At 44.2% G+C, this 144,179-nt stretch overlaps 4 long non-coding RNA genes across 7 annotated transcripts; 2 read left to right on the top strand and 2 right to left on the bottom strand.

Moving 5' to 3' along the window:
* Positions 1–11,298: 11,298 nt before the first annotated feature.
* LOC123618098 (uncharacterized) lies at positions 11,299–34,000 on the bottom strand. Of its 3 annotated transcripts, XR_012507687.1 has the most exons (5): positions 33,793–34,000; positions 32,081–32,173; positions 31,670–31,781; positions 28,752–28,824; positions 27,057–28,331 (listed from the first exon to the last, which is right to left on the bottom strand). It is a non-coding gene; the product is annotated as an uncharacterized LOC123618098 (long non-coding RNA). The 3 variants fall into 3 exon arrangements; XR_006726450.2 differs by lacking the exons at positions 27,057–28,331; positions 28,752–28,824 and adding an exon at positions 11,299–12,388; XR_012507688.1 differs by lacking the exons at positions 27,057–28,331; positions 28,752–28,824 and adding an exon at positions 25,020–27,020.
* Positions 34,001–67,427: 33,427 nt separating this feature from the next.
* Positions 67,428–79,259, bottom strand: LOC123618105 (uncharacterized). The gene is made up of 5 exons (XR_012507682.1): positions 79,148–79,259; positions 77,129–77,241; positions 76,502–76,626; positions 75,210–75,967; positions 67,428–70,401 (listed from the first exon to the last, which is right to left on the bottom strand). It is a non-coding gene; the product is annotated as an uncharacterized LOC123618105 (long non-coding RNA).
* A 178-nt stretch (positions 79,260–79,437) lies between these two features.
* On the top strand, positions 79,438–94,783 carry LOC123618106 (uncharacterized). The gene is made up of 2 exons (XR_012507681.1): positions 79,438–79,747; positions 93,469–94,783. It is a non-coding gene; the product is annotated as an uncharacterized LOC123618106 (long non-coding RNA).
* A 549-nt stretch (positions 94,784–95,332) lies between these two features.
* On the top strand, positions 95,333–114,481 carry LOC141577975 (uncharacterized). 2 transcript variants are annotated; one of them, XR_012507680.1, is made up of 4 exons: positions 95,333–95,669; positions 98,326–98,465; positions 108,891–109,021; positions 113,187–114,481. It is a non-coding gene; the product is annotated as an uncharacterized LOC141577975 (long non-coding RNA). The 2 variants fall into 2 exon arrangements; XR_012507679.1 differs by lacking the exons at positions 108,891–109,021; positions 113,187–114,481 and having other exon boundaries at positions 98,326–99,602.
* Positions 114,482–144,179: the final 29,698 nt, after the last annotated feature.

The following is a 144,179-nucleotide window of genomic DNA, read 5'->3' as shown; positions in this document are numbered from 1 at the left end:
GAAAGCACCCCATTCCCATTAGAACCATATCTCCTCACTATACATGGATTGTGCTTTGCCTGCCTGAGCCCTGCATGAACGATGTATTATTAATTTATTTCAGTAGTGAAGACACTGAAGTTTAGAGAAGCTTACTAGCCTGGCCTGCCTTAGACAGTGAGTGACGCAGCTTGGATCTAAAGCCCAGATCTTCTGACTCCAAAACCAACGTCCCCCTCATTCTCAAATCTGGGCCTCAATACGTGATGTGAGTCTCAGTTCTCATTGTGACTCAGGTGGTGAGTCTCACTGATGAGGTTTGCTGTTCTCACTTAACAGGTGGGGAAATTGGCTCCAAAAGTCAAGACAACCACAGTCCTGGGGCCATCTGGCCCTCCTGTCTCCTGCCTGGTCCCTGTTGTGGGATATCTCCCTGGAGAGGAGGGAACAGTGAACCAGAGCAAGCTCAACAAAGACTCAGAGCAGACCGTGCACTCCCTAAGAGGGCTGCAGACAAATGTTTTGGGTGCTTCTGCTGAGAACCACCCCTGGGGAGTCCCAGTCCCGGGCCAGCACGGGAGTGTAATGTATGTTTAGAGGTCATGTCTGCTTCCTTTTCGATGTTGTCACCTGTGATCTTCCTTCTAGTCTAGGTCAGGATATTGGTTACGATTGGCCAGGCATAGAGTCCTACTTTAGAATGTCCACCTGTTGTTAGCCGTGTGGTTTCTTTGAAGAAAAGCGCGGACAGGGCAAGGTGGGGAGGAAGTGGGTGAGAGGGGGCAAACACACACACGCTGGCATTGTCTCCTGTCTGTTCTTGGAAAGGGTTGTAGAGCATCTTACACTGATTCTGGCCTGTTCCTTTCACTGTGTATAGAGCAGAGTCAGAGACGCTAATGGGAGGTAATAGCAGGCAGACACATTCGGAGACTGTTGCAGAAACCCAGATAGGATACGAAGGAGACTTAGAAGCAGCATTAGGGTCAGGAAGTGGACACAGGCCGGAGAAAGATTTCAGAGGAAGAATCAACCAATCTTAGGGACCAGATGAAGGAGAGAACAGTGAGAGGAAGGAGTTTGGGATGACTTCTGGGTTACTGTCTCAAGTAACTGGGTGAACAGGTGAGAACAGGGCTAAGGACCACAGAAGAAGAAGAAAGTTCGGGTAGAGTATGATGAGCTTAATCTTTTATATGCTGAGGTTACACATCTGGGGAATATTCTCATGAAGCTGACAAGAAGGCAAGATGCTCGGAAGAGAGGTCCTCTGACTTCACCCTAAGAATTCACAGACATTGCTACAGCCACCGCTGCCACTGCAGACACGATAAGGAGGGATTTGGGAAGGAGTAGGCTGTGTTTATGGAGTTCATGATGAATAAAGGGAGGACCCTGGGTAGGAGTAAGTAGGCCTCTCTGATTCCCTTACCGTCCTTTATTTTCATAGATTGTTTGGTAGACAAGTACTGATGTCACATTGGAAGTGTCATAATGGAATGACTTGAGCATCTTGAGTTAGGAGGTCTGGATTTGGTGTTACAAATTCTTAACTGTGTGATCTGGGGCAAAACACTTAACTTTCCTGATCTTCTTTCTTTCTTTATAAAATGGTTGTCTTATGAAAATGCTGTGTAAATTGTAACAGCTGTTCTTGGGTAAATGATTAGTTTAATATGTCATACCAATAAGCAACTAATTTTGTAACTGAAATCAAATGCTTACCAATTTGAGAAGCTAGAGCTTTAAGGAGGAAGTGCTAACAAATTGGAAAAACCCAGTGAATTTTTTTAGAGCAAATTATAGGAAACCCTCAGAGCTCCAGCATCCTGTAGTGATGTCTTTAGGGAAAGGAAGATGCAAAAATGGAAGTCAGGGGATGTCCCACCAGCCTCCTTACTCCCCCTCCCCCCGACTAGCAGCGGTGATGTTTGCATGTGGAATGAATCTCTACGCTCTTGTGGATGCTGTGTTTGCTGCTCTGGTGCAGCTCTATGTCACTTTGTTATCCTTGGATCTCCCACAGGGTTTTAGTTTGTCACCTTCTTGGGCACCAGCTGCTTATGATTGCTTAACAAGCAATCACTTCACCATCAACTCTTGAGGCAATAAAAGGGACAGAAGGCACAGACTTCAGTTTAATGAAAACCCAATTGTTTACTGAGCTCCTTGGACTTTGGGGGCACTGTGCCAAGCGATGGAGAGAGAATGCTGAACCGAGCAGTCAAGGTCTCTGCCCTCAAGAAGCTTTTACTCTACCAAATTTCTGAGCTGGAAGAGATCTGAGAGACTGGGTGGATATATGGGAGAAGAAACATGGGCTGAAAAATAGAGGCCTGAACGTGGAGTGATAATTTGATCTGTCCCTCACAACCAATACAGCCTTAGACGAGCTCATGTTCCTGCCAAAGGAGAATGTTAGAAATAAGAACTACCTTCCTTACAGCACGCTGGGAAGAAAAAGATGAGGATGGGCCTTATCGTTGGCAAAGTCCTGGACAAATAAACTTTATTAGAGATATGTTTCATTAAAAAAAAAAAAAAAAGGAAGAAGAAGCAAGGAAGAAGGGAAGAGTATCTTCAGCCTTGATGGGGATATCTGTTAAAAAAACAAAAACAAAAACAAAAAACCCACTAAACGCTGAACAATCCCTTTCCTGAGTTTCCTACCCCATCTTATCCCTATCCACACTGGTCTTCTGTTACCAGACTGTGAATCAGTCGAGGTGGTAGTATAATTTGTGCAATATATACCAAAATTACTTTGAGAAAAGGGGACTTTCTGTGGGCACGTGTATTTTGAAAAGAACTCCAAGAAACATAAAAACACATACGCATTGGAGGTTGTTGCTCCATGCTTGTTTTTGTTAACAGAGCCCTCCGTGGGGTCCCTGCAGCCTGACGCCTCCCAGAGCTTCTGCAGTGCAGGCTCCAGCTGAGCGGAGAATCCTGGTGTGACAAAACCCAGAGGGATCAAAGAAGGAAAGGTGTGTGGAGATGATTAGATGTTGCAGGACAAACAATAACATTTGTGTTCACTCAGATCTGAAGTCAGGAGGTAGCAAATTCCTCGGGTGGACAAGGAAGAGTGGTTGTTTCATACCAAAAAAACTTATTTTAAAGTATACTTCTTTTTTCCAAAAATTTTCTTTCACGTATCTGAAAAATGAAATGCATGTTTTTCTAATTTAAAAAAATGCCTTTATTAGACTATTATGAAGTAGATGGAACATGGACTTCAGTCATTTAAAGCCATATTGCTAAAGTTTATATACATTTTTGCCTTTGAAATATATTTATTTTAAATTGAAGTCTAGTTGATTTACAATGTCGTGTTGGTTTCTGGTTCACAGCACAGTGATTCAGTTATATATATATTCCTTTTCATACTGTTTTTCGTTATAGGCCATTACAAGGTATTGAATATAGTTCCCTGTGCTCTACAGCAGGACCTTGCTGTTTATCTATTTTATATATATAGTTAGTATCTACAAATCCCCAGTTCCCGATTTATCCCTCCCCACCTCCCCCTTTACCTGCTGGCAACCGTAAGTTTGTTTTCTAGGTCTGTAAGTCTGTCACTGTTTTGTAAATAAGTTCATTTGTGTCCTTTTTTTGGTTTGCTTTTTAGATTCCACGTATGTGATATCATATGGTATTTTTCTTTCTTTCTGGCTTACTTCACTTAGTATGGCTAGTATCATTTTGTATCTCCAGATCCATCCATGCTGCTGCAAATGGCATTATTTTCATCTTCAGTGTACCTCTCTGGTGTTGGGTTTGAGAAAGTAAAACCTATAGGCATGTTGTTAAAAGAAAGGGCAAGTGGCATTTCGTGAGCACCTACCATGTGCCATGCACTATGTGACACATTTTCTGCATACATTGTCTCCTTTTCTCATTAATCCTCACCACTATGCTCTCTCTCATCTAGATCTTTGAACAGGAGAATCCTTTGGCCCAGCACATTTTTTTCAGATCCCTTCTGCTCCCTCAATTAACATTTGCTCCTTCTCACTCCCCTGGTCCCATGGATAACTCTTCCCCATCAAGATTCAGCCTGGCCCAAGGTTGCCTAGGTTTTCTGCTCCATGCTCTTTTAATCTCCAGTCCTTCCTTACTCGTGCATTGCCACAGAGCATGACATTAGACTGCAGTGGATTTCCCTTATAAAGTGTAAGTTCCGTGAGGACAGGGGCCGTGTCTCTTTCCACTATGAGCTTAGCGCATATGGCAGTTCTCAGCACATAGAATGCCCCCCACGATGTTGGCTGAAGGAGCAAATAAATGAGCTATGTATGAGCTAAGTATTATTAGTCCTCAATTTTCAGAAAAGAAAAACGAGGCTCAGAGAGGGTTAGTAAGTGGTCACACTATAGTAGATGTTTGTTTTGTTAGGTCTAGGATTTGAACCAGCTTGTCAGACTGTTCTTGCTCTTACTATCGACAAGAATGGGTCCTCCCTGATGTCCCACTGCCTGTCCTCTCTGGCTTCACTTTGTCATCCCATAGTGGTAGAACATGGATGAAAAAGAGAGGCCCCAGAGCATCTAAGGCCAACCAATGGTGCAGGAGCCAGCTATAACCTTGAGCCCAAGAGCCTCTGCAAGGAACAGAGAATTGAGGTCGATAACATTCAACATGGGTTTTCTGAGTGCTGTATGTTTCCCCTGTGCTGTAAGCTGTGGGGAGTGTGGAGACAGGCACCAGATCTCTCTTGACTCTCAGGCTGTTTCCGGGCTCTCCAGCGGTGCCAAGATGACACACACACGTAGGTGAAACAGCCTCAAGTCAGAAAGGTCCCTGGCTGGAGTCAGAGGGCCTGTCTCTGCCTTTCTCTACCTGTGACCTTTGGAGAGCCACTTGCTTTCCTCTTAGAGCTTCAGTTTCCTCACCTGCAGAATTTAGCCAATGGACTAGAACCAGGGAAGTCAGCAGATCAGATGTGGTTTTGTCCTGCTGGTATAATATGGATTGAATTGTGTTTCTCCCCAAATTCCTAGGTTGCAGTACTAACTCAAAGCATCTCAGGATGTGGCCTTATTTGGAGATGGGGTCTTTATAGAGAGAATCAAGTTAAAATGAGATCATTAGGGTGGGCCCTAATCCAACATGACTGGTGTTTTTAAACACACATGCGTGCAGGGAGAAGGCCATGTGAACTTGAAGACTGCCATCTACAAGCCAAGGAGAGAGGCCTGGGGCAGACCCTTCCCTCACAGCCTGCAGAAAGAACCAGCTCTGCCAACACCTTGACAATAAATTTGTTTAGCCACCCAGTCTATAACTCTGTTATGGCAGCCCTAGCAAACTAGACACTGTGGTTGTTTTTAATTTAAACACTTTTGGGTTTTTCACCATATTCCTCACCAGTTTCTATTTTCTTCCACCCAGCTGCTTGGCCTGTTTACTTTCTCAACTGGTTCTCCTGGCAATTAAGTCTGTCTTCCCTGGATAAAGACTATCCCAAAGGCCTCCTTGAGTGCTCACATTTCATGGCTATTCCCTGAAAGTCTTTAAAGCCGAAGAAGCAAGGGTCACATTCCACAAGAAGTCTATTTCAGAACCTGGTAAAGCAGACTAAAGCCAGCGGTGTTTAATAATCAGTGCTTGAGGGGAGAAAGGGGGAAGCCCTGACTTGCAGTATTTGTCAATTTCTCACCATGGCCAATTTCAAGCTTTTGGCTTGAATTTGTTGAAAGGAGAGACGGGAGGAGATGTGTGCCCTTGGCTTCAGGAGGTGGTGGGAGCTGCTCCAGCACAGGACTGCCACTGCCTTCCCAGCGCCCTAGATTTGAGGCACAGAGCTCTTTGCACCTGAGGACCTAACACCTGAGCTCTTTAAATCACCTGAGCTGAACATCAAGAAACCAGGGTCCTAATCCCACCTCTTCTTTTGACTCACTGAGTGAATCGGGATAAGCCTCTAGGCTTCGATGACCATCATTTGTAAAATGAAAAGGTTTGAACAAATTAGGGGCTTACAGGTTTGGTAGCTTGGCTTCTGCACCACTGAGAGTGGAGAGGAGGGCAACAAGTATACTGGGCCCCCCAGCCGCTCTTCAGCCAAGGCACTGTGCCTTTATATACTTCATACGTTGAGGGTATAGATCAGGTTTGTATGGGGAGAAAAAGGAGGAAGTTCCACTGCTGAAAAGAAAGGAGTGACTTCTGAGGTCCCTGTGCCTGAAGTGGTCTGTGCTCTTCTGCGATTCTAGGCCAGAAGTCTCAGCCTCACCCACAGACTTTAGAAAGGAAGCACAGGCAGGGCACAGCTGGGGGAAAAGGGCCAACGGGGCGACCAGCTCCAAATACAAGACAATGGATGGGGACAGGCCAAACCACTGGATGGGCCCCAGCAACACCACACATTTTCGGAGTGTGTTTCTTCCAGAGGGCTCTTCTGACAATTTCTGTGAAGGGAGGAATATTTTTACCTGCTCTTGGATGGCTTCCAGGTCTGGGGTGGAAGGTGGCAGCTGTTTCACAGCCCACGGTAACACAGCACGGCAATTAGGGCAGGAAGTGAAGCAGGCTGCGTGGCACGGACACGGGCCCGGGGGAATCGAGGCCGAGAGAACGCAACACCTCTGGATTGAACTCAGCTTTCTGCCCCAGATGGATGTCCTCCACCACTGGCAGGGCACCTGGGAGAGCAGGGGCTGGTTTCTATGAAGGAGAGTCCTTTCAACTGTGGCCCAGTGTAGAGACTGGGGAGCAAGGACAGGACAAGGGCAGGAGGATGCCATCCTCACTGTGCTTGGGAATCGTGTGTCTGGCAGCAATGTGGAACACAGGCTGACGGGGATGGCTGGGTCAGGGGACCAGGTAGCAGATTACAGGGACTATCTAGGCAACAGGTCATACACATTTGCCTTGGTTAGGAAGAGTGGCAAGGATGGAGTTTGTTCTCAGAGGACCAGACACTTCATACAGAGGATGCCTTCTTGCTCAGACCTCCCTTTTATGGACACTTCCAACCTCTCTGTTGTCCTCTGGGGTGGCCTCTGGGCTTGGCAGTTCTTCTGATTGAGGGAAAAACAGACTTTTCTTTTGTATTTCTTTCATGCCATATTTATACTTGTGCACAGAAGAGGATTGAGTAAACATCATTCCAGGAACCTCAGGCCATGGAATGGGAGTCACATCTTCCACCTGGGTTTAATAATCCTGCCAAGAAGCAGGACCCTTGAGAGAATTTGGATCTATTTTAAAAGCAGCTCAGTCTCCGTCCGTCTGTCTGTCTCTCCACACTTGGGCAGGGGAGTTTATGAAGCTGCTGATGGGATTCTAGTGCAGTCAAAGGATTTTCCGGCTTCAGGGGGGCTTTAGCCATTGATTTTTGGGTCAAGGAAACTGTGTTGGCTCCACATTTGACATATAGATCCAGAATCTTATCACTTTTCACGCCCTGCAGCTGTCCCTCCTGGACTGTGGCAATCACCTCCTACCTGGTCTCCCTGCTTCTCCCCTTGTGCTCCTTGGTATAATTTCAGACTAACCCTTGCAGAATGCGCATGGGGTTGTGTCACTCACTCCTCTGCTGAAATCCCTGCCTTGGTGTCCCATTTCTCCCAGAGAGAAGTCCCAGGGCCTCCCAGTAGCCTTCCAGGCCCCACAGGATGTGGCTGTGCAGTGTCTCCCTGACCTGACCTACGACCCCCTCTTGGCCTCAGCCCGACCACAGAGCTCCAGCCACGCAGGCCGCCTGGCTGCTCCTGGCATACGTTCCTGTTCAGGCCTTTGCTGGCCCCTGGCAGACTCTTCCCAGGTATCTGCTTGGGCAACCCCTCTCTCCCCTCCTCTCAAAGTCTGCTCAGTCAGGCCCACCTTGACTAGTGATGTATCAGCTTCCAAGTCGCTCCCCACCACCCCAAACCTGGGACACCTTCTCCCCTTCACGCTACTCGACTTTCCTCCCCCATAGACTTAACACCTCCTAACACGACAGACACTTTTCATATTTCTTGTGTTGATTAATATTTGTCTCTGCCTGCTGGGGTGTCAGCTCCACTAGGCAGCCAGCGTCCTCTCTTGTTCACGGAAGTTTGCCTGCCTCGTGGTGAGCCCAGATGAATGAAAGAGCATGCAGTCACGGAGAACGTAAGCTCTTCCTTAAGCATTTTACTTTGAAGGGATTTCAAATTTACAGAAGAGTCACAGAAGTAGTATAAAGGGTTCAAATATACCCTTTGCAGAGATGTGTTAGTATTTTACGATCATGCTTCATTTGGAAATATTTGATGATGTTAATATTAGCATTCATAATGATAGTAGTACCAAAATTCACATACTGAAATCCTAACCCCCAAGGTGATATTAGGAAGCGGGGCCTTTGGGAGGCGATTGGGTCATGAAGGAGAAGCTCTCGAGAATGGGACTAGTGACCTTATGAAAGAGGCTCCCAAGAGATCTCTTGCCCCTTTCGCCCTCTGAGGACACAATGAGAAGGCGCCGTCTGTGAACCAGGAAGTGGGTCGTCACCAGAACGCCACCAGGCTGGCGCCTTTATCTTGGACGTCCCACCTTCCAGAACTGTGACAAATAAATATCTGTTCTCTGTGAGCCACCCAATCTGTGATCTTTTATTAGAGCAGCTCGAGCAGACTAAAACACTTGTGTAGAACCCTCTAGGTGTGCCAAAGGCCTTATTTACTTGTTTTTCACGCATTAGACTGCCAGTCACTCTCCACCTCTCCAAGGCGAGGCAGGGAAAGGCTGCTGCACCCATGAACCCGAGAGCAGAGCGAGGCTCATCACGCTCAGGCGGCTTGCTGCCCAAGGTCATGCCACTGGAAAGAACAGGGGCAGAGCTGGGGGTGGAGCCGAGGTTCTCTCACTCACTGGTGGGCACTGGCTCGCCTGCTGGGGCTGCCCGTTCACAGCCCGACTCCCTCTCCTCTGCTCCTCCCGTGGCGGCTGCCTGGGCCAGGAGGGACTCTCTGACAAAGTGAAGAGGGCAGCTGCCTCATCCAGGCCGGGCTGCCCTCTGAACAGCTGGGAGCAGCACCACCAAGGCCGTGAGTCACCACATTCTTGCCCTCTCGGCGCACGTGCTCCCTTCACTCAGAGCCTCTGTCCTTTGCCCGCAGTGGCTGTGTGGGGACGGGCTGCCAGCCTGGGCCTGACCGCAGGGTCCTCAGGCGCCCTCCAGCCTGGTGACTGAGATGCCATCTGGCACCACCACAGCTGCTGGGCCTCCGCCTGGCCCCGGGGAAGCGTGAGGATGGGTGAATGATGAAGGTAGGGGAGAGACTTCCTGCCTCTGGTCCAGGCTCCATTGCTGCCTAGATGGGACAGGCTACTGAGCCTCTCCCAGGCCCCAGCTTCCTCACCTGTAAAGTGGGGAGAATAAGTAGTTCTGAAATGGACCATGCTTTCTTGATCCTGCATCGTCTCAGCCCGTGATTCCTCTTCAGGGAAGACATCTCAAGCCCTGATCCCCCAGTAGGAAAACTGCTGGGCATGGGGACCCATCAGTAGAGATAAAGGAGGGGCAAGAAGTGTCAAAAGGAGAGAGAGCTGATGTAGACACTGCTGCTAGGATTAAATGAGTTACTATAGGTAAAGCACTATAAGTGGTCAGCCGTCAAAGAGTATTTGCAATAACAGTGGTAAGAAGGGCATCTTCCCTGGAGTCTCCCTCCACGTCTGCCACTCTCCCCAGGCCAGACCTCCTTTCCTCCCTTCTGAAATTCTGCAGTAGACTCTGGTCACCCGGACCTCCCTTTTCCAACCCAGTCTGCCTGCTGCAGTCAGAGAAATTTTCCTAAAACACAGTTGTGCCACATGTCCCTCTCCTGCTCAGAATCCTTCAGTGGCCCCCTGCAGCCTCCTGAGTTGGGTTCAAATGCCTCCGCCTGGCAGTCAGTCCCCTCAACAAACAAAGCCCCAGCTATCTCTCCCACTGCATTCCATCTGCCCACACCTGTCTAGTGCTTCAGGAACCTACCCCTTGCTGCCCTCTAGGCAGGAGCAAGCTGTCTCTCCCTTGCTGAGAGAGATGAGATGTTAGAGTAGTTAAGAGATCAGATTCTGGGGTTAGAAAACCTGAGTTTGAATCCTGTGTGGCCTTGGGTAAGTTGCATAACCTCTCTGAGCTTCAATTTCCTCATCTATAAATGAAGATTTAATAATGGCATCTCTTATAGGGATGGTTGTGAGGATAAAATAAAAGCAACTGATGTACAATGAATATCAATAAATACCTCTCATTATTTAACCCTTACGCTGAACACATCCTCCCTACCTCATGCCCATCCCTCTCGTCTACTAACACCTTCCTACCTGACGGCACCCTGCCTATTCCTCTCCTTCACACCCCTTCTGAGGCACTCCCTTCTTTCTTTCCCTTCATAAGGTGGTAACTTGATTGTGTTTATTTTTCCACTCTGACTGCGAAGTCCTTGAGGGCAGGGAGGAATCTGTCTCTCAGGTTCAGAGGTCTCTGTATCTCAGGATCTAGGACAGCTCCCAGCACCTAGAAGTTCTCAGTAGGGATGTGTTGAGTGAAGGAACAAAGGAATGAGATCACAGAAGGCTCAATCAATGAAGGCATGAATAGTTGAAGTGAGGAGAAGCATCCTGGTGACCTGGGGGTGCGATGCAACTTCCCCGAACGGGGAACACAGGCTGGCTGTGATGGACCCTAGGTTAGGAAGCTCGCCTTTGATCACTGTCCCAGGGGTAAAGCCACCCCAGGGCTCGGGCTGGAGTGGCCTCTGCATCCAGGCCCTGTTGTGCCGGAGCAGGTGCAGGGTGTGATGAACCAGGCCTGGCCAAGGCGAGGAGGGGCTGGCAGAGAGTGGGGCTCTATTCTATCTTGTCTTGAGTTACTAAAGTATCTAGGAGGAGTGACCTCTCCTGGCTCTGAAGGGAAAATTGGGCTAGGTCAGTGGTTCTTAAAGCTTGTCCCAGAACAGCAGTATTGAGGTCCCCTGGGAGCTTGTTAGAAATACAGACTATCAGTCCCACTATGAAATACTGAGTCAGCAACCTTGGGGAGGGACCCAGCCGTCTGTGTTTTCTCTAGCCCTCCAGGAGATCTGAGGCTCGCTTAGGTTTGAGGAACACTGGGCTAGATTCATGGGGGCTTTCAAGGTTGTTTCCTATTTTTCTTTTTTTTAGTTTGTAATTGCAGTGGACTCTGTTTTTGTCCCCCACCCTACCCCCCCCCCATGAAATCTCAAGCAGATGCCCAACATGTAAAGCACATTAGAGCAGAGCCCCTCTGGTTGACGGAGGGGCCAGGCCCTTCATCCTGACTCCTCCCCATCAGGCACACCCTGCCTGTTAGGCTCTCGGTCTCACAGGCCTCCAGCCAGCCACTGGGCAGGGACCTCGGACCCCGCGCTGCCAGTGGGCTGTGCTTCCCAAGAAGACACCCCTCACTGGCCCCCTGCTCAGTGTCCCCAGCAGGCACTGCTGTGTACCCAGGGGGCCTGATATGGAATGGCCCCAGGCCTTGGGGAGGGGGGGCGCCACGGCCTGGGGGAGCCTGGGCTCAGAAGGATGGCTGAGGCTCCGGGATGCCTGCTGTGGAGGCTTCTGTCCTTGGCCGCCCAGCCAGCCACTGAGCCATGTTTGAGCACGTGAGGCAGGAGCTGCCCTGTGTTTGGGGAGGCAGCCGTCACACCTCACTTCCCCTCTGGCTGCTTTTGGAGACAACATGGCACTGCTCAGATTTGTATACCTTCCCTTTCGTGAAGTTCAGCTGATCAGGTGAAGCAGGCAGGAGGCCTGTAGGCCTCCTCATCTGGACTCACAGACTCACCCTGTCTGCTTCTCCCCCTCCTGCTCGGGGGCCGATGAGTCACTTGAATTTCTTTTTTATTTCATTTTCTGAAATGAAGATGATGGTTGGAGAGGGGAGCCTGCGGGTGTGGGGGACGTTGGGGAAACCCAGGGTTAGAGGACTTCACAGAAGAGGCCACACTGGTGGAGAAGCAGAAAGGAGAAGGCCCTGGGGACTGTTAGAAAGTGTAGGTGATGGTTGGGGCATTCTTTGAGGTGGAGAACCAGAGAGAGGCCTGAGATTATGTCCCTGATCTGAGAATACACTGGAGGATACAGCCTTTGCCCAATAGCAGAGACCACACCAACGGCAGGGGCTCGGGGAGTGTGGGGAGAAGAGGTAACGCCAGGGCTCCCAACTTGATGTGAAAGCGGCCATCTTCCTGACTCCACGTCAGGATACGTGTGCTTCACACAGTTGAGCAGAAGGAAATCTCCCTGGTCTGGAGCACTGCCCCAGACAGTCATGCAATGGTGTCATTCTCAGAAAGAGAGGAAACACCAGGCCATGGGCTGGCACTGGAGTCCTCCCAACGAGGGAGCCCTCTTCTCTTGGTCCTGGCACTAAGGAATGGGATCCACACCTCTTCACATTTCTTTGCCTTGCTTTCCACATCTGGAAATAAAGAAGAATAATAAGTAGCATCGACTTGCTTTAGAAAAAGCACTCGGAGCAGTCATGGCCATCTTAGCACCTCCCGTTTGTCCAATGTTCAGGTGCTTCACATCCATGATCTCACTGATCCTCCAGTCAAGTTTGGGTGCAAATTGCCATCCTCGTGGGGAAACCGCTGCTCTGAGAGGGTGAGTGTTCTCCTGAGATCACACAGCATGTCAGTGTTAGCACAGGTTTTCTGATTCTCAGCTCATTGCTTTCTTTTAGGTCCTGCTGCTTCCTCATCTGTGAAATGCAAAGACCTTGCAAGAGAAAGCTTGCCCCTGGTTGCTCCAAATGCTTACAACCTTAACAACTTTGATTGCATTCACCCCACTCCCGAAACTCAGCCTTTTCCCGCCATAAAGACTGGCGTAGGGCTTCTTTGGGACAAGCTGGCAGGAGACTCAGCAATGACTTGTGCGCTATTTATCCCTGAGCCCAGACAGAATTCCTTCGGATTCCAAGGGGCTCATTTGGCTTCCTAGTTCTTATTTAGAGTCAGTGGGAAACGTTACTTTCCTGTGGATTCCGGAGAGCTTGACTCCATGACTTCAAAGACTATTCAAACACTGAGACTGTGTGAATTTATGACCTAGAGGGGAAAAATGCAACGCCTTCCCGGGGGAGGTGGGATCCTTGCACGTGGCTGGCAATCACTGAGTTCAGATCCAGTGTGCCGGGCCCCTCACCTGTCTCTGAATTCCCTTTTCACCACATTTCTGAAATAAAGATGGTAACAGCTGTCTGTGAAATGCCTTGTGACCAGGCAGCAGGCACTGTATTGTGGCCAAATATTATAGAACAGATGAGCTTTGTCTGAATCCATCTCCCAAAGCATTCAAGTGGGGAATATTTGGAGGCACACACAAAATGCCATTGCTGGAAGGGGTGTTCTGGCAATTATCTAGCCAAACCATCTATTCTCTAAATATATGCTTTGTTCACCACTTTCAAGGAGAGATGGTCCAGCCTCTGCTTGATTGCTTCCAATAATGGCAAGCTCACCATTCCAGAAGGCAGCCCATTTCTCTGTTGTACATCTCTGCCTTACAATGGGTAGGAAGCCAGTCCCCTTTAATTTTCACCCGTTTCATCCTGCGACTCCCCAAAGGAAATCAAGCTTCTACCCCCACTCTATCCTTTATATATAGGATATACTTGAAGGTGGCTTTAATGGTCTTTCTTTCAAGGGAGCCCATGTGTGCTGCATGACCTTGTGTGGATGCCATGTTCAGAGAAAGTGGGAAGGTGGCAGCGAGGCACTGGGCTCTGCCTGTGTCTCTTTCAGCCCTCGAGGACTAAGAATGAAGCCCCTCCTGCACCCCCTCACATTCCTGACTCCAGCAGGTGCCTGACAGCCTGTCCATTTTACTGTGCAGCTTATCAGTCAGAGAGCTGGGTGTTATACTGCCACATAAGGACAGTCAAACATTAACAAGAAAATTTAAAAAGGAAAGAAGGATTAATTAGGCAGAGGATGGAAAGCTTCTCTGATGGTTTCGGCACTGAGGCAGAAACAAAGATGCTTGCTCTGTCGTGTGCACCTGGGGCCCTTGGAAGGGATCTCTGTCACAGATGGACTAGGCTTCTGTTTAGTCATCTAGGGATTAGAAGTCACTGGTCCCTCCCCGCCACACACAATCCTCAAGACTGCAGGCTTATACAGAACAGCATTTCAAAGACACCCAAAAAAGAGCCCACGGTGAAGAGTTTCTGATAGCTCAAATGCCTGATATTCTAGGATTCATTTTGTGTTTGAGGAGCAGAGTTGGGAAAGATTAAGGGATTTGATTCTAAAAGCCTGGGTTTGGGTACAGGCTCTGTTGCTTCTTGGTTATGTGACTTTTTGGGCAAGTCACATCACTTCTCTAAGTCTCAGTTTCTGAATCAGTAAAATGGAGGAAAAAAAAAATTCCTAAACTATGGGGTGTGTGGTTCTGTGTGTGTATATGTTTGCTTGCACAAGTTCACTAATGTCGGGATTAAATGGGCTAAAGTTTCTCTTGTAAATTGCGTTCACTGTTGTCAGCTTCAGAATGGTCTGCCCAAAAGTCCTTTTCCAGTCGTCCAAGATGTCAAGTGCTAGTTTGTAAGGTGACAACTTTTTCTTGCATCCAGTTTTTTTTTTTTTTTTTTTGGAAAACTAGATTATATAAATAGGTTTGAGTCTTTATCCACCAGTCAATATACGTTGAAGAGTATAGCACAGCTCTTTAGTGCTTTGATAAATATTGGGAAATTGAATCCTTGTCTTTCATTTTAGTTTTAAATCTTAATAATCTACTACAGACTCACACTCATGTATCTTTGTAGTTTGAACCTCAAGCCACCAGGAAAATATCAAGTTACATTCTAAAGAAATCACACCCAACTTAGGACCTTTGCTGTTGTTTTTGTTTCCATCCATTTATTCATCCACCCATTAATTCATCCATTCAATGACCGTGTTTACTATGCCTCTGCTATATGCTGTGAGGTATTCAGTGTGATCCCTTATCTAAAGAGATCACAGTGTAGTTGGGGGTTTGAGAACGGCACACACACAACAGCAACGTGGAAAGTGAAGTAAGTACTCGCGACATTTACAAGCACGCTGCTTTGGATGTGTGAAGAGGAAGACCTCCTTCTCCCCACTAGTAGGAAGAGGGGGGAAGGTTTAGCATAGCCTTAGCAGTTCAGACAAATAAAATTAAAGTTAAAAGTCACATTCAGTGATAGAGCGTGGGGATTTGGAGTCCCCCTGGGCTTGGTTCCTAGCTTCCCCATTTCTTAGCTGTGTGGCTTTTGGCAATTTTCTCGGCTTTTCGGCAATGAGAACGTGGTAGTACCTGTCTCACGGAATTGTTATGCAGGTTAAATGAGATAATGCAATGTCCGACCTGTAGTAAGAAGTCAGTAAATGTTAGTTGATGTTGTTATTATTTCACAGAAGGTAGAGGCTGAGGTGAGCCTCTCTGGATGAATAAAATTTCAAAAGATGGAAAACAAGGGTATTCCAAACAGAGAGAACAGTCTGAACAAAGGTTCAGGGGAAGAAAGTTTGCAGAGGAAGATGTCCAGCCTTGTGAGTTTATACAGTGCAGTGTGTGGGCGATCATGGGAATGGGTGGAGTTAGTGATGGTTGGACTTAATGGCCAAAGAAGTAGGTCACCAATCTTGGAAGGCTAAGGACTGATTTGGGCAGATAAGGGTTTCCAAAGAGGAGTGCATGCTCCTAGGAGGGTGTGCAAATCATACCAAAATCTTCATTTCTATTTACTTTTATTTACATAAAAGTAGAATTTTAAAATGCCTATTATTTCTTATATAGATTTTGGGGGTTATTGTTAATGGAGGTACTGGGGATTGAACCCAGGACCTTGTGCATGCTAAGCACGCACTCTACCACTGAGCTATATCCACACCCCATATAGACTGACTAAGGGACCCATGTCGGATCCCTGAATCAAATGATGGCATGTCACATCTCTAATTAAGGTTATTCTGAGGGAGGGGTAGGGATTCTATGCCATAGAGTGTCCAAGAGGTACCCACGCTGTCATTTTCATTTAGCAAGTTTCTTGGATTTACGGAATCTTTACCTAGATTTAACTAAATAAGTTTACATAAAATGGACAAGAGGTCTTAAAAAAATTCCTGCAAAGAACTCATGAACTGAGAATAATTCTTATAACAAACACAAGCAAACAAGAAAATGGCAGAGTTGACTTTTCTCCTATTCTTAGCTTGCAGCTGGCCACATTCCAGGGGTTAAAGCCAATGATGATCTAATCACATACAATAAGCTGTAGACAAAAAAAAAAAAAAAAAAAAAAGAAGAAGAAAAGAAAATACCTTTAAAATTCTCAGGAAGAATGATGCTTGAAATACGGGTTTACATTCACTGTGATTAATGATGAGCTCTGCCTAGATTGTGTCTTGATGGTCTGGTGTTATGAGATTAGCATACATCTTAAAGTATTCTTTATTTCATATTTATCTCTCCTTTCAGAATTTCTATTTTTGGTTTATTTTTATAACATGCATAATATATTGGCATGGTTTGACACCCATGCATATATGTGTATTATAAATTTATTTGGGCACACAAACTATTAATCTTTTTAACCAGTGGGGCTACAGACTCAGAAAAGTTTGGAGACTGCTGGCTGGGGCCATGGGAAACCATTACTGGAGGCTCTTCCAAAGTGGGAGGCATGATCAGAGCTGTGTTTGGGGTGATAAACTTGATCACATTTTCTCAAAGAGAAAAAAAAGAGAAAAGTGTTGCACCAGGAATCAGGGAGGTGGAGTCTGGAAGGGAGTCATTCTACTTGGCTCTTCCTGTTCCAGAAATGTTGTTTTCTCTTCCCTATGAAGGTAAACCTCGGACCTCCTCCAACCACCAGCAGGAGGTCTGCAGGACAGGTTCCTGAGCCAGGCTTTCCCTGGCTGCCTGCACAGGACGAAGACTGCCTAGAACAGCCTTCAGCTGCTCTCCTTTCTTCCACAATTGTTGCTTTAGAAGCCAAGCCTAAGACAGTCCTCAGCTTTGACCCGCAGCACAGGTGTCTGACACTGTCAGGTGACATGAGTGCTCCAGGCTTTCCAACCTGAAGGAGGCAGGATTTCGGAATGGTGAGAGGCAGAAGCTCTGGAGTCAGACAGCCGACGTCCAGTTCTACCAGGTATTCCTGGACTCACCTTGGCTGGTCACTTACTTTCCTTATGCAGCAGTTTCCTCGTCTGTAAATTGAGGTTAACCATCCTACCTCTGTGGTACTGGTAAGGAGTAAATAAGACAATGCGTGTAAAAGACAGAGAATGCTTTTTGGCATAGAATAAATTCCCAAGGAATGTGAGTTCTTCTCATTACAAAGGAATGAACTGGAGCATGGTCTGAAGGGCCCCAGGGAAGAAACGAGGAAGGAGGCTTCCAGGAACACAGATCCTTTAATCTCCTTAAAGCAATATCCAAACAAAAGTATAACTCTGTGGAAGCCAGCGTGCTCAAGGTTGCCAGTTTGGGGGGGGGGGCGCTAAGATGGTAGTCTCTGAGTCACCCTCTCTCCCTGACTCATCTGTCACCTCTGTCATCTCTGGCTATTGCCACAGTTTCTTGTGAGAAATTACGAAATAAACAGCCTGTGCAGTAATGCCTGGGTGACTAGGTGAACCCCGGGCATGAGGCCAACTCTCTGTGCACTTTAAATATCCTTAGGTTTAGTGGGCTCTGCATGATTTAATTTCCTTAAAGAAAAAAAATGCTAATAATCTTGCTCAGGAGGACTAACAAATGCAAAGTTAACATTCTAAGGCCTTAGAGGGTAAGATTTACCCAAAGCAAAAAGATGTGGTGGGTGGCAGGAGTAAACCCTGCTCATTCATAGCCATGTCCTTTTGTTTCCAGATGTAAGCAAGAGCCTGGAAGTCAAGGATAGATAATCATGGTAAGAGTTAAGTCACTGTGCCAATATGCTCATTTACACTGGGCTGAAGAATTTCCCAAGTGCTTTCTGATAGGATGATACCAATGATGATGATGATGAATTCTTTTACCGGGCCCTTTATCACCTCCTTTCTCTTTCAATCTCCCAGCAGTTCCTATGGATGTATTATGATCCCCATTTTACTTGTGTCAAAACTGAGGCCCAGAGATTTTGAAGAACTGGGTCCCAATCACACAGCTGAACAGTAGCAGAGTCAGGTGAAAACGCAGTTCTTCCAGCTAAAAGTAGAGTCTTCTTTCCACTCTGCCACTGCTGCCTCCCCATTTTGTTCATGTGTGATCTTCCTAAAGCACTCCAGATCCCTTTGGTCTGGAAGGAAGTTTCCTTCTCTGTCAGACCTCCTGTCTTTCCCAGGCAAATCTGGCCATTGCAGTAACACCACTTTGTCAATTTCTCTGTGACAGCGTGCGTTATACCACATGCTGATGATCTTCTTATATGTGTCTCTCCCACGGGGCTGAGATGTCTGGAAGAACTGGGATGCTATCTGACTCATCTGGGTATGCCCAGCACCTAGCTCAGAGCCTGCTATGTGGCAGATGCTTATTGACTGAATGAGGAATAAATGAAGGTCTCCAAACTAAATGTCCATAACACTCTTCTCTGCCTCTTCTACTTTTATCTGTCCTTCTAATCCCAGCTTAGGGCCCATGATGTGATCCATCTCTTCTGAACCTCTATAGAACCATAAACTCTCAGCCATATCCTTGGAGTGTATATATCTTATCTATCTTTAAAGGGTTCTCGAGGGTAGAGATTACTTCTGAATGTCCAATGGGTCCTTCATGGGATCTAGGCCAATTCTAGGTAGAGTGGGTGTGTGGTGAGTACCCATGCCCACATTCGCATGGTTGCCTGCGCTTTGTCAAGAGCTGGTGGAACAGGTTGGTGGCAAAGCCCAAGGTGTCTTGGCAGAGAATTAATTAGTAAGAGACAGAAGAGCAGATGGCCAGGAGCCCAGTCTTTACCTGCCTTATCAGCATGCCCCTTTCACAATCACTGAAACTGTGTCTCATGGACACTTTTGCACATGGGCAATTTCCTGAAGCCAGATAATGGATCTGTGAAGTGTTCAGGCTTTAGGGTGAAAAGTTATCACTGCAATTTACTTGCGTAAAAATATGTGAACCAGAGGGTCATTGTCAGGAAGGAGCAAATATAAGGGATTCTGTGAACCAGTTAGATGTGAAAAGAAACAAACCAGGAAACTGGGACATTGAGCTAGTTAATTAGTGAGATGGTGAACTAGTCAGCTAGTTTGTTTAAATGGGGGAGGAAGACTGTGATTAAAAATAAACTCATTAAAGGAAGTAACCACCACCAACTTGTTCAAGTTCTCATCTCTTTTGGCCTAACAGTTCCACTGTTGGAGAGTTATGCTAAGAAAATAATCCAAGACTAGGAAAAAGGATGACAGGAAAGTGCCCAAAGAGGATTATTGATAATAGAAGTAAATTAGAGGTAACATAAATGTCCCAGGACAGTTTTGAAATGACAATGTGTTCGCTGAAGTTATATTTTAAAGCTATTCAAATAGGTCATTATAAAGACCACGTTAGAATTGCTCATTGTGTGGCACTTATGACAAAGATTAGAATGCAAAATTATATTTCTGCTGCATGTCCAACCCTGTGAGAATATATGCTTTTTTGGAAAAGACAGGAAAGAATGGAAATAGATGATTTATAAAGATAGTAAGCTTGTGGGTGGCTTTTTATTTCCATAATCATGGTATTATGTATTTGTATAATATAAAAAAAATTTATGTTAATCAGATATTTAAAAGAAAAGCACCTTAACATAAGGTACGTTGCGCCCAACAGTCATTTCAAAGAAGCCAGACGTTAGACACGCTCCTTTCCACACCCTCATCTTCAAACACAGGTCCAGTTTAGATTTCTTTCACTGGTAACAAGTTTGAAACCGAACCGTGTACTTGAAAGTCAGAAAGACTTTGGACCCATAACTATAGATATGGATAGAGCTATGGATACACAGATGGGTGTGGGTATAAATCTCCTTGAAAGATAGACCTCAAGAAGCTTCCCGTGTATCAAATGCCTCATGCAAAGTGATGCCCTGTATATGAAGAGTGGAAAGATTATGAATGTGGGGATTTAAATGCTCTTCAAAATGCATGAGAGATTAAAAATCAAGGGAGACCATGTTTAAGGGATCCAAGTGGGAAAAAATTCTGGTCTTACTTCCCAGTGTTTCCCAGATACCCAGACACCATCCGTCTTTGTCAGGTCTCCTTGTCACTTGGTCTTGGCGATTTGCTGCCAAACATCATAGCAATTGGAAAACCCAGATATCTTTGAGTTGATGGAAGTTAGCAGTCTGTGTTCTCAATAAGTACCAAAGTCAACAATAACAAGGAAATAATCACAATAAAACCAGAAACACTCCTCGCCCATCCTTAAAGACCTGGATACCTGTCTTTCAGAAGCCCTATTTTTCTAGCTCTCAGAAAGAAATTTCAGGGATTTTGGGGGGGGTGGAGGGGGGTGGTACTCAACACCAGATGATCCCATTCATCCATGTACCTCAAAAAATAGCAACTGGATTTGTTAATAAAATGATTAAAGCAATATTAGATTAAAAATGAACCAGTAAGTTTTACATATCACTTTGAAGTATTGTTATGGATCATATGTTATAAAGTATCATGACCACAGAAATTCCTTCTGTATCTCTATTGCCTACATCACAGTTTTCACAGGCCTTTAAAGTTCTAGTGCCCACGGTAATTTTTTTTTCCATTTTTAAAAAATATTAGAATATTATAACAAAAAACTGAATGTAACAGTATATTGCTCAATTTATTCAAATTTCTCTTTAATAGAGACCTTATCTTGATCTGTAATAGCCAGAAAATAGATTCCATAGTTAGTTTGGGGATTATTGATATATGAACTGTCCATCTCATTATCTTTTCTTCTGATTTTATTGTATTTTATTGGAATATCACTTATATTGCATATTTGACATAGGACTTTTTTTCTTGAGAAAAACTATTTTCTCTAAATAAATAAAAATTTACAGGTGAAAACATCAACTTTGATCTGTTTGGTTGTAATAGCTTTCTAATAGTATTAACAGCAAGCAATAATTCATACAGAATAACAGAAGATAGGCAAATTCAAAATTAATTATATTTTCCTTCAGAGACCATAATCCAATGTTTCTTTGAGAAGCTTTTACTGTTTCACTTCTTTCTTTTAGCGTATTTCATATCTTATTTCTATTAAATCTAATTGCTGTAATAGTGTTCCCCATTATGTATTCAAGAATTCTTGTTGGGTCAAATATGGTGTATGTTGCTCTATCTTTAGACAGATCAAAAATAAAAAAGAAATATAATCTTTGAATTGTTCCAAAGTACGTGATTTCAATTATCACAATTGAGGCTCATCTTCCAGTAACAAATTTAAACTATGAGCCTTATATAGCACAAAGAACACTTTGGATTTTGGGGTAGAATCCCAGTTTATAAACTTTTTTCCTTATCATCCATGTTGGTGTCATTATAGGCTTGCCTTTGGCAAACTTTTTTTTAACCATTTCATTGAGATATAACTGACTTACAAAAAGTTAGGAGATAAGTTATCCATCAATGAAACCGTCACTACTATCTATGTCATAAATATATTCATCCCCTCCCATGGTTTATTTTCTACTATTATTTATGATTATTATTATTATAATTGTTGTGATTATTACATGTGTGATAAGAACACTTAACATAATATCTACCCTCTTCACAAATTTTTAAGCATACAGCGCAGTATTGGTATAGTTGGCACTGTTGTACAGTAGATCTCTAGGACTTATTTATCTTACATAGCTGAAACTCTGTACCCTTTGACTGATACCTCACCATTTCTCCTGCTCCTCAACCCCTGGCCACCACCATTCTACTCTCTGCTCCTATGTGTTGGTGTATTTCATATTCCTCATGTAAATGGTTATCCTGTCCAGATGGATTAAAAACTTAAGCATAAAATCTGAAACCATAAAACTCCTAGAAGAAAGTATAGGGAGAAATCTTCTCGACATTGGCTTTAGCAATGATTTCTTGGATATGACACCAAAAGCACAGGCAACAAAAACAAAATAGACAAGTGGGATTACATCAAACTAAAAAGCTTCTGCACAGCAAGGGAAACAACAGAATAAAAAGGCAACCAACAGAATGGGTGAAATTGTTGCAATTCATGCATATGATAAAGGGTATATATCCAAAATATATAAGAAATTCCTACAACTCAATAGTAAACAACAAATAGTCTCATTTAAAAATGGGCAAAGAAACTGAATAGACATTTCTCCAAAGCAGACTTACAAAAGGCAACTGTTTAAATAAATGTCAATAGCTGAAAAATTTTTTTACTTTTTCACTTAAATCAAAACCTATACTTTTCAAGGACCTAATGTATATCACAGGGAATTATATTCAATATTTTGTAATAGCCTATAATGGAAAAGAATCTGAAAGAGAATATATATATACACATATGTATAACTGAATCACTTTGCTGTACACTTGAGACTAATACAGCATTGTCAATCAACTATACTTGAATTAAAAAATAAATAAGTAAATAAAAATAAAATTTTTTTTAAATCCTATACTTTTTTACAAGAGTAAAACCAATAAAATTAATTGTGTCTCCCTTTCTTTCCTATCTGGTATAATTCAATGACATATATAATTGTTAGTTGTTCAGGATGACTTTTGCCCCTAAAGTAATTTAGTTGTATGGACAATATATGCTTGTTAAAATTTTACAAATTTTTTTGCACTTTACTACCCACTTAATTAATAGTCTCATATTGAAATTGCTATCCCAAATAATGAAAATAGATTTTGTTACTTTGAAATCTGTCTTCCGTGTTTGGGACATTCTAATACTTCATTCCAAATAATTTCTACTAGATCCAGAAATTTTCCTGAAATAATTGATCCATTTGTGCTGTGAAAAGGATCATTAGGTTTGGCTAATTATTGGCTAAATAATATTATTCTCAACACTTCGTACTAACATTCAAGCATTTGCTTTATCTTTGTTGTATTTTATCAATTGCTGTATTTTTCCCAGCCTTTTTTTTTCCCTCAGTAGACATAATCTTACACAGGCTTTTCTGTGTGCAAGTCATTGGCATATTTTCATTATTTCTATTCTAAAGAATTAGGCAGACCATCTCTGTATTCCTTTTCTATTCAAACTTTCTTCTTTTCTTAGGTTCTCCTGTGCTTTTTCTATTTCTGTTATCCAGATGTGTTCTCACTTTCAGTGATCTAAAAAAAATGTGCTATTCAACATCATCGCCACTAGCCACATGCAGATATTTAAATTTAAATCCGTTAAAATTTAATAGGAAGTAAAACTAAAGTAAAAATTCCTCTGTTGCACTAGCCACGTTCCACAGGTTCCACATCTTCCATTTTGGCAGCACAGCTATGGAACATTTCCATCACAGCAGAAAGTTCTACTGGGTAATGCAGAGCCAGAGGATTACAAAACAAATTGTTACCTGTATTCAAAGTGTCTAAAATTTGAATTTTTTTCATCAAAAATGTACATTAAAGTAATTTTAATTTTTACATTTACTACCTTTACTTAGTAAAGTAAAGGTAGTAAATGTAAAAATTAAAATTACTTTCCTTACACATTTGCAAAAAGAGTTCTTCAAAAATATCTTAACTATCAAAAATTATGAATTAAAAGTAAAAAGAGGGGAAGGGTATAGCTTAAGCAGGAGACAGCATGCTTAGCATACACGAGGTCCTGGGTTCAATCCCCAGTACCTCCTCTAAAAATAAATGAATAAATCTAATTACCACCCCCAATAAAAAATAAGTAAATAAAAAAATTTTAAAAAGAAGTTAAAAAAGTAAAAAGGGAGCTACAAATGTTATAATTGGCAGGCATTAACCTTTTAAATAAAAAATACTTGAGTAAAGCTGATTTTCCAGTTTAATTTTTTAATGTAATCAAAATGTATCTATTTCTGTAAAAAAGTTAAACTATTGAAAATGCTAGCTTTTAATGCTTACTTAGTTGAAAATATTATGAATCTATATCATATTTGTCATATAGATAATGTCTTAATCTACATATATACATACAAATTTAAGAGTAATATGAATTGTTAAATTTTGCAAAATATTCCTCAACTGCCATGTAAAGCTGCTGAAAATCCATGCTAATTCAAGACTTCCTCCAGGGTCACGAATTAGAACGTAAAGAGAAGCAAGGAAATGGACACTCAGTGCCATGTTCTTATTAAGGAGCTATTACATTCGTGCCATCTGAGAGGAAGGATTTGACAAGTTGATTAATTAATTTCCCTTACCTAAGTGCTTTAACCATGCAGATTCTTCCTGTTCTCCAAAGCAGTATCCATTTGCAAAGTAGGTAGTGACACAACCTCCAAACTTTCACAACATCCAGACACAACTGCCTTTTGTTTCAAGGATGTAAGGTAAGACATCTGAAGACCTGGGAGCCTGAATGGTGTTTCTCACAAGAACTGATGTTTTTGGTTATGGGTCTTGTTCTGCCAGCTCTGAGTACCAAATCCTGAATGACAGACGTGTCCACGCCTTCTTTCTCAGATGTATTTGTTCTCATGTTTGTGGTATGCCATGGCATCTTTCCTCGAAGGTTAAGCCAGGGGCCTTCTTGCCTGGGTCTTAGGGCAGCGCTGCCAAGAGCCACATGGATGCGTTAAGTAACATGGCTAAGAAACACCTATAGCCGGGTGAGACAGACCTACAGCAGGTACCACTGATGGAGCACCTCCGTGTGCTACCGACCAGGCTCTCCTCAGGGAAACCCAAGATAACAGAGCTGGTAAGAGGCAGAGCCAAGTTTTGAAGCCAGGACTATCTGGAGCCAAAGCTCAGCCTAACGACTCCACGTCCTGCCTCAGACAGACGGCTGAGCTGTGGGTGGGAGAGCCTCTAGCTCCCTGGAGTGGGTCATCTGAAGGGAGGCTCTTTCTGGGAAGGGGTTGGTGCTGAAAGCTGCCTTATTTCATGGCTGAGGAGAGTAGGACTGAAGTGAGATGCAGCCAGAGCGTGTGGACCCCCAACCGGAAGGCGACTGGGGGAGAGAGTCACTGCCACCATCACATAGGTCTCCCCACATCTCTACCTTGTCCCCACGTCCCTATTGGTGCCGTGGAGCATTCCTTCAGGACAGGCCACGCTCCTCGGCCCCCTGATCTTGCCCCAACCAAGTTATTCAGTAGTATCTCCCCCAGCCCTACCTACCCCCAGCATAGCCCTGATTTTAGTCTCCAGAAGCTCCATCTTGTCAGAAAACAATGCACTCTCTCATCTTTCCCACCTGTGAACACATTGTTCCTCTGCCTAGAATGCCCTGCTTCCTCCCACCTGTTTGAGAAACCCTCCTTATTCTTTAGGTTATCATTCAAACGCCACTGCCTCAGTCTCTAGTTCCTAGATTCCTGCAGAGGATTAGTCACACTCTCCTCTGTGGCTTCTGGAACTTTATTCAGACCTAAGTTAGAGCCCCATCACCACAGCAGGCTGTGATGTTTGCCTGTATGTCCAGATTTCTCACCGGACAACAAGCTCCTGTGGAACAGAAGCCATTTCATAGTTACCTCTGCACCCTCCCCGCCCCAACCTTATGCTCCAAGCACAATCCCTCAAATATAGCAAGTTCTTAACAAGTGTTGCGAGTTGACCTAATGGACACATAAGCGCCAAGGGAAGGAGACCTTCGGGGCTTGGTTTCCTGGGAGGAGCTCTGCTCTCTGCACCCACGGTCCCCTTTGAGCAACGTCCCATCCATGGCATTGAGCCACTACTGGGACCATTGCAGCAGTAGGAGCTTAGGGTGGGGCTGATGTAAAAACAAACAGGGTAGACAAAAACAAGGGATGTGTTGAAACCTAGAAGATGTTCTGTTCCTTGGTGTTCAAACTTGCCACACCTTCGAAGTCAGGCAGGTTCTTAGCCCGGTGCCCTGAGAGGATCCATTGTAGGTATAAAGGCTTTGGGATCATGGCCGAGGGGCAGGGGAGAGACCAGGGATGTGAAATCAGCTTCCTTTGTGTAGCTTTCCTCTTTGTGTGCCTGTTTGTCTTTCCGGACTGAAGAAACCCTGACCTTCCCTGCTGTAATTACCTAATTGCTTTGACATCTCGGGCTGTTGCATCACCACAACACATTGTTTTGTCAGGGATACTGCACCGGGGTGGATCGAGGCTTAGGGAGAGGCAACTGACAGGAAACAAGTCCTGACAGCCAGGGAAATGTTGGGCAGAGGAAGAGATTGAGGGGCGGGGGTGAAAAGAAGAAAAAGGAAATGTTTGGGATGGTGAGAAGAGGAGATCTTGGGAAAGGTGGCAGCTAGGTTAGCAAAACTGGATGTCTCTGTCTGGAAGATTTCCCTGATGAGGCTTCAGGGAGACCATGACCAAGCAGGCAAACCCGTCAGCTGCATGTCCCTGAAAGGGACACAGTCAGAGAGCTCAGATCGCCATTCTAGGGACTGCTGTTGGCCGAGAAGCTCTCTTCCCTCTGGATCTCAATTTCTCCCCTCAAAAGAAGGCCAGGTTTGGAATTTTTCTCACAAGCCCCCAAATGCTCCTTACTTAAATACTCTTGAGACACAAATGGAAGACTTAATCAAAATCATCATAAAGCCCTTCACAAGTATTCAAACAGTTAGGACTGGGGATTCTGAAAACAAACGTGGTCAAACAGAGTGTTTGTCAAAATTGTGAAACACAGCTCCAGTGAAGCACAGTCCTGGCAAGTTTAACCTGGCCTCTCAATACTGTGTGGAGGGACTGAAGGAGCAGATGCAAAGAAGCCAAAAGCTTGAAGATCTCGCAGTGTGAGGATGGAGAGTTGTACGTTTCAGTTGGATGAGCTGGGGTGTGGCTCAGGAGACCTGCGTTTTAGACTAACTCAGCATATTGCTTTACAGACGTGAATCCAGGTTTCTCAGCTGTAGAATGAAAGCCTGCGTCTCTGCAGGGCTCGTGTTCCTCTGGCTGGGTGGGCAGGGCTTTGCAGCCAGATCCTGGGGGCCACAGTCAGCTACGACGCAGCTTCCTGGAACATCAATTTTACCCGATGGTAAACACTTTGAAACATTATTTTTTCATTCAAAAATGAATTCACTTGGTTAACAAATGCATTTGCTCCATGTCAGGTACCATTTTAAACACTGTTTTAATAGCAAAGTAAATTATGGATATATTTTGGGGTAATGTGAATAATTTTACATGATCTAAGGTAAACATTGGTCCCTAAAATTATCTTTCACAGGCAGGGGCACTTCTGATTGTGTCCGTTCACTCTCACCTCCAGCCAGATAACACAGATTTTTTCTCTTTTGCCCCCGGGTGCCTGCCAATTGACGGGTGGGCCAGTGGTCTCAAGCCTTTTCCAGGAGATACAGCCTATACCATCACAACCACCAGAAATTAAACAAATCCTCGTTGTTGACAATAAGTTCAATATTCACTTCCACCAGACAAAAGTGGAAAAAAGGAAATTAACATTAAATAAGCACCACTACCTACCTGACAGGTAATAAGGGTATCAACCTTTTTGAAACAATTTCATGTGATCTTCATATTCATCCACCTGCAATATCAGTGTCATTGCCTCCATTTGAAACCTCAAGAGAGGAAGTAGAGGTGCCAGGAGATTCAGTGATTGGTTCAAAGTCTCAGTGCTGATAGATGGAGGAGTCAAGATTTCAAGCCGCCTTGGTCTGGCTCCAAGCCAGTCCCCTTCTCACACCATGGCCCCACCCACCGAAGGCAATGGTGCTCCTGTCACCTTTCCCTTTGATGTCTCTCTCCATCTCACAGCCTGGAAGTATCATCTTAAACGTGAGTGCCAGGGACACAGTGTTAGAAAGAAAATGCCCATGCCCCAACCCACAGGACCACAGAACGTCAGAACTGGGCCAAACTGTAGAGACTGTCCAATGCCCTTGTTTCCAGAAAGGAAATCCAGGGCCTAGGTTATAAAATGAACATTTGTGGAAAGAAGCCCTGATGTTGGTAAGACGTATCCAACTGCAGCCCTGCCGTGTGCCCCTGAGACCCTGAAGTCCCTTAAACTCCCCAAGACTCACTTTCTTTTTCTATAAAATGGGATGGAATGGTGAAATCATGGCATGTACAGAAGGCTGTTGTAAAGACTATATAAAATCATGTAAGTGTGAGATTTTTAAGCCCTCCAGGGCTATGTACAGATGTATATGACTCACCTAAGTTCTCCCAGCACAGACCCAGTACTCAGATGTAAGCGTCCTGACTCCCGCTAAATATTCTTCCTCTGCTCCAGGGTGCTGGAGACCCTTCTTGAAGCTGCAGCCGCCCTGCTAACCATCAGGACAGACTTCTAACCCTTTGCAAAAGAGTGGATGAGTGCACACTTTTGTAATCTGACAAAATGGAGCAATAGCCAGTCTATCCTTACTCTAAGAAGCTCCTTGTGGGAAGAAAACACATGCTACAGACAGTGTGGCTAGTGCCCAGAATGGGCTGAACACTGTACCCAGAGCAGCCAGAGCTGAGGTCCCTGCCCTCCAGGAGTAAGTCCAGGCGAAGGGAGTTTCCCCAAAGGAAGTGACTCACTCAGGGAGTGTCCCTTTGATATGGCATGCACTAGGCCAAATCTGTTTTGCTTACTGCAACATCAAGTCTGTAAACAGTGGGAATATGGAGTTTTCCTCCCCTCCCCCCACCCAGGATCTCCCCAGGCCCTCTCTGAATGGATAAGATGAACTCATGGCCAGGACACCCCGCAGAGCCATCCCGAACATACCACAATGCCTCCAGTTCTTCTGGGGCCCTCTCCAAAGTTCCCCCAGGACACTCCTGCCATCACTGCCCCAGCCCTGAAAAACGTGGAAAATATTCACTTTCTAGTGGTATCACTGGAGAAACTGAAGCCCAGAAAAGATTCAACATCTGCCTGTCAATCAGCATTTTAAAACCCCAGCGGTACCCAGGAATCAATCCTGACTCCTGCTTCTCATGCTCAGCCACCAAGCCCCTCCACTCCCAGCTCTGCGTCCTCCCAGGGAGCAGAGGCCAGGTGTCCACAGGCTGTGCCAGCCCCTGGCACCTCCAGCGCCAAGCATGGCACTTTGCACGATGTTGATCAGTTACTGGGACTTACTTCTCTCTGACTTTCTGTTTTCTCATCTGCAAAATGCCAGATTTAAATTAGATGATCTCAGAGACGCTTTCCATTTCTACCTGGTACTTTTCAGTCAGCCGAGTACCTTAGCTTGGCAAATGAGCAGCATGGAAATCAGATCAGGAAAGTTGGTTGGGGTTCCAAGGAGGGATGGAGGAGCCATCATTGGGGATGCAGGGGTTAAAGCTGAGGGATGGGTGTGAGGGCTAAGCCCTCACAGAGCTCACAGCCTGGGACAAACAGCAGTCTCACTAAGAATGGAGGTGGGCAGGCTTAGCTGCTCAGGGAATCTTTACAAGCTTGGGGGTTGGTAGACCTGGGTGCCTAGGTAGAGACTGACTTTGTTTTGCTGAGGAACCCTGGGAAAATTACTTCCTTTTTCTATACCTCCCTGGTTTTAAGTCATAAATGTTCACTCTTCTACAAGGTCATGAAAGGAGGATTTTCCCTCCTCTTCCTTGACAGGGGTGGAGCAGGAAGAGTCCTTCTTCCACTGCCTGGGACTCTCTCTTCAAAACGTAGAGCATGTGGCTAACTTTGCCCATTTTCACCTGGGAATCCTTTGGAGCAAGTCATGGCTTTAGTCCTGACTGCATGTACAGAAATATGTAGAAATCTGAGTAAGTTATAGACCTTGATCTTCTCTAATTCCTCCAAATGGGTTCCCTTTATCTTCCTTTTGTTAATGTTTTAGATCAGACACCCTGCTCAGAGGACACTACAGACTCTCTGGACTGGAAGTGACCTGGTGGTCTTTACATCTAGATCTTCGTCCATCTCAGCATCAACCCACCCAGGCTGCATCTGAACATCTCCAGGAGCAAGGGTCTCAGTATCTCCCAAAGCAGCCGGTTCCATCTGGGGCAGTTCTATTTATTAGAAGGCTTTTCAAAGGAAAGCTGAAAGTTCCCTTATTTAACAGAAGCCTGAAAACCATCAGTGGCCAACTCACCAGCTATATCTTTGGATCTGTCTCCAGCAAAACGGCTGGGTTTCCCCAGGACAATTACTGTCGTACTTGTAGATGTCTTGCCTCGGCAGGTGTTCCCACCTCCAATCCTAAATCTTTGCCTTCATTCAGACTTTAGGCCCATCTTGATCATTCACAAGTCCCATAGTAACATATTGCTTGTTAAATAATGTTTGATTTTGCCAGGTTCCAGTCCTTTTGCATCGATGGTTGTTTAGCAGTCAGTTGTGGTTTTGTTGTGATTGTGAGAGGAGGTGAGTTCATGGTCCTTTTACTCTGCCATCTTGACTGGAAACCCCCTAAATAATGTTTGACTTTGAGAATTCTTTTTCCTACTTCATTTTCTCTAAGGAACTATAACTCAGTGGTTAATTACATGAGCTAATTCCATAAACTGATCAGGTTGAGTCTCGGCTTAATCCAGGTCTCAGTTCTGACACACTTTGTAGTGGTGGGAACTTAGTCAAGTAACTTACTCTCTCTGAGTCTCAGTTTCCTAGTCTGTAAAAATTAGTAATACTTACTTGATGGGTTGTTTGAAAGAATTAAATTAAATAGCTCAATTGAGGTATTTGTCCTAGTTAGAGGTAGTGTTAAGGAGTTCTGTTTTTTTCTTAGAGTTCATTTTAATGTTGAGTCCAAATCCATCTCTCTGCAGCAGTTACCATCTTCTTGGTCATATTTCTATCCTCTGGGACCAAGCAGAATAGGCTAAATCCCTCATCCACATGGCAATCCTTCAAATATTTCCGTTTGACCACAACCCCTTTCCATGGCAAAGGGCCTCACCAGAGAAACTGAGGTGGGATAAAGTGTATCCAGGGCCTCACCACAATCTGGAAGGAGAACCAAGAAATGCTGACTTCCCTGGCCTGGAGTGACCACTCCGACATCTGCCTCCAAGAAGAGTGGGGTGAGCCAGGACTCCTGGGAAACCCAACTTTGGCAACATATGACATCGAAGTGTTGAAACATGCCACTTTAATGTGGCATTAGCTCATGATATTGCTTTATTTTCTTAATTTAGAAGAAAAGCACAGCTGCTAGAATTTTTAATATAAGAAGAAGAATGGTGGTACACCAAAGATTTTCAGGAATTTTTCCACAAGAGCACTGTACCCAATTGTGCAGCTTTTTTTTTAAATTAATATTCATAGAAATAATTTTTTTCTATCATGCCAAGGCCATCTTTTAAATTGTTTCCTAACCTCTCAACTTCTAAACTATTGACTCCTTGAATGATCAATGAACTCTGTCTAGTCGAAACAGTTTCTAGAGAAAAACAGCGTTTAATTACATAAACAAATACTTAGATTGAATAGCTCTATAAATTGAATGGAGATCCTAAAAAAAAAAAAAAAAAAAAAAAAAAAAATCTATCCGTTACCTTTCTACCTGCTTGGGATATAAACATTAGTTGATACCATGTTTTGAACTCACAAGAATGAGACCTCTAGGTAAATGCAAAATATTAATCTCATCAGCCAGACCCATAATATAGCCTATATATAGATAAATTTCCTGTCTCTGCATGCTTTTCAAGCTTGGACAGTTAGTGTCAGTGACTTACCTGGGAAACTATAGAAGGGACTGTTTCATTGGAAAGAAGAGTGGACTAGAGGCCCCTTAAAGATATCTTCCAACCAAGAGGTTCTACTTTTCTAATCAGTTATTGAGATGACCTGTGTTGGGGTTAAACAAAAGAAAAGTGCTAGTGGAGACTTGCTCTTTGGAAGATAACTCAAAAGAAATGTATCCGACACACAGATGGTCAAAATTCCAGGATTTAATTATGCTATTTTCTATGTAATACTGAAAATTTCTCTAGCCCATAGTAGAAAGCCTGGTCAAGGTCAGACAAATCAAGGACCATATAGTTTTTCTTTCTTTTTTTTTCTTTACCAATCTCATTGCCTAATTCACTGAGTATTTATCATGCAGAATAAATCTGCAACTGTTTTTATTAACCATCTTTAATTACCTGCAGAATTTCCCATGTGATATTTGCCCGGTGGGTTCCAAGAGTGCCCAGAAGTTGATCCTTTCTTGCAGCCTTCTGGACTGTCAACAGGACCTGGAACAGCCAGGTTGTGAGGCAGTTGTCTCTGATAGCAAGTAGTCTGTTTACCCCAGTATAACAAAGAAACACTGTCAGTTTCTTTGTGTGCTGTGGCATGGAAGGGGTTGGGAAGCATTGATCTTCATTGCCAATTTTAGGCCTTGCAAAATGTACAATATAAATTTAATATATTGGAGACAATCAAAACTGGCCACTTTTTATTTTCCTTATGTTTGTTTTTAAAAATAAACTTTGGTGGAAACCCTTTCATGTGACCTAGTGGCTATGGATTGGTCATCCCTGTCTGACTCCATCTACTCATATGAAGACGAGTAGCTGTAACTTAGAAGGCCTAGTTGAAATCTCAGGAGCTCCCTCATGTAAGATGGGCAAAATGTTCTCACCAACATACTTCCTCCACTGCCCCGAAATAGGCACTATCTTAGATGCTGCTCATTCAGCTCAGATGCAATTTTTCTGAGACACCTTCTCTGACTCCTCCCATCCCATCACTAAAGCTAGAAATCTCCCCATTCTTTGAATCCCTATAACTCTTGTTCTCTTCTTTCCTTACCGCATTTAACAATTTTCGAATCTGTTTCAGTCATATGATAATAGCTGTCCTGAAATGTAAACTTTGGGGAGGTAATGTCCAAGTCTTACTTTCAATATCCTTTAAAATATTCCTGACAGACTTGAATTACGCATAAAAAGCACTTAACCAGCTAAAGGAAAGACAAATTGACACTTTTCTTTGATTAATCATATCTGATTAATTTGGAAATTTAACTTCCTTAGGAAGTATTTTAAGGGGCATTTTCGGGGGGGTTTCAAAAAATTCTGGAAATTTATGGCAGCTTATTTTTAATTTTAATAACACAATCTAGACAAAAACAAAAGCACATGGAAAACATTAAACTTTGCTGTTAAGCAGAGAAGTACAAATGAAAACAAATTTGAAGCACTGTTTTTAATATATTAAAGTAGGAAAAAAATTTAAGCAAACAATCAACGCTTGAAAGAGCTGTGGTTAAATTGGCTAGTGGCATTTTAAATTAATACTTTTTTAAAAAAACAGTAACGAGAGTTAAAATGCCTCGGCATATTTCTCCAATCATCCCAAATGTAGGAATTTTAGAATCCATGCAACGATAAGAATTCAGCAGCAACAACAAAAAGCAAAATATGCAAAATACACAAAGGTGTCTCTGACAGCTTTCACTATAATAGCAAAAAAGCAAACAAATGAAAAACAAAAAAACTGAAGACAGCCCAAATGTCCCAAAGTAAAGGAGTGGCTTTATTAATGATAAAGCAGTATCAAAAAGTATATTGTATTATTATTAAAATGCAAACTTAAAAAAAAATGCCTATTATATAATTTTTTAAACAATCAGGCCACAAAATGAAATGTGCATTATGCATGCATTTTAATGACGACAAGAAATAGACAAGAAAGTGCAAAATACAAATAAATGAATATGTTGTAGGATTCTGGCTTGTTTTCGGTTTTAAAGTCATTACATCATCTTTTCAATGACAGATTACATTTTAAGTAATTGAAAACAAAGTCTCATTAGCTTTGTCCTTGTGTAAATTCCCAGAGAGAACACATTATTCTTATTCGTTTCTACCTCTGCTACTTGTCTTTGATTTGGACCTGCTCCATCCTCTTCTCCGACTTCTCACTCCCCTAATTAGACTGGAAAAAGACCCTCACCAAGCAAGTTCAGCAGAAGCTGTGTATCCAAACTGGCAAACATCAGAGGACAGGGTCTGAGACCTCGCCCCCACTGTGGCAAAGGCAGACCCAGATTCTTCAATGACCACAAGTGGCCTCGGTTTAACAAGCCTTGCCAACAAGGCACAATGTTCCCGTCCTCAGAAATAGTCCCCGGCAGAGCTTCCAGGGGCCCATAAAAGTCTGCACTCTTGGAAGAATGTGACAACTCTGGCATCAAACACAGATTCGTCATTTTCTATAATAAGAGAATGTTCAGTTGCGTCAGGCTTTTTTAGCAGGGCCAACACTTAGTAAAATTCTCAGGTTGTGCAAGTGAATTTTTGCCCAGCTCTAAACTCTTTTCCCTGCCTCCAGATAATCAGTTAAATCAGTTTACAAAGCCCTTTCACATCCAATGTCTCACATGAGTCCTGTTTCTACCCAGTAAGGTCAGTGTTATTATTAACTTCAAGTTTCAGAAGAGGGCACGGAGCCTCAGAGAAGTGAAATGCCTTGCCTATGTCCGCACAGCAAGTCAATGACTGAATGAGAACACGAGCCCAGCCCGGGCTTCTCCCGCATTCTGCCTCTTCCAGTCAAGGGACGCACCCATCCAGTGCGCCCACTCGCACCAGTGTGCAGTGTACTGCCATCCCAGGGGCATCTAAACCATAAAGGAAGGCAGAATGGGAAGGAGAGTGTATAAACTTTAAGGAGGAAAGACAAGAGGGGTTCCTAAGACGATGCTGACCTAGCCTGATACACTGGCGCCTTTCCTTGTAGATCAACTGTGAGGAAGCACAGGGGAAAAACAGGAAGTTGCAGAGAAAATTGTAAAAACTCCCTGGAGAGGCAGAAGCTGTTTTTATTTGGCATGTACATGCGTCTGGAATGGTCCTAACCTAAGGACAGGGTATCCATGCTGCTATGCAGAATAAAACAAGAAAGGAGCTGTTGATTCTTAGGGTCTTCATCCCCTAACTCTGCCCTGGGACAGACAGGGCTGGAGCTTAGACTTGTTGAGGAAGCGTGCTTTAGGTGTAAAAGCAGGGCAGGAGAGAAGCCCTGTGCCTGAGTGGAGGTAAGGAAAATATATTAAGATTGACTGGTCAGGTGGTCACTACCCCATCCTCTCCTTCTAAACCCCCAGGGCTGGTGGACTAGAATCTCCTCTTCAAGGTGCTAGTTCTTCCTAAAGTAAAGAACACATCTAAGGAGCTGTTTGGTAGGGTGAGGAATAAGTAGCTTTGGTTTTCGGATGCCTGGAATCCTCCACTTCATAACCTCCATCCTTAACCCTTAACCTAACACACTGATGCTGACATAGATGGAGTTCTGATCTTCAGCCCTTCCTCCATCATCACTGCTGGACGAAGTAGCCCATAACCCCAGAGGAATGGGAGTTCATGGGCGAGAAAAGAAGCACTAATATTTCCAAAGTAAAACAACAAACTGAGTTACAGATTCCATAGGAACCAGAGGTACTAGAACTGACAGATCAAGAATTTACATATATTTTAAAGAATTTATTTAATTTTTTATATTTAAAGAATAAGGAATGATATTAGCAATACATAAAGAAAACAAAGAATCATAAAAAGAATCAAGCAGAAATGTTAAGTATGAATATATGATAGTTGAAATAACACAATAAATGGTAATTAGTAGAATGGATTTTGCCTGAGGAATGAATCAGTAAACTCGGAGATCAGGTTTAGGAATTCTTCTTAGCAGAAAATTAATTAAAAAATATAAAACATTTACAGTATATAAATGTATATATATATTATATATATATATATTAGATCCAAATGAAGAGGAGGAAATATTTGAATGAATAATGGAGACAATTCCCACAGAATTATGGAAAGATTAAAAAAAAAAAGACACCCTGAGATTAATAGGAACCACTAGACATAAATTATGTTGAAATTTAAGTATTTCAAAGTAAGGTAAAATTGTGAAAAACTTCCAGAGAAAGAAAGAGGATCTCTTATCAAAACAACAACAACAAAAACAACAACAAAACAGAAGAAGAAGAATATTGATATCAGATTTTTAAGCAGTATGCAAGAGTGCAAGTACAGAATTTCATATCCAGCTAAACCTTCATTCAAATGTGAAGACATGATAAAAATACTCCAAGACATACAGAGTCTCTGAGTGTTTGCCGCACAAAGACCCATATGTGAAACATTTTAAAATACATTTTTACATAAATAGAAACCAATTTAAGGGATGATGGAAGAAATATGTGAAGAAAAGGTGATAAAATATCTTTGTAAAGTTTGTCTTGGTCTTAAAAAATAACTGAGACCAAAGAAAAGAGAAAGGAAAAACATGTCCATGAACACCAAGAATGAGACGTCTAGATGAACTCAATATGATGGAGCAGGCAAAGACCGAGGGACATTAGAGTATGTTAATGTCCTTGGCTAATATGAGAGAAAAGAGGGCCAACTTTAAAACAGTGAACAAAACGTACAAAACATGGAAAAAAGTGTGAGAAATTGAAAAAAAACTAATAAAGTAGAAAAAATAAAGTAATCCATGTATTAAGATATTAGGATAACTACCACAGATAAAAATGAGCTAATTTGCCAAATAAAAAACCCAAAACCCAGTTATTTGTTATTCACCAGACACATTCTAAAGCAACACATAAGCAATAGATGGAAATGAAAGGATTAAAACTGATTAATCTGGCAAATAGAACAAAATACAGTATTATCAGATAATATGAATATCACAACCTTTATACCAAAACTAGGAAAAACTGAGAAAGGATAATTACATAGCTATGCCAGTTATTGCTATAAATGTAAAAATCCTTAAAAAAATTTTTAGTAAATCAAGTCCAAAGGGCATTAAAGTGACCATACACCACACTAGGCTTTCCTCGGCTATGAGGACAGTCTTAACATTAGAAGATCTGTAAGCATAATTTACCAGCTAATATTGCTAGTACAATAAGATAAGCAAAATAAGAGACTTAACAATTGAAAAAGAGGAAGTAAAATTACCATTATTCTCAGATGATTTGATTTTGGGACCAATTTCCATAGCTGTTCTTGGTGAGAAGATTAGTCACGGTTAAAACTGGGAGTTTGTAAACCACTTAGAAAAGCAATTTGATAATATCTTATAAAATTGAACTTTATGGACTCTATAACTCAGCAATTCTACTCCTATGACTATATTTAAAAGAAACTCTGCATATGTACACTAGAAAAGGCAGATTGAGAATGTTCATTGCACTACTGTACAAATTAACAAACAAAAAATTACCATCAATAGAGGATGAATGAGCTATGGCACATTCAAAATAAATGAATACAAGAAGCGACAGTATGGACGAGTCTTCACAATATAATATTAATTAAAAAGTAAAACTATCAAAACTATTTGTGCATGATGTCCTTTTTATAATGTTAAGAACACTAATCAAATATACTTTTGAAAGAATATATATAGGTGAGGTAAAACTATTTCAAAAGGGAAGTAAAGGGATGAGGAACACAAGATGCATGATGGTGGTTACTCTGGGAGGGGGTGCCAGGGGCTGAGTTGGGGAAGACCACAGGGGAAGATGTGGTCAAGCTACTGTTGAAGTCCGAGCTTTCACACTGAAGGGTCATTTACAAATGCTTGTTACCTTAGATTAAAACTAAGGAAGTAAACACAGTGATGCCATACATGGAAAAAGGATTATGCTTAATCCAATTCTAAGTCCCTGAGATCTAAAAGAAATATTTCAAATGGGAGATTTCAGGCGCTGAGGCCCTGGAGGTGGAGGTTTCTTTAGGCAGAGCTGTCTGAGTCATATATTTAGTGGCCATTTGCTCCTTTAGGCCTGGAGGCCTGCCTACTTCCATAAATATCGGTACCAAACTGGTTGTGAAGATCATGTGTAAAGACTAAATTTCCGCTCTCAGACACCCTGTCGTTAACCAGAGGTCGGCATTTGCTTCTCCTGCGGCAGTGGTATCTTAACCAGTCTCCTTATCTAAGGCCCACCCTCCTTTACAGTTCTCTGTACTGCCTCCAGAGTGTTACTGCTAAACTGCAAAATTCATCAGATCACTTTCCCTACACCACTCTCTCAAGTCCTTGGCCAGGTATTACAGAAGCTCAGTGATCTTTCCCCAGCAGAACAGCCCCGAATTACCCATGAATTCCTGAATGTTTCCTGCAGTTCACACAGCCTGCCTTTGCACATGCTGCCCTGTCTGTCTGAAATGCCCTTGTCCTTATCTGCTGACATTTCACTCTTTTTCAAATCTCAGCTCCCCTCCTTCCTATTCTATGAAGACCTGGCAGGAGAAGGCAATGGGCCAGGAGGGTGGGACTCACCAGGAGCTCAAGAATAACTGTATCTTTAACATGGACAAAGCTTAGACACACAGAGTAAAGCCAGAGACAGACCCTGCATGTCACATCCAGGCTGCAACTGAGGCTCACTCTGGTGAGTTACACTGTGTCAGTAGTGCCAACCCAGGCGGGCCTGAAGCTCTGATCTCTACCCCAGTCTCCCAGAGGTGCTTTCTAGGCAGCAGTGAAGAAAGAGCTTGGGCTTTGGAGTTAGACTGGCTTGAGTCAATTCTGGATCTACCCTTTAAAGTGCATCGGATCTATGGGAATTTAAATATCAGCACGCTGGAAATGAGGGAACAATTTAAATAGTGCAAGTGATTCTGCCCATCACTTTATTAAGTTAGTGGATGAACCTCAGCAAGCAGGAGATGACACACTAGAATCTGTTGCTTATGCAAAACCACATATGCTGTACTTTACTGACAAATTAAAGGACTGCCACAGTAATTTCTGACTGTGAGCAGTGTTTACCTCATGCACTGATTTTGAAATCCTAACCCCTGGGTGAGATGCTACTCCAGTGCATAAGCTGTGACTTTGAACAGGATTCTCAAGCTCCCTGAACTGTGATTTCCACATTCTTCAATTCTTTTAGGAGGGTGGCAGGTGGTATTTTCTAAAAGTGGTCACAGTAACATCTGCCACCCCACCTGAGCTCTCTCTCCACAAAGAGTGGGATCTATGTCTCCCCCCACCCCCACCCTCTGGGATATGCGTGGACTAGTGACTTGCTTAAAGCCAAGAGAGTAAAGCAAAAAGACTATGATGTGACTTCAGACCTACGCCAGCTTCCACCTTTTTTCGCCCTCTGGAGCACTTTCTTCTAGAGCACTGCGCTAGAAATTCATGTAAGAAATTCAATTGTCCCGAGGCCACCGTGCTGTGAAGGAACACAAGCCACACAGAGAGGCCACACTTAGGTGCTCCCGTCCCTGTGGACAGAGAGCAGCAGCTGCCAGACATGCGACTGGTGATGGCCGACATGATCCCAGCCCACAGCTGTGGGCCTGTCAGCCTCTGCATCTCCCAGCTGAGTCTCAGACACCACCGAGCAGAAACAAGCTGGCCCTTTTGTAACCTTTCCGAATTCCTGACCCACAGAATCCACACTCATAATAAAATTAATCTTTTATGCCACCAAGTTTAGGGGTGGCTTTTAAAGCAGCAATAGAAACTGAACCAAAGATTTTTCTGAGGACTGAACAAATATAATTTACATAGAGCCCATGACACACAGCATGTGCTCAGAAAATGGTGGCTGGTTCTGGCACTGTATCCTATGCCTGGTCTAGCAGCCACTCTGTTTTTCTGGGCCCAAGGCTTCTCTTTAGGAATTCCCGCCTGAGTAACTCAAAAGTTTGTGTGGATCAAATAGGATGATGCATGTGAAAGTGCTTTGGAAATTGTAATGCTCTGTACAAAATCAAAGGAATCCTTACATTTGTATTTTATCTGTCCACTAACAGCTCTGGTTAGGAGGGCACGCTCATCATCCTTTAGTGACAGTCAGTGTCTGAGATCCCAAGATCAAAGGGCCTCGGCCCGAGGTCTCACATTGGCTCCCTGTTGGAGATCATTAATTTCAACCATTCATCTAATAAGCTTTCACTAAGTACCTACTGCAAGCTGAAAATTTACATGTTGGGAGTTTTCTGGAGAAATTAGGGTACTCAGTTCAGTTCTCTAAGAAAATTCTGGAGAGTTAAGAGGACAAGAAATAAACCTGACGCCAGTAGAATTATTGTCTCTCTCAGTTCTCACAATGAGTCTGTGAGATGGGTTGTTTGTTAGTAGCCTTTCCAAAGGAGAAAACAGATACTAGGAGAGATTAACTGTCTGGCCCAAGTTCACAGCAGTAGTAAGTCAGCCCTGAAATCCAAAATCCAGGTCTGGAGATACTCCACCATGCTGCTACACTTAAGTATTGTTTTCTGCCTCAAAGAATTGTTTCTTCACATAGACCGCAAAAATTTTTCTCATCTGAGATTCAATCATTTCCTCACTAGGTAACATTCCTGTTCAATCAATTGTCTTCCGAAATTTTATGTTAAAATAATTAATAATAGCAATAGCATCCCTTTAGCACGGAACTTTTGCATTTACAAAGCACGTTCTCTTCATCTTTCTCTTCCTGGGTCCTCTAAAAGCGCTGTCCGGGAAGCATAATGTCATGCCCAAGGTCTCACAGACAATAAGTAAGCAAATGATTGCACTTGAATTTGCTGTTATATTGTAAGAGGAGTATTTCCTTAATGGTATGTAATTTGTCTCACATTATGCATCACCTGATTTTAAGCGCCACTGAAAATTTGATAAAGGCTTATCGTCATGTTCAAGATGGATTTTACATGTTATGATGCTCACCTCATCCTACACAATATTCATCTCATGACACAGTATGCATGTACATTGTGGACAAGAAATATTCGATCAGTTTTTTAAATGTCTTCTTAATAATTTCGATTAGTTTTTGGTTGACCTCCTGTCAGCTCAGGTTGGATGACTACTACATTCTCCTTGAAATGGGACTAGCAGAGGTTTTTTACCAGGAGTAGAAGGATCAGCACTTCCATCTCCTTGTTTGATTGTACTTGCTACGTAGGTCATCTTCTTCAATCCACTGTTTGTCAAAATCTTTTAAGGCAGAAATCATTTTAACTCATTTTGAATCCATTTTGAAAAGGATAGTTTAGTTGAAACTGAATGATATAACCTGAAGATACGTTTGATGGGGTTCATTTGAACTTGAGGATGTCACAATATGCTGAGAGCCTAAAAAGAATGCATGTGACTACCCCACTACTCAACTCCTGTTCTGCCTTCAAGACGTCTTAGATATGTTAGAAGGATGGGATTTTCTCATGCAGGTGTGAACACCAACATGGGTAGCAGCGCCCATCCCCTTATCAGACATTGGTAAAACTTTCTTTTTTTATATTTATAATATAAAAATAGAAATTCTTGGTGCCTGCTTAAATCCACACGTGTGAAAAAACTACATAGAAATATACGCATACATATATACACATAAACAAGTGTAAGAAAAAATAGAGAAAGTCTAAACAAGCACCATGGACCGTAAGAGTGTTGACTTCCTTCTTCTGGTATTAGACTGTAAGTAAGCAAGATGCCATTACAAGGTGAAGGATATAGCTCCGTCTCTTTCAATTTTGTTTTTGTAAGTTTCTTTGAATCCATAACTATTTCAAAAATTACATAAATAGAAGTTCTAATATCCATTTGGCATCCCAGTAGATTGTTGAATGCATCTCCAAACAGGCCCTTTTTGAAGACTGTGGCTCTGGCTCACTGTGAAACCTAGCAGAAGTGATCTCCTCTCTTCAAACCTTACTTTTCCTCATCTATAAAATGGATAGTTTGGCTCAAAGCTCCAGTCTGCTCTAAAATTCTAGGATTGCATGCACATAATTTTGAGGAAGTATAAGTCTCTCTCAGGTTGTAGTATCGTGAAGCATCTCTAGCTGGTGGAAGGAAATGTGGCCAAATGTTTGATACCAAGTCCTCTGTCCTGGAAGGTGGACTTAAAGCCATTCACCCCTTCCCACAAGCTCCTGAGAGTCTTGGAACTGAGCGAAACTCCAAACATTTAAGAATATTTTCAACAAGAATCAAATAACACATCACAGAGACTGGATAAAAGAAAAATGTCACATTACCTGCTGAAAATGATGTCTACAACACAAGACCTCCAGAGTCCATTGAGAGTACACGGTAGCTATACCCTGCTTTCATGACTTGTTCAGACTGTCCAGAATGCTAACTGCAAAGAAAAACACCCCTTAGCAGCCAAGTTGGAAGAGCTGCAAAGGGATTTGTAAGTAAGCCTCAGCCTCCAGGAATTTGTAAATGTCACCCTGACATTGAAGGGGGAAGTTGATTGTTCTCCAGTGCTTAGCAGTTAAAAAACTCATCCTTGGAGAAAGTCAAGAGGTGTGGCTTCATCTTTTTCACATCTACAGACAATCTCTTAACCCTGGTAACTGCTCAGTTGGAAAGATATATTTACCTTGGCTTGGGAACCAGGAAGAACAGTTCCTGTCATAGCTCTCCTGTTGGCCATATCTTAGAGCTGTTTCAGCTATGTGTCTTCCTCTGACCGAGTTATTTCTTGCTTCCTTTCTTTTTTTTTTTTTAATACTTGTTGTTTTTGAGCAGTTTTAGATTTATAGCAAAACTGAATGGAAGGAAGAGAGATTTCCCACAGACACCCTGCTCCTACACATTCATAGCCTCCCCCATTATCAATATCCCCCACCAGAGTGGTACATTTGTTACAAATGAACATCATTATCACCCAGAATCCATAGTTTACATTACATTTCCCCTTGGTATTGTACATTCTATGGGTTTAGAAAAAAGTAAAAAGACATGTATCTACCATTGTAGTATCAAAGACAATAGACAATAGTTTTATTGCTTTAAAAATTTTCTGTGTTCTGTTTATTGATCCTTCCTTGCTCCCTAATTCCTGGCAATCATTTATCTTTTTACTGTCTCCACAATTTTGCTTTTTCCAAAATATCATATAGTTGGAATCATACAGTATGTAGTCTTTTCAGATTGTCTTCTTTCACTTAGTAATATGCACTTATGTTTCCTCCATGTCTTTTCATGGCTTGATAGCTTTTTTTTTTTTTTTTTTTAGTTCTAAAAATATTCCATTGTCTGGATGTGCCACAGTTTATTTATCCATTCACCTACTGAAAGATGTCTTGGTTGCTTCCAAGTTTTAGCAAATATGAATAAAGCTGCCATAAACATCCATGTGCAGATTTTTGTGTGGACATAAGTTTTCAGTTCATTTGTGTAAATACCAAGAGTGTAATCATTGGATCATACAATAAGAATATGTTTAGTTTTGTAAGAAACTGCCAGACTTTCTTCCAAAGTAGCTGTACCATTTTTGAATTTCCAACAGTGAATGAGAGTTTCTGATTCTCTATATCCTAGCCAGCATTTGGTGGTGTTATTGTTATGGATTTCGGCTGCTCTAGTAGGTATGTAGTTGTAGCTCATTGTTGTTTTAATTTTCAGTTCCCTAATAACATATGATGTGAAGCATCTTTTCATATGCTTACTTGCCATTTGTATATCTTCTTTGGTAAGGTGTCTGTTCAGGTCTTTTGCTCATTTTTAAAATCTATTAGTTCATTTTCTTATCATTGAGTTTTAAGTGTTCTTTGTATATTTTGGATACCACTCCTTTATTAAATATGTCTGTTGCAAATATTTTCTTCCAGTCTGTGACTTGTCTTCTCATTCTCTTTCACAGAGCAAAAGTTTTAAATTTAATGAAGTCCAGCTCATCAATTATATCTTCATTGATCGCATTTTTTCCTAAAAAGTTCTTGCCAAACTCAAGGTCATCTAGATTTTCTCCTATGTTAACTTCTAGGGTTTTTAGAGTTCTGCATTTCATATTTAAGTCTATAATCCATTTTGAGTTAATTTTTGTGAAGGGTTTAAGATCTATGTCTAGATCCTTTTTTTAAAATTGCATATGGCTATTTATTTATCCCAGTACCATTTTTTGAAAAGACAGTCTTTACTCCATTGTATTACCTTTGCTCCTTTGTCAAGGGTCAGTTGACTATATTTATGAGGATCTATTTCTTGGCTCTCTACTTTGTTCCACTGATCTATTTGTCTTTTTTTTTTTTTTTAACAAATACTGTACTGTCTTGATTATTGTAGCTTTAGAGCAAGTCTTAAAGTTGGATAATAGTAGTCCTCTAACTTTTGTCTTCTTCACTATAAGTTGGCTATTCTGGGTCTTTTGCCTCTTCATATAAACTTTAGAATTAATTCATCAATGTTCAAAAAAAATCTTGCTGGAATTTTTATTGGGATTGCATTGAATCTTTAGATCAAGTTGGGAAGAGATGGCATTTTGACAATGTTGAGTCTTCCTACTATAAACATGAAATGTCTCTTCATTTATTTAGTCCTTTTAAAATATTTTTATCAGAGTTTTGTGATTTTCCTCATATAGATCTCATAAATATTTTGTTAGGTTTATACCTAAGTATTTCATTTTTTTGGAGTGCTAATATAAATATAGTGTTTTTAATCACAAATTCTGCTTGTTCATTGCTGGTCCATAGGAAGGCAATTGACTTTTGTATATTACTCTTGTATCTTACAACCTTGCTATAATCACTTATTAATTCCAAGAGGCTTTTTTTTTTTTGGTTGATTCATTGATTTGCTACATAAATAGTCATGTCAACTGAGAACAAAGACAGTTTTATTTATTCCTTTCCAATCTATATACTTTTTATCTACTTTTCATGCCTTATTGCATTAGCAATAACTTCCACTATGATGTTGAAAAGCAGTGGTGAGAAAACACATCCCTGTGTTATTCTTGATCTTAGTGGGGAAACTTTGTTTCATTAAGTATAATGTTAGTTATAGGGTTTTTGTAGATGTTCTTTATCAAGTTGAAGATGTTCCACTAATCCTACATGGCTAAGAGTTTTTTAAATCTGAATGAGTGTTGAATTTTGTCAAATACTATTTCTATATCTGTTGATATGATCATGTGATTTTTTTCCTTTTTAGCCTGTTGATATAATGGATTACATTAATTGATTTTTAAATGTTTAATAATTATTGTATACCTGAAACAAATCTTTCTTGGTCATGGCATATAATTATTTTTATATATTGTTTGATTCAATTTGCTAGTATTTTGACAAAGAAAATGTGTTGATAATTGTATGTCTATGTTCATGAGAGAGATTGGCCTACAGTTTTTTTTCTTTGTCTTTGTCTGGTTTTAGTATTATGGTAATGCTGGTCTTATAAAGTGAGTTAGGAAGTATTCTCTCTGCTTCTATTTTCTGGAAGAGATTATAGAAAATTAATGTAACTTCTTATATTATTTTTAAAGTTTTGTAGAATTCACTATTGAATCTATCTGGGTCCCACTCTTTTAAATAAAAAATTTACTGAGATATTTATAGATTCACATGCAGGCATAAGAAGTAATACAGAGAGATCTTCTGTGCCCTTCACCCAGTCCCCCCCAGTGATGCATCTTGCAATACTATAATGCAATATCACAACCAAGATATTACCATTGATACACTCCACCTCTATTACTGGTATTTTTCATTTGTGTATGTATTTAGTTCTATACAATTTCATCACATGTGTAAGCTTATTGTTGACTAGCATAGTCAAGATACAGAAAAGTCCAGATTTCTTTTCATCCTTTCTGCAGCAGTATGGATTCTACAAATGCTAAGTGATAGAAACTCATTGGATACTTATCAACACATTTTCTTAAGGGATTTCATTTCTTACAACTCACAGCTGTTATCTAGGGTCTCCTTTGTTCTATTGTTCCTAGAATGGGCCCCATAGGCCATTGCAAGGAACTATGGTTAATGGGCTTATTTCTGCACCAGAGTTGCTGAATTCAGCTTCTTGTTCATGTTTGACATACATCACGTTTTAACTGTTAGAAGCTAGCAAGCAAGACACAACCTCCTTCTCAGATGAAATCACCTATCTACATTCACAGGGCTGAGGGATGGCACTTCAAATCCATGACAGTCAACAGGATAAGTAACATGTTCAGCTTGACTTCTGAGAGTCTAAGATAGAGTTATGTCTACACAGCGCATTGATGGTTTGGAGGAAAAAGTGCCAGATAATGTAATTTATTTATTCATTAAACAAGTATTGGGAGATGATTATGTGTCATCTTTGATAGGGATACAAAGATGAACTGAACAAAGATTTTTGCCCTAAAACAATTTATGCACTAGCTAGGGAAATATGACATAAATTCAGTTAGTCTTCTTTCCCACAACTTCACACCTTGTGCTCTAGCCAAACAAACTACCCATTCACTAGTCACCAAACTTCACACGGTTTCCTTGCCTCTGCCTTTGTTCATAGTATTTCCTCTGACTGGCCTCCTCTTGCTTCTCATGACCACTTCTTTCCCCAAACCGAGATCAAATGCGAACTTCTCCATGAAGATTTTCCTGACACCCCCTAAACAGTAAGTGATCTCTCCCTCCTGAGGTCCTTTATGATGGCTTTAACATGTCATACTTTGTATTTGAGTTATTTATCTCTATGGTTAAGTTCCCTGGTAGACATGAGCTTTGAAGGCAGGATCTTGTATCTATGAAGCTGAGGATCCAAACATGTCCTACCAAGTGCAATAATATTTTGATAAAACTTAGTTAATTTTCATAGCAAGTCTTCATCCTATTTCCCCTTCTTCCTCTCTGCATGTGAAAATTAAAATGTGGTTATGCTGCAAATATTTGATATGGACCTTAGAAAATATGAGCCAAAAGCACAGGACAACATAATATTCTCATGTTTTTTTCTAATATTTGTTTTATGATCCTGCAAGCATTCCCAGACTTCCTGTGGCAAAGATCATTCTCTCAGTTCCTAAGCAAAATTCCTTAAGGAATAAAAGGATTGGGCAATATTCTACTATCAGAGTTGGAAGGTACCTTAAGGATTATCTAATTCAATCAACTTGTTTTAATTTAATTTAATTTTTTAATTTTTTGGATTTTGGTGGGGGTGTAATTAGGTTTACTTATTTATTTATTTATTTATTTATTTATTTATTTATTTAAGTGGAGGCACTGGGGATTGGACCCAGGACCTTGTGCATACTAAGCATGCACACTACCACTGAGCTATTCTGTCCCCCCTCAACTTGTTTTAAATATAGGGAAACTTGAGGCTTGGAAGGGAGATGAACCTTGTTCAAGGTCACAGAGTGATTCAGGGGCCAAGCTAGACCTGGAGTGTTGGTCTCTTGGTGGTTACTGCAACATGTCTGTCTATATACCAGATCAAGTTGCCAAGTGGATCCCGCTTTTGCCCAACACCCTCCCTGAAGTTTCTGTCTGAAATAAGCCCAGACCATTACGAGCATTACAACAGGATGGCCAGAAGCTTTGCTTAGCACATTATCTGCCCAGCCTTCCATGAAATTGAAGAGTTCTGTAATGAGAGGAGTAACTGGACACAATGTGTCACCAAGAGCCCCAAAGGAAGCACATCGTGACCCACACAAGACTAAGCCCAAAGACAGCAGCCAGAGCTGGTAGGGGACTATGCCTTTAGAGTGATAGACTCCTGGAGCTGGGGAGAACCTTGGAAATTATCTAGAAAAGGAAGCAGCCATGGAATATGAGGTGCAGGGCTTTGTCTTCTAGAATAAAACCCTGTTGTATACCTGTCATGGAACATTGGGCAAGTTTTCCCCCTTCTCCAGTCCTCAGTTTCCAAGTGTATAAAATAAACAGGTTGGATTAGATGGTACGAAATGTACTTTCCAAATCTGACCATTTTCTATTCTATAAAGCATCCCATTTCCTAGTTTGACAGGTGAGGAAAAGGAGGATTACAAGGTTCAAAAACTTGCCTGAGGTTCCACAGTGCACTGGTGGCAGAGCGGTGACCAGAGCCCAGGCCAGCATTTCTACCTACTGCCCCACATGGCTAGAACCATCACTTCCAAGCTGCCCTGTAGCCTTGTGAATTGTGAAATTGCTGTCCCAAGGCTCTTGCAATGTCTGTCTTCTCTGTCCCCTTGGGACTGCTGGCAGCACCCGGAGGGCTGGGGGAGAGGGGTCTGGGTAGTCTGCACCCTGGAAGTGGAGCAAAGATCAAACCAGCCCTTTCTTCCCTCACCCTGACAAAATGAAACCAAAACCAGCTCTATAACTCAAGGAGCAGTGAGGCCAGAGGAGAGGTGCCCCTCAGCCTCGGCTGATGCAAAGCCTCAGCCCCACAGAGTATGAAGGTCCTTTGCCAGGGGGGGAAGGTAGTTCTCCTGCCTGAGTCTCTGCAGAATGAAGCCAGATGATGAGTGAAATCCAGAGCAAGGTGCTTGACCCAAGAGGAGCAACACTGGGTCAAGGTGCAGAAAGACTCAGTCCAGCAGGGCTCGGAAATTTACCTCCTGAGTGACTTTGAGTCACTTCAGGTCCCATCTAGAAAAGGGGAAAGGAGGTATGCAGAAGGAAAAAAAATTGTGGTTTGAACCTAATATTACCTTTGAGCCCTGCAACTTCTTTTGGGGCTGGATACAGAAAGCATTTTCCTCACCTATTTCCTCTGCAATACAGTAGAAAAGCTGTTTCAAAAAGATAACTGGAGTGGACCCGCCCTGAGTATCAGACATTGTTATTAGCCTATCTTCATATCTTAAAGGTGAGTATAACCTAGTTCTTCCATTTCTTCCTTGAGAAGAAGCCATATGGCTCCACAAACCCTCAAGCCAGGAGACCCCTTTTGAATAATCCTGCTTTGGATGTGACTTGCCCAGAGTCACAAGAAAGGCACAAGCGGAGGCAGAAATACATACGGATGGCCTGACTTCTAGTTCTCATTCCCAGTTGTTGGAGGAACATAACGAAAGTAAGAAAGGAAGCTGGTCTCCAGAGAGATATAATGGCTATTCCTCAGCCTTTATCAAAATAAGCTTCAGATAATCAGAAGTTAGAGGTCGGAGGATAACTTAAGGCCATCAGAAGTTGGCCAGATTGGACTCAGGCTCTCTAGAGAATTCTGGCCTTTTGGCAGCCAGATACAGTGAAGAACGCCAAGCCAGGCCTGTGTTTGGGCGCAGCTTCAGGCTCCAGCCCCTCCAAAGCCTGGGCTCTGACATGCACACGGAGCCCAGCGGCAAGCAGGGTCCATTCCTGAACATACGCTTTTAATCAGAGACACTGGGCTCTCAGGCGTGATTTAATTCCTCCCACTTTGCAGATGTAGACATCTAAGCCCAGATCGGGGGACGGGACGTGGAATGCTTGCACAAGGTCACTTGGCAACTTACAAAACAACACAGTCGAGTGGAAAGGGGTGGCTCTGGGGTGGTAACCTGGCTCCAAATCCTAGCTCTGCTGCTTAGCAGCTAAGAGACCCCAGGTAAGTCACTTGACCCCCCTGAATATCAATGTCCTAATCTGTAAAACTAGGGTGGGGTGGGAGTATAATTACATTGCCTGAATTACAAGATTTTTATGATAGTTAAATGAGATAAAAAAAATCAAAGTGATTTGTAAACAGGAAGTCATTATTCATACTTTAATGTTAGGATTAAATTAGAATAAAACACTCAACCTAATAACAACCATAGTGCACTTTTCTGAATGCCATTCACACGCCAAGTGCTTCACATACATCATTTCTTTTAATTCCTGCTGAGACCCAAGAAGGACTCTCACCAATAAACATATGCTTGGAGCAGGGTTTAAACCAGGTCATATGCACAGCAGGATTTAAATACAGTCTGTTACATGGTACTTTCAGTTCTACATCCAGAAACCTGGGCCTGGCTTTTACCCCTGGGCCACACTTGGCTCCCCACTTCTCTCACTCACCCCCTTTCTAGTAAATGGGTGGCTCTTGGCTGTTGAGGGCAGGATGCTCTCCTCATCCTGGTTTGCCTCAGGAGGTATCCCAGGACTCGCACAAGGTTAAATATCAGTTATAAATAAATAAATAGATAGATAGATAGATAGACAGACAGACAGACAGACAGATAGATAGATAGATAGATAGATAGATAGAAATCAGATAAGAAGCGACCTGATAGAGAAATTCAGATTTCTTTAAAAAATAGCTTTATTGAGAGTAACTGGGTAGATAAGGGTCTTTGATTTCTGTGCAGAATCCACCAACTTCCAGCTAAGCCAGACAGAGGACAGGGATGGTCCACGACAATCAAGCCACATAGAAAACCTGAGTTTGTCAGGGATTTCAAACAAGGAGTTGAGTCCATAAGATATTATCCGGCCATTTGTAAAGAGCTCTTGCTGTTCGCTTCTGTAAACATGTTCTCTGTTAGCTTCTCAACCAGCTGCTTGATCTCCCCAGATATAATTTCAGGGCCTTCGCTAACAATTCCCCCATCCCACTTCTAGTTTCACACACTCCTTTGTTAAATGATAGGACTTTGCTGAAATTTTTTCAGTTTCTCTTCATGAAGGGACTTGTCTGTCAATAACCAACTGTGCTTTATTGCTAACACCCTTGGTGCAGAAATAACTGCCCCTTCTCCTGGGGTCTGAGACCCTTAATCTTCCTTGTGACAGTGCTGTGGGCTTTTTTTCTTTGGCAGACTGCATTTCCTGAAGATGGCTGCAATAATCTCTCCTATACCATGTGCCCTTCTAGAAACCTGCCTCTCCTCCCATCAAAAGGTGGGATCTAAGTCTTCTTTTGAATCTGAGTGGGGTTATGACTTGATGGTAATCATTTCAATACAGTGTAAGTGACAATGTATGATTTCTGAAGCTACATCACATACAGAGATGATGCCGTTTCCTCTTTGTTCACGTGGAGGCCTGAGTTGCCAAGGAAGCAGTCCAGCTGCCCTGAGACTGCCACGCTGTGTGGTCCCCACACAGAGGGGCCACATGGAGGGGTCCTGAGAGATGCTTGGCCTGCTCCCAGCTGCTCTGATACCCCCTCTCCAACTCTCCGAGCTCCAGCCACTGTCTGCAACAACACGAGAACCCCTAAGCCAGAAATACACAGCCCAGCTCCTCCCAAACTCCTCACCCACAGTTTAAACCACTACATTTATTAAGGTGCTTTGTTGCAACAATATTAACTCCACGTGCCCCTTTCTCCATCCTGCTGCTGAATCTGGTTACTGCCAGCACATCTCTAGTATCCGGGAAAACATTCAACCACATGCCTTTCTCCCGCTATTTGCTAATAGCAATGCACACTGGTTCTCCTACCACATAAATGCCCTTAGAAAGATCTCAACATCTCAGACCTGGTTTCCCTGAACAGGAAAAGGGGAATAAGAGTTGTTTTCCAATAGAGGGCTCTACATATAATGATTTTTACTGTATTGTACAACACCTATTCCACATTCTTCTGGGAGAGATGACATATACTGTCTCATTTTAATCTTTACAACAACTTTGTGAGGCAGCTGGGAAGATGTCATGTCTCTTGTCATTTGAGAAAAATGATATCCTAAGAGCTTGAATGACTTAGGTAGGTTCAAAGAGTAGTTGGTCCAATTGGAACCAGAGTCCAGATCTTCTGCTTTCTGGAAACCTGGACCTGGTCTGCACAATCCCATGAAATAGCAGGGATTCTTAACCAGCATTAGTTTCCTCTCCATTTATAGCCTATCTTTCTTCCCTAAGGATCTACTTCATTTCGCTTACTGCCCCGACCAATCCTCTCTCCATCTTCAGTGCTACCAATTTGGTGGAGACTCAGTCTATCACATCTTTATAGAGTCCCCTTGGATCATCACTCCCAAAGAAACATGTGGTGCACCCTCTGGGGAAGGGGTGCTGGATTGTTTTGAGTTCTCCATGAATGAACAAAAGGTGACGTTTCAGACAGCCTAAGCCAGAATCCATTTAGAGCTTCCCTCACTAACCTCATATACTTGGGATTTCAACCAAGCCAATCTAACTAATCTCCTAGAAGTGAGAAATCCAGACCTGGGGGGTTATCTAGCCCACTCCTGATTGGCCCACAAGTGCACACTGAAATAATAGCCACCTTGGGTCTTGACATCCATATTGTGCCTTCAAAGCCATTACTTGTTTTACTCCTTGCACTGGGCACAGGGAAAGATGTTGCAAAACCTCTGCTCACCACTTTCAGTGAGTGCTGGTCATCACAAAGCAGAACCTGACAAAGAGTCAAAGAAGGCACTTCAGCCTCTTATGGGAAAGCCATGGGCCTCAACACACTCAGAACCTCAGGAAATACACCTGAGAAGTAGCAACTCTAGGGTCCAAGGAAGAAGGCTCTGGAGTGTCGTTCAGGTCTCTTGCATTTGCAAGGACTTAGAACATGCTGAGGTAGTTTCAAAGGGAAGGGTCAAAGCTAGTTATCTAGTGAGCCTAAATTTTTGAAGTGACAGGGGCACTAAGTAAATATATGACTTCGGGACAATTGATTCCTCTCATGTTCCCTCTTTTGTAAAGGCATGAACTAGAAGTGGCCTGGAAAGCCAGCTCTAGCACATTCTACTGTGATGTTCTGGAAAGTTACTTAATCTTTCTGAGCCCACAGCTTCCACATCTGTAAAATGGGAATAAGAGCTACATAACAGAATTGCAGTGAGAATCAAATTAGACACTGTGTGTGGAAGAGTATATGGTCTTGCCTCTTGAATTAAGTGGTTGATAAATGTTATTTCCTTTCCACCACCTCCTTTGCCTTGCATTCTAATAGTCTCTGCTCTCTGACCAAATTTACCAGACTACTGCTTGATTTCTTCTGATCCTAATCAAGTCAGAGAAGGTTAGTGAGGTCGTGGTGCATAAACCATTCTGATGGTCGAGAGTGAGTTTTAGGTAAATTGTGGTTTTAATGTTTGAGAAAGAGCCCGTAACTAGTGGGGGTTTCCATTTTTCTGTGGCAAGACACACAAGCACAGGTCTGCAGTAACACACAGCTTTTCTGCTCTCGGCAGTCTTGTGGCTGAAAGATGTTTTAAAAGCTCTTGTTTTCAGATGACCCTATTACTGATCAGTAAAGTGTCATTTCTATTTTAGGTCCACAAAGAGAAAGGCAAGTGAAATTTGCCCCACCTCATCATCTCCAAATGGGCAACATTACTGAATAATATTTAAGGTCCTCACAACATCTGTTTTTTTAAAACATATTTTTAGGTTTGAATTGAAAATGCAAGTTCATGGACATGCCGGACACCCAAAATCCAATGCCTAACTGGATATTCTCCCTACAAAATGAATCAGAGGATTTGTTACTTGCCACAACATATATGTTGAGTGAAGAAGAGATTAAGCTGGAAAATCCTGTGTCTAAAATAATGATGATGATAGTGAGAAGTTTACCCATAAAGAGCATTTTATAAGTGGCAAAGAGTTTTCATTGCCAACATTTCTCTTAAGTCCCCCAGCTACCTTGTGAGGTAGATGTGGAAGCAAATTTTATCCCCAAATGATAGATGAGAAAATAGAGAGTCTGAGTGTTTAAGTGACTTACCCACAGTCAAGCTACATTTCCTGAGAAACAGTGCACCAGGAAGGTCTCTGGTCAACTTGACTTGAGACACGGAGCTGAGGAGTGCATCACTTGCAAATCCCAGTAATGCGTGAGCTCCATGATGGTCCATCCAAGAAGGGAAGCAGGTGGAGGGGCACTTGGGCACTGCCCACCAGCCTATTAAGAAGCTGGGTTCATAGTGAGAGGAAGAAAATGGGAGACCCAGTGCTTGAGGACCCGAGAGCTCCAGGGAAAGTTGGTGTATGAGTTTTCTCCTGCTATTGTAACAAATTACCACCAACTGATGGCTTACAACAACACAAAGCTATTCTCTTACAGTTCGGGAAGCCAGAAGTCCAGAATTAGTTTTTCTGGGCTTTAAAGTCAAGGAAAGCTTTAAAGTCAAAGAAAAGGGCGGGTTCCTTCGGGAGGTTCTATAGGAGAATTTGTTTCCTTGCATTTTTCAGCTTCTAGAGACTGCTTGTATTCTTTGACTTGGCCATCTTCAAAGGCCATCATTCCAATTTCTGCTTCTATTGTCCCATAGCCATCTCTCTGACTCTGATTCTCCCACATACTTCTTAAAAAGAGCTTTGTGATTACACTGAGCCCATCTGGATAATCTAGTATAATCTCTCCCCATCCCAAATTCCTTAACTTAATCACATCTACAAAGTCCCTTTATCATGTAAGGTAACATAGTCACACATTCCTGGGATTAAGATATGGGCAGCTTTTACAGGTGACAAGGTGTCAGGTGGACGGTGGCAGCCGTTTTTTTTTTGTTTGTTTTTTTTGCTGCTAAATGCATCACTTGCATGGCTGTGTTTGCCTGCCTGAAAGCCACCTTGTCGCTGCCACCTGGCGTGTAGAGGCCAAAATAGAATCCGTATCTTTTGATTCCAAGTGAAGTGCTCTTTCAGGCACATCACACCCACCATCTCAAAACTATATTTACATTCCTTCTTTTGCAAATAGCTCACCGTGGTATAGATGGTAATTAATATTTGCATACTGCCTTAGAGGCTATAATGTCCTTTTCTATTTACATGAAGTCATTTAAATCCCTACAATAACCCTCTGAGACAGTTATTATTAACACATTTTACATATGAAGAAGCTAAGGCTAGGAGGGGTGAAGTGATTTGTCCAAGGTCACCCAGCTGGTAAGGGCAAGACCACAATGCAAATCCAAAAAGTTCCACCGTGCGCCGTTCTAAATAATGAATCCACATTCAAGTTCACTTTGCTAGAGGTGGTCGTTTATCTTTTGGGGATACTCTGAAGGTGACTGGGATCCCCAGGATGTTTCTGAGAGAAAATGAGTCAATAAATGTGAAAGTGCTTTGTAGCAGTATGACTCACGACTCCAGAAGGTCATTGATAGTGTTATCATCATCGTCACCACCATCACCATCATCAACTGCCCCGGAGACCAAGGGAAGTCAAATGGGTCAACAGCTCTAATTGCTGTGTTTAAAACACTGACCCCCATTGTCCCGCAGTCCCTGGGGATGGTGGCTCAGGGTTCTGTGGTTTCTTGGCCACTTCGCAGGTGTGACTGGTGGGAGCAGAGCTCTGAGTGGAGAAGCCAAGGTCCTATGCCCTTGTAGATAGACAGGGTGACCTCTTGCTCCATGAAGTAGGGGTTTCCATAAAATTTCACTGTGTGTGAAAGGACAGTGACCCTTCCAGGTGCGTGGTGATATTTTATAGCTTTTACTTTCTTCTTTTTTTTTTTTTTAATTTCCTTCTTCTTCTTTTTTTTTTTTTTTTTATTTTCTTCCTCTTTTTTTTTTTTTTTTAAATGAGACCATTTGCTCTGTATTTCAAGTATGTCTAATTTGGTGGGAAGGAGGGGGCTGGGAGATAATTGGTGGGGACAAGAGAGTTAGACCTGGCAATTATCTGGTAAGTGGAACTCCGCTTCACTTCCACACCTCATTTTTTTAAATGAGCAGCTCCAAGCTTCTGAAATTTGCACTTTCAAAACCAGACCAGAGGACTACTGAGAAGGAATAACCCCGACGTCCTCCCAGTGTGGTGAGCAGTCAGCCGGCCCCCACCTCATTTGAGTGAGACCGCCAAGAGCCTTCACGTGGTGCTTGGGCCACAGGACCACAATTAGGAAGCGTTCTCTTCCCCTCACAACGGCTGCCTTAGCCAGGCAGTGAGGACGGAAGAGAGGCAGGTGCATTCAAATCATCCTGGTTTGACCAAGGGAAATGAAGCACTAAAACAGCTTTGTCCCATAATGAGTCAGGATGGGGGCTGGGAGGGGGGCGCCCAGAGCCCTCTGACCCTTCTTGGGAACTAGTCCTGCTTATGGTTGCTCAGCCCTGTGAACCCAGTGTCTGGTGTGAGTCTCAGTTCTCAGGCTCCATTCTATGGAACTGGAGGCAACACCCTGCCTGGGGTCTCTCTGACCAGTTGGTCCCACCTGTAAACATAGTTGCTTATCAGACAGTGTGTCCCCATCTCCAACCCATGCCCCTTCTGCCTGCTCCAACCCTATCCATGCTTCATGCCTATGTCCCACCGCTTCTAAGAAGACTTCCCTCATGCCTCTGCTAAATCTAGTCACCTCCTCTTCCTCAGAACTGTCTTTATGCCTTCTCTCAGGTATTTATAGATATCATTTTTAAATGAAAATAATTTCTCATCTATTAAGTCAGACACCCTGCCAAGCACTTTTACACTTGCTGTTTAATTTGCTGTTTAGCTCCACCTAATATTAGACGGAAACTCCTTGAAGACAGATACCGTGTCTGACTCATCGCTCCATGCCCCGCCAGGCACTATGCGTTCAATAAATAGTTACTGGGTTAATCATTTTAAAAAATTATTTGAAAAACATGTAAATTAGTAGAGACATTGAAGAGACTTTGAAGTCAGTGTGGAGTGACCCTTTTGTCCAAGTCCCACTCAAGGAAGCCAGGGTGACTTTAGTGAGAGCCTGCCCTCAGGGAGTCTCTGCCTGCCTAAGGGACTCTGGCCTGGGAAGGGCCATAGAATATACTCATGTCCTACCTGGGGGCTTCATCTAGTTCTGCCCCACAGATCTCCCTGGGGACACTCCCTTGGTTTGAGAGTTCTGAGTACCATCGATAACCTGAGGTCTCCTGATTCTCTGTCTCCATTCCCCTCTTCTCTCCCAACCACCACATTGTCTTCCCAGTTGCACCTCACATCTCCAGTGGGGGGGTGCAGAAGCTTAAAACAGTGTGCTCAAGAGAGAATTCCCTTTCCCCCACCCCTCACCTGAGCATTACTGAACCTGCTCCTTTGTGTTCAGCCCTGGTTATGAGCATCACGTTCAGTCCACCTCTAGAGCTAGAAATCACAGGCTCATTTTAGGACACTTCTTTCCCTTGCCCTCCATGTGCTAGTCATCTCCCCCTAGGAGCTTAACTCCAGAATCTAATTTCTCTCATCCATCCTGCCTCCACCCACAATGCCTTGACTCAAGCCCTCATTAGTTTTCAGCAGGACCACTGCAACATCTGTTCTCTGCCCTCCACATCTCCTTGGGTTATCTTCTTAAACAGCAAATCTAACCAAGACATGCTCTCACTTAGGAATCCCTGTTGTTGATCCACTGCCCATAGAATTGAGGCAAAATTCCTTGATGAGGGCACAGAACACCCTTCCTGATCTCATCCCAGACTTCATCTCCTGCCTCCTCACTCCATGGAGTGGCCCTGAATTTCTGACCCCAACATACTGATGTCTTTCACAATGTTGTATCTCTTCCCTTCTCTGTTTGGAAAACTCAGTCATATTTCATGACCCAACTCGTATTTCACTACCTCTGTGAGGTCACCCCCTTATTCCTTCCAGGCAGAACTATGTGCTCTGTCCTGATCTCCCACAGCCCTTGTTTATATCTCCCTAATAACACTTACCACACTGTACTGTAATTTTCCTGTTTAAGCATCAGTCACTTCATTATAATATACGATCCAGGAGGTTAAGAACCTGTACCTGTTAACTTTTTATATCCCCAGGGTGTAGCCCAAGATCTGCTCATAGTTGGCCTTCAGAAAAATACGAATTGAATAAATCACTGAATATATTCAAAGGTTCTCTATGTGAAAGGGAGCATTACCAAGGTGAACTTGGCTCTGGATATCAGTCCCAGCTCTGCTGTCAATGGTTAAAAGGAAGATGGACTTTGCAGTCAGATGTACTGGTGTTCAAATCCCTCCTCTACAACTTGCTAATTGTGTGATCTCAGGCAAGCAACTCCCAACTCGATGCCTTAGTTTTCTCATCTCCAAATGGGGATAATAACTACCTCATTGCGTTGTCATGGGTTATATAAGAAGCTGAATATGTCAAGTGTGAAGTGTGTAGCACACGGTCTGGTGCCCAACAAGCAGCCATGATGATTACCATGAATTAACTGTATGGCCCTGGGCCAGCCCCTTCCTCTCCCTGAGCCTCCCTGGAAACTTCCTGTAGAAAATGAAGGTTTAGACTGGTGTCCCTGAGGTTCCCTCATGTTCCATCAGTGTAAGGATTTACTGCAGTCCAAATTTGTGGCATCACTTGATTCAGCCCTGAAACTTGGCCTCCCCGGTAAGATGAATTCTAATAGTTTCTTGGGCATAAGCTTTGTTCACTGCAGCCAGAGTCAAATTTATCATATTCATATTGGAGCTCTCAAGGGCACAAACCAGAGCCTTTGCTCTCCTGAAGTATCTGGCTCAGGGCTGAGTGCAGAGAAGCAGAGCAAGGAGGGGTTCTGTCCCTGTGGGGTCAGCACGGATAACAAGCACAGGCCAGTGCAGGGTCCCAGTCACATAATGTGCTTCTCACTTACATGACTTTTTAAACTTATTTCGCAATCCTGTGTTTATTCCCCGGCTCCTTCTTATTAATGTCCTATTAACATCTTAATTTGAATTGTGGCCACTGCGTTTCTATTTAAATTTCTTCCGATTCTCCCAGACAGGAGGTGTCTTCCTTCCACATTTGCACATTTAAAATTTATTTTTGACATCTTAACGTGATTATTTTTGTTCTTGTAAAGTAATGGAGTAACAAAGAAAAAAAAAATCTCGTTGGGTTTCTTTCCCCCAACAATAAAAACAGGGAAAATAGCCAATTCTTTGGAAACCAGTTGTTTGGAGTAACATTTGAGTTCTCACTGAGTGAAATAATTAGGCACTTCTAAAGAATAAAGCCGCAAAGCACTGTGGGAAAACAGCACACTCAGGCCATTCAGCAGACCTTGGGCAGCCTTCCCGCTCCCAGGCAATAAATATCTCCAGAGGGTCACCCGGCTAGGGGAAGGGACACGAGCCCTGGGGTCAGTCAGACCTGGATTTAACCTCATGCCTCCCACTTGCCAGTTATAAGCTTCAGGCAATTTCTTCAGTTCTATGAGGCTCAGTTTCCCCATGTAGAATGAAGAAAATAATAGTACATACCTCGTGGTGATGTTAAGAGAATTAAAAAAATAACAACGTATATAAACACATAGTGGATAACAATAAATAAAAATTCTCATCTATGGTGAGAGCATGGTGCCACTGGAACTAAGCTATTTATCTTTTTACCCTACCTTGTTCCACAGAGGAATTAAGACAGTTTGCACTGATGCTTCCAATACACCAAAGTGAAATTAATGCATTTTTTAAAAAAGGGGAAAAGAAAGTGAGGCAAGGTAAAGTAATGGCAACAGAGTAGCAAGTAGGACTCAAGAAAGCAGGTTGATTTGCAAAATGCACACAGAATCCCGTGGTCATGATACAGGGATGTGACGAGTTTCAGCAGCGGTGAGGTAAACTGCCATTCAAGAGGAGACCAGCTCTTCCTGAGTGAGAAACCAAAAAGAAGGATTTTCTTACAGCCAATGAGCACCAGGAGAAAAAACACCTACTTTCCCTCCTCCCCCCAGCAAGTTTTTCACTGTGTGACCCTGTACAAATCACGTCACCCCTCTGGGCTTCCATCTCCTCATCTGTACACACTGAAGCCTGGATGAAATGAATTCCAAGGTCTTTCTGGCCCAGACATTTTATGACTTGATTCTGTTCTGCAAAATGTCTACAGCTTTCTCCTCCAAGCATTTGCAAATTATGTGACATTCTCGTTGAAATTTATCCATCTACTCTAACGGAAAGAGTTCTTCATTTTGTAGATTTATTTCTCATTAGCCCTGTCATGGGCCTCACAACAGAATCTAGGGAACCAACATTCTCAGCGTAAGAATCACCTGTTACTTAGGTTAACTTTACAATGGCACCATGAAAAGCAATTAATACTAACTTGGGCAGATCTGGATTTATTCAGAGTAAAGGTATCGTATTCTCAGCCTTCTCTTCTCCAGTCTCAAGTTCTAATTCTGTCCACTTTTCATAGTATATGTGACATAATTTTCTTCATAATTTCGTTTGTTCTCATTGGGAATGTCGAAGAGTCTTGAGTAGCAAAGAGACAGGGAGCAGCCGATGAAGAGACTAGGTATTCTGCTCATGAGAGTCAGTTGCTCAGAACATGACTCTGGTCTGGCTCTTAAGCCATAGATTGACGTTCTGGTTTATAACAGGGACTCAACTGAACTGGCTTTGATTTGGGTGGGAGGATTGGATGGAGAGGAGAGAGATCTTGGACACTAGGAAAAGTCTCTTTAACATCTGTCTCATCCACCACTTCCTTTGCATCTCCTATGAGCCTGCCCTCCTACAGATCCCTCAGCAGGAAAATCTGTGTCCTTCACCTGTCACTGTTCGTCCCATTACTTACTTCACATGCCCTGCATTCCTCCGGATTCTGTGTGCTCTCACTCATGGTTGTCCCTCAGAAAGGGTAAGTAACTCATCCAGGAACACACAGCCACTAAAGGACAGAGCTGAAGTTCGAATTCCAATCTGCATCAAAGCCAGCCACTTAATCCTCACTGTTAAACTGAATCTCTGATAGAATTTTATAGTAAAGTCTTCTATGAAAACTTTCTCAATTTTTCTATTAATATATCTTTTGTGTGTTTGTGTGTATATTTCTCAATCCTTCAAATATGTGCTTTGCACATTAGAATGACCTGAGAATTTTTTAAAACTTCCAAAGCTGAGGACACACACCAAACAAGTTAAATCAGAACCTCCTTGGAAATGGGATAGAGTCCTCAATAGTTTCTCAAGCTCCCCAGGAAAGCCAGTGTGCAGACAAGTTTTTATCACCGCTGTAAGTAGAATTCAGCCCAGTATGATTATAAACCGTAAGCTGCTGGAGAGCAGAAATCTTATTTTATTCAAATTTGTGTCGTCTGCAGCACCAAGGAACAAGAGGTAGCTCAGTGACTATTATAAAATGATTGCATTGGTCCAGTTTAGGTTCTATCCATTTAAACAAACCTAGACAAATGAACAAGGATCCAAATGACAGGACTGGAAATGCCTGATGTGTTGGAGTATTTCCTGAAGTGGAAAAGGCCAGTTCAGGCTCTGTGATCGCTTAGCGTGAAAATAGAGGACTCTGATACGATATTAATAATATTCTTCCATCACAAGAAAAAAAAATCAAATGAGAAAGGCGAGTCTCTGCTAAGGAGATGGGTCTAGGCTGCCACCGAAGTTGAGTGGCTTAGACCTTAGGAACCAACTCCTGATGACCCTAAATGGAACATTCTAGAATGGGGACCAAAGAAGTCCACAGAATCGTCTTCTCAAGAGAGGTTTAAGAAAGGATGAGATTACATATCGCTTTCCGTTCTTAACTGAAGAGGTTGGATAAAACTTCCACTATGAGCTACAAAAAGAATTTTATTTTTTCAAGCTGGCAATGTGGTTGAGTTCCTGATTCTTTCTGGGGATTACAAAACAATCCACTGTATGAGGTCCAGGCTATAAATTCAGTCTTGCAGATTGCTCAGAAGACAGTTTGAGAAAGCAAAAGGCAGATCGTCCAATCTGGCTGCTCCATGTGCCAGGAGTTATTAATTTTGTCTGTTCTAATAACAAGAGCTGAGAAGCAGCAAACTCTAAACATGCAAGGAAAACAAAACAAAATAAGATGGTGGTTTGCCTTAATGAGAGGAGCTAAGAGGCAGCAGCTCCAGCACCAGGCTCGGTAAACTGGATACAAATCCTGCCAGCAGCAGATTTTAGCTGCAGCTGGGTGTGAGCACCAAAGTAGCTCCAGAAGCCGTGAGTCCCAGTGGACTCTCCAACATCTGCCCGGTGACCAATGAGGTCATCTCCTTTTCTGTGCTTTTCTGGAATGGGTGAAGAAGGATGTGAGAAGCCATTGAAAGAATTTGACAAGTTAAGATTTGCTGTTCTGTGGATCAGAAATTCTCAGAGTTGGAAAGGACATTTGCAGATCAAATAAACAGTCCAAACCTACTCCTATCTTCACATGAAGAAACTGACTTCCTAAGAAGTTATGCAGTATAACCCAGGGCACCCAACACCAACAGCCCAGGGTCAGCATTTTCTCCGTTCAAAGCAGGGCGCCTTTCTTCCTCCTTAAGAAACTGGCCTTTCTTTGACTTGTACCAGCTCCCTGCATAGCCAGCAGCCTAAGGAGCACATCTGCTAAGGTGTTTCATCCTCCATCATAGGCATGGCCCTGGATCAGCCCTGTTTGGTGGGTGATCATCCTCTACTCTGCCTGGAACTCTTCTCTGGGTCTGAACCTCAGACGTTCCGGCCCTGGGATGCTATGACGTTTCTACCAAATGCCTCCTGGTAACCTCTGCTTGCTAGGCTAGCCATCATCTTACCAGGGAAGCTTACATATGGCTGCTGTACGAAGGGCCAGCAGATTTCCCTGAGGGTGTCCCCCCCAACCTACTCACTGGCATGCTGCCTAAGAGTTCTCTAAGGCCAAAACCTTGGAGACCTGGGCTTCTCTCTGAGCCCCTGGACTCTGGGAATTTTGAGGGCATCTTCGTATCTTGCTTGTCACTTGGAAGATGCTCAGGAAATCGTAATAAATGAATAAGCCAACACTTAAAGGGAAACCTTTACAGACTAGAACTCAGAGGAGAGCAACCAGGACTGTGAAAATCTAAATAGGATAAAGGGTGGATTTAAAATGAGATCTCCAATTTGGAGAAGAAAATACCCACTGGGGAATGAATTGATCATCTTCTAACAGCCAAAGGGCTATCGTGGGGAAGATGAGGAATAGGAGAAGCTAACTATGTGGAGAATGACTTCAGATGAACAGAAGTCAGCATCTCGTCTTTAGTGAGGACCATCTCTTGATAGAAATTTGAAGGGAGGAGAGAATCAGCGAGGAATGGAGCTTGGCCCATGGCTTCTAAGTCTAAGGAACCTTGGCCACCTTGGAATAGAGGACGTTTGGCAGCACTTTCTTTGGAGGAAACACTGAAGACAAGGGGTATGTATCTGCAGCGAGTTGATCTGGAGACAGAAAAATATTGAGTTCGAGGGTAGGACCAGCAAACTTGGCTCTCCTAAGATTCCTCTTTCTATAATAATAGCAATACTGGTTATTGAGTGCTGCTGTTTGCCAAGCACTGTATTATAACTTTGGCCTGACTGATGATAGTTCTGATACAGCAACAGTCAGGAAGCCCCGTTTCATACAAGTTCAACTTGAAAAAATAAAGGAAATTGATTTTTAAAAACATGCTGGCAAGGTTTCGGTGAAACTGGCACACTCATGCGTGGAACACAAATTGAATACAAATTGAAACAATCCTTGTGGAGAGCCATTTGGCAGTACTTTTCAAGAGCCATAAAACTCATCTAATAATCCCACTCAGAGGGATTTACCCTAAGGAAAATAACGCTAAAAAAGAAAAAAAAAAAATTCTGTAGGTTCAAAGCCCTTTAAAATATCAAAACTTGGAAAAAGTCCAAATTCCCAACAATTTGGAAATGGTTAAATAATTTATGATATATTAACTCCATGGAAACTTATGTAGCCATTAAAATGATAAATGGGAGGACTTTGTGGCAACTTGAAAGGCATATAACAAATAAGGTTAAAGGATAAGAGTGGAATGCGAAATTGTCCATGCACCCTGATTATAACTCTGGAAAAATACTCATGGCTAGAAATTGAAAGGGACAACAGAGGAGTATAAAAGAGGTATTTTGTTTTATGACATTTTGTATATAACCATTGTTTGTATATTAAAAAAAAAAAAGGAAAGAAAACGAACTCTTGCTCTAGCTAAGGGAACTTGAGAATCATCACATGTAAATTAAAAAGCATCTTACAGATCCAAGGCTAGCACTCTCATTTTACAGTTAAAGAAACTGAAGTCCCAATAAAAGGAGTTTGTCCACCTCACAACATTAGTGGCTGAGCTGGGTCTAGAGTAAGCTCAAGGAGAGAATCCTTGAATGGTTTACATTCCAGACTGGTAATTTGTGGAAACACTTGTAGTGAAAACGGCAAAAGGAAAAATAGGATTGCCTGTCATAAAAATTCCCAGATTGGACAGTAACATCAGTCAGTTAAGACTATAACCTCATCCTCTATCTACTGAAGACTAGCTACTGTTCACTCATTAAGCATGTAATGAATCTGCAAAGGGAGGATCTGTTTTTCTGCCTTTAAAGGCCATCTCATTACCACTTCCCGAGGTCAAGGTCTCGTCAATCATCCTGTAAACACTTTGTGGGCACCTGCTACGTCCCAGGCGATACAGTGGTGAGTAAGACACGTAGCTCAGGATCTGACGGTGCTCTCCTTTTAGGATTGGAGACAGATGATTCACGTGCAAACATACAAATAAATGATTTGATCCAGTAGTAAGTACAACTGAAAAAAAAAAAAGAACCTGGTTAGGGGACAAGTGTGGAGTATGGAGGGTCATAAGCAAGGAGGTGACATCTGGTTTATATGTTTGAAAGGTCACTCCTTTATTTTTCTAGGACAATGACAAGAGCTCCCTCAGTGACAATCTCTTGTCTCTTCTTACTGTGGCCAAAGAGGTTTTAATAAAATGTAAATTTGATGTGATCCTGCTCCACCTGAAAACTTTCAAAAACTCCTTGTCACCCCCAAGACGGAGCTCAAGCAATAGGGACAGTTACTGAAAGCTTCAATCCAGACTCCCAGAGCATCATGTTGACCACCGCCATAGCATACGCCCTGAACCCCACCTCTCACAGCCTCTCCAGGAGTCAGTGGGATGCTCTCTGCCCTCTCTTCTGAGCCTGGGCATTTACACAGGCTCCCCTCACTCTGTGATCTCCTTCCTCCCTCTTTCTTTAGAACTCCTTCCCTTCCTTTATGGTTTTGCTTGAATCTCCCCTCTTCTTAAAAGTCTTCCCTGACTATTCCATGCAGAGCAGATTGGTCACTTCCTTCTATGTGCTCCTAACATGCTTTGTCCACACTTGCATTATAAAATATCACATCAAATCATAATTATTTGTGTGTGTATGTATGGTAAGCAGGGACCATGTCTTCATTATGCTTTTCCACCCAGAGCCAAGCAAGGCTGGCCACTTAGTGTCAGTGGATATTTAGCAAATGAGTTGATCTATAGACCATTGGATGAAAGGATGGGTAAGTGGATGAATGAATTACTAAATGAATGAATACTCTCTATCCCCCTTAAAAGCAAGACAACTCCAGTCTGGTTTGTTGTCCGTGGAACAAAGAATCAAACTAGGTGATTCTAAAGTTTGCCTCCAGCTCTGAAGTTCCAGGTTCCAAGAGTCTATAAATCACAACTGGTTATCGCCACTGGAATTAGAAAGCCTTCTTGGCTTGAATGCTTGAGGACACTCAAAGGGCTCCCGGGTTCATGATTAAGGATCAGAAGGTCCGTGGAGCCCCACTGCACTGATAAATAAAGCCTGGGCGTGGGCTAGGTGTCCTCCTGTCCCAGTTGGCAACACTCATCATCCCCGATATACCTGCTGAGGGAAGAAGCCGCAAGCAAAACAGGTTCCCAGCCGGCTCAGCAGCAGCGCAGCCATACATTCCTGTAAATTTCCAGGGCGCGAGGGCCTGGGGGGGTGGTGAGCGTGTGCCGCTAGTTACCCAGCTCCATGGGCTGTTTTTGTTTACCCCATAATAAGTGGGTGTGGTTGTCAGGATGGACGTGTGTAGATTTAGGTCAGAGGTGAAATCAGTAATCAGTCCTAACTCAGCTTTCCATGGAGGAGAAAAGAGGGAAGACATACCTGTTGGGCTGGAGGAGAAGGTGACCTGGGATTCTATTTAAGCCAGAGAGCCTGTCTGGATGGCAGCCATGTGCTCAGCCCTCTGTTAGGGGCTGGGGTGAAGGCAGAGAAGGGTGGAATGGGTCCTGTTCTCAAGGAGTTTTGTGGGGGAGATCAGTGATGTACTTAAGCTGAGAGAAGTAAATTCTTTGGGGAGCATAGAGGAAAGAAAGTCCATGTAGGGGAAGACTGGAGAAGGAAGGAGGAATACTTCACAAAGGAGGACGTGTATTTAACAGACAGAGATGGCATTGACCATGTCAGTCAGGAAGAGTGCTGGAAAAAGGTTATGGAGGGAGGGGCGTCAGGGCAGTGGAGAGAGGCAGGCAGTGGAGGGAGGCAGGCAGTGTGTTTGGCTACAGTAAAGGTTCTTAAGGTAAGGAAGGGGGGGTTTCACCTTGCTGGAAGAGGTGGGGGGGGGGTCAGCCAGGTCTTAGACACTTGCCTCGTTATTTATTCAAGTAATATTTACCCAGTGCCAATTTTTGCCAGACCCCATTGCTACCTATGAGTGCCAATCTCCAAGGTTTAGAATACACCCTGTAGGCAGTGGGGGCCCCTGGAAGAATCTGAGTGGAGATGAGGCAAACAGTATAAAGAAACTTGCTCTGACCATTTCCCTCTCTTGCCTACACAACCTCTGGCAGAAGTGTCTTGAGAGTGACATCACTCAAGCCTCATGGAGGGTTGAACACAGGACCTCTGTAATCCCTTCCTAGGAGATTCTGTGATCAATTTTCTATTTATAACCAACACAAGGCGTTTATAGAAACTATCAGGATAATATGTATGCGTGCTCACACATGTGTGTGCAGATACACACACACACACACACACACCACACATATACACACACACAGCTTTGAGAAGTCTCCCGGAGCTAAAAAGATGTGATATAGAAGGCCAGATACAAAAGTACCTTTCTGGCAACAGTAACAGTGAGTGCTGAGGACCTCAGACTCTAGAATTGGTCTCATGAGAGATTTCCTTCTCTGAAAGGCAATAGAAATTTTAGCCCTCTGGTCACTCATGTGCAAACAGCAGGTTTCCAGGCCCAGGATCAAAGGCAGGAGAGAGATTGGGAAGAGGAAAAAAGACAAGTCAGAATTGGAAAGCATGGAAAAGAAAACACTTCTAAACCCAAAGAGCAGCTCATTTTAAAGGGACTGAGTCCTGCCTTTCAGAAATGCAATCAGCATTAAAATCATTCATTTCCTTCTTCCCCTTCCTACACCGGGAGGGAGTTTACCATAAACTAATTTGGAAGTTAAGTGAGTACAAACTTACTTTTGGAAGTACCCAAGGGGCAGGGATAGGAATGAATCAAGTTGCAAAACAGGCGACGCAAAGAAAGATGCTAGGAATTTAAACCCGTCTGGTGGCTTTTTGTAAGGTTATTCTTGCTGATGTGGGGAGTTGTATGGTTCTTGGCTATTTCTGAAAAGTTCTCATTTTGACTGGATGCTGCGGATTTCATTGATCCTTTACCCTGTGAACTGCCAGGGCCAGGGCTTTTATACAGAGGGGACTTTGATGACCTTTAAACAGTTTTGATAATGGTGAGTTCCCAGGTTCTCTTCATAAAGGGGACGTTTCTCCTCCACCTCTGTCTCCCACTGTGCAGAAACTGTGTGTTGTAACAGTTAGACCACTAAGAAGAGCCCTGGCCTCGGCCCCAGGACGTACGGGTTCTACGTCAAGCCTAACCCTGAGCAGCCACGAGACTGCAGCAGAGGCACGCACCCTCTCTGGGCCTTAGCTTTCTTTTATAAGAATCCAGGGAATTAGGCATGTTATTTTTGTGGTCCCTGCCAGAACCAATGAAGTGAACTATGAATTGAATTTATTCAGATGCGAAACTGGCCAATTCAATAAATCATATTCTTTTTATCCCCCTGATGTTCGTGAGGGAGAAATAAACGGTAAAACAGTAACTTCCCACATACCAGATACTATGCTAATACGTTTATGTTTATTATTTCACTAGCCAGTGAACTGATATGCAGGATGAAATGATTCAACTAAACCATAACAGCTGTTCTAGTCGCCTGGTGGGGAGTGAGTACGGAAGCAACTCAATTTTCCACACCTTCCGCATTTCCACCCAGGAACCCAGAAAGTGAGTTTACAATCTTAATGATAATATTGAATATGAATAGATCTTGAAGTATCTTATGAATTATCAAAGAAAGCTTAAATCATACCAGTGGATGATTTTAGTGTTTAGCAAAGTGTGTTGTAATTTACTATTTGGAAACCAGGAATCAGTAAATGATACAGATAGTAATCAGATGAACCAGAATTTTCCATTGCCCAGAAAACCCCATTCCCTAGTCATCTTAGGTAAACAGGAATTTTCTACGGCATCAAAATAATAATAGCCTCTAAGGACTAGATTCTGGCAGTCTCAGGCTTGCCAACTGTCCGGCGACAGGGCAACTGCGGACTCACTGTCCACTCCAGCTGGGCATTACTGGAACCTAATCAGACTCCACTTCAGAAACCATGGGCGGTGTTTCCATGGAGCTCTGCCAGGAAAGAGGTGATCTAAATCTTGCATGAGAGATGTACATCAATAGGGAGTTTTGCCTAGAACATTGTGACCTAAAAAATCATATTAAGGAACTCAGAATGCAGAGTCAGTCTCAGAGACACCAAGTGACCTTGTGTGAGGCACCTTGTAGATTGCCTTGCTAACTGGACTCCCCTAATGAGTGGTGACTGCCTTCGTGAATACCTGGGTCAGCAGCATGCCCCAGTCAGGGACAAACATTCCGATTTTCACTGCCCTATTTTTTAAAGGCAGACTGCTCCTTCTATTAATCATCTCACTGTTTGTTTGTTCTGGGAAGGCAAGCACTGATTCACAGAGGGAAATATCACCTAGTGGTTAGACTGGAACAGTTTCTTTGCTGTATCTTCTTTTGAAGATTCTGCCCATTTTATTTTTTTCAAACCCCTTAAATAAAGATGCCTGTGATATATTTCTTGTGAAGTTTAGGGGCAGGAAGGATTTGGTCCCCTTCCCAATCCATACGTAGCTATTCTTCCTTTACTGGATGAAAAAGACTGCATACTACAATGCATTTCCCTTTTTATCTAAGCTGCTGGGAAGCTCAAAATCACACAATATGTTTCATTAAAGTTATTCTGTTTCTGGGTTTTCTTCCTCTTCCTCTTCCTCTTCTTTCATGGCCAGGTCTTAGTCTTCTATCTGTGTTTTGATGAGGCTGTTATCCCTCTATCTTAAAAGTTCCTTGGGTACTTTTTTGGAAGTGCCATTCACATAAATTGATAATGGGGACTAATATGTTTCTGAGTGCCTTCCAGATGAGAAAATTTAGAAGATTGATGCTTATTCTATGATGAAGTCTGAAATTTCACTTCTAACACAAATTAATCATTAATATTTAAAAGCTTATATATAGTAATAACTATGAACCTTTGCCGAGTCCTTACCACTTAACAAGGCAAATGCCTTCACACATGTGCTCTCACTTGTAATTAATATTCGCACTTTATAGATGAGAAAAGTGAGGTTTAGGGAGATTAAGTTGCTTGCCAGAAGGCACGGAGTTTGCAGCTCCGGTCGTCTGACCCTTAGCCAAGTCCTGTCCCCTTGGTCCCTGCCCCCCAGCAGGATCTTGTCTCTCACTGACTTCTTGTTCACGCCAGTGTTCTTCTCATTATCCTTACACGAGTTGAATTTTTTAATATGTCAATCAGATTGAAACAAAAGACCATCTTAGTGGTTATTTCTCTCGCTGAAATGGTCTGCAGAAAGTCTGGAGACCACTGATCTAAGGTCTAAAGACCTTAAAATGGTCCTTCTAGAAAATCTGAGTTCTTGCCCCTCATCCCGGGGTTCCATGCTTCCGTCTAACTGACATGTGCAACTCTGTTTGAGGTATAAAGGGGAAAATGGGGGCATGTGATCTCTAACTGCTTTTCTCTTCTAAATAATTCACGTCAAATACCTCTCCTACACTTCCCTAGTCCCCAAATGACACACAGAATGCCAAATCCACAGATGGGCATGGGACAGTCAGAGAGAGGAATGACTCATGGCTTCCTAGGGCTGATTGGTGTGGAGACACAATACCCTTTACCCTCAGAACCTCAGGGTCAAGGTGGTCCCCCAAATGGGTCAGTCAACCAACCCGCTTGAATGTAGCTTTGTAAATAAGGTAAGAGCTACATTTGTATTTCCCTCCTGCTCAGGCCACCCCTCCACCACCAAGTGCAAAAGTTGAAAAGCTTTGGGATAGTTTGTCTAGAAGTCCCACTGCCTGTAGAACCTTCTGGGAGGCCAAGCACCATGAAAGAGGTGTGTATCTGACACCCTCCTGTCTGATGTCCTTCTCCAGGCTTGGCTGGAGCCAATTCTGGTTTCCCTTTAGGCCTCTCAGATCCTGCCCACAGTCTGGGGGCTGGAGGGGCTAATCTCAAAGGGCTCGAAATGAGTCAGTTTCCACGCTCAGCTTCAGGCGTGTGGCTTCCTGAAGCACAGACGAGGAAGCTCTGAATTTCAAAGAGCAATTTTTTTTTCTTTGCATACCATATCCGGAACCGAAACCACCAATTCATTTCACTTAAGATCTCACACTACACTCAGATCATCAATAACATTCCAGAGATAAGATGCCCAGGCTTCATCAGCCTCGCTGTGCCGTCTCCGCCGCTTTCTTTTCTTTTGGTGTTGATGTTGTTGGCTTCTGCTTTGTCTCTTGTTTGGTCCTGATGACACAGAATCTGGCGACCTTTGTGTTCTTCACAGGTGTTTATGAGAAGTTGGAGCCAAATACCTAAAACTGCTGGGGGTACAGCCCTGCCCATAGCTTTCTGCTCTCCTTTGCAAGTCAGCTTGGCTGTGTGAGGGTTAAGGTCCTAGATCCCATGTCTCAGTCCAGGGGGGCAGCTGGCTTTGCTGAGAGCTTCCATACCCAGAGGTACCAGGTCATCTCATTAACCTGTGAAGGCAGTTAAAAGATGGAGTTAAAAGATGCGGAGAGATTCGTGAAAACCACCCTAAAGAAACAGGAAAGCAACGGAAAACGTACACATCCTCCTGATGCCAAATGGCACATCAGCCTGTTGGGGAAAGAAGGATTACTACCATTTATATGGTACCTTACGGTGTATAAACTGCTTTCACATCTTTTCTCTCTCTTGATTGTCACCAGAACTTACGAAATTAGCCAGACAAGCATCATCCTCCTCAGTTTAGAGAGAAGAGCTCCCATTGCTAATAAAATGGAATGATGGCCCCATGCAGTGAGAGCGGAAAAGCCAGAGACCTCGGATGAGAAGCCAATTCTATTAATTCCAAGTCTAGTATTCTTGTAACTTCCATCTAGCCTTATATATAATATAATATTGCATCATAACCCATGACCTAATATTACACAGTCATTTGTTGACATTTTAAAATTTCAGGTTCTCATAGGTCAGGGTTAATGGCTGTTGGTCATTACTTTTGCAGAACCCTTCCAGGCCTCTGGTTTCTTCATTTTAAAAAGTAGAGGAAAGCATTAAATTCTGTGTTGCATTCAGTTCTAACATTTGGCGGGTCCCTGTGTCAAGGGTTACTAAACCCATGGAATTATCTAAAAATGCTGCCCAAAGGATTCACTGTAGAGCATCAGCTCAGGAGGACTGTAGTATTAAGCAAAAATGGTTACCATGGTCAAATAAGTTAGAAAAAAGCAGAATTATTAAAAATGAAACAGGTTGCTTTGCTCCGGCCCTTCTCAGAGCCTTTACATGCAAATCTATATGGGGAGGGGGGCTATGGATGTGGACCTTTCCTCTAAGTTGGCCCTAGAACATGGATCTCATGGAATTAGTATTACATGGAGTCCATTTTGATAAAGCTGGACATCCTCTGATGATCCTATTGGTTTTTGAAAACAGCATCACAGATTCCAAGAGAAATTCTACAACCACTCCAGCACCCTCTCCACCACATCCCATATCAGTGCTGTACTTGCTAGGCCATGGAGGGTGGTCCTCCAAGCTGGGTGCAACCCAGCACTGAGCAGCCCCGCTGCACAATCTGGATCACATCACTGCAGCCACAGAAGTCTTCGTGCTGAAAAAATATTCCACAGTCCATCCGAAAGCAAGGGCTTCCACATGTTGCCTGGAAAGAGGACTGGAGGCACGTCTCCTTTTATTGCCTTGGAAATTTACTCCCCTTTCATTTCCCTGAAAGCAGAATCCCATCATTCCTTCACTATGGGAGAAGAAAGGTGAGGCCGCCCGCAGAGTTTCCATTCTGCTTATCGCCATCCTGACTTCTGTGGCTCTTCAGCATTCTTCCTCTTTGGAGAAAGGAATTTCAGCCTCTCAGGGAGCCTCTTGGGGGACAGCAGAGCCCAAGTGGCTTTATCCGGTCTGCAGCTCCTCTTGGCTTACCTCTACCCTTCAGCATCTCTTCCCCAGCCCCTGGAGGACAGCTTCTAGAATGAGGCACTCTCTTCTAAGAGGCAGCCCGGTTCCATGTTTTAAGAGTTGAGATTGCTCGAAAGTTCTAAACCACACTCTGTCTCATGGGAACTTCCTCCTCTGATTGGCTCCAGACAAGTCTGATCCTGCTTCCACAAGCATGCAGTGTGAGGCTGCCAACCTCCCAGGTGACTCTACTTGTCTTAAATACATATCTTGAAAGTCCCACGAGCAGCATGTACTTCCGTTCTCCAGCCCAACCTTCTACCATCTCTTCCCACCTTCCTTGCTCTGGAGGAAGTCTTCGTGGTGCCAAAGATATGATTTAACCCATTTGACTGGGGATCCTCCACTCTGAGCATAGACTTCCTGCTCTGGGTTGAGGTCAGCAAATGCCATCTTCAGGTTTAGTGTCCTGTTTCTGCTTTTGACCTCAGTTTGTGCTTGGTTTAAAGATTGCTAGTTATGTGATAGATTGAGAAAAATTATCTTTAGCTCTAGAATGATATGAAACACTCTAATGCTGAACTATGCAAAGGAAACTTCAGGCTGAAAGAAGGCATACAGGCAAACACATTTAAAATGGCCTTGGGACTTCTGTTTTATTTGCAAAAAGAAAAGAATTCTCATTATCCCCTCAACTTGGGGAGATGTTCTGCAATCTTTATCAACTACCTAGGTAGTGCTTTAAGATTTTACATGAAGATTTCACATTCATTATCTTATTTATCCCCATAACAACCATTTCAGGCCAGATACCATTGTATCATGTCATTGTACTTTATGGGAGCACTGTGGTTATGGGCTAGAGTTTGAATCTTTTGTTCGAACCCTGGACTGTGATCCAAAAGTCCTGGGTTCTAACCCCTGCGTGACCTGTGGCAAGTCACTTTCTCTCTTTGGCCTTCAGTCTTTCCATCTATAAAACAGAAGAGGTGTGAGGTGAACTATATGAGTTTCAAGAACCCTAACACTGGTCAGCCTCTTGCAACTGCTTGTCCTTGTTCACAACGTGACCAGAGAGACAAAACAGCCAGATCCAGGAGGACAAACTTCCCCCCACTGTTTGCCACACTGATGTTAAGTGAGAAATATTATCTCATTAGCTTTACATCTAAAAGTACGACCTACCCGTAATCATTCATGATGGTTGGCGCAGTGACAATTATCTTTTTAATGTAGAAATCCTGCTTGGTTCAAGTAAAGAAATTTTTGAGAGAAAGTTCAAGTTTTGAAACTGCTAATGCCTTCCTGCGATGGTGGGTGGGACGCGGTGGGGGTGGGGAACAGTCAGCCAGACAGTTCATCTTAGGGGTAACCTCTCTGGTTTATGTAAAATATATGACTCAAAGCAAATTCATTCTTGTAGGCTGCCATGCTTGCAGGAGGACGAAGCCACACTCAGAGGAGATGAGCCCTTTGTACGATTAATCAGCTACATCTCTGTGTTGTATGCTGTGATGTCTAATTTCCAGAGGAAAGAGCATTTTCAGACCACATAAATGATGATGCTTTTGGAAAAAAAAAAAAAAAAGCAGCAGAAAGGAAAACCCACCTCTCCTAAATGTAAAGATTTCGATATGAACTCGCCTATTGTTTGTATTTCGCACCCACGGTCTTGATGCCTATTATCTCTGAAATCATTTCAGTTTCCAAAATCACTTGAAACACTCCTACACCCGGGGCTTTTGATAAACAGTCCAGCTTCTACAGAGAGAAACAATTTGTGTGTGTGTGTGTGTGTGTGTGTGTGTGTGTGTGTGTGTGTCTGAGACCGAGAGACAGAGTTGGGGGAGAAGGGGAGGGAGAAAGTGAGAGCACGCTGGTGAGCGGCACAGCCCAGACACCTGCGAAGACCCGAGTAGGTTTCGCTGTAACATACAAAGAAGTCCTGTGAGCGTGGGTCTTCCCTTCCATGGATAGCTCTCTTGAGACTGCAAGAAACTTTGGGGTAATTTTACTCTGACGCTAAGAATAAAAATAATGATTAATGTTTTTGAGCACTTACAATGTTCCAGGAACTTTTCTGAGAGCTTTAAGACATAAGAAATCACACATTACTCACAACAAGTCTATGAGGTTGATACTATTATTATCACATTCTACAGATGAAAAAAAAAAAGAATCTCAGAGAAGTAAGTTCCCAATCTCTGGTTTTATTAACGCTGAATTAAAATCTCGCCTGACAACCATCAAGACTGAAAATGCCACTTCCTCTGGGAAGTACTCTCACGGAGTTGGAATCTCACTCTTCTCTGAACAGCCCAGAGCTTTCTCAAGACATCGAAGCCATTGCCTTAAACTACAGTCATCTGTGCACCTGCCAAGTGATCTCTGTAAGACTCTAAGTTCCTTATGATGGGGGTAGTTTTAAAATGCTCCACGTATTCCCACAGCCATAACAAAGTGTCTGGCACCACGTAGGCATCTAGGAAATACTAGTTGAATGAATGAATGAAGAGACCCAACTTTCAGATTGGGGTTCTCACAGTCATGTTAGGAAAATCAATGCAACCAGCTCTCCAGGGTCAAAGCCGGCCAAATCTTAAGACAACTGTCTGTGACTTTTAAAATAAAACATCTCATTTGTTTTTCACCCTGTAGGGTTTTTCCTCTGAATTCAGCTTCACCTCTTGCCTGGTTATGGTGGGTCCCCTGTCCATCTGGCCTAGAAAGTACGTTTCAAAAGAGACACTGTAACAAGAGAGAGGGAACACTTAAGTCATGTCAAGTTCTGAAGTCCGTTGCACCCCCCCCAACCCATGGCTGATCCTGAAGTTAACCTTACACAGTTTAAATTGATATAGTTCTTCTTAGCTTTCAAGGAGTTCCTCATCCTTTTAGAAACAATGGAACCCCATTGAGAACACAGGCTAAACCTTATCCCCAAAGTGTAGCAAGAACATATAGAAATACTGAAGTGTACAAGATACCCCTGATAAAAGTATGATTTTATAAGGAGCTCCTTAAAATAGACAATCCTCCAAAGTCATCTACTTTAACCCTCTGACTTGGCAGATAGGATAATGTGGCTCAGAGAGAGGAAATGAGTTGCCAAAGGTGACAATTCAATTTAACAAAAGAAGTGAGGATAAGAGTCAGGACAAGAGACTCCTAAATGGAATCCTCTCCCTTTTGGACTTTGCTAGCCTTCATGACTGGGTTACCAGTTGGTGATTCCTAATATGAAGCCTCTCAGATAGATCATCAGATTACATTTGAGGTAAAAGTTTGGGTTTGAGGAAGTCCTCAGGCTTAGGCAAGACTGATTTAAGGGTCTGGATGACAAGGGGTCTCTATTTTTGATCACACACTGAACATTTGTACCTACCAAGCCATGGCAGGATCAATTCGCTGGTTGGAGTCAAAAAAGTGTGAGTCACTGCTTTCACCAGCGATAAATCCAACTGCTGGCACGGAAGGAATCAAATGCAAATTGACAGCTGAGATTGGTGCATCCTGGCCTCCCTTCATCCATGGTTCTACTGTGCAAGTCCATGCTGGTAGAACACGTTACATTGCCTCACAATGATGGTCAAAGCTTTCAGAGTAGTTATGATAGCGTAATGTTGCTGGTGGCTAAAAAGCCGTCAAAAGTGAGCAATGACTGAGCAGATGGCAAGGACCAGCAGGTGAAGTCCCAGCCCTGATTCTGATTCTGTACCTGACTGTACCTCTGTGGGCTGCATTTCCCCCATCTGAGAACAGAAGGGGTGAGCCAGGGGATGCACACAGTCCCTTCCACTTCTAGGATTCGTTGAGCCTACGAATGTATCAATTCTTTCTTTCTCTGGTTTGGTTCTGTGAGTCCTCATGAGAGCAGCTGCTCAGAAACATGTCATTTCAGCTAACAGTCTTGACGTCAAGAATCACGTTTACTCTAACCCTTGCAGCTGTGCAGGAGCTGGAAACACGCACCCATCTTTAGAGTCAGTTCCAGTCTCAGCTTTACCCCTAAGTGATCTTAAACAACTTCGGTTCCCTTTCTCAACCTCCAGTTCTTCCTCTGAAACATCCAAGTAATAATATGTATTTGACAGAGTTGTCTTGCAGGTCAGATGAGATTTTAGACATCAGAGTGCTTGTAACCTGAAAAGCATAAGGGGTTGTGTGGGGGAGGATGAGAATGACGACATAGATGAGGGGTCACGAACACTTTTTGATTTTCCATAGAGATACAAATGAGCGGTAGCTTTGGGGTCATCAAGTAAGGGCAGAGATGGAGGTGTGCTATCTGGGCGCCTGTGCTCTGCTCCCCCTGAGAACGAGGCTAGCAGCTCCTGCGTCACCCTCTCCTTCCTTTCCACTGTCACCCTGGTCTCCCCAGTCCAACAGAGAGTGTCACCCAGCTTACGTCTTGCGCCTCCCTCGCCCCCACCCTCCTGACTGCAGACCCAGCTGGAGTGTCAAATCAAAACCTCTGTACCGATATCTCACCCTCACTTCTTTAGTCCTCTAGACCATCTAAAAGAAAACAGCAGAGGCGCTCCCTCCACCTACGCATTTCCCTTTGTTTTGAGGGCGGTGGCAGCCTGGCCCTGTGGCAGTTACAGCTCCTGGCCAGAAAAGCAGCTCCATCTCCAATTCCTCTCTTGGCGCCTAAGTTCCGGGTGTTCAGCTTACCTGGCCTTTTCCTGGTGGTAAGTCAGGTGTGACGGCGTCCGGTAGGCACGGCACAGTAGGTGGAAGACGGGGCTTCTCACGTGGATGCACCAGCTTATGGAGCTGCAAAGGACCTTAGGAAATACCTGATTCAAACCCGCCCCACCCCCGTTGGTTACAGATGTACAAACAGCCCTGGAGGAGAGGAGCAGCATGTAGTGTCATTTAGAAGTAGAGCCAGGAGGGTTTTAAGGCCATCTAAGCCCAACTCCTCATCTGACAGATGAGGAAACTGAGGCCCAGCGATGCTAAAACACCTGTTCTTGAGTTAAAGAACTAGTACTGAAACCCATAACCTCTGGTTCCAAGTTCAGATCTCATTTCCTGAGAACCACACATAAGATGCATAGGGTAGAAATTGTGGACAGGAAATCCAGTTTCTGAGGATACATAGATAAAACAGTAGGCTTTTATATTCATGTAAATTTGAGGAAATAAATGTATATCCATGTTTTGGAACTCCCATTTTACTCTACAAGAGATTCATCGCATGTTTTTGTACATAGAATGTGATGAAGAGGATAATTAAACATGCCTTAGCGGTTTAGGATATATGGGCATAGGCACAAAATCACCAGGAGGAATTACCTTTAGGCCAACCCTGAAGCCCACAGGAACCATGGAAGAGTCAATTTCCTGCCATCAGGACTCAGCTCATCTGTGATGGTCCAAAGCTGGGCCCCCCTGGTTGAGAGTTAAGCCTGGAAACAGAGGAGTCTGTGTGTGTCTTGGACCCAAAGCCAATTACTTACTGAAGTATTTGTCTGACTTTGAGGCCAGACCAATGGTGAGCTGATAAATGTTTCACAACTGGCTCTCAGTGGGAGGCGGGTGGTAAGAGGAAGTTTTCATTTGTTGTGTTTTCCAGTATCCTCGGAATAGATATTCCCACCATGGCCACTTTCAAGCTATCAGCGCTGAATATGGAGTTTGGAATGAATGCACAGCAGTATGGAATAGTTCTAATGTATGGATACAAGCAAAATTAATACCCTCACGAACATACATGATAATACAATGTCATAAAATAATAGGAAGTGATGAGTTTTGAGTATTTCTTACCATTGTTTTTAATATAATTTATTTGTATGTCTACACAATTTAATTTTTAATAATAGCTATACTTCCAATCAGTTCACAAAATTCCTGATAACCTAACAATCGGCTCTTGTAAGCTGGAACGAGTCAGCTCCCAGCAAACATCTGGGCCAGACCGATCTAAGTTTGAACGCTGGCCTAGCCTTCCACCAGCTATGTGATGTTGGGTGAGGTTTAAAACTGCTTTGAGCTCTAGTTTTTTCAGCTGAAGAAAGCAACACAATAGTCATAACTTCATGGGTTTACTGGTGATGCTCCAGTGAGGTCATGCTCAGCACAGTAGCTGTACATAAACATCCCACAAATCACCGCGAGCGCATCCCAAGCCGAATTCATTCACTCAATAAGCATTTTGCAGGGATGTACTTTATAGGTGCATGGTCTTCAGTAGCATGCGCTGTGGGGGGTCACTTGTGCCCTGTTCTCAAAGAGTCCACAGTCTAACAGGATGGGCTATAATGGACACCAGTAAGCATAATCCAGAACGAGTTGTGATCAGCTTGGGGAGGAAGGGAAGGAAGGATTTTCGGAGGAGACTGCATTTGAGCCGTAGATTTCAGAATAGATGTAGACATGCAGAGATGTCCAGGAAAGGGGGCGCCAAGAAGAGCGAAGACAGGGAGCGAAGGCAAAGGTAAAGGAGCACGGAGGCAGAGGTGTATAACATTTGCTGGAACAAGAGTATGAAAAGGGGCTTTGGGGAGAAGGTTGGAAAGGCAAGGAACTTCCAGACCACACCAGCCTTGAATGCTGAGGAATTTGGTTTATGTTCACATAGGTAACGATGAGCCTGGGGAAATGTCTTCTTCTGACACAAGGCAGATTTTTTGATTACCCATCTGTTATTTTAAATATGTGTTCCCTGAATACATTTTGATGGTCACTGTTCCTTCCTTTAACTGGAATCGTCAAGAGTTAATCAGATAGTGAAACACATTGTTAAACTAAGTAAATTTCCCCTGTGGAGCGTTTGGGGATAGAAGGTGGTATTGTAATTCCCCATTGAAAACAAAGTCATTATTGAAAGCCTTTGATAAATATTAGGCAGGCTCAAGCCAGTGGCAGGATTTCATAAGTTTTGAATTGTCTCCTGCGTCCCTCTTGCATTTTGCTTCACACACAAAGTCAGATGACCTACATCTTTATCTGCTCCCGTCTTCAGCTTCTATATATAGTCTTCGGTTATGAATGTTTTTTCCTATGAAAAGGTCAGATCTTGCACACGTACCATCAAGGCAAAGGCCCAGCTTATTAAAAAGCAGGCGGGCGAGTTTGTAAAAGTCATTGAAATATTACTGATGGGGGAAAAGCTGGGCAGGCAGCTCTGCTGAAAAAGAAATGGCCACCAAACTTTCTCGGAGAGAAGACGGGGAAGCCTGTGTCTTATGATTTCAGAAGCATTTTTCCATCTGGCTGAAGCGCCCCAGGGCTGTCTGTGGCCCGAGTTAACAGAAGCAGGCTGGGACACCCCCACCCCCAGCTCTCTCGTGCATGCGGGTGCAGACTCACCTCAATCAGAGAGACACCAAGCTCTGTTAGCTCCTCCTCCACACCTCAAACCCCCATGGAACATCTGGAGGTGGAGCTGGGGAAGGTACCTCAGCCAGAGAGAGGCAAACCCAATTTGGGGTTTCCGGTCGTATGTGGAGTGCAGCAGCCACCCTTGGCCAACATTGCAACACCAGGGAACTGGGGGAGAGTTGAACTCTTACTTTTAAGCCAAAAGTTCACAGGTTCAAATACCCCTCTAATGTCACCTGCTCCCTGGAGCTAACCTTTGAGTCTGAATGCTCCGATAACATTGAGCTGCTTTAGGAAAGAGGCCTGCGGAGTCCACTTGGTTCCTTTCTCAACAAGGCCAAGCTCTTTTCCAGAATGAAATTATTTAATAACTAATGTGAATGAGATGGGATGCTCTGAAGTTCTAAGAGTTTAAGTGACTTGTCCAAGTTCACTCAAGAAGTCAGGCTCCTGCTGACTCGACATGTGGCCAAGGAACCCATACTGGGATGGGCGCTGTTGTCACAGAAAGCGATAGATACCACTGTGTCTGTCCTCGATCCGGTAACATCTGCCTGCCAAGACAAGCTTCACAGGGGGCTTTATAAGGTAAGGATCACCAGGTTACAGTGAGGAAAGTGTTAAGTTGAAGGTCAGAAGAACCTCATTATGGTTTTAGATCAGATGCTGTCACACACATTTATTCACTCATTTATTCATTCAGTAAATATTTGTTGAGACTATGCCAGGATTCCTTCGAGGCACTGGAGAAACAGAGTTATGAACAAAAACAGACCTAGTTCTGACCTCACGGAGCTTGGACTTGTGACCTTCTTTGTAGACATTGCAGATTTTTTATTTTTTATTTTTTTTGCTCACCCCTTCTTCTGCCGCCTAGAGAGTGAGCCCCTCGGGACAGGAGCTCTGCCTAACCCACTTGTAAATCTCACTGCCTGGCACCCAGTAGGTATCGGTTTGCAGGAGTGATCTGTGAGGTTTCCCTAATCATTCATTTAAAAGAGATAGAGGCTTCTAAAAAGAAATTAGAGTTGAGATTCCTCTGGGGTACTTCACCTATTTCTTGACTAACAAAGTGATTCCGGAAGCCCAGTTTGTGGGCTTTGGCTGAAGAGGCCACGTAAACAGTACATCCTTCTTATCTTCCACCTCGAAGCTCTGAGTCTCACGCACTTGGCCGGACTTCCTCCTCTGAATAGCTAAGTTTATGTATCTCTCCTGAGGGTCCTGAGACTCCCAGATCCAGCTCCTCTTGGACCCCCACAAAGTTCCCTTGCTCACGCCTAAGGAGACATTTCTAGATTAGAATAAAATAGTGCTAAGCATTTGTAGTTAAATACGAAGGAAAAGAAAAGAACAAAGACTCGTCGTAGCAGGAGGAGCTGCCCAAGGATAGAGCAGGCCACTTCCTGGGGTGACGATTCTCTGTCACCCAAGTGGTCCAGCAGAAGTGAGGCCACCCCCTCAACAATGACATGAGGAGAGTCGAGCGTGAGATGGGGACATGTCACTCTCTTGACATACTTTCAACCCAGTCTTCTGGGACGACCTCTGCATTCTTCACCATTCTGAGTATCAGTGATGCACTAAATCCCTGAACTTTCATCCACTCTTTTCCCTGATGAAGGGTCCTACCTGAAAAACTAACTTCCATCTAACCTCATCTTTACCAGCCCACAGACTATGATAATCGTGCTGGTCCAAGATGAATGGCTTTCTTCTATTTTGCTGGTTTAACTCTCTTAAAATTCCACTTTTGATGCACTGCTCACCTGCTCTGAAACCTTCACCGCTCCCTATCAGCTCCAGGCTACACCCCAGTCACTTCAGCCTCACACTCAAGATCTTTTACCATTAGGCCAGCACCTCACCTTTTCAGCTTCACCTTGAACTACTCCTTATCTACCAACTTGTTCCCTAGTCTGATCCATACAGAGCCTCTGGACTCCCCTGCACCTTTTCCATCTCCACGTTCTTCCTCACAGTACTTCAGTACCAATCGTATTTGTGGTGTCTATTTCCCAGTTCCTTGGAGTATTTCCTTATTTGCTTATGCTCCTGTGTCTTCACTGTCACGTGCCCAGTGCTCAGTCTAGCTCTCAGGCCACGTTTCTTGGCTGGAATTAACTTGAATTAGAGAACATTTTTCCATGCAGGGAGGCAGAAGGGCACATTAGCAGAGAGCACAGATTCTGCAACCAGCCTTCCTTGGTTTGAGTCCTAGCTTTGTCACTTTCTGATAGGGTGATCCTGAACAAGTTACTTAAACTCCCAGGGACTCAGTTTCCTCATCTGTAGAATGGGAAAAATAACCTCTACCACATGTCATGAGGTTTAAATGAGTTGGTTTTTACTAAGTGCTTACTTCAGTGCCAGGCACACAGCCCCCTGCTTAGGTGGCACTTAATCATTCTTTAAAGCGCCCTTTTATTTCTCCCTCCTTCACAAAGATTAATTCTATTTTCCATGTATAAAGCACTTCAGAGTTTACGAAGACCTTTCATATGTGTTTTCACATTTAATCATCGCAGTAATATGGGAGGTAGGTGTCGCCATCCCCGGAGAGTTTTGGTGACACAAGTAAAAGCAGGGGGAGGGGGATTGTGACCGGAACTCAGAGGTTCTGGGTCTCTGTCTTGAGTGTGTTCAGTGACAACATTTCACTCCCAGCCTGGCCCAGTGGGCTGGCCGTGGCACTGTCCAGCATGATGCCAGATAAGCCTCAGCCCTGCTCTAAGGGAAGGGTTCACCAAGACCCAGAGCCAGTGCTGTGGTTCCTGCAGCCCCTCAGCACATTTACTGAATTTCTGGACCAGGGTTTCTTATCTTGGCCGCGAGGGGGATTTACTAGCTTCATGCACTCCCTGGAGGCTCTGCGGTTTCATTTCACCTCGACTGCATATTGCTCTGTGATCTTTGCTCCATCTCTGTGTGCAAACCTTTCTCACTGCAGGACCCCAGGTGATGCAACCACAGAACAGAGCACTCAGGTTAGAAGGAATGTTGGAGATCATTAAGTTCACTCCCCTTAAACCATTTTACAATTGAGAACACAGAGTTGCAGGAAAAGAAATTAATTGTTCGAAGACCCCACTAGTTTATGTACCACTTAGGGCAGGGCCATGTTTAGGCACTGGAGAAATAAGGATAGGACACTTGCTTTCAGGAAACACATAGTCTAGTAAACTATGTCTTACTCATTATCTCATACGTCTAATCCAGTATCTAAAACATGGAGTAGGTACTCCATAGATGCTTCCTGAATAAATGAATAATGAATTAATGAATGTCATTGACCAGTCACTGATTGAGCTGGCCCTAGACCCTGGGCTCCAGATTTCCAATCTGTGGCTCCCCACTGCTCACCCATTCTGCCTCCCCCATTCAGACTCACTTCATAGTAAGGTTTGAGAAACAGCTTATAAACATGGCCAAAAAGCTTTGCAAGGGGTCCTGCCATTTATGTTTATTCATGACTTACAGCCAGATTCCCAGTCATTTCGTAGAAGAGTTTGTGCTCTCTCTTTCTCCCAAAGTGATGGAAGTTAAGCAAGGAAGCAGAGATGCAGCAGAAAACCCATGTCGACAGCCCAGGACCTGCCCTGTGGGTTGCTGGTACTGTCTAAAGTGTTCCCACGTCCTTGCGGCACAAGCAGAAACCAGCACCTGATGCATAGTGATTCACGGTCAATATCTTAACATTTCACATTTTTCCAGATTCCACTCATTTCATAGAATGTCCAAGCTGCAGGTTACCTTAGAGATACACAAGCTTAATAATCCCTTCATAGCTAAAAATAAAGCTAAAAAATAAAGAGTCAGAGGGGGAAACTAAATGGCTCATAGTCACACAGCACGTCAGCAGCTCAGACTAACCTGGAACCTCGACTTCCTGGATTCCAGTTAAGAGAAGATTTTCAATCCCCAAACTGCTAGACCTGGCATTAAGCCAGCAGACTCCCTGAGCGTAAGCTTCTCAACAGCGCAGGTTCTGTGTGACTTACCCTTCTCTCTTGTACTGCCTGCATGGTGTTCTGACTTCACAGGAACTCTTTCCCTTCTCAGCACTGTGAAGTTCTCAAAGAGTCTTCGTGTTCATTTTGAGTCCCGTTTTATAGATCAGGAAGCCTCAGGCGTCCAAACGAGCAAAGGGCTCAAGGCCTCAGAAAAATGGTTGCAGGACTTGAGCCTCAGTTCTGACATCTAGTCCATGCCCTCCCTCTACGCTGCATAAGCAACCCAGTAACTATTTGATGACCAAGTGAATGAACGATGAAAGATGGATGGATGAATGGAAGCTGACAAACATAGTAATCAATCACTCACTCTTGGGAAACAGATTTAAAAACATAAGTAACTCCAAACCCTCACTCTGCTTGGACCAGCGGTAACTTGCTTCAGCTCCCTTGTCTTTGGTTTCCCTTCACTTGACACCTCACGCGTGTGCATAAGGGAAGAGGAAAAACTAACAGTACTGAACCTCTGTGCTCTTTAAGGGGCCAGTCATTCCACAAAAGCACCAAGAAAGAAATTTAACACCCCCCCAACAAATATCGCCATCCAGAGATTACCAGTAGTTAATATTTTGGTGACTATCTATCCTTGTTTAGTCTTCTTGTCAAAGAAGTATATTTAATTTGTTTAATGGATTCGTACTGAACAAACTGCTTAGTAGTTTATTTTTGTCATTTCATAACAAATCACAAATATCTTGTTGGGTCATAAGTGGATCAAGTGGGAGAATGAGCCTGATGTTTTGACAACATTTGGTCTGTGCATAGATATTGAGATTTCCAAACACTGCTTTCCATCAGATTTAAGAGTCCAATGAAGCCATTTTCCTGTGCTCTGCCTGAGCTTCTCTGCCTCTAAGCTGGCCATGGCTATAACATGGTTAAGACATGAGTAATTAAAATAGCTCGGGATAACAGCTTTCAGTTTAACTCTTTTATACATGAGCGCACATGCACACACACACATGCACATGCACATGCACACCGTCACACACTGTTATATGTCAGGACAATCAGGCAGACAGGGAGACATCCTGCATCTCATAATTTCTTTGTAACAACCCTGGAAAAGAAGCAGGGCTTATGTCGTTATGTTAAAGATGAAGAAATTGACGATCCGGGAGACTTGACGTACATGCCTGGGATTTTTTTTCTGCTCTGTTTTTAAAATAAAATCTTCAGAAATAAAATAAGTTAACAAGTCTGAGGCTATGTTCCAAGGGGAGTTTCTTATGTTTGAAGATTAGTAGAGGATTGTATTCATTTACAGTGGAGACTCGAACCCATTTTTGATCTTTCATTCCAGGCTATTCTTTATCCCATGCTACACTGCCTTCCTGACTTAAAACGGGTTTGAAAGTTCGGGCGATTTTAGTACATTTCATAGACTAGAATCTACATACATGAACGGGCCCCACCTCGACCAGCGCGAGTGCTGACAGTGCATTCTGTGGCCTCTATGGATGGGCTGACTGCCTGTCACGTCTGTAAACGAGGTTTAATTTGATTAACGTGGGCCACTGGTCAGGACAGCCTCCCCTGCTCAGTGAGGCGAGGGCCACTGGGCATGGCTGGCTGGAGGGCCAGAGAGAGGTTGTGATTCATTTCTGCCCCAGGCACCCACCTGGCCGGCCTGGTGCGAGGCTGTGGGACCTGGGGAAAGTGAGAGGCTGCAGGCAGCCTGCCTGTGAGCTGGGCCTCGGGAGTAATAGTGAGAAGAGGGGTGAGAGTAGCAGCTGCTGAGGTTGATATTTATATAATGACTCTCTGTGTTCGAGGCAGGAAGTGAAACCCAGGTTCTGCTGAGACACTTTCCTTCCCCCACACCGCTGCCCACGGGCGGCTCCAAGGGAGTGACATGGGGAGAGACCTATCAAGTTATGGCCAAGCGTGTGCAGAGAGAGATGCACCAAGTTCCAAGTTCGTCACTGGGATGTCAAAGCCAAGGCTCTGCTGCCAGATCCCAGAGCCTCCCTTCCCTGGTATTCTCAGCCTCGCCCCTTCTGTCTCCCCACCTAGTCCCCCTTTATGATGGGGAGAGCCTGGAAGCTCCCCTGCAGGTTTGCAGGAATACCGTGAGGGTAGTTGAGATAGCATCTCTAAACCCAAGGCCCATCATCCCTTGCAGCAGAATTAGCATCAAGCTCTCGGTTACATTTCCAGCCCCATTGCCTGTGGCTTCTGTGCACGGTTGTTCCCTGGCTTTTCTACCTGCCTCAAGCAGGCTTTCTCCCTCTCTCCTCTCCTCTCCTTTCAAGCAGCAATATCTTTTCAGATGACCTCAGGCTCCAGAGCAAATATTCCCATTACTGCCCACCTTCCAGCTTGCTTAAGCTCCGGTTTAGGAATTCTATTATCTTTCCAAAAGGAAAGGGTGTTTTAATATAGATGATGGACCATCTAGAGAGGCTTTCCTATTCTGCTTCCCACCTTTGTAGTGGGGATTATTTGAATCATGGAAAGGTCCTTAAAAATCATCTAGCCCCCTGCTTCTCAACGAGTAAAGGACTAGCAGCAGCAGAAGCCCCGAGGAGCTTGTTAGAACTGCAGAATCTGAGGCCCCACTCCGGACTTACAGAATCAGAACCTGTGTTTTAGAAAGATCTCCAGATGATTCAGATGCACGTTGCACTTTGAGAAGCACTGCCTTAGCCCAAGGTGCTCATCAACAGGTGGAGGCAATAAGGGCTCAGAGACGGAGCTAGACCTGCCCAAGGTTACACAGCAAGAAAATGTCATCAGGATGAAAGTTAGTGAACTGTCTAGTTTAAGTCCCTTTCTTCTGCAGGACGCCCTAATGAAGCTATCATTCCAGTGCCAGCACTATGAAACAAACAGGGCAATCTCTTTCCTCTTTTTTATTTTTTTTCTCTAAATTTCATTCATGGGTATTTTTACAATTCACTTGACTAATAGAAAATCAAAGCAAATGATTTTCCATCGTCTCCTTGGAGCTCTTGTCTGGTCTCAGCTGCCACTCCAGTTGCTGGGTTCTGCAGAGACTAATGCGCTTAACTAGGGATGTGCACCTAGAGTTTATTTGAGGGGGACCTTCTGAGTGCTGGCCAGGAAAGGGAGGTGTGTTATCAGATGTCTCAGCTCCCTCAGCCTTGGCCCTCAATGATCTTGCCAGGAAGAACTATGAACGACAGCATATTTTAGAATCACAAAATGACAAAACTGGGAGAGACATTAGAGATCATCTCATCCAACCCCTGCAAGTTGCAGGTGGAGATGCTGAGCCATAGAGAGAAATGACTTGCTCAGTTTTTTTCCAACAAGTTAGTAGCATATTTGGGTCAAGAGTTCAAATCTCCTGCCTTTCAAGTCAGGGCTCCATGCTATGTACTTCTGCCCACACTTCCCCCCAGCTCCCCCCACCCCGCCGCCCCAGTTAAATGGAACGGATAAACTGAATAAATAAGTCACCTGGGAAGACCGCATCTACCCCAGAATTCTGGAGTAAGTCATGGGTAGAACTGCCGTGCTATTGTCCAGAATGCATGTTCAGTCATTATAAATGGCCACTGAACCAGAGGGAATGTCACATTGCCAGTGGGTCTCCCACCCATCTGTGGGGCCACCTGGGAAGTCTAAGCTGCTAAACCTCGCTGCCATGACTGGAATCCATAAGAAGGAGTGAAGTCATGGAAATGTACAAGTGTAACCTGTTAGGGGATAAAAAGGACTTTAACAAAGCAGTATTCTCTAGGAGACTAGGGCTAGGGTCTAAGTAGGAAACTATTGAAACTCAACGCTTTCAATTTTCTTAGATTCAAGATATCGGACTGGAGTTTTACATCAAAGTGCAGCTTGATTCCAGAATCACAGAGCATGGTACTATGTCATCTTTCATTAAGATCGTGGAAATAGTACGGTAATATTGTTGCAATCTCTCCCAAATAGATAATATTAACAAAGAGATCTCCAGAAATCAAAAATCACCCAAAATTGGGTTTTAATTCATATTTTAATAAAAGACATGGAAGAAGGAATACAAAGGAGTGAAATCTTCACTTTTTCAAATGTCACTAAGTATTTCTAGTCATCATGGTGCCTCATTTTCTGACTGCCTTAATGGTTTCACCATTAATATTTCATTAGATGCTCAAGGAGCACCTGTGAGCTGCACAGAGCGAGGTCTATCACCCCCCATTTGAGATGAGGAAGCCACACTTGAGGGAGCAGAATGTCTTTCCAAACCTTGCATGACTCGAATCCCAGTTGGACTCCAAATCCAGTGCACTTTTCATTACATAGTATTGCTTCTGGGGGAAGAAATACCACAGCAAACAAGAGCTGCTAATAGCCGCACACCTCTTCAGAGGTTACAGAGCATCTAGACAGCTCCCTGACACCAGGGGGAAATGCAGCTAGCTATGGATAACCTGCTGTGTGTGACCAGGGGCTATATTGGATGCTGTACATAGTTGTCTCATTGAATTATAACCATGACTCTTTGAGGTGGGTGTTACTTTTCCTTTCTGCATATTAGGAAACTGAGCAAGGTTAGGCAACTTGCCCATGGTCACAAAGCTAGAAATTGGTGAAGCTGGGATTTGAATCCTGAGTCTCTTTGGGTTCAAAGCCTGGGTTTCTAGGTCAAGTATTTCTATTATCTCAATGTTACAGTTGAGGATATAGACTTGGAGATTTTAATAAACCACAATTGTAGAGCTAATAAATCTGGGAGTCCCCAGACTTAAAATCTTAGGGTTATAAAGATCTCAGGAGAATGGGGGTGGGGTGGGTTGGGGGGAATGTAACAACCTGAGCTTCAGTCTGGACAAATATAAAGCAGTGCTCTTAAATAAATTATACCCCAATCTCTCATTATAAAACAATAGACTCTAATGTATCACAGCCCAGGAAATGTATTTAAGTTTGTTTCATTTCAATTCTATAAACAAGCACTGAGCATAGATGCTGTACCAGGTACTGTGCAGGCCACTTGCATGGCTCTTCTCTTTCAAAGAAGTCTCTTACCTAATTTTTGGAGTAATGTTGTCCACAATTTCCAAAGGAAAATCAGTGACATGTTCAGGGTCACACAGCTAATAAGTGGCAGGGCAGAAATTGAAATAAGCTCTGACAAATCTGAACTCCGGTAGCTTAAGCTGAGGCATGTGGGTTTCATCGGAAGGAATATGGAAGCCAAGTAGAAAGACATTATCCCATATTCAAATGAAAGCAGTGTGCAGGCTCAGGGAAAATGTGGCAGTTCTATTCATGAGCCTTCAACAAAAAGTCAGTGGAGCTGGGGAGGTGCGGGAAGGACAGAGGACTATTCAAATCATCAATATGATGAAGCTTGTTCGTATAAATATAGACCTAACAAAATTAGATTTCTTTAGTCAAACGGGGGAAGGCTGAGAGGAGATATTACAATGGTTAATAGAATGGAACTATGTACTTAATCAGCAAATCTCAGAAAAACAGAACCATTCCAACCTCCCGTTACCCCAAAGTTTGCAAGAGTTAGACTTAGGGAAAATGAAAGGAAGTATGCTTTTGACGGTAGACAGTAAACTCAGTGAGCCCAGAGGTAGTAAGTGGCTGAAAGTGCAGATGCACAAATGGGTTTAAGAAGAAATTATTGAAATACCATAAAAACTCATAAATTCCACATGGGATTATTGAAGATGTGTGAGACCTTAAAGTTGACCTGGCCTAACTTGCCACTTCATGGGCATCTACTTGGTCACTCCCAGTGGTGAAGAATTTGCTCTCTCCCAACACAGATCATTCCAGTGTTGAGAGCCCTGCATGTCAAAAGGTGCTTTCTTAGATTTAGACAAAGCTTACCTCTATGTACTACATTCATTTGGGTTCTATCTCTGCCTTTGAGAGTCCATACAACGTCTGAAGACTCTTCCTTTTTACATCCCGTCAGATATTAACTCTCCAGCTCCTCCTCCTATTTGTTGAAAGTCAATGTCATGAACAGAAATCATATGTAGGCAGCAGTTGTGAAGGGGGACTTTCTAAATTCTAAAAGAAGAGAATAAAGTGGTATTTCCAGCCTTGAGAGGACTGAAGGAACAAGTAGTGGACTGGAAATCAGGAGACCTAGATTCTAGTTGAGCTCTGTGACTTTTTATATGAAGCCTGTGTCACTGTATCTACTGCTAATTAGTAAATGGATCTTAAAGGGCAGGGACCTCACATTTCTGGACCACAGTTCCCTCTCTCTCTCTAACACATCCCTCTCTCCTTAACTTCAGAATCACCTTCCAGTTGCCTTTCAGGTATCTTATTTTCATGTCCAGCAGGCAGTTTATGCTCATTATGTTTAACACCAAATTCTCCCCTCCCACCCTTCCCTCCTTTTTATTTCCAGCTTTGTTGAGATATAATTGACATATAACATTGTGTAAGTTTAAGGTTGATTTGATTCACTTAGAGATTGCAAAATTATTACTACTGCAGCATAAGCTAACAGCTGTATCATGTCACAAAATTACCATTTCTTTTTTGTAGTGAGAGCATTTAAAATCTACTCTCCTTGCAACTTTCAAGTATATAATGCAGTATTATGAACTCTAATCACTACACATCACCTGCTGTACATCAGGTCCTCAGAACGTGCTCATTATATAACTAGAAGTTTGTATTCTTTGTACCCCTCAGCCACTGATAATTGCCATTCTATTCTCTGTTTCTGTGAGTTTGACTTTTTTAGATTCCACATATAAGTGAGATCATTCAGTATCTGTCTTTCTCCATCTGACTTATTTCATTTAGCATCATACCCTCATCGCCCATCCATGTTGTTGCAAATGGCGGAATTTCTTTCTTTGTTTTGGCTGAAAAATACTCCATTGCACACACTACACCTTCTTCATCCATTCATCTGCTGATGGACACTTAAGATGCTTCCATGTCTTGGTTATTGTGAATAATGGACCACAGTTCTCTTAACTGTAAGATAAAGAGGTTGAACAAGATAGTGTTCTTTCTCCCTACTGTCCGTGATTTTCTGGCATCAACTTGGTTAGCAAGTGGTAGTTGTGGGACCCCAGCCCACTTCTGAAACTCTCTTTGATATACCATCACTGGAAAGGAGTTTTACCAGTCCCTTAAAATGGACCAACACAACTGGGTGGAAATTTCATTGACCACAATTATTGGCCACTAGCTGCCCCATCCCCATTCCCTGTGAAAGTAGGTTCATCTAAGGATAAAGCAGATTTCATCAAATTTTTGTTCATTTTCAGCTAAGCTGCTTACTAATAGCCAGATAAAGGTTAAGTAGAAAGCAAGCAATAAACAGAAAGAACAATTAAAAATTTCGTTTCACATCTTGGAATGGATCCATGGGGGCAAGGACCATTCAACAGACATGTTTAGGGCCAGTAACACAGGGTCCCTATATGACATGAGCAAAAGGGTTTTCTGTCTGCAAAAACCCTATGAGAATGATGAAACATGAAAAGGTCCCTAAGCATTTATGCTGAAGTTTACACAAGCCAAGGGGCAGTGCTGGAAAGACTTAGGTATCCAGAGCTTTCTGAGTTTTCCCAGCTGGTTGGTGGCACAACTAAAGCTCATATCCCTCTTCCAGCACCCAATGTTGTGAGAGTTCTAATTTTAAAACTTATTAAGCAGCTACTGCATGCCTGGCGTTGTGGTAAGCTCTTTGAAACATGTTATCACATTTAATCTCTATTATAAACTCTGAGGGAGTAGGCATTTCAGCTGCCTTATTCATGATTTTATTGCACATGATTTTATGTACCTGGCACATAATAGAGGCTTCATAAATATCTGTTAAATAAATTTAAGTGAGCGTATTAATATTATAATTTATTAATATTAATGAATTATGAATATCCCCATTTTATGATTAGGAAATTGAGGATCAGAAAGAGAAACTGCCTTAACGAAATTAAAAAAGGTTAGGAAGCAAGAGAGCTGGCATTTGAACCCAGGTTTTCTGATGGTCAGGGTTAATGCTCTTCTCAGTAGAGCATAACTGCCTCTCAGCTTAATTACCTTAAAAACCTAAAATAAAATTGGGGTTGATCTCCTCGAAACATAAAGTAAAATTCGTGGAACAAGCATGAATGTCTTAATGCTCATCTTTCTGCCATTCAAGATCTTCAGCTCTCACTGGGGACAGTAAGTCCCCTGCCCACGAAAGCAACATTGGAGAGATTTTAAAAGACTTAAACGAACAAAAACAGCTTGCAAATTTCATGAGCACATTGAATGTCTTCTTTATGGAAGACTAATTCCGCCCTAACTTTCGGTGGTCCCGGGAGCGTGGCGGCTTGGAGCTGCATGTGCGGACTGGCAGGGAACAGGTCAGGAGCGAGCACCGCGGGTCTCACGGGGCACCCCAGGGCTCTTCACCCCGTCATCTTCCTTGTCTGTCCCTCTCTTCCACGTCAGTCTTGCAAGGAGGCAGGACGCAGCACTAGCCCGCTAGTCAGTAGATGCGGGTTCTTGCCAAGGTTCCGACAGTCACTGACTTGGGACAGACCGTGGAAAAGCCCCTCGCCCCTCTTGACTTCGGTTTAATAAAAACTTCTTTATTTTAATAGAGGAGCTAGCCAAAATGGTCCTCGGGCCCCTGTCCTCTCTGACAGTCTCTCACTGCATTATTCCCTCTTTCCCTCCCCCCACCCCAGACAGTGCAGCCACTGGGAGCCTGAGTGGCTTCGGGGACTCCCCACCGCAGCCGATGCTGGAGCCTCTTCACACAGCTGCACAGCCACGGCGGCCTCGTGCTGCACTGCTGACCGCCCCGATTTACCTATGCAGATGGGGCTATGAATAAACAGCGTCTGCCCACGCGGGAAACGGCCCACCTTCTGCACGTTCTTTTCCGCCTTTCACTTTTCATAAGCCAAGAATGGTCAACAGAAGGCTCCCTTTCCACCAGCTCCTCCCGTAGGGATCCCGTCCTTCATTCCACCTGCACAGGGAGGGCTAGGTTTGGAGAAGAGGAACTACTTTTCATTTTTTTCAGCAGCGTTTTCCATTTCTTGGTTTTGTTTAGCCTTCCTGTACACATACATACCCACAGAGAGACACACACAAAGCAGTTTGCGGTTTTCACTCATTCTGAGACACACACACTGGTCAGTCAATACCCATTGTTCTTGGATAAGAAGGACACCACTGCTGCCTATTTGGACATGACAATCCCTCATGCCTTGACTCAATCTGGTTTGACTTCCTCGGACAACCTCTGGCCTTTAACTTGTACCATGATGCCTTCTCACAGATGACTTCTGGAGAGCAGTGGAAAGCCAGCCCATTCTTGAAGCCTCCACTTCCCAAACATGTTCTCCATAACATCTTCCCTCATCTTTGTCTTTGCCTCCCCTTTCCCTCACTTAGAATTACCTGTGCCTCTTCCATAGTCCCATGGCACATGTTATATACATTCTTACACACACACACACATACACATACACATTACATGGTAGGCTTTGTCATGATTACTCGGAACCATGTGGTCTTTTTCCAAGCAGACCGTGAACCCTTTGGGACCAAGAGCTGTGTCTCATCCATGTTGATATTCTGCATTGGCCTGACTCAGGGGAAATACTAAGTGTGGGTGAATTCAGTAACTCTTAATGCTCACCAGTGTGCCGGGCACTCTTCTTCCCTGTGACTTCTATCATGGGGAAGACCTTGAGGCCACTTAAGGGTTAAGTGGAAGCCTTATGATTCATCTGGTCCCACCCTAAGTTGCTTCTTCCAGCTTATGTTGACTTCTCCTGTTACCAGGCATAAAACAAACACTGTCATCTCCCTTGTACCTCTTTTCTTGGTCCCCTGGGTTGCACTCTAGTGCAAGGCTCTTTTCTTTCATATCCACCTTTCTTTGAATGTATTTATTTGTGTTTCCTCCTAACACATGCCTCAAAGTGACATTCTGAGTTTAATTGTGAGTTTATGGTTAACTTTATTTGAAGCTTAGATGGTAGAGCTCTTCTGTTTCCTGTTGCAACGAGCACTCGTTGACTTATGTCCTTATGGATTCATCCAATAACTAAATAGCAGCCCAGACACTGAGGGATACAAACTCGAAAGTCGTCCCTTTCCTGACTGCAAGGTGTTCCCAGTCCAGCAGGAGAGACCGGACAGGCACAGACATCATGGCAACACCAGGTAGATCGCAACAAAAGCTCTAAAAGAGGAGACTGAACCATCAGGTATTAGATAGACTCAAGGCGTGAGGGGTCGCTCCTCTGGGAGGGTGCAGGGGCAGGACCAGGAAAGATACCACACGGGAAGTGGCCCTGAAGTGGGCCTGAAAGAATAAGGTTGGATTTGCACTCCCAGGGAGAGTTGAGCAGCCGGAAAAAAACACCAGCAGCGACATCCGGAGATGGAAAAGTACAGGACCAGGAAGAGTGAGTCTCTCAGCCCGGCTGCGTGCTCAGACGGAGCTCCGAGGACTATGGCTCAACAGGTAGGCTGGGATCCATGTGGGGGTGGAATGGAGCAGGAGGAGGCTGGAGCCGGGAGAGCAGCTAGGAGGCGCCTGCGACCTCCTGGGTGAGAAGTGACAGGGTGGTGGCAGTGAAAACGGAGGGAGGGGATGGGTGTGAGAGATGATTCCATGGAGCTGCCTCCATGCCTCCAAATCTCCTTGACTAATTCTCCGCAGTAACTCGTACACCCATGTTCACTGCTACCTTCCCCACCCCCTCGTTGGAAGCTTATCTTTTGATCTTCCAGGTGCATGACTTTCTGCCCAATTACTTGTCTTCAACCCATCAGAGCAGGTCAACCGCACAGCTCAGAAGTCTCACTGTCACACTCGGCCTGGGTTGCTCCCGTGCCCTGCCTCTGTCCTCAGCACTCTTTGTCTGCAGACGTGGAGGACAACAGCCACCATCTCCTGTGCCCTCACAGGGAGGTTTGGTCAGAAGATGGAACCTGGACTAGGACATCAGTGCAGGACGGGGGAGGAAGTGTCAGAGAGGGTGAAACGAAGTCCTCCTGGGGCTTCAGCTCATGTCCTCACCCCAGACTCAGCTTCCCCACATCCCTCTCTGACTGGGAAGCCAAGCAAGGACTGAGATGGCAGAGCCTGGGCAGGGGAGGGAGATGGGGAGGAGGCGCCCATTTTGGCCCAAGGAACCAACCCAGCTGTATAACCATCACAGTCCTGAGAGCCCTGGCAGAGAAAATCAGAGCTGGGATCGCAAGGGTACTGCCCTGCCTCTACTGAGCAGCGCGCCCTGAGCCTCTTGCTCTCTCTGAGCCTCAGATGTGTGTCTGTGTAACGGGGGATTATGACATCCACCTCTCTGCCCCCGCCCCCCCTCGTTGAGCTGTTTGTAAAGCCAGAGTAAGGTAAGTGAGTATGGAAGCACTTTGAATATGTAAAACACTATTTCACAGGTTGATTCTCATTCAACTCAGACCTCACTCTTCAGCACAGGTAGTCTGGTGAGAAGAAACAGAGATGCCTTGAGGGGTTATGGACATTCTTATTTTCCACGGAGCTCTGAGGTGATTAGCCCTGTGAAGCTTCTAATCCAGTTTCTTCATTTGACAGATGAGAAACTGAGGCCCAAAGAGAGGGAATGAATGGGCCATGGTCACAAAGTGAGAGAGAGGACGAACTCAGGTCCCGAGAATCCCAGGTCAGTCCTTTTCCCTCCTCATATCCCTGGTTCTCCCAACTGGAGCCAGAATGGAGACTACTGGCCCAGAGGCTGGGCTTGCTTAACTCCTGAATTACTGGTGAATAGATCAGAATGAAGAGCTTTGTGTTGACTCAGTCAGACTCCACTTCTTTCAATTACCATGCTTCGAATCCTGGATAATCTGTTCCTAAGAGCCAGAGGATTCATGATCTGAAAAGAATGTCTCGGTTCCAAATTCGGGATGACCCATCACCCTTCTCGCCTCCTCCTCACGTGTTATTAGTCTCCAGGATAGGGGAAGCAAGGAGGATTCTGCCCAGGAGCCAGCAGCAGACAAGTATCAAGAGTGTAGGAGGTGCCTATCCTCCAATAAGCATTTCACAGGGGCCTCACCGTATTCCTAACGGCCCTAGGTGGTTAATAATCTCAGAATCTCCATTTTTAGGTAAAAAAGAAAGGAAAGAAAGAAAGAAAAGAAAGAGAAAGAAAGAAAGAAAGAAAGAAAGAAAGAAAGAAAGAAAGAAAGAAAGGAAGAAAGAAAGAAAGAAAGAAAGGAAGAAAAGAAAGAAAAGAAAGAAAAGAAAGAAAGAAAGAAAGGAAGGAAGGAAGGAAGGAAGGAAGGAAGGAAGGAAGAAAGAAAGAAAGAAAGAAAGAAAGAAAGAAAGAAAGAAAGAAAGAAAGAAAGGAAGGAAGGAAGAAAGGAAGGAAGGAAGGAAGAAAGGAAGGAAGAAAGGAAGGAAGAAAGGAAGAAAGAAAGAAAGGAAGAAAGAAAGGAAGAAAGAAAGAAAGAAAGAAAGAAAGAAAGAAAGAAAGAAAGAAAGAAAGAGAGAAAGAAAGAGAGAAAGAAAGAGAGAAAGAAAGGAAGAAAGAAACCCTAAGACTCAGGTAACTCAAGTATCTTGAGTCACAAGCTAGTGCCAGGTTTGTACCTAAGATGTCTCTAAGCCGCAGGGAGATTTTTTCATTAGGGAGCTGTAGCTTCAGCTCCAAATCTTTTTCGCATGGGCTCCTGCAAAGCCTCAGAATGGTCGAATGGCATGCTCCTCTCAGCCAGGAAAGTCTATGAAACACTCTCTCTCTCTGTATCATCCACCAGGCTGTACGTTTCTGTCATTCATCATTAACACAAGTTTCTTCTGAGGATGGCACTGTGCTAGGACCAAGGGGCTAAAACACACTGTGCCTTTGTGATTTTGAAAGCTGCCAAAAGCGGGGCCGGGGGTGGGGCACATTGTCAGATGGTTCCAAACAAGGGAGGACAGTCGTGCTACCCAAGAGAGGCACAGGTATGTGTCTGGCAGTGTCGAGGTGTGGAAACAGAGAAAGGAACACGTCTGCACAATTTGAGGGACCGTGTGTTCGGGAAAGGCCGGCAGGGGTGGGGGGAGGGGTTCTGCACTGCGGGATAAATGCAGGATGAGGAGGGCCCAGAGTTCAGGCCAGAAAGCCTGCAGCTGGTGTTGGAAGGATTCTGAGGCTGCGCTAAGATGCTGGCTTCTTCCTGGAGTCCGCCCACATGTAGGTGGGGCACTTGGGCGGCTTGTAGAGCCTCAGTCTCCCCTGCTGTGAGATGGGAGACTTGCACGTTGCCTGTCAGGGACCTGTGTGAGGTAGGGCAGGGGGAGGGGGAGCGATGGCAGAACTCGCTGAGCAACTCCAGGGGAGGATGCGAAGGGAATGCAAATCACAGATATTTATAATTGCAGCAAACTGAGACTGCAGGCCGCCAAGCACTCCCTCTGGAAATCCTGAAAACCTGCTGCCGTGGGGCTGTGCCCAGATCCCAGCTGGAGGCAGACTTCTCTCTTCTCAGCTCCTGCCAGGCTGTTCCTCGTACAACAAACAATAAGCTTCCCCGCGTAATTCCACCTACAGAGGAGGAAGCTCCGCACCCTCCTGCCCTCCCCTTTCAAAGAACCAGGCTGAGTCCTAAGTCCCAGGTCACAGCAAGCTGCTTTTTTGTCCTCAGGGCCTCACCAGTCAGCCCTGTCAAGGCTAGACTCCCAGAGCTGAGAAGTAGCTGAGAAGTAGCGAAGGAACAGTCCGATTCCCACTAGTTGCCTAACACAGCTGCTCGTGCACAGAGCCTCCTCCACGCCAGGCTTGTGCTAGGCGTCTGAGTTGCTGATGGGAAAGGATAGGGGCTGGCCTCAGAAGGAGAGGCAAGGATCTGGGTCCTGACATCAGCGGAACATCCTCTTCCACCAAAGGAAGGGAAAGATCACGTTGATTCCAAACTTTCCTTCTTTTTTTACAATACAAATGGAACTTCTTTTTTAAATGTTATCTCTTATGAGACCCCACATAGGCATCTGGAAAGCACCCTTTAGTGGCCCCCTCAGGTGCTTCGGAGAGATTCTAGAACAGTGCTCCTGGAACTTTAACGAGCATGTGAATCCATAGTGGGTCTGGTCAAAAGGCAGAGTCTGATCTAGAGGTCTGGGTGGGACCTGAATTTCCGGGTGATATCTCTGCTGGTGATCCATGGACCACGCTTACAGCAGTGACAGTCTAGAGTGCTAGGGATTATTGTTTGACAACCACTGATATTTAGGATGGAGAGACAATGAGCCTCCCTACTCCTCATCCCTGGAGAAATCACACCGAGGCTCCTGGACAAGCGTCTCCTTCCCTGGATGGAAGTCATCTTCTGTAGTCAGCTCCACACCAAGGTCCTAGAGTCGCCTCCTTACCTCCCTCTGGTTGGAAGGGTCTGTGAGCCCCACAGGGCAGTCTGGGAAAATCCCTCAGAGGCTCAGCCATGAGGAAGAGCTTTAAGGCATTGTCTTTACTCTAACAGGAAAGTACAAAACGTTCAGGCTAATCCTCTTTACCCCTACCCGGCACCCCAACATACACAGAGGAGACAGAAAGATTGACAGAGAGACAGACAGACAGAGATCAAGAGCGATCAAGCCAGTGTTCCCACCGACTTTTGAAAAGGATGGCCTGTGACAGTCATCTTCTCCCTGTCCTCTCCTCACCCCCCGCTGAATGAGGGCAATCATTTCCCTCACACCCTCTGTTCCTAAGGCTCACCCCCTCCAGGACTGAGATGCTCCCGCTGAGGTCAAAGGTATTTTTAGCTCTGCTCATGTGGGCCCATGCTTGGCCAACCCTCTCCGAACATTAATCTTGGATTCCACAAATGCCAGGTCTCCTAATCCAGGAGGCACAGGGGCGACAGGGAAATCTGAGCACGTTGGAAAATGCAGCCCTGGGCTTTTTGAGGATTTTGTCCACATGCCGTGTCTGATAAAAACAACAGTAACACCTAATGCTCAGAAAATGCTTTAGCATCCAGAGTACTTCCTCTGGTGTCATCTCATTTGATCTGCCCAAGAGGCTCTTGGGAAACATAAGACAAAAATGATTTTTACTTCTGTTTAGTGCAAGGGCCAGATGACTGGCAAGACGACAGAGCTAGTAAGTGGCAAACTTGGGTCTTCTGCCTCCATGTCGAAGCTCAGTGCCCTTTACCACCCCCTGGCAACTCCAACTTTTTGCTTTTCTCTCTGACTTGGTTTTGTTTTTCCTGCAGGGAACAATACTGGCAGATCTTCATGTGGAAAGCCTGGGCTCATCCATGCTTTTAACAAATGGAAGATGAGAGACGAGGAGGAAAGAGGCAGCGTATCAGTCACGGTCCAAGGAGGAAGAAGAGGACCCACTCAAAAGAGGGTGACCAAAGAGATTCATTAAAGGATAATTTATGAAGGTGTGGGCAGGGTTAAGAAAAACCAAGAGATAGTGATGCACCCTAAGGATAAAAGTAACTGAGAGCTCTAACCAGTCCTCAGGCTGAAAGGGCAAAGGAAGAGGCAGTTACCAGCGCCTGGCAGTGAGCTGGGCAGGGCTGGGGAGCTAGGAGAGGGCAGCCTAGCTGGAGATGCGACCTTTGGCAGACACACGTGGCCACTGTCAACCGACAGCCCACAGAGATGGGGCTGGGGAAGATCTATCCTCACACCTCCCTTCTCCCACCTTCCAGTCATCTAATCAGTGCCAGGCTGAATCCAACCAGAAGCCAGAGGGCAGAGAGGAACCTACTGATCTCCACAGAGGTCCACCTCCTGGAGAGGTGGGAAGAGGAGGCAGGAGAATGGATGTGGAGGGTCAGACAGAGAACACCCAGCACACAGCTGCTGGCAGCTGCCACAGGCAGGAAGTTGGTTGCGCAGGGTACAGCACAGTCTGAGGGTCTGGGATTTGAGGGGAAGCCGTAGCCTGGTTGTCTCAAAGTGGAGTCACCCCAGAGCCCAGCTGCAGCTCTCTGGGAGCCAATCTGGCCCTGGGTCTCAGGGGAGCACAAGAAGAACCAGACCAAGAGCTCCCAAGAGACGCTACTAACCCCACAGGCAGGGCTGGCCATCCTGGGGGTGGGGTTTAAGTCCTAGTTCCTTCATCTTGCTGTGTGTCTCGAGACCCTTCATTTAATCTCTCTGAGTCCTTGTCTGTGAAATGAGTGTAATAACAGCAACCCCTGTACTTCCCATCTCGGGACCGGCTGGCACTTTGCACACCAGGAAGCCATATAAAAATGCTGTGGGTTCCAAATGCCCTAAGCCACCTAAACTTCATTTGCTCTCTGTGAAACATGCTCCTAAGACCTAGATTTGTGGAAGGTTAAAGCCAAAGGAGCCCTAGGACCATCTCATCAGCCTTCTCTCCTAGGAAGGGAAGACACTGAGAAAGAGGCCCCACAGCTAGTGGCAAAGCTGGGGCCACTCAGGTGCCCTCCACAGGCCCCCGGTGCCCCTCCTAGCTGCCCTTGCACATGACGTCAGATGACATAAAGGACAAGGAAGTGTTTGTCAATTGCATTGTGGTTATAACTGTAATTAATTACAATCTTGCCCCCATAAACCTCTCCAGGGCTGAAAAGCCCCACCATTAACTGTCTTCAAGGGCCTGGCAAAATGTGAATATTTTACCAGCACAAAGCACATAAATACCCAAGTGCACATCAGGAGGTGTGGTCATCAGGGTAGCTAAGGACAGGGTCCTGAAGGCACAGAACCCAGGACAGGTGAGCTGTGATGGGCAGCGTGTGGCTGGGACATGCAGGGCTCCCTAGGAAGGAAGGAAAGCTCAGGTGGGGTCATAAGCGGCTGAGAGTTTAGTCCCAACCCCAACTGGCTAGAGGAGGAATTGGCCAGAAGAGGCAAGCCCAGCCCCAGGAGGCTGAAGGACTTGCCAGGGCCTCCCTGAGAGCTGGCGGAAACGGGCTTCACTCGCAAGGCCCTTCTTAGCAGCCAGACCCTATGGGGCAGACTTCAGCAGACATTTCCATGTGTTGACTCCTCAATGGAGAGTCTGTCTGTTGCAAGGGGATCACATGCTACACTGCCACTTTTCACCTGAAAGCCGAAATCTTAGCTCTTGGCCAAACTCTTCAGCTCCCAGACTGTCTGGACCAACTCACACGCCACTGAGCTGGCTCTGTTCTGCTTCTCTCATACTTCCCATCACTTCCACCGCTCCTCTGCTCCACCGGGGCCAGCGACTCTTCCTTACGTTCATTCGACAGATGTTCGCTGAGCACCTACTACCCACTGGGCACAGCGCGTATCACTAGGAAGGCAGTGATGGAGCCCGGCCCTCAGAGAGCTGACCGCCAGAGGAGGTGATAGAAACTGTCAGATTCTTCAGGAACAAAGGCATGAGCAAAGACAGGCTCAAGTCCAGAGCCCAGAGCTGAGCAGAGCCATCTACAGCTCCCAGAAGGGCCATCTTCATCCCAAGTATCCTAAATAGCACTGCACACAGTGCACTCAGAGAGCCCGACCCTCTCTATAAAGACAAGGGCCATGTAGTGTTGTGCCTCAGAACACGGGTAGGAGCCAGACTCCCTAGAAACAATTCCAGCCCCACTGCTTAGTGTATGACCTTGGGTAAGTGCCTTCACCTCTCTGAGCCTCCTTTTCCTCCTCTGAGTTATGGCACTAATTACAGTCTCTCCCTCATGGCACCATTGTAAGAATTAGGTGGGGTTATCCGTGGCAGGTTCTGAGAACAGGTCCCAGCATGCCAAGTCCTCAATAAATAGTCACTGTTCTTATAGGTAAACTGAAGCCACGGTGGGCTGTGACTCATCTAATGCCTCTCACCTAGTTAGGAGCAGATCCAGGGTTGGAACTTAAATGTGCCAGCTCCAGGCCAGCATTCTTTTCACCCCACCTACCACCTTCCCACCCAGGAATCCACAATGTGAATTTAGCCATATCCCATTTGAATGTTTAAACAAACAAGGAAATGGGAGATTGTATTACCATACAGGGCCTTTCTTATTTGGGACACCAGAAAGGTCCTATTTCTTCCACTCAAGTAACCTCGTTGCCAACAGCCAATCACCTGCCTCACTTTCCTTGCTAAGGAAACAAGCCTCTGGCCTACCTCCCTGGGCAGCGCTCGGGCCGAGTATTTCCTCCCGGCCTTATCTCACTGAATCACTTTACCCCGGCAGCCCACATCTTTACAGTTACTTCCTCAACTCACTTCTCTGCTTAGATTGAGTGCTGTTTTCACAATCCCCTTGGCTGGAGCTTTGCAAAGAGGTGCAGAATCCGTTAGGCTCCGATGTGAAGATCTGGGCCCTGCAATGGGCCCGCGGATCCACGCAGTCACAGCCGGTGTGGTGGCCAGCCAACGCCAGGATTCAGGGAAATGCACACACACGGCGTAGTTGTGACACACCAAAGCGCATTTAACAGCCCACTGAAAACTCACAGCCTGAGCCCTAACTGCTTACTGATTCCACTGAATCACAAAGTGTTAGAGCTCGGTGCAACTTTAGAAATGATTTGTTCTGTTCTCCCTCTTTTGTAGGAGTGCTAGAGGCTTAGAGTGGAAATTAGAATAAAGGGTAACAGAGCTCCGGGGTTCAGAGTTCAACCCTGTAGCCAAATGGTCCAGGTTCACTCCTGACACACCGATGACTGTGAGGCTTTGGCCAAGTTACTTCATGTCTCTGCGCCTCCATTTGCTTATCAGTAAAAAGAGGGTAAAAGCTCATACCTTATAGGATGCCCTGAGAATTAAATAAGTTAATAACTTAATGGAGTGCTTAGAACAGTACCTGGCCCATAAGCACCATATGTTTGTAAAATAAATCAGGAAGAGAGGTGATCGTGTGAGTTCCTGTCATTCACATGCCCGCTCCGGGCACTCAGATTGGATTAACTTGTCCCTAGGGGCCCCTTCCTTTCGCTGTCATGCTGACTGCATTTCCTTCCTGGGACGTTGAGGCCTAGAAGTCCCACACTGGGCTGTTCTCTGAGATGCCAAAGCAGCTCTTTGGAAGGCAGAGCTTGACCACCAGGGACTACACTCACCTGGCTGAGGCAAAAACCTTTGCAGCTTTCATGCTCGCCTTGGCCTCAGCCAAAGCCATTGCAGGAGGCTCCTCCGGAGCGTGGGATGGAGTCGGCACACCAGCCGGAGGTCCCTGTGGGATGACCCTGTGCACAGTTCCTCCTCCCTCCCTCCCTCCCTCTCTGCCTCTCTCTGAGCCATCTCCTGTTTGAGCTCTTGAAAGTAGCTGGGGACTCACAGAATCTTCTCTCTGGTTCCAGCCAGGTATTCTCCTGTGGGCCCTGATTTCATTAAAATAGCTCTATGATTTATTTGGTTCCGCTGCTCTGGGGTTTTGAGAGTGGGGAGAAGAGACAAGGTGCAAATCAGACGTGTGCAAAGGGTTCTAATTCAGAGGATGCACTACTCACTGAAGAAGAGAAAAGAGTGCCAGCCGCCTTATATGGTGCCTGATACAAGACTTGAGAGGAAGAAAAGCTCTCCAGACACCTGGAGATCCTCACTGGAGTGAGGTTGTCCTTATACCCTTCTTCTATGTGAGCTACGCCATAGCTCAAGCCCTCATCACTCTCTCCTTACACCCAGGCCTCTCAGCTGAGCCCCCTCGTCTTCAGTCCTCCTGCAGTCCACCTGCTCTCCCTGCTAAATTTCCACTCCAAGAGCCAGCTTCTCATTATTCCATTGTCCTACTCAGACACTCCCAGTCTCCCTGCAGCTTCCAGGACAAAGTCAAACTCCTCACTGGCCCTCAAGTCCCACTGGTCTTAACCCCTTACCGTTCCCCATCAAATTCTGCTGTGCTTTTCCATTCTGAGCTGCCATTCTTTATCCTCCTCCAGGAATACCTCACCACTGTACCTCCATGGAAATCATGGGCTCTAATCATTTACACGCTGGGTGGCCTTGGGAAAGTTACTTAACCTCTCTGGGCCTCAGGGTCTTCATTTACAAAATGATGCTACCTAAGAGGGCAGGGCTTTCATGAAGAAGAATTAAGATAACATACAAGGGCTTAGCACAGTACCTAGAACATAGTAAGAGCTGAACAAAAGTTAGCTATAATAATAACCATAATCATAATGATGTCGGTGATTTGTTCTGTCATAAGCCATTTCCTCCACACAGCCTTCTATGATCTCTCAACCAAGTACTAGTTTTCTTTCTTTTGAAGCTTCCCTGTCCTGTGGCTATCCCCATGCTCTGCACGATTTCACAGTGATTTTTCCACTTATTTCTACTCCCTCTTTGCAAACAGAGACTGTGATGGACCTACCTCTGTCTCATCTAAAAATGGATTCTAGCATTTCATAGGTGCTCAGTAAAGGTTTCTTTTATTCGAATGTTCCTCTGGACCATAGATGGAAGGCCAGAGAAAATCCATGGTGATCCTGAGATGCCTGGGGGTAATGGGTCCCTCTTCAGAAATAATGAGACAGAGCCAATCACCATTGGACTCTGCCTGGATGGACACGCAGCACAGCCTGGGCAGCCAAAGGGACTGACAGGTCAGTTCAGTGAACTTTGCCCTCATGCCCTAACATCCACTTCTCGAAGCCTGGACCAGCGCTGGTCTTGGTTATGAGAAAGAACAGAGGAAGTGAGTACAGGGGACGAAGTGCTGCATTTATCACCGGGAATCTGCTTGGCAAATGGGAGAAGGGGCAGGGAAGAGGTCCTATTTTCTGAGACTTGGGGAAGGAAGACGGGAGTGGGAGGGAAATGATCTGTGGCTTATTCTCTTCCAAGCTCAAAGGGTAGATGCTGCCTTTGTACTTGGAATTGACTGGAAGACTCTCCTTCTGGTTACATGGAGCTCCAAAGCTCGCTGCGGGTGAACTCAAAGGGGTCCCAGCTTTCTGCTTCATCTGAACTGCAAGCCTTGGTTGGCAGGCACACAGTTTCCTCTGCCCCAAGCTGGCCTCATTTGAAATTCCCTGTGTTGCTGTCATGGCCAGAGCTAAAACCAGGTCCCAAAACTCCGTGGCTCTGGGCTGTAGGTCAGTTCACTTACAGTAGCTGTCTCTTCTGAGTTCTAATCTGAAGAGACAGGCTGGCCCATCCCACACCTCCCAGGAGCCTACATTTGAAGGAAGCCCCAGTGATCATGCAGTCTAGTCTAACTCTGGCCCCAAGAGGAAGGGTCACACCACCAGGCAATGATGGAGCCAAGCCTGGTACACAGAGCTCTGGTCTCCAGTCCAGTGCATTTTTCATTCACCCAAGAAGCCCCCACTGGCTGTTCCATCCAAGGACATAACCCACAGAGAAAGGAGGAGGTTGTGAAATGCTTCCACTGGAAGCCCAGGGCTGGCCGAAAGCCCAGATGGTTCTCTCCTAACCCTCCTAACCCAGTCACAATTCAGCAGTTTTCATCCCACTCGTCCATGTGAACCCTCTTCCCTACAAGGTCAAGGCCTGCCTCCCAGTGAGCAGCCAAGCTGACTTCTGCTTGCACCTTCCCGGACACCTCCACTGGCAAGACCTTTCCATTGAGTAACCAACCACCTTGTGCAAACTGACTCTTCCTTGTCCTCCACAATTACTCGGCAACTCTGCAAAACAGTAACCCAACTGTTTATTCTTATTTCAAGTTCAAGATTGAAGAGCTACTTGGGTATTTTTTTCTTTCCCTTGAGGAAGTTACGAGGAACCCAAGGGTCTTTTGATCTTTGGCTCTTGACTGTGAGCTCGACATGCCCCCATCTTCTGCTGGCCCCCCAGTCTGTGCCAGGTGACACAGGATGGGCCAGGGAGGAAAAAGGATATCTCTCCAGAGGGAAGATGCCCCCCAAATGGAAACTGGCCACTCACCAAACTTTCCCCCACCCCCAACCCCAGGGCCTCTAACCTCCTCATGCTCCCACCACACCCCGCCAGCCGGGGTTATCTCCCCCTAAGTTTGCTCTGCAGTTTTATCATTTACAAAGCACTTTAACCTCATTGTGTGTGATGTCCAGGACCTCCCTGAGGGGTGGGCATGGCAGGTTTTCACAATGGAGAGGAGATAATCATATATATTTATGTGTCTATCTGGGGATGATCTGACCAAGTTGACATAGAAAACTGTGGAGTCAGCCTCCTGACTCCAAGTCCAGTGCTCCTGGTAATCTATCTTCTCCCAGACACTCTCAACAGTATCCATTTTGCACAGTCAGCTAAAAGGAGCTTTCTGGATCACCATCTTTCTCAGAAGACTCTCACATTCACGGAGCTTCAGAGATTCCTCATGCCTACAGGATAAAATGCCAATGATTCGGCTGGTCCTTCAAAGCCCTCCCCAGAGTGACCTCAAAGTGTCCCCTCAGTATTATTCCCACTGCTTCTGTCTGGCGGGTCTAATTGAATGTCCTCTGCACTTTTTAAACCTTTGGACCTTTATCCTGTGGCTTTCCGGGACCTCCCTCCCCACACTTCAACCCAGATCTAGCCTTCAAGATGCTGCTTCATCAAGGGCTACCTCCTGCTGGAAGTTTCCCTGGATACCCTCAGCCCACAACGAACTCTCCCTTGCGACATTCCTTAGTTTGTGTCAGCCACGGTACTCTCGTGGTCTCAGAGAGAGCCTGTATCAGGCAGGATGGACCTATATGTGGCCGTTTCCCACCTCAGCCCAGCCCAGGGCTGGGCTTTGCACATCAGAGGAGGATCAATCACGTGCATCTATTGGTAGTTCTCTACTAAATATCAGTTTCAAGAAAATTTGGGATAGGATTTGCCTTAAACAAGTCAGAAACACCGGAAAAAATGTTGGCTCAAAAGTAAAAATCTTCTATTCCATAGCTTAAGTATTTAATGCACTGCTTTTCTCAGAGAATGAGGAGGAACAGTAGGGTGGAGAAGGAAGGGGTGGAGAGGGATGGCTCAAGTTCAGATCAAAGGGGCCTGATTCCCATCTCTAGGTCCTCGGAGACCTAGAATGAACACACAGCACTATGGGTCACCAGTGGCATCCTTGTGCCATTCAGCTTGGAGCCTCAGTATTCTCAACTGGAAAACGGGGGTGATTTCCCCTGCCTGGCCCATCTCACTGGGTAATAGATGTGAATGTTCTGCATAAGTATAAATGCTAGACCTAGAGGAGAGGTGGTTAATTTCCAAGCCCAGGCCACCCCTTCCTCCCCACTCCTGCCCGCGTCTTACCTCTGTTAAAATCTATGAGACCATTTGGATCTATAGAGAATCATATGTTCCCCACCTACGCTGATGACTGATGGCCTTCTGATGCTGAAAATGTCCCATGATCCTTGAACTATTATTAGGGATTGTTACATTGGCAGAGGGAGGCTATAAACAGCCAGCACGGGCATCATTAACCTCTGGGTTTCCCATTTCAGGAGCCAGTTTCAAAATAAAACCTTTGGGGAGAGTGCGTATCTGCAGTTCTTCACAACACACTGAAAGGAAAGGGAATTACACTTTGTGAGATTGGGGAAGCTGTCTTCCATGAGTTTGCTCAGCCCCTGCCCTTAACCCTGGAATGTTGGTTCCAAACTGCTACTTGGGCCTTAAAGTTCAGCCAAGTTGGGTGGACTTCTGGGTGCTTCCTCTGCTGGCTGGTCTGAGACGTGTCCCAGGAGAAATATCCACAACTACAAATGGGGCAGAGTCTCAAGGAACAGCAAGGGGGTCAGGGAGGGAGGAGCTCAGGGTGGAGGGACTCTGGGGCTCTCACTCCCAAGCCCATGCCTGCCCTGGAGCTACCCGTAGGGATTTACACCTCCCACAGTTTCATTTGAAATACCCTTGAGTTCCAGGTTCCCATGGCCTAATAGGCTGCAGCAAACCATTCTCTTATCGCCCCCTTCCCCTGACACACATTTGTAACCTCGCTTCATTTACCGCCCCCACCTCCTCTAAAGCAGCCGGGATATTTTAAAACCCTTGTTTTGATCTTCTTTGCATATCAGTTACACTATTTCTGAGCGTGTTTATTTTTATTTTTTTTTCCGGTGGTGAGCCCGTTGCTTTGAGCCGTCTGCTCGCACGTTTCCACTTCCCCTCACTTTCCTGTGCACTGCTGTGGCCTCCCAGCCTGTGGCTCAGGCTAGACTGAATGGTTCTCATGGGGCTGTGGCCTTTGAAGGAGCCAGGGGAAGTAGGTTCTCCTACCCCTGGTGCTCCATCGCTCCTGACATCTGCAGAGACAAGATAAAATTTCAGTTATGTTTTCTCTGCCTCATCTCCCCCAAAAAGCAGTTCTGATGATCAGTCTGGGGGATGGGGGTAGGAAAAGGGCCCTGGACTGGGAGTGAGAGAAACCAGAGTTTTAGTTCCAACTTTGACACTGACCTTGAAAAAATTCTCTACCCAATTTGGGTCAGACTTAAAATTTCTAAACTTCTTCTGGCTCTAACTTTCTAGGATTCCAGCCAACATAGGGATGCTGTTCTATCAACCAGAAAAGTAACTTCTATGCTGAGAATTAGCTTAGGGCCAGGTTCTGAGATGGACATGTTGGAGATACAGGAATGACTGTGACACCCCCATCTCAGGCTGTGATGGTTGGAATCTGTGGGACAGAGCATCCCTTCCTGATAGGATCTTGTAAAATGTGTGTGATATGACTTGTGAAAAGTCCAAGCTAAACCCTTCTAGTGAGTCATGATATACTTCTCAGCCCACATGCTTCCCAATATTTTTCGTATCACAGCATCCTTAGAAAGTGATAGTATTTGTACAGCATACTGGGAAAATGGTGGCAACCAATCCATTGATTCTGGTCACTCCAAGGACTAAGAAGACAATATTTGTGCCCTTTGGAGTTTCAGATTTGGGAATCTTTGGTTGAAAGGATTAAGACAACTCCTTATCTAGCCAGAAAAGCAATGGTATTCTGGCTTATGGAAAAGCACAAAATTTTGGAGAAGGTAGAACAGATGAAAAAGTGGGTCCTGAAACCAGATCATGGGATTCAGATAGAGAATCCACCATTTGCCAGCTCTTGGGGAACACCAAAGTTTGGTTTCTTCTGTCTTGGAAAATGGAAATAGTAGTATTATCAACCTGCATAAGACTGAATAAGGTAGTGCACCTCGGCTCACTCTAAGTACTTGATAAATGTTAGCTATTATTGTTATGGCTAGTGTGAGACAGGAAATTAAATGTCATTTGGTTCAGTCCTCTCCATTTGAGAGAAAAGGAAACTGACTTGATCAAAGTCACAGAGCGAGTTAGTAGCTGAGATGGAACTAGAACCCAAGTCTTCTGATTTCAGTCCTATACTTTTATATAATAAAAGAAATGACACCTCAGTCTGCATTAAAAAAAATCCAAATACCTAAGTACTGAGGGTGGGCTCTCCTTCCCTGAAGACGCTTTGAAGATGGGACTATTCATATTTGTTTTTAATTGGTTACCAGTGACCCTGCCTTAGGCATAGTCATGAGTGAAATCACCTCCCGAAGGTATGCCTTATATTCCAAGTAGGTAGCGGAAGGCCAGCTTCCTCAGCTTCAGAAAGGATGGGAACAGGTGCAGCGCTACGTATCTGGCATCCCAGATGCCGAAGGCACCGAGTCATCGATCCAGAAGTCCCATTTTACGTATGAACGTACTGAATATCTGGTTCACTCAGAGTCACACGCCATGTTCAACAGCAAAATGAAAACTAAAACCTAGAGCTCAGACTTGCTGTTCATGCCCTTCCCACAGAGCTCCTGAAGAGAGGTAGGACTGAAAACTCACTGTCTGCAGACACTGACCGTGTCACCTATGGCTGTAAATATACTGACTTGCCCTGTCAACTCAATTACTCACGTAAATGTGTTTTCTTCTTTTCTTTTTTTCTACCAGCCCCAAAGGATAAAGGCAACTTATAGAAATACAATAACCAATAATGCGGCATGCATAAAAATAAATTCTAATATCTTAGAAAGAGACCATAGTATATCCAGGTGCATGCTGTCCAATGTGGTAGCCACCAGGTACGTATGTCTATTTAAATTTAAATTAATTAAAACTAAATATAACAAAAAATATTGGCTTCCCAGGTTCACTATCCACCTTTCAAGTTCTCAGTGGCCACATATGGCCAATGGCCATGATTGTAGAACGTTCTACTGGCCACTGCTGTCTAGACAGATAACCAGGTCCTATAGCTTTATACATCTGCAATAATTCAGCCAAGATTTTGGCTCTGGGTTTTGTGTTAGCAAAGCTAAAAGAATAAAGTCAGCATGTCATTACCAGTTCCTCAAGGGAAACAAAGACTTGTCAGCCCTTAGACTTAAAAGAATTCCTCGAATAGGGCTTTATAGAAAGGGCACTGAGTGACATGGCAAATCATGTCCTCTAAAGCATGAGGGACAGTGTAGTCACAAACTTCAATATCAGTTTTTATACCAATTCACTATAAAAGTCGAGGGTATAATTCACCCAAATTCAACCTAAATGAGAACGCTTCTATTCGGGGGCAGAGGTGGGGGGAGGCGGGAGGGACACTACTTACTTGGCCCTAGGGAGAACACCTTAGCAATGTTGGTCAGGTGAGGTTGCTCTCAGGGAATGCTAAGATTTGTGCTGAGGCCCAAATGTCACTGGAGATCAGGAAGAAGAGCATCTAACAGAGGGGAAAGCAGGTGTAAAGGTCCCCAGGTTGGAAAGCATTAGAGAGTTTGAGCGAGAAAAAGGCCGGTGAACGTTGTGGGCAAGGCTGAAAGTGGAAGGAGAAGATGCTAGACAGGTAGTCAGGGGATGGGTCCTGTGGGGCTTTACAGGTCATGGTAAGAGGAGCTGGCAGAGAGGTGACATTGTAATTATGATTCTAGAAACATCATTCCTGCGATGGAATGATGTATGTATGGAAAACGATGAAGGCAAAAGTCTAGACAGGAAGAATATGATGGCAGTTAGAATAAGCAGTGGAGACGATGAAAAAAAGCTTAAACTGACATGTATTTTAGATGTAAGGTCAATAGGACTTGCTGGTGGATTAAACATGGGGTTTGAGGGAAATACAGATAACTAGAATGATTCAGTTGTTGACCCTGAGCAAATAGCTAGAAGGCTCAAGACCACCGACCGTGCCAGGGAAGACTTGGGGAGGAGGAGCTAACGGAGGGGGAAGGATAAATCAATTGTTTCGTTTGAGTCATGGTTTGTGCTCAATACCTATTAGATATTCAATTAGAGTTACCAAGGCTGGAGCTCAAGGGAGAAGTCAGATGAAAACAGAGATTTGGAGTTATCTGCATAAAGATAATACATTAAAGCCATGGGACTCTATGCATTTATCTAGGAAAAGTAAGACAGAATTGAGACAAGAACCCCAGAGTACTCCAAAATTTAATGTAGAGGAGGAAGAGCCTGACAAGGGGACAAGAAGGTAAGGGCAAATGAGGTGAGGGCAGAATCACAGAAGCCTGGAGAAGGAGACATTCAAAGAAGAAGAAAGGAGCAACCATATCGATTTCTACTGAAGAGTCCAGTTAGATGAGCACCTTTTGGCTTTAGAAACAAGTCCATCACGTGGTGACCTTGATAAGGGCTGTTAAGTGGAGTGACAGGATCAGAAGAAGTCTGGAGCATTGTGGAGAAGAGAATGAGAGTTAACGAAGGGAAACAGGAAATGTAGATCTTACTTTTTGAAGGTTTTTTGTAAAGGCATCAGAGAAATGGGGTGGTAGCTGTGAGGATATGCAGGGTAAGGGAGAGTTGTTACTGTTTTTTAATGGCTATTACAATAGTTGTGATACAGACATATCTGTACTCTGATAGAATGGATGTAACAGGATAAGAGAAAATGACTTTGCAGGAGAGAAGCACACGCAAGGAAGACAGGATCCAGAGGATACATGGGAGACTTGACCTTAGGGGCTGTGACACGGCTCCCACTTAACAGGAGGAGGCAGCATACGTGGGTACAGATGCCGGTGAGATAAGGAGTTGGTGGTGGAAAAATAGAATAATTTCCTCTGACAGCAAAAAAGGAAGATCATCTTTCTGGGGGATGGAGAGGGTGAAGCATGGTGGAGACTTAAAGGAGGGAGGCATAAAATTATGAAAGCAAATGTATGTATGTATATGCAAGATTGGGACATTGTGCTGTGCACCAGAAACTGACACATTGTAATTGACTGCACTTCAATAAAAATAAGTAAATAAACTAAAAATTAAAGTAAAAGAAAGAAAGAAAGAAAGAAAGAAGGAAGGAAGGAAGGAAGGAAGGAGAAAGAAAGAAAGAAAGAAAGAAAGAAAGAAAGAAAGAAAGAAAGAAAGAAAGAAAGAAAGAAAGAAAGAAAGAAAGAAAGAAAGAGAAAGAATTTAAAGGAGGGAGGCAAAGGTATGAAAAAATTGATCCAGATACTGAAAAAGTCTATTTGCTAGAAGCATCCTAGGGACCCTGGCAGGGTCCATTTGAGGGTCGTGGTCATAAATTTAAAGCAGGCTGGTCGGAATGATCTGCAATGTTCTTTTTTTTTTTTTTTAATGGAAGTATAGTCAGTTTACAATGCTGTGTCAGTTTCTGGTGTACAGCATAGCATTCTGCTGCTAAGTTGCAAGCAAAAAAGGAGAGAGAAGATAATTACATTTCACCAGGACTGGGGTTTTGCCCAATGAAGGGGAAAGCAGCAAGGGAATTTAGAGAGTTTGGAAAGTGGTTATGATACAGAGCAGAGGGAGTTATGGTTGAAATAGGGGTTACGGCTAGTCAGTAACACATCACTGGACTCCACATATATCCGGACCGTCTGCCTGGACCTACCAGGATGACGAGAGATTTCCTTCCCCCAGAAATGGAGCTAATTACTGATTTCCCTTGGTTTTTGCCACATCTAGGATTCCCTCCTTCAGGGTTATTGCAACCAATTAGAAACTGAGGGTTGGGCACCAAACGGGGTGGAAGAGTCCAACCTGAGCACAGAGAGGGTTGGTTTTCCTGGTAACACACACCCAGCAGCCAGTCTTACCACATCGCTTAGATGAAGGGCTCAGCTTGGGGCAGGAAAACACCTCAGACGTGCAGAGAAAAGACTGGGGTTTCTGTGTGTGTCTGTTGCACTCACCAGGTGAGAAAGTTCCCTCACACCCTGAGCCTCTGTTTGCCGTCGTCATAGCCCTGGCCCCACCTAAATTACAGCTCGTTACACACACCTGATGCGATGGTGAGGGTAAACCGTCTCAAGTGCAAGGAAGTACGGACATGTGAAAAATGACATTATTATAATGCCTCTGTAAGTTGGTCTGCAAACATAGGTCACCGTGGCTTATAAGCAACTTGCCTTAAAATTGGAAACTGATGCAATGCTTAAAATAAAGGGCAAGTGCATTTCAAAACAGAGGCAATGAGAAGCAACTGTCTCTCTTTTTTGTGCAATATCCTATGAACTCGTGGCTCTCACAGCCCAGGATATTGCTGCACTTGGCAGCCCTGTGTGTTATGAATAGCACAAGACTAACCCCTGAGTCACTCTGTAATCCTGAGTTGGTGACTTTACCTTTCGATATCTCAGTCATCTTCTCTGTAAAGTGGGAAGAATTGTACCAGCTCCTACTCAACTTGAAGAATTCCAGGAGGATTTGATTTTTTTTTTAAAGAAAAGTAAATAACTGGAGAGGACTCTGGGTTCTTTGAGGAGAGGCTGGTATAAATGTGAAGTGTCACTATTATGAAGTGTGAGGCAATCCTTCCCACCCCCACCAGGTCCCAGGGCTACAGTGTGAGCTGTGTGACAGGCTATTTTTAAATTCTCATCTCTGGAAGCATATGGTCCTGCCCAGTGCCAAAAAGAGGACTGACCTGCTTCTGTTTGCTTGTTTGTTTTGATCTGATGGAGCATTTTCTACGTTCTGTTAAAGATTATCCCTCCTATCCTAAATTTTAAAATAAGTGCCGAAGTTTTTTTGTTTTTCTTTCTACAACACGGCCTAAAAGAGACCATGGGCATATAACTTGCTTAGGCACTGATAAAAGGCCTTCCTAGGGCAATGGTGTGTTTATGTAGGTCTCCTGTCTTCTGTGTCAGTGAAGACATTTCAGGGTTTGCCTGATGATGATGATGATGGTGATGGTGATGATTTCTTTTTTTTCTATATTTTATTAATAACAACTGCTACTGACTGAAGCCCTTTCCTGCTCCAAATATACAGGGCATCTATTAAAAGCTTCATTTTTGTGGCCTCTTCTAATTGACCTGACTTCACTGTCTGCTTGGCTGTTTGGCAAGACTGTCCTGAATCAAGTCAAACTTCCCACTTGTTGGATTTGATTTCTGACACGGAATCCCTGGAAAGATATCCAGCCCATCAGCTGAAAAAGGAAAGAGATGAAAACACCTATTTCACGGTTTCGTGGGACCTGACTTTTGTGCAAGGGCAAAAAAATTCCCCTGGTGGATATAAAGAAAGATAAGAAGAATCTCACAAGTCTGCCTTTCTTTTTTATTTATTCATCTTTTCTGTAAAGTCTTATGTCTTTGGGTCAAGTGATAAACAAAAATAGAAGTGACAAGATTTTGAGGTATTTTACTTATTTAATGTAAAAGGTAGTATGTAAATGTAGGTGATGAGGAAAACTTAGAAGACAGGGCCTGAGTCTTCAATTACATGATTGACTCAAGAAGATGTGAAAGGAATGTAAACAGTTCTGTGTGACCCTGGGAGCCCATAAGAGAGCCAATCAGGAAAATTCACATACAGCCCTTCACGCTCACAGCAGGCTTTCCCGTTGCAAGACCCCTTCCGTGTGTCATTCACATGATGCCTGAAGCAGCTGGTGAGGTCCACAAGGCAGATGAGGAATCATATCCTACAGGTGAGGAAACTTGAGTTTCAGAAAGCTTGTTCCACCTGCACATCTGACAGGCTGTCTAGTCCGGTGCTCCCCCAACAATAACTATTAAACGAGTGCAAAAATGAACAGATCTTGCTGTTCAAAAATTTGAGGGTAGCCAAAGGGAAGAGACCATGCATTTGGGCAACTGTCCTGCTCTGTTGATGTAGGTTGACCTCCAAAACAAGCCAAAGAATCCATTTTGCATGGTTAGACTCAGTTTGAGAGACGAGGGGCCCCTCCCTCTCTGACTTTGTTCTGGTAATGAGAAGAGATTCCAGCAAGAAGCACAAGGGCTTTGGTATGTGTTTGTGTGGGAACCTAGATTGAAATCAGCAGCCTCAGACATCGCTCTGGGCAACCTCTGAGCCTGCCTACCTTGAGGCTTCCAGGACTCTTAGGCACCAGGTGGTCCTCAGTGACCTTCACTTCTTTAACTACTAAATTCACACACTCACATTTAAATACATTTTTAAAAGCCTTTGGAAATGTGTTCCTGTTCCTCCAGAAATTACCTCTGAATTTTCTCGTGAAAAGTCTGCCAGCTTTGTTCGGCCAAGTTCCTTTCCCCCTTCTTTTCTTTGACAGTGAAAGCAGCTTTGGCGCCAACACTCAGATCTAGCAGGTGTTTGATGCCACATGTTCTGTGTTAAGTGTTTATTACATAAGTTCATTCAAGCTAGCCACTGTCGCTTTTGAGGCAGCATTGCTGCTGATCATAAAATTGTCCTTTACAACCAGAAGCCCAAGATATTCAAGCAGGATCTATTTTTTTCTTCTTTCTTCTTTTAGGTTCTCCGTGTTCTCTCCACATCTGATGTAATGGAGAAGGGAGGCAGGAGAAGTCAGGTGACAGGTCCTTGAATCCCGATTCTGCCCCAAGCTGGCCATGCGAGCCTGGTGAAGTTACTTTTCAGCTCGTGGCTCTTTTGTACAGTGAGAGGGGAGAGTGGTGGCTGCCGAGGTCCCCAGAAGTTCTGATGTGTCCCGACAAGGGGGCCAACTGGTGGGACAAGGCAATTTCAGTCAAGGCAAAACACATGCTTGCCTTTCCTCACTGAGAATGTGCTTTACATAACTGAATTTGCTTCCTTTTTTACTGGCTTGTTCTCATCAGGAGTGAGGAGGGGTGGTGCTGCCCACACTAGCTTGGAGAGCGTGAATTTGCAGGTGTATATATGGGGAGGGGCTCTGCTGGTAAGTAAAGGAGGTGCAGACACCACAAATTACTTCAAATTCATCAAACTTATTTCTGTGATGATGTTATATCAGAATTAAACGACTTTCAGGGTATTTAGAGTATAAACACCTACAGAAGAACTATTAAGAGATTTTCAGGTCCGTAATTGTTCCTGAAAAGGCATTCAGAAATTCTAATTCTGCAAATTAGGTTATTTTAGGGCAAAAAAAAGTGAGAAAAAAATTTTCATATCAAGAAGGAAAAAAATCACCTTGATATTCTTTTCCCCGAAACCTTTTAACCAGCCCATGTAGAACCATACAGTAGGTCTTTGCATACATTAGAGTTTGTATCAAAAAAAGTTCACACACATTATATCAACTTGATGTTTGAAACAGCCTTCTGAAAGAAAGCATTTGTCAATGTACCCATTTCTCAGGTGAGGAAACTGAGGCTCTAACAGGTCTAGCAACTTGTTAGTGTATGCAAATCATTCAGGGCAAAGTTGAGAGTTAACCCAGATCTTTGGTCTCCAGGTCTGGAAATCTCTGTGCCTGTGCTAGGCATTCTTCCACACTGTCCCAAAGAGAGCCCTTACTGGCCTTGAGCAGACAGGTGAATAATTATCTACAAGACTGCATCAGGATCAGGGGTTATCTCTTTGTTCTCTGAAGGACTGATGTATGATCACGGACTATCAGAGCAGCAAGTCCCACCCCGTCTCCCAATAGCAGTCAAGATTTTTTCTTCAGCTGAGTACCTCTCTAGTACTCTGACCCTCTGGGACAAGTTGATGGCAAAATCAGCACTGAAATCCTTTACTTCCCATCTTATATTCTTCAAGAGTCTTAGTATGAAAAACCAAGTGATTCAGCAGATCAAGCACTGAATAGACAATCACGAATTATTTTTTCAAGCCACTGAATGTCCTGCTGGCCAGGGTTGGACAGAGTTAATGTTTATCTCAGTTTCCTCCATAACTTCCATTAACCAGCCTCACTGATATAACAGACAGGGGCCACAGCAGAAAAAAATGTGACTGCCCATGAGTCATTAATTCTTGACCTTCAGCATGTTTTGAAAATGTGTTGTGAAATGCTTACCAATCAATAATTCCATCACTGGGCGGTAGAGAAGCCGGGAGTTGTGCAAGAGGGGAAGCAGAGCATTAATGCCGGTCACTCGAGGCTCCAAATTCCTGCTGAGAGCAGGACCTAAAAACACACGGTCTGCACCAATGTTTTTAAAGGAATCAGAGAGAGGACCAAGAGTAAGGGGAATGAAAGTAGATGCCCTTTCCTTGCACGGGATCAGTAAAGTAGGGCTAGCCATTGTTTGCAGATACTCCCAAGCTAGCTTGTCTGTCCTTTAAGGGCTAAGAAAAATAGTCCACCCCAGACTGCATCTAGGCAGCCCTCCTCTGTGCCTCAGACAGGGCTGAGCTGCAGCTATTGCAATTGTCCTCAGTGAAGGAGGGCGCCTGGTACCAGGGAAAGAGCACAGAACAAGGAGGCAGAAGACCCCATTCAAGCCCCTGTCTGCCATTGCTAGGTCTATGACTCTGGGAGCAGTCACAGCCCTTGTCTAATCTTCAGGTCCTTCCTCTCTACCAAGAGGAGAAGATATCTGCCCCACAGACCACACAAAGCTCAGAAGTGATGAGGGATGGAAAAACATTACAAACTCTACCAACACAAGGGACTATTAGTAGAAATCTATCTGTCATGATTTTGCAAGCTCAGTTGGAAAGTCTCCTGTTTAAGGAATGGCATCATCCCATGAATGGGGTATGACTTGTGGTTAGAAGCAAAATCAGCAAGGAAGACAGTCCCACGCAGATGACAGAGGAGAACATTCAAATTCCCAGTTTGTGCCAGTCATTGGTCTTTCTAAGCAGGGGTGTACTGCTAAATGTTTAACCACGGGTTCTCTAGGATGATAAGCCCTGAACTGTAGCATTTGCTGATTTCCATAGGGTGAATTCTTGCACCATGCCATTTCAGGCTACCAATGTGACATCGCTAAACCATGAAGTGAGGAAAAGATGCCCACAGTCGGCTCTCACTAGAGACTGAAGCCGGCTTCAGCATGCTCCAGAAAACCTGCTCAAGGCTTAGGTTGGGATAATGAACTTTGGATGCTTTCTTATTGCATGGGGCTCAAGTGTCAACATCCAGCCACAATGCTCCTCTGGCAATCCAGAAATGGGAACCTTATTTTTATTTCAACTTCTACTTAGCATTTTTATAGCAAATCATAATTGCAAATTTCTTTACGGACATTGTTGAGCCCTAAAATAAAGTTCTATCAGCCTTAGTCACGTTCCTCCTTCTCAACTTTCAAACCTAGTGAGAGATCAGCTAGCAAGGTGGAATGGGACCCAGCACAAAAATGGAGTCAGGAAACTTGGGACCCTGTGTTAACATCCCCTGTGTGACCTGACCAGTCACCTGCCTTCCCTGAGACTCAGTTTCTCATCTATAGAATGCGAACAGCCCTGGTTTGCCTGCCTCACAGGGCTACCGTGAGATCAAAGGAAATAATGCAAATGTAAGAGTTTTGAGAACAGCAAAACCCTACGTGGCTTTGGATGATTATTATTTACTTCCAAAAACAGATTACTGGACATTATTTTCTCAACCGATGCTGCGCTGGCCAACTGTGCACAGGAGCTCGCATTCTCTCCCCGGAGTATGAGTGGAGCTGCTCTCCTGTGGGGTCTGTGTGACAAAAAGGGACTAGCCCCCGGGGCTCGCGGAGGAGCTCAGCTCTGTTGTCCTGGCCCCAGGCCGTTGGAAATTGCTTGTGCCCACAAACCTTCACACCAAATGGTCCGTGGAGGTGGAAAACAAGATTGAGCCCAATCTCTGTCAACCTAGAGTTGGAACAGTACCACCAAGGAGCTAGGCAATGGGACCTGCTTGATAAAGTTCCCCAGGCAACTTTGAGGCCATCTTTGATTCAGGGGATCTTTTGGGGGATGAGAAGGACCTGGGGAATCTGCCCTTGAAACAAGTGCCCAAGTTAATTCAGATGCACTTGACAAAAACTCTACAGGATGCGAAATTTGATGGAGCGAGGAAAAGGCTCTCCAATGATGCTGTGCCAGGTCGTGACAGAAAGCAGTACTTCTTGAGGGAAACCCAGGGTGGGCAGGGAGACACCGTCATAATCCACTTCCTGGTTCGGCTTCTTTCTTCTCTTAATAGAATATTACCCATCCCCACACACACAGGACGGTCAAAGTGTACATATTTACCTGGTTGGGTGCATAGAAAGTCAGCCACTGAGGTCTCTGCAAACAGCAAAATCATTCATCGTCTGCCACCAGCTCCAAAGTCTAGCATGGAGAGATGCTTTCAGAGAGGTTTATCTAAAGCACTGTCTATCCACCGACTCCTCCAGATATCTCAGAGAAAAAGCTCTATGGATGCCTGTACGCAAGTGAACACATCCTGAACTTGGCCCCCCCGGGACAAACCATGTCCTATCTTCTCATCACCCATTTAGCCAACAGATACTTATCAGCCTCCAGCCATGCCAGGCACTCATATAGAGTTGGAAATCTAGATTGAATGAGATTCCATTTCTGTCTTTAAGGAGTTAATACCCTTGGAGAACTCAGAAACTAAGCAAACCACGTGCAGCACATGTGGTAAGTATAACTGAGATATGCCGGGTCCTGGGGAATCCAGAGCAGGGAGAACCCAACTATGGTGGGTGTTGAAAGGGGATCAGAAAAGCGTCTCAGAATAGGGGGCACCAGGTTTGCAAAGTAGGAGGGATTTCTAGGTGTAAGGAATCGGCTGTGCAAACGAGCAGCCCGGGTTAGAGAATCTGTGAGCGGTGTGGCAGCACATGAGGCTGGAAGCTCAGCAGGTGAAAGGGCTCATCGGCCAAGCCCAGAGCCGAGGTTTCACGGTGAAGGCAACAGGCAGCCTGTGGAAAGTTTGCAGAAAGTTTAGGTTTGCATTTTTTTATAGGTCTGTTTCTAGAGAGACAGTGTGGAAAACAGGTTGAAATAATAAGAAGGCAGCTTTAAAAGCCATTGCAATGGCCCAGGTGAAAGACGGTGAGGTCCTGGCTTAAAATAGTGGTGATCCTAGTAGAAAGGAAGAATTTAAGCAAAGTCCAGGAGACCGAGTCTCAGGATCGACTGGGCGTGGGCTGGAAGTTAGGCGAGGAGTCACCTAAACCTGAGATTTTTCTGGCAAGGACAGCTTGTATATGTGATGATTTACCTGAAATAATGGACACAGGAAAATGAACTAATTTCAGAAAGTTCAGTTCAGTTTGGTATATGTTCTGTTTGAGGTGACTCTGGAACATCTGGAAGAAATGTAGTCGTTAATATGAGCCTGGAGTTCAAAAAGGGGAACAAGATGGAAATATAAAAAGAACTTTCCTGCATTATATGTAAAACTCTTGCTAAAGACGTATTCATTACCCTTGAGGGTTACTCAGTATGAAATTTGTTTTCAAAATCAGTACCAGAAAAAAAAAAAAATTCAAACAATCAGGACACTCCTTTCAATTCAAAAAAGGAAATAATGTAAGTCATCATGTTTACTTTTTGTCTTGCCTGCCAGGAAGCTCAGAGCTCTATTTAATGCTCATTTGCAATAATATACTCATTAAGCCTCATAAGTAACATATTTGTTTTCTTGCTATTTTTATGCCTTGAATTTTTTATTTACAATTTTATATCCTCCATGCATATCCCATACTATAAGCTGCCTCTACTTCTCTTTGGAAATAAAAAGCATATATCTGTTTTCACTTGACATTATTAAGCTAAGGTTGACCTCTATCCACTTCAAATGTTTTTTAGGTTCCTGAGGAGTTTGTCTTTCTAATCTCTGAGAGTAACTGTCTTTCCCCAGGTACAGGAGAGAAAACCAAAAAAGCCCGCTTCAGAAAGGGAATTAGTCCTCAGGGATCAGCTTGAGCCAAGGGGCCAGAAGGTTACAGGTCGTTATGGAAAGCTAGAGCCATTGACTCAAAAAGAGCACCCTAAAGGTATAAGAAACAAAATATGAGCAGAGGAGTTTCAACCCAGCCCCTTTCCGACTTCTCAGCCAAGTAAAACTCTTTACTCCCAAGATGAGGCAGGGCCATAACATAAATAGCATTGCTGAGGGTTTGAGTAAATTTCTCTCAGGTGATTAAGAGCCCCCTTTTAATCTTTGAGGTAAAAGGATGTCATAATAATAGCAATTGTTATAATTTTAAAACGCTCTTACATCATGATCTAACTTAATCCTCCACAGGGTCCTGACAGGCAGGTGGGGCAGGAGCCGTGGTTATTCATACTGGATGCTGTGTGTTCTCTTGCATAACGTTTCTTGGAGCCACTTTTAGGAAAAGGACACTGGTCTGGGCTTCCATCCCTCCAGTAAGACCATTGAGAGTTGAGGAAGTGTAATAACAAGTACAAATGATGCTGCTTGAGTTCATCAGTCCCTTCAGTTTCTGGAACACTGTCCCCTCCAGGTAACATGGGACCCTCCCCACCACCCCCGGAGGTAAGCCAGGAAGGGTCTAGCATATCCATTTCTTAGGCATGGAAACCTAGTCTCCGAGGGGAGCACCAGTGAGCTGTGCTCTCTCCGAGCTGGATCTGCAGAAGGAAAGGGAGGGCACTAAGACCCTGAGTGCCGAGATGTCCCCCCACCTCGCCCTACAGCTCATGTCCTCTCAGGCTTTCAGAGGGAGGCCCTCCTTCAGGCTTCAACAACTCCTTTACTGGCAAAATGGGATGCTAATGATAGAAACCCCCAGTGGACAGTTCTAACTAATCTGACTTCCCTCCTCATTAATGAAGGCAGCCATTTGGCACCACAAAATCAGTAGTGGGTGAGGACCCCTTCTTTCCTTCTGCTAGAATTCACCACTTCTAGTGTCACCAGATAATAAGCCTCAGAGCACCCAGTCAATAAAACAGCCACCTAAATGATTTTTAAAGGAGCCAATGAAATGGAGAACAGTGGAGAATAAATGGATCCCACTGGGCCAGACTCAGAAGCTCTTCTTTGCCACACGGCCTTCTGCAAATCCCTCCACCTGTCTGAGTCACAGCTCTGTCAGCAAAATGGGTCGACGATCAGCTCTGTCCTGCCTCACCTCATAGGCTGGTTACGAAGATCACAGTCGTGCATTATTAGCATCTCATAAATGTGTTCTTGGAGTGGGAGAGATACTCAGTCCCATTCATGCAGGGAATTTCACATCTGTAACTCAAGGGGCAGAGAGAGAGGGAGCAGAGGCAGGGCATGGGTCCCCTGGGACAAGTGGTACCCGGCCTGGAACATGCTGCATTGGCAGGAAGAGAGATGCTGGCGTGATATGCACAGCTACACAATGACCCTTTCCTCAGACATCTAGGTCGACAAAAGTTATCAGAAAATACAGTCAGAAATTCCTTTCAAAGAATCACTTCAAGAGTTTGATTCCCCAGGGAAGATAAAATGTATACACTTCTGGTAATTGATTAATCCCACAAACCTCTTGAAACTTTAGTCAGAGAATTTGCAAAATGCTACATAGTGCACATTTTTAAAAAGGTGACAGACTAGAGGTGGGAAGGAAATACCAGGCCCTTTCATACATGTAAATGAGAACTTTACCCTGGTTTTTAAAGAGTTATGATAAACTCTCAGTGTTCTACTAGGAGACCAGAATTTTCAAATCATGGACAGTAGAGCCAGAAAACCTCTCAGAGGCGATTTTTCTTATTTATCCTCCCCCACCCCACCCATTTCACTGAGAAAGAAACTAAGACTCAGACTTGACCTGCTCACAGTCATACCCACAAGGTGGAATCAGATAAAAGCATGAGTTGTGCCCTTGCTGCACTGAGTCCAGCACACGTTTACTGAGCATCTGCTAAATTCTTGATGGGGAATCTATCTTCAAGAAACATGTAAGCAGACGACTCTGGCATTAGGAGTATGTGTAATATTAACAATAGTACAAAAGGCTATTGGGATCTTAAAAAACTAAAAATAGACTTACCCTATGATCCAGCAGTCCCACTCCTGGGCATGTATCCAGAAGGAACCCTACTTCAAAAAGACACCTGCACCCCAATGTTCATAGCAGCACTGTTTACAATAGCCAAGACATGGAAACAACCTAAATGTCCAATGACAGATGACTGGATAAAGCAGTTGCGGTATGTTTATACAATGGAATACTATTCAGTCATAAAAAAGAAGGAAACAATGCCATTTGCAGCAACATGGATGAACCTGCAGATGATCACAATAAGTGAAGTAAGTCAGACAGAGAAAGAGAAATATCACATGATATCATTTATATGTGGAATCTAAAAAAGAAAATGATAAAAATTCTATTTACAAGCCAAAAACAGACTCACGGACATAGAAAACAAACTATGGTTACCAAAGGGGAAAGGGTAGGGGAGGGATAAATTAAGAGTTTGGGACTAACAGATACACATTACTGTGTATAAAATAGATAAAAAAAAAAAAAACAAGGACCTACTGTATAGCACTGGGAACTCTATTCAATTTCTTGTAATGACATATAATGGAGAAGAATCTGAAAAGAAAAAATATATATGTATGTATATGTATCACTGAAATACTTTGCTGTACACCTGAAACTAACATTGAAAATCAACTACACTTCAATAGAAAATAAAATAAAGTAAAATGCTATGGGGATGGGGACACATAAATGCAGAGTGGTCAGTTCTACTTGCGGTTATCAGAGAAACTCCACCGAGGAGGTGGCATTTGAAGGTATTGAGCACACAGAGTGGAAAACCATGCCAGGCAAAGAGAACAGAGTGAGCTAAAGCAAGGGGGTGGGGAGAGAACACAGCATGCGCTGAGAGGCACACATGCACAGTCCAAAGCAGCTGGAGGGTTTATAGAAGGTGCTTCGGAACAATCTCGGGGGATGTCAGCCGATCTCAGCTGCCATCCCCCACCGCATTCAGCACACTCCCTGGGGCTGGGGACTGTGTCCACCTAATGAGACGGTACAACACCTGGCCAAGTGCCGATGGCTTTGTGGGGCTTAATGAATTCCCTTTGAAGATGAGAGGACTGTGCGGGAGAAAAGAATTTGCCACTCAAGTGAGTCAGCTGGAACGGAAGGCGTGTCCTGGCTCCTTGGGCCCAGCACTTCAGCTGGTCAGCCAGACATGCGAGGTCACTTCCCTGGGGCCACTGGGCTCCACCTGGGAACATCAAGGCTTTTTTCAGCAAGTCATTCCTAAGCCACGGCACTCCTGGCTCACCCTCTGCCCTTGTAGTATCGCCAGCATAATTGATCCCAGAGCTCAGCTTCTGCCATGCCCATCGGTTTCCTAGGGAGTGATGGGATATCAGGCTCCCTTAGAGCATCCGCACAGCCAGTCCTGGGGGAGAGCATGGAGGGACATGTGAGAGGCAGACATAAATAATCCTGAGCTGTGTAGTCATCCTTCTGGGTGCTCTGAGCTTCCTGTCCTGAGCTAAGGTTTTCTCCTGGGGCTCGCGGAGGCACCAAGAGATAAACAAAGCCTGAAAGTGACTCTCCCCATTGGAAAGCTTGAAGCACTTCCAAGGCACGGCTTTCTCCTACCTTCTGAAGAATGTGTCCCAGCCTCACCGCCATCACACCCTTGTGAAGGCTCTGCAAGGTGTGTGTGGGGAGAGGAGAGACAACCTGGGGCTGAAACTTCTCCCAGGTGTCCTCTCACGTGTGTTGGGTCTACGAAAGGTCAAAACAGCCAGGCAAATCATGCCAGGATTCACCACAGCCGGGGGAACTGTGACCTCTGATGTTCAGCACTGAGCAGCCCAAACAACTCTTAGTGACTAAGGTTTTTTCCACTCACACCTGGTTCTTTTGCTTTCACCGTACAATTGCACTAGCAAATGTGATCCTTGAGTAAGCAAAATAGGTCCTTCACAGATTCTTTGGTAAGAACACATTCCTTGGGTCAGGAAACATTTATTAACACAGGCTTTTCCAAATACACCTTCAAAACATTTTCACCAAAAAAAAATCAGGTGTGTGCAGAAGCAGGCAGCCAGAGGCTTGCAAGAGAGTGAGAACTGGATGCTAATCAAAATTAAAAGTAAGTCACAGATGTATATATAACTTGTGTAACTGACAAAAGATTTATACCCAGAATACAGAGGGTGGGAATCCTACACATCCACAAGAAGAGGAAAAAACAATAGAAATAATTCGGCAGACTATATGAACATGCCAAGTGCCAAAAAGGAAATGATTCTTAGCATATGGAAAGGTGCTCAACTTCACTAGTAATCAAAGAAATGCCAGTTTTAAAATGAAGAGTTTCTGTCTCAACAGCCATCAGATTAGCCAAAATTTTTGAAGTCTAACTGTATGAAGTGTTTATACACTGATATAAAGCAACAACAAAGTACAAACACACTGATGACAGGACTGTAAAGGGATACAAACACTTTGGAGAGAAATTTGGCAATATCTACTAAATCTGAGGCTGTATACATCTTATATCCCAGTAACTCCACTCGAGGTTCACAAATGAGAGATATTCTCGCATATACATATAAAGAGCTTTAAACGAGGATGTTCACTGCATCATTATTTATAAGAAGGAAAAAAATTAAAAAGTCCATTATTAGGAAATGCTTAATAAATTGTGACACACTTATGAAAAAGGAATATGATGTAAAAGTGAATGAACTATGTACCAGTATCAGCATATTTAAAATAATAATATGAAATGAAAAAAGCAATTTGTAGAAATCAGTATTATATCATTTATGGAAGTTCTAGAAACATGAAACAACACTATATTGTCTTGGACACATATTTATGGAGTAAAAGTAACAAACATAGGACAAAGGAATTCCATCTTTGGATGGTAGTTATTTGTGGGGGGAAAGGAAAAGGACTGGGCAGAGGTAAGCTAGAAAGACACTCAGTTGTTTGGGGTAATGTTTGTTTCTTTTAAAAGCTGAAGCAAGTATAAGAAAATGTTAACGTTCTTCAAAGTCAGGGTGGTGGATATATGAACATAAAGGTCAGGAGAGGTTAGGTTTTGCCGCAGTAACAAAAACCCTCAATCATAGTGGTTTCAAACAAAAAAAGATTTGGTTTTTTGCTCAAATGTGGCACTCTGCTTACTTCTGTCACTCAAGGACCAAGACTGACAGAGCAGTCGCCACCCTTTTGCTGGTGGCTGTGCCAAGGAAAAGAAAGAACAATTACATGCTCCAGACTAGAAGTGACATAGTCATCATCTCTCACAACTAATTAGCCAGAACTAATTGGACGGTCCTCCCTTGCTCAAGGGGGCCAGGAAGTACAATTCCACTACAAACCCAGAAGTGGATAGAATTGGAAATATTTGGCTAATGGCCAAAAAGTTTACCACAGTGGGTATTTGTTTTAGTCCTTGTCATCCTTTTTATGTGTTTGAGTTACGTTTCATATTTTACAAAATAGGAAAGAAAAAAAAAAAAGCCCTGGTTTGGGAATCAGGAGGCTCGGGCTTCTGTTCGAGGAATGGAAGGTGAAAGAGACAAGGCAGGTGGACAGAGGTAGTAAAAGTGTCAGCTCCACAGGTCTGTTCCCAGGCCCGTCACCAGGATTGTCATGCCCACACTGAAACTGCAACTATTGCTTCTTTGTGGAAAGGACTCTGAGCAGATTGACCTTTCTTGCTGTTGTTTATTTCCATGGAGGCTGAGTTGGCAATAGGAAGCCTGATACAAAGAGAGGTGGTGCATGGAGCATGGACTGTAGAGGCCAAAGACTCAACCAAGTCCCACATGGACCACTCGCACTTCCTGGGACAGTAGGAAACATACCATATCTCCCGAGCCTATTTTCCTCATCTGTAAAATGGGCATATCAATAACACCTACATCTCTGAATAGTTGTGATAAACAAATGAGGTATGTAAAGTGCTCTGTAACTGCAACGTGCTGCACAGACGTTCACTATTATTAATGACCTAAATTTTGCTGCAAGGGAAGCCTCAGGCCAGATTTACATTTCTGGCCGACAATGACTCATACAACTTCCCTCACCAGAGCCACCTGGTTGACAAAATAGGCCCAAGCATCATCCTGTGGTCCAACCGCTTGAAAAATCTATTGATTTCCTCTTCTGAAAGTGAGTCTGAGAACCAGGATTAAGCATTATTGCAGATTCCTGAGGGAGAATGAGGGGGAAGGGTGTGATTCCTAAGAGCCTGGCCTGGAGGGGGAGATGCCCTAAGCCTAGACTGAAGCCTGGGTCCCTGGGTCTCATCAAATATTCAAGCTGGAAGAGGAAGAAGGGAGAGAACAGCTCTTCCCATCCATTCATTTTCCAAAGGAAGACACTGAGGCTGACATTTGCAGCAGCAGGGATGGAGCTAGAGGTTAATATTCTAAGTGAAGTCAGAGAAAGACAAATATCATGTGATATCACTCATACATGAAGTCCCCAAAAAATGCTACTAATGAATTTATTTACAAAATAGAAATAGACTCACAGACGTGGAAAACAGACCTATGGATGCTGGGGCTAAATTGCAGGGGAGGGATAAATTAGGAGTTTGAGATTAACAGATACACATTACTATAAATAAAATAGATAAACAAGAACCTACTGTATAGCACTGGGAACTGTATTTAATATCTTGTAATAACTTATAATGGAAAAGAATCTAAGAAAGAATATATATATGTGTATATAACTGAATCATTTTGCTATACACCTGAAACATTGCAAATCTACTATACTTCAATTGAAAAAAAAAAACTGAGGCCAAGAGAGACAAAAAGGATGAAACTTTTCAAACAGTAATAGGTGGGGGGTAGGCAGGGTATAGCTCAGTGGTAGACAGTGTGCTTAGCATGTACGAGGTCTTGGCTTCAAACCTCAGTACCTCTTATATATATATATATATATATATATATATATAAAATATATAATTATAATAATTTGAGAATGCATAAATAAACCTGATTACCTCCCGCTCCCTAGAAAAAAATTTTTTAAAACCAGCAATAAGTGATCAAGAGACCAAGCATTCATCTGGGGTCATCTATGAACTTAAAGAGTTTAATCAGGGCAAGCCCCCGCCAAATACCTGTTTCCTCAGGTGCAAAATGATGGGATTAAACCTGACCCCCATGGTTATCTCTACTGCCTGTTGTTTTAAGAACAGCCAATTTTATTGAGTATGAAATGCAGCAGAATCCTCCCTATAAAAAGAGCCTTCTGCCCCAGGTTATTGAGTTCGCAGGTCTGGCTCTCGGGAGCTGTCTTCTCCTCCCCCCACACAGCCTGAATGCCACCTGTATGCCTCCCGGTCTGTCTGGCCCAAGGGCTGTTTCTGGGTATCTTGTCTACTTTGTCAACCCCTGGAGCCCTAACACTCTTGACTCTACACTTACTTAGCAAATATCCCTACCTGCCAGTGTTTCCCGCTCTGTTGGGGTGGGGGGGACCAGAAAACAGAGAAAACTTCACTGGGCAGCAAAGAACACAGGACATAACTCCGGGAACATCTCACAAGCACCTGAGTCTGGCCCCAAAGTCGCTCCCAGAGGACACTTTGCACGGCAATATTGCTGCTGATAACACTTCCCCAGAGATCACAGGAAGCTACACAGCCAGATGCAAGCGCACGTCTGACCCGCTGGCTGCAGGTGCATCCTGCTCTGACAGGGGAAGCAAACTCCACGCGAGGACCTCTCACACCACATTACCTGGGGCCTTGCCCCTGAGGCTGTCCCAGGCCCCTCCCCGGAGAAGCTAAGTCATTCCCCCAGCAATTCCCAAGAGCAGAGATTCATGTCTCCATCTGCAGTAATAAGAGGTGGCCCTTACCCTGCAAGGCGCTTCACCTACAAGGCACTTCTCAGTCCACAAAGCATCTTCATACCCACTGACTCATTTGATTTTTATGAAGAACTGAGAGTTAGCCAGGGAAAGGATTATTCCCCCACGTTCTAGAGGAGGAAGTTCATGTGAAGCACAAAAAGGCTAGAGGACTTAATGTCAGATCTTCTGGCTCTAATCCTTATTCTTCATCCGTAGTACAGTTGAAATATTATCATCACATTATAGAATCAAATTAATGACTAAGTCAGAGGACCAGTGTTTACACTGCTTTCAAATACAAAGGCACTCATCAGCTCACTTCTGGTCTTCAACAAACAATTTAGGAGGAGAAACCATTTCTGAAACCAAAACAGCATTTATATTGTGGTTTGTGTCATTTCTGCTTTCTAGAATCCAGGTCTTTAGCATCTTTCTGCTCTTTGTCCACTTTTACCCTCTAAGTGGATTTTTATTCTGTGTCAGTACAATTGAGGAAAGAAGGATAGAAAGCAAACGCTCACATGAGAGCTGCTTGCTGTCCCAGTCATGCATGTGTGTGTCAGCAACCTCAGAATACCTCTGTGAAGAGATGTGTAAGGCTGGTATTGACAGCAACTCAGCAGCTCCTTCCCTACTGTTGAAAATCCTCAGCGATTCCTCGTAGCTTAGAGTGGTTGCCAGACCAGCAGCGTCAGCATCACCTAGGAGTTTATTAAAATGCAGAATTTCAAGCTCTAACCCAGACTTCCCTCATCAAAATCTGTATTTTAATAAGATCCCCATGGGTCTGCACTTAAAGGTTGAGAAATACTGACATAAAGAATATGACCCAGATTCCTGACACTGATGGTAAAGTCCTACTCACCCTGGCTGCTTAAAGACAGCACTCACCAATGCCCACATCCTCACACGTCCCCTCTCACCTTTGCTCCTCAGCAATCTCTTCTCCTGGTTTTTTCCTGAACCAAATCCCTCCTATTCTTTGAAGTCTGGCTCCAAATCCACTTCCTCCAAGAAGCCAAGCCAGATATTCCCACAAGGGAGTGATCTTTCCTTCCTCTAAATCCTAATGCCACAGGCTTTGTACTTTCTATCTTGGATTATAATTTTTTTGAGCATGATTTATCTCTCTCTCTAAATTTTGAGCTCTCCAAGGTCACAGTCTAGATCTGATTCATTTTTGTATTTTCCAAAGCCACCCAATACTTGGCGATTTTTTTTACTACAGATTCCTCAATACATTTGTCTTTAACGTTTCTGTCTCTAACTGAGGTATCCAGAGAGATTAAGAAATTCAGATTGTTACTCTCATCCTTTTAGACAGCCATGACCACGTATGATGACGATCTAGACTTGGAAATGCAATCTAAAATGTCCAACATATACGCAGATTCCCCTGCCACTCCATCACCCATACACTTTGTTCATTTCACTAGTACTTCGCTGTTTGAAAAACAGTTGGCCAAACTTTATTGGGAGCAAAGGGGAAATGACTGCTAGACACATGATGTGGCAATTCCAGACTGATTTAGAATCTTACCAACAAAGAAGAACTTGATCCTATTGCAAAACGGAACACAGTACCTGGATCCTAATGTCTCTATCAGGACCTGCTTTTGGGACAAGCAAAGTCCCCTGGCCTTTGTTCAGTCACTTAATGGAGAAGATTCCAAAGACAGAATGCCACTGGTGTTCTTCCAATTATAGAGTCATCTGATTAGAATTACAGTAAATGCATAGCTCAGTTTGCATTGTCCTGAGATGAACCGCGAACCAAGCCATTCTGGCTGGAGTGTCTGAGGGGACTGAACTCTGAAAGCCCACTGCCTCCTTATATTGGGGCCCTCGAGCAAGAGCTAACCTGGGGAGAGCACAGACACAAGTTAGGGTACTCCATCTCTGGGGACCCTAGAGCACTGGGGACCAGAGTGAGATATATAATTACATTAATGTTTGGAAGAAAAACCCAATAGCACACACTCTGGACATTAAAGCCTTTGGAAAAGGTTTGTCTCTGGGATAATTTTAGAATTAATTATTCCAGTCTATTTCCAGCCTGTCAGCACTGAGCCTTAGAGGTGGTCGACAAAGCACAGGTTTTCCCAACCATGGGGTAGGATTTTAGGCCATGGCTAAATGGATAGCTTGCTCTGTCTGGCTGTGGAAAAACAAGGCAGGAATTCTATAGAATCACAATCTCATCCATCCCTTTCCATCTTTTCCATTTATAGCATGAGATTTGGGAATCATTAGGGTGTTGGACCAAACCTGACTGTCGTGTTATTGTTGCTTCTCATTTAACTACCAGACTGTTAAGCATTACTGCCCCAAACCCAGCTAAGGGGTAAGTACCCACTTTGAAGCCACCAAGTCAAAGTGCTATTGGATGAAACTCTGCTCCACTGGACCATGAAATGGGTTTTCCAAGGGACAGAGAATGACAGACATGCAAGCTATGGCTAAAATTATCTCCCCAGAGTGGTAATGTTCACAGTGGAGCAAAAAGAAGCAGCACCGTGTGATGGGAACCTGTCCAAGTCCTCGGTAGAGCTGGGCCAAATCACAACCAGAGGGCTTGCTGGAGATCAGCTCTGGGGTCTCTGTTTCTTCATCGACAAAACTGGATGAATATGCACACGAGGAGAGACACAATTACACTACTCTTCCTTTTTTCAAGGTAGCTGTTGAGTTCTAGTGCTGCAACCTGCTAGCTGGGTGACTTTCTAAGCTCTCTTTCTTCATCCAGACCTCCCGATCTCCCTGGGTTATCACCAGCATCCAAAGAAAATGACATGAGTGGGAGGTTGCCCTGATTCAAGTCAGGAGGACCAAGTCTACTTTCTTATTTTCTCGAAGTCCTTAATATTGGAGAAATGAGGAATCTTCTCCATAATAACTTTTATTATAGCATTAAGTCATTTGCCACTTTCCTTTCTTCGTCTGCACCAACTCTAGGAATCATAGCTGTATCAAAATCAGGGGGTAAACAACAAGGCCCTACTGTGTAGCACAGGGCACTATATTCAATGGCTTGTAGTAGCCTGTAATGAAAAAGAATATGAAAAAGAATATATATATGTATAAGTGAATCACTATACTGTACACTAGAAACTAACACAACATTGTACACTGACTATACTTCAATTAAGAAAATCAGGGAATACACAGGAATCAAACCATATATATACATAGTGTGTGTACATGTACTATATATATAGTGTATGTATATAGATACATACACATATATAATTATATGTATTGTATATTTATGTATACATACACACATATAATTGTAAGTTTTGTTTTAATTTATCAAATTTAACAAGCAAATTTTAGCTGTTGGGGAATTTCATTCTTGGTTAGGAGCTGGGAGGAGAGCATTGGACAGTGGGGATGGAGAGGAAGCTTTAATTACTGTTTGGACCAAACCAATCTGCTCATCCTACCCAGCTATGCCTGATCATGCCATCAATTATCTTTCGCTTGGCTTACCCTGACTGATCACTGCACTGCCTGTGTTATAAATCAAATTTACTTTGACATCAGGTCAGACTCACTAGGCTCTCAGTGGAAAACCTTGAAATCATATGGAAGCCGTCCATGCAATGCTGGTACTGAAAGTGTTGTGGAGAAAACTTATTTACAGCTTGGGATTAGGTGATAGGACATCAGCAAGCAAGAAAGGGCACCCTTCGAACCCTCCTACACTTCTGGTGGGAACGCAGTTTGGTGCAGCCACTGTGGAAAACAGTATGGAGATTCCTCAAAAGACTAGGAATAGACTTACCATATGACCCAGGAATCCTGCTCCTGGGTATATATCCAGAAGGAACCATACTTCAAAAAGACACCTGCACTCCAATGTTTATAGCAGCACTATTTACAATAGCCAAGACATGGAAACAGTCTAAATGTCCATCAACATATGACAGGATAAAGAAGGTGTGGTATATTTATACAATGGAATACTATTCAACTATAAAAAATGACAACATAACACCATTTGCAGCAACATGGATGTCCCTGAAGAATGTCATTCTAAGTGAAGTAAGCCAGAAAGAGAAAGAAAAATACCATATGAGATCGCTCATATGTGGAATCTAAAAAAGAAAAAAAGAAAAAAAAGAAAAAGAACATAAATACAAAACAGAAACAGACACATAGACATAGAATACAAACTTGTGGCTGCCAGAGGGGAGGAGGGTGGGAAGGGACAGTCTGGGAGTTCGAAATTTGTAGATACTGACAGGCATAATTAGAATAGATAAACAAGATTATACTGTATAGCACAGGGAAATATACAAGATCTTGTGGTATCTCACAGCAAAAAAGAATGTGACAATGAATATATGTATGTTCATGTATAATTGAAAAATTGTGCTCTACACTGGAAATTGACACATTATAAACTGACTATAACTCAAAAAAAAAAAAAAAAAAGAACAGCACTTTTCATCATGAAAAAAAAAAAAAGAAAGGGCGCCCCTCCAGACCGCACACAGGCGCAAATGACAATCCAAAACCAGATTCAATACTACCTGGGTTCTTCCTGTGAGGGGTCCCTAGAAACACAGCATGTCAGAGATCTTGGACCAACCAACTTGTTTTGGAGATGGAGAAATGGGCCTCTGATCTGGGAAGCGACTGTGTCCAAGGTCACACAGCCAATCTGTGGCAGAGCTAAGGCTACAGGCTGAAATGCCCCCTGACTTCTGAGGACTGTCCCTGACCTTCCAGCTCTCAGGGATGAGAATTTACTGAGTAACATGGACACAACTTCTCATCGGTCCATGAATGTTGCCGGGTCTAAGCTAAGGTTCTTAGGTTCTTAGATGCAACTACCTGGAAGACTCTTCCAGGGCTTCGGCTCACAGAAAGTGGCCATCCGGCGCTGAGGTGAGCTGGAGCCTTCTCCCCGCTCAGAGACTAATCCTTGTGTCTGATGTGCTTTGGCTCCAAACTGAGGCCCCTTTGTAGGCCAGGAAGAAAAAGGGTGCTAGAAATGGAGGGAAATGAAAACATTCTCTTTTCAGGAGCTTCCTAAGAAGCACAGCGAGGTTGTCAGTGCCTTGCAGCTGTTCAAAACCCACCTCTTTATTTAGAGATAGGTGGATGTGGAAATGAAGACTCACACCTGTCGGCTGGAAGCTGACACCATTAAGTCTTGGGCTATGCATGCGTGTGTGTGTGCAGATATGTTTAATTCACACTCTGGAGCTCTTTTCTGACTTTTTACATCAACTCCGAATTGTTAATCCTTGAGTAAACGTCTACAGATAACTAGTAATTTGTCATTGCTTGTTAGTGTTAGTATTCTGTAAAGAACATAGGTGTGTTCTATTACACTCTACGAATGAAGACCCTGAGACACAGAGGTCCTAGTGTCAGAGCAAAACCCAGGAGGGGAAGTTACTGGAAGATCCAGTGTAGCCACTGTTTTCCCAGGATGAGCACGGGGGCATGGCTTCAACAACTGAACTCGGGGATCCCAACAAGGTGCCAACAGCTTCCAGACCATCCCGCATTGTTACTTTGCTAGAATACTTGTTATATCATATCTCCTCTTTGCTAATGCCATTCTTCTAGGACAATATTCTTTGTCGCCTACCCCCGACTCTACCACCCATTACACACACACACACACACACACACACACACACACACACACACACACTCTAATGACTCCTATACAGTTTTTCAGATTTGGCTTAAGTGCTATTCCTTCAAAGAGGCCCTCCTCTACCACCACTGCCAGCCCCAAAGACATGTCCCACGTTCCATGGGCTCTCACACAGTCTTCCTTTCCTTTTAAGCACTCTCCAAGTTTGCAAACATCCATTGCATTGTGACCATCTGATATGGGTCTCCAACCTCCTTGGTGGCCAGGACTGTCCCTGTTTTTCACTCTCTGTTGTCCCCAAACCCTTAACCCACCACCTGATATCAAGGAAGCAGTAAAGGGAGTGACTTCGATGAAGAGCAAATGGGTCAGCAGGAGAATTCACAAATACTCAGGCCTTCAGTAATTATCTCATGTTAGTAGGGCTTTAAAACTTGTCTCAGTGATCCAGCAACTCCCCAACATTGGCCAGTCTGGCTTCTCTCCTTTATCCCTGCTGCTTTCGGGACTTGCTCACTGCAGGGGGCTTGTACTTCCCCCAGCACTGGCCTCCCTTCCCCACCTTCCTTGTCTATGAAAACCGCAACCTCGATGTCAGTAGAAAACCAAGTCTGAGCAATCTTCCTCGAGCTCTTCACAGAGTATGAAGAGCCCCTGCCTCTGCTTTGCGGCTGCATCCTGTGGGCGGTGTTACAGGGTGTGCCTGGACGGAGCCCCCGCATCACCCATCTCCATGCCCCATGTGGGCTTTGCTCACGGGTGGTGCTCAGACGACACTGAGTGAATGAACCAACGGATTGAGGGTTTCCAACACGACTTGCTGAGCTTCTGAAGAGCAAGATGCCCCTATTAACCACTCTGGTGCAGTGCTTTGCACATAGTAGGTATTCAACCTTGAGTTGAATGCATGCTATGCTCCCCTAGAGGTGACAGAGCAATAGTAGAGAAATGTAGTGGAAATTGTGTGGGCTTCAGCTCTATCTGCTACATGTCCTTGGGAAAATGGCTTAACCTCATGATTCTTGTGTCCCCCATCTGAGGATAACACTGCTGCCCGAAGGCCACTGTGGTGGGGGATGGGTGTTAGTGCATGTGGCATTGCTTGGCACCCCAGAGGTGCTTTGCCCACATTAGCTCCTTTTTCTCCTTTCCCTTCCGGGAGTCACAGAGACTCTCCAGCCTTACTTCTCCCTTGGCCTCCTGCAAAGCAAACAGTGGTAAACAGATTGGAACCCGGAGCCTGAGACCCACTCCCTTGTTCCAATCTGACCAGCAGATGGCAATACCTATGCCCGGTGGCTCCTGCCCAAACCCTTTCTGTCCTGATGGAGGGGAAGGTGACAGGAATAGGCTCAAAGGATGACTCAGCTCCAGTGACTAAGGTGAGGAGGTGGTTGGTGGGCAGGACCCGGGGGCTGGAGAGGAAGTGAGTAAATACCACAGCTAATGGAGGGTGGCTCCAAGATAAAGTGATTTGGCCCTGCTGAGATCCTGGCTCTGACATGGTGCCAACGGCAGGGGCCGGGGTGCTCTCCCATGACCCCTGTCACCTCACTTCATGGCGAACTCCCTGCCAGCCCAGAGGAGCCTTCCATAACAGGTGCTGGGTGTCCTTCTGCCCTCTGGAGGCTTTCAGCCCAAGGACTGAGATACATTTCAGTACCACTTTTGATGAACTCGTTTTTAAAATGTGTCCCATATCACCAAACTCAGCATGCATGGGTTCTAATCCTGGTCGCCGCTTGATTTCCAAACTTAGCCTCTCTCCCGGGCTCCAGGCTGTCTTCTCCACCCACACCACCACTTTGGTATACCCAAACGTTGTACATGCAACAAGTTTAAAACTGAACACGTAATACCCTCCCCACCCACCTCCCTCAGTTTGCTCCCGGTTGGGAGCATCTACCCAATCACCTACCCCAGAGGCCTCCTGGGCTCTCCTCACCCATACCCCCCATCACTCCACCTTCCACGTCGATTCCAGTTCCTGAATTTCTCACTCCATTTCCTCCTCTCCTTCCCCACTGCAGCTCTGGCTGGGCCTTTGTCTTCACTTACTGTGACTTTCTGGCATCTTCAAACTGGTCTCCCTGCCTCCTGTCTCGGTCCAGTTCAGTCTTTTCCAGACAGTCCATAGAACAGTCCTTAGAATGTTCAAACCTCATTTCTAAGCTTGTTGTCACTCTGCTTAGCATCCTCCAGTGCTTTCCCAGTTCCTACAAGAAACAGTCCAGACTTCTTAGTCTGACATACAAAGCCCTTCATGTTCCTGGATCCGCCCACTTTCTGCTTTTGCTGGCTGACCCCCACCCCACAAACTCCTAAGCAAGAGACACCCCCTCGATGGAAGCCAGTCCTCAGAGTCCTGGTATCACACTACACTCTTCCCACCTCTGGGTCTTTGAACATGTTGTTCTTTCTCTCAGGTAAGCATTTCTCTACCTTTGGCAAAATTGTTGATCTTTCTAGATTCAGCTCAAATCTCATCTCTGCTGTGTGGCCCTTTCAGATGCCCATAAATGCACTGCTAGCTGCTTCTCTCTGAGCTCTCTCAAAACACGATCACTCTCACTAAGCACCTGTTGGCATCGTGACTTCCTGTTAGTACATATCTCTCTCCATCAGACCGGGAGATCCTTGGAGGCCTTCCACAGAATACTTACTTAACAAAGGTTTTTTTTTTTGAATAAATGAACTATTAAAGACAGGCATGAAGTAATAAATAAAGTCACTTTTGTCCCCTGATCCTCAGTGTTTCCATCCATAAAATAGGCGTCTGATCCAGGCACCTAACAAGTCTATCAGCTCAGATTTTATACTGCATCATCCTCCAAATACGCAGCTCACACTCTTGGCCCACTGCTTAGGAGGCGATATTACTGAGTTATTTTTCCCAAGGAAGGAGTGGGACTGTGGGTCCACCCACACTGCAAAGTGGCAGGTCTCAGAAGCTCCGACTGAAGTCACAGAACTGCTCAAAGCCAGTGTTCTACATAGGGCCCCAGAAACCCAGGACCCACACCACCCCAGGCCGGGACTCTGGCCCTGTCCCCAGCAAGTCATGGGTTTCGTCCACCCACGTGGGTGCCTGTCTGTGGGCACTCACTCAGGCACTGTCACAGTCCTCAGGCAGACACAGAGGGTGACACATCTGTACAAAGGAAGCCACCCCCACAGTCTCACCTCCCCCAGGTCATATCTCCCTGATCCCCGCACCTCCCAGCACCGCCCCGACACTCATACACCCAGAGCTTGTTGGGTTGTCTGTCTGAAAATTTGGAGCTCTCCCCATTGGACCTCAGTCTCTTTCAGCAGATAACACAAGTGCACCCATCTTCTGAGGGCTCTCCTCCTCAGCAGGTCACCCCCTTAGCCGCTGCCCCTCACTAAAAGCTTCTGCCAGCCTGCTGGCATAAGCTGCTGTGAGTTCACCTCACAGCTTGCTCTGGGAAAAGTACTTGATTTCCCTAAGCCTCAGTTTTCTCATCTGTAAAATGGCACCAGTGGCCCTGCTTACCTTCCTTACTTAGGTATCACCAAGATGCACCGAGCTCACTCATGTGAACGTGTCTTGTAAACACAGCACAAAGCAAACAGGCAGGATTCACAGGGGTAATAATATTAGTAGACACTAGGGTCTGTCTCTAACAAAAAGCACCTTCTCAAATAGAAAGGAATAATTCAAATCCAAATGTTTATTGAGTACATATTACATGCTGGACACAGTACAAGAGATTGTTGTCAATCTTAATTGTAACTCTTCCACAGCTGAATTCAATAGTGCTGTAGCTTAATAATTATATGTCTGAAGTCCAAATTTTCATGTTTCAAGGGATATATATATATATATATATATACACACACATATATATATTCGTGCATTTTACGTATATGGGAATTGAAATAATTTTGCATATGTACAGGTGTGTGTGTGTGGGCGAGCTTGAGAGAAAAAATTACTTGCCCAGGAGTCAGGAATGAAATGTAAAGAAAAAGAATGAATTTTGGAATAAGGCATACACACCTGGGTTCAAATCCTGACGATGACTCTATGTCTGATTAGCTTTTTGACTTGAGACAAGTTTGAAATTCACTGATGCCTCAATTTCCCCCTATTAAACACGGAAATAATGAAAACTCTCCCAGAGGGTTGTTGTGCAAATTAAATCATGCACGCACAATATCGAACATCCTCTACACTGAGAGGGTGCCGTGGACCCCGTAGATTCTAACTGAACCTCTCACGCACCGTGTGACCTGGGGCCAGTCCCTCCGGCCCCTGCCATGTATCTTCTCATCTACTGAATGAGAGGAATGGACTCGACTCCTGGGTTCCTTCCAGCCCCAGGATGCCTGCGTCGGACCTCCCTCGAATGTCTATTTTATGCAAGTACGTGGATTTAAATAATGAGCACGGCCAAGGGGGAGGCCCCTCAGCCTGGTGTTTGCTCCACTTCCAAAGCGTTTCCTTTCCCTGAACGTGCCATTTGCTGGCTCTCATATTTTCAATACAGGGCCCATTGATGGCTGTGAAAAGGACCGGCCAGTGCAGCTGCGGGGCCACTCGAGCCCTCGGAGCGAGCGCTCTCAAGCCCGCTCTGTCTGTGAGCTCTGTGTCCTCAGAGCCTGTTGTTGCAGGGCTGTCTGGAATCCGCAACACCTGCACGTCAGCTTCCTGGGCCCGTCCACTCCCCTCCCCCGCCCCACCCCCCTGCCTCATTTGCATCTGAAATGCAGCTGCTGGGGCCCCGCAGAGGGGAGCCCGGCGGACTGGACAGCGCCTCGTTTTTTTTCTGGTCTCCCTCCCCTGAGTCAGACTGAATCTGAACCACCTCTGTGAAAGGTCTTTTGTTGCCTCATCATTGTGTTTAAATGAACCTCATCTGCAGGAGAATTTTTTTTAATAAAATAAAATAAAACCACCACAAAGAACCAAAGCAGATGACATCTGTTCTTTCGATGAAAGCTTTCTCTGTCCTGAATTAGACTAAAAAAAAGGAGAAAAGAAAAATAGAGAAGATTAGGGCTGGGCGGCTGGACTTCATTTGTACCATTCCTCCCCAAAACAAAACAAACAAAATTAGTGTCGCTGGGGGCAAAGGAGTGTGGAATGGTTAACAAGGAGAGAAAAGGAACCCTTCCCGCCTCTCCAGCAAGCCTGCCACGGCACCACACCAAGAGCAGTCAGACACCATTAGTTAAGTGCCACTTATTTTGAAAGAGTGTTCAAATTTATATTTTCTATGCTCATTTTATAGGCAAAATATTTAACGACTCTTTAGCCATTATCCGAGCCTTCCCCGGTCATCTCTCTTGATCAAATGCGGCAGGTGGGTCTGATGCAGGTGGTGCATGGAATGTCATTTGAGGAACAACGACCTACATGCCAGTACCCCCAAGTCTTTATCTCCATCTTAGCTCTCGTCTACACACTAACCACCCCCCATCAACAGAGCTCACAGGTTGAACTTCACCCCTTCTCTGCCAACACCTGCTTCTCGCACTGGTTTACCTCTTCCCTAAACCTCCAGCCGCGCTCATTCCTGGGTACCACACTCAGCACTCCCTCCTCCTCCAGCACCCCACATCCAACCCATCACCTGTCCTGCCCGTGTTCCCCTTAAACATCTCTTGATCCCTCCCCTTCTCCTTCTCCGTTGTCCCTGCCTGGGCCCGGGCCATCTTCATCTCATATGTGTGGCTACCTGTGCCCCACCGGCAGCCAGCATTGCAATTACTCAAAGAGTGATTACGATCACTCTTTGAGCAAAACACTTGATTCTAGGATAGAATCTAAGTACATCAGCTTGGCTTCCCCTTCTGTTCATGAGCCAGCCCCTGCCTGCTTCTCTGACTAATCCCACATACTACCCTCCACTCCAGTCCAAGCAAACCTCCTTCAGTCTCTGCCTGGCTTTCACCGGGGGCCTCTGCATATGCTGGTTTCTCTTTCTAATTCTCTGTATGTAGATTTCCTCTACTTACACTTTAGGTCTCAATTTAAATGCCACTCCTCCAGGAAGCCTTCCCTGACCACATCTCTGCCCACCCCCACTCCCCTACAACCTCCACCAAACTAGGTTAGATGCTTCTGCTCTGTGTTCTCAGGGTTGGGTGCTACCCCTCTCAGAGCCCTTGCTCAATTTATTGTTATTACTTTTTTACTATTCTGTCTTTTCTGCTGAAAAATCAGCAGCAACAGAGTAGGTTTCTCTTATTTGTTCTATTATTAACATGGCATGCATCCTTTAACTGATAAACCTCAATGCTTCTGTCCAGTTTTAGCAAAAAGGAAAAAAAAAGTCATATATTCTCGAAATGGAATTCTTCCTCTGGGATTTTAGGTGTATTTCAAAATAGCACCAGAAATCTGGACTAGGAAAGTTGTCTACAGCTTCAATTTTATTTCCAGGCCCCAGTCCCACACAACCGAACTTTGGGGCAAGTTCCAGATAAGAATCTTTCATGTATAAAATTAACCTGATAAACGGAGCCCCTCACCTCTGCCTTGAAGTCCTGGAGATCCTTACCACCTGAGGTTTTTTTCTTCTCATCTCCTTCACTGTACCTGAAGTTGGCCAGGGTCCTTCTACAGCATAGGAGATGGCGGAGGAAGGGGAGGTTGAGCAAGAAAGGGCACCCACTAGCCTTGGTTGCTGACCAAGTGCCAGGTTCTCTTCAGTGTCTGACATCATCTCTCCTCACAGCTCTGTGAGGCAGACACCGTCTTCCTCCACTCACCATATGGAAAGTGTGGCTCAGACAGGCAAAGTGACTGCCCGTGGTCACACTGCTGTTAATGACAGAACTGGTCCATGAATTCAGATCCACCAACTCAAAGCGGCCAACTCTTTGATTCCAGGCTGGCACTTTTCAAGGAGAGGGAGTCCCAGAAGAGGAGTCCAGCACAGAGCTGGGAGCTCTCTCCCAGCCCGAGAATCTTAGCAGAATCCTACATAGCAGACAAAAAGAAAAGTCAGAGGGGTCAAAAACTAGTTCTATGGGAAAGCATACCGCATTGGAGAGAAGCTGCTAGAAACGAGAAGGACCTCTCATCCGTTTCAAAAGTCGCCAGGCTAGTCACGTCTCCCACACAGGCATCATATCATCCAAGGCAGATCGTTGCTCTCCTGTAAGCATCTTCCCACATCCCTCATCCACTTAGTTTCTTGATGGTCAGGGGCCCCACTATTTTAAGAGAACTGATTTAAAAAAAAAATGCCCAGTTGAAAACCCAGTACAGCAAGCTCAGGGCTCTGTTTTGGTGGTGAGACTTGCTGGTAGATGGGTTGCATCTTCTTTGGTTCTCTTCTGGTCATCTCACATTCTTTCTAGGATTTTCTCCCTTGGGAAGTGGAAATGGAGCATGTTTGCAAAGTCAGACAGTGGGATGGTTCTACCAAAGACTGCTTTGTTCGCTAGATTGCTAGTTATGAATGAGTGGAGGAGACTGAATTTGCTTACCATTAAAACCCCTCCGCATACTGGAATTCTAGAGGCAGAAATCTAGCACAGACACAGAGCCAAGATGGAAATCCAGCGTGAGGTCAGTGCTCCTACTGATTCGTCTTCTGAACTCAAACCACTTCCCTGCTTTCTTGACAAACAGGTGGACCGACTAATAATTATCCTCTTCTCCCATCCCGTGCTGAAAGGAATCCCGTGGATTCTGAGGAGGCCAAAGAGGAGCAATGAGAGGTGATGGTGGTAGATTAATAATCAGTTGATATTTATTGAGCACTGAGTATCAGGCATTGCAAAAAGACTGTGACTCATGTGGTTTAACTTAGTCTCAAATGGCTCTCTTAGGTTGATATTTCAAATTCCCATTTGATAAATAAATCGAAGTTCAGAGATATTCACTGGCTTTCCAGAAGACATGTAGCTTCTTTTGACTCTTTATTCTCAACCTTTTTCAGGTTTCTGTATCCACCCTGGAAGAAATCTGGGGGCTAAAAAGAAATCAGAGCCATGGGTTCTACAGGAACACACCTGGAGAAACTCTAGGCTCTGGCATCCCAGGGCTGGGAAGGATGAAGGGAAGGGAGGCTGAGCAGAAACTAGAGGGATGGGATTTGAAGCCTTTTAAGAAAGAGGGAGAACTGTGGTATTTTGCGCTTAGTATCTTGTCCAATAATCTTTGAGCATCTCTTTTAGTCTCCAAGGTCATTTGGACAATAAGAATCTCCTTGAAGAATGAGGGAGTGAAGAGTGAGCCTTGCACTATTGCCTTACGTATTCTCCATGCCTTACCTGGCTTGTTAAAGGCAGAGACAGTAACTGAAGGGACCAGAGGAAACAAGACCCAGCAATGGCGGGGCTACCCTTGTCCACGCCAGGCAAGGGGTGAAGAATAGGAACTGTGTCTAATCCTTACCACGTGAGCCAGGGCACTTTGAACGGTGGGGGGTGGGGGGACAAAAAACAAAACCCTCAGTCTCACATTCCTTCCACATCTAACCAATATCTTAATGTCAGTGTAAAACAAATATCAGAATGAATTCTGTAGCTAGCTGTAGAATATAGATGACTAGTCCCATTTTATGGCTAAGGAATTTTAAGTATTATGAAAGTCAATGGGTTGCCCATTCTTTCTTTCAATAAATATTAATGAAACTCCTACAATACGCCCAGAAAAGGATACAGTAGCAAATACAGCAGCTAAAAGGCTAATAGACTAAAGAGTAAACAGATAATAAAATAAAAATTCAGTGCAGAAATAAATACAGAATTACAAATTGTGATATAGTAATATCATACTATATCATAGGGGAAAGCATAGGGAAGTCCTGTCTGAAGAGGTGGCAGTATGCTACGAGCCAGGAAAGGAGAAGAGGGGCAAGTAGGCAGCAGGAATGGATTGTGCAAAGGACCTGTGGCTGGAAAATAAGCAGGCACTGTAGCAAGGGGGTAGGGAAAAAGAAAAGGTCAGGGGGCAAGGCGGGAGGCATATTGTATAGGGCCTTCTAAGCCATGGCAAGAAATTTAAACTTTCTTCTCAGTAGTGGAATGGGAACACATTGATGGATTTTAGCCAGGGAAGAGAGGTGATCTGATTAACATTTGTTTAAATTACTCCACTAATTGTGGAAAATGGAGTGGATGAGGATGGGAGACTCTTGCTGAAGTTCCTATAAAAGTAAATGAATCAAGCCCAGGGAAACAAACTCTAGTCCTTGACTCAAACCACAAAAGTCTTTTTTAGAAAGCCCTTACTTTTAATTTATCATTTAAAAAATATGCCATTTATTAAACAGAATCGTATTTTTTCAAATTTCTTCTCAACTAAAGTACTAGTGGTTGCTTCAGGGCAATGCCATGTTCAGCTAGCTTTCTTGGCCCCTTTTTTCTACTTTCCAGGTTTTCCAAGAACAGAGGTCGAGAAGGGTAGTCATAATTGGGGATAAATAAATAGGTCATTTGCATCCGATTTTCCTACCCAGCCTCAACCTCATTACACAGCAGCAGCAGCAACAAATGTCAGTGGCAGGAAGTACACAACAAGAAGAATCAACCACAATTTTTTTTTTCATCCAAACTCACACACACACTGTCACACACACATACAGTGGGTTTGAAGTGGGGGGAAGGGAGGGAGCCAGTTTTCTCACATTTTTAACCAATCGAATCTCATGTCAGTCATCAAAACAACAGGCTTTCAGTCAGTTGACCTTTCGTGATGGAGGGTTTTGTGGGGAGTGGAGAGAGAAAGGAGAAAGAAAACTGGGGCTTTGCCTCATTTGTCATCCTAAGAGTTGAACACTGAATCAGTCTTATGTTACAGACACATTAATTTGATTAAGACACAATCCATGGGTCTTTCAGGCATATAAAGTACACTTGCTTAATTGCAAAATTAACAGTGAAATAAGATACATCATTACCAGACTGGAGGTTATTCTGGGACTCATGGATTTTTTTTCCCCATTCAATTCATTTTCTCCAACTAAAGATGTTTTGGACACTTAGAAGGAAAAATCTGGGCTAAGGCGACAGAATAGGGCACACAAGCACTCAGCTCTCAAGGCATTACTGAACTCACGCTCACTCAGAGCAGGAAGTGCTGGTAGACCCATCTCACAAGAGGTTCCAGCAGTCCCACAGCCTCCGAAGTGTTCATGACCGTCTCAGATGCCCAGCACTGCAGGGAGTCATCCATCGCCCCGAGAAATCCACCTTGAAATCTCAAGGCTGCGTCTGTGGTTTCCATTTTCACTCTATCCCTCTTGCCTGCTGCCTTGTTTCTCTTTAGGAACAGCCTAATTTTCAGGTCCTGGACAACTTTTAGTCAAATATCTTCTATATTCCAGGCACTACGTTCAGTGATGAAATATTAAAAACAAAGACATGCTTCCAAATCTCAACAAGCTTCCCCTCTAGTTGGTCACTGGGTGACTTCTTGGAGAAATGTGACTCCTTCTGTGACTCCTTGGAGAAACGCCTGGCCACAGTTCAGTGTCCACTGCCGTGCTGTAGCAGAAGCACGCAGAGACATAGGAAAGGAACTGCATCAGGGAACGTGTGGAGGGGAGGTACGATATGAATTGGCCTGAAGCTCAATTAGGAGTTGCTGGTCATTCAGAGAAGGGGAGGGAGGACACTTCCGGCAGAGGGGACAGAATGAATCAAGGCAAGGAAGCTTGGGTGCACATGGGGTATGTGGTCACTACTGTGACGTGG

This window comes from Camelus bactrianus, chromosome 1 (assembly GCF_048773025.1).
Source record: "Camelus bactrianus isolate YW-2024 breed Bactrian camel chromosome 1, ASM4877302v1, whole genome shotgun sequence".
In the NCBI taxonomy this organism is placed as follows: domain Eukaryota; kingdom Metazoa; phylum Chordata; class Mammalia; order Artiodactyla; family Camelidae; genus Camelus; species Camelus bactrianus.
This window is presented reverse-complemented; position numbering and strand designations above follow the sequence as displayed.